The sequence below is a fragment of the Caretta caretta genome, chromosome 24 (assembly GCF_965140235.1).
Source record: "Caretta caretta isolate rCarCar2 chromosome 24, rCarCar1.hap1, whole genome shotgun sequence".
NCBI lineage: Eukaryota > Metazoa > Chordata > Testudines > Cheloniidae > Caretta > Caretta caretta.
The window spans coordinates 8,753,909-8,875,320 of NC_134229.1; the positions used below are offsets into that span (position 1 = coordinate 8,753,909).

The 121,412-nt window shown below is 52.3% G+C and overlaps 2 protein-coding genes across 8 annotated transcripts; one reads left to right on the top strand and one right to left on the bottom strand.

The window, feature by feature from the left end:
• The first annotated feature begins 799 nt into the window (after positions 1-799).
• Positions 800-36,802, top strand: CELF3 (CUGBP Elav-like family member 3). Of its 4 annotated transcripts, XM_075122701.1 has the most exons (13): positions 800-973; positions 1,072-1,394; positions 13,042-13,124; positions 29,473-29,521; positions 30,372-30,500; positions 31,313-31,392; positions 33,261-33,404; positions 33,934-34,084; positions 34,262-34,411; positions 34,505-34,570; positions 35,001-35,102; positions 35,944-36,087; positions 36,667-36,802. In XM_075122701.1, exons 2-13 carry the CDS (start codon positions 1,250-1,252, stop codon positions 36,792-36,794), a joined length of 1,371 nt encoding a protein of 456 aa, XP_074978802.1. In that variant the 5' UTR covers positions 800-973; positions 1,072-1,249; the 3' UTR covers positions 36,795-36,802. The 4 variants fall into 4 exon arrangements, with proteins under 4 accessions (XP_074978802.1, XP_074978800.1, XP_074978801.1 ...); XM_075122699.1 differs by lacking the exon at positions 800-973 and having other exon boundaries at positions 1,082-1,394; positions 29,473-29,602; XM_075122700.1 differs by lacking the exon at positions 800-973 and having other exon boundaries at positions 1,082-1,394; positions 30,375-30,500.
• Positions 36,803-53,312: 16,510 nt separating this feature from the next.
• On the bottom strand, positions 53,313-117,363 carry SNX27 (sorting nexin 27). Of its 4 annotated transcripts, none has more exons than XM_048827884.2 (13): positions 117,057-117,358; positions 90,715-90,946; positions 84,504-84,696; positions 83,356-83,420; positions 81,662-81,766; positions 80,298-80,376; positions 77,097-77,260; positions 76,382-76,471; positions 73,835-73,984; positions 73,233-73,361; positions 72,820-72,879; positions 65,994-66,056; positions 53,313-61,624 (listed from the first exon to the last, which is right to left on the bottom strand). In XM_048827884.2, the coding sequence occupies exons 1-13, from the start codon at positions 117,329-117,331 to the stop codon at positions 61,577-61,579; spliced, it is 1,653 nt and encodes a 550-aa protein (XP_048683841.1). In that variant the 5' UTR covers positions 117,332-117,358; the 3' UTR covers positions 53,313-61,576. The 4 variants fall into 4 exon arrangements, with proteins under 4 accessions (XP_048683841.1, XP_048683843.1, XP_074979056.1 ...); XM_075122955.1 differs by lacking the exons at positions 53,313-61,624; positions 65,994-66,056 and adding exons at positions 69,127-69,644; positions 70,233-70,638 and having other exon boundaries at positions 117,057-117,363; XM_048827886.2 differs by lacking the exon at positions 65,994-66,056 and having other exon boundaries at positions 117,057-117,359.
• Between the last annotated feature and the right edge of the window lie 4,049 nt (positions 117,364-121,412).

Consider the following 121,412-nt stretch of genomic DNA (forward strand, 5'->3'; position numbering starts at 1 on the left):
GCCTCTATTACTGGCTTACGCTTGAGGCTCCTAAAAGAGATTGAAGCCCCTGCATGTCTGGACCCTTTCAGGGGGTCTCCACTTGGGCAACCCCAGTATTGAGGCACCCAAAACCACTCATCACTTGTGAAAGCCGTGGCCCGTATATGCACATGCATGTACGTGTGCACACCTAATAAACTCAAACTAGAGTATCTGTGGGGGTGTTCTGTGTTGTATGATCTGATCTCATATGGTGCACTATTTCCCTATATAGACCATCTACACTGGCTTCTCAGGAAGCGGCCCTTAGAAGAACAGCACAAGCAGTGCTGGTAACAAGCCGGGGTCTCTGTTTTTCTGTCCGGGCCTGTATTTATTTACATCGGTTGGCCTGAGCCTGTCGTTTTCTGTGGCACTGAACCTCCCTGCTTGCCTGCCTGCCTGCCTGCGTCTCTCCCGGGGCTGGGAGTTTGCTCCCGGTCCCTAAATCTGACATCATTATTTGTCAGGGAAGGAGGGCGGTCTGGAGAGGAGGGTTCTGTTGGTAAAGAAGAGATTTGAATCAGAGCTCAAGATCCATTAAAGGGAGAAATCCAGCAAAAGCAGCTGAAATCCAGCTTGGAAAAGGGGTGGGAGGGGGGGGAAAGGAGAAGGAAGAAATGAATCGATAATTTATTTATTTATTTATTTATTTATATGCATTTTTTTTTTTTTAAGGAAAAAAAACCCACCCCAAGAATTTACACTGGTCTCAGCCTCTTCAAGGAAAGTTAATCAATAAACTAATTAACTGCTTTGCAAGCTCTGTAATTAATAGATCAAAAGTATTCGCGCCAGGGCTGTGACATTGCTAAGAGCTCGGGTCCAAGGAGGCGGAATTGCAAGATTCTTCAGAGTTGATTTTTTTTTCTTTTTCTTTTTTACCGATGATGATTTAATTTGTGTTTTTTGCACCAAAAAAAAAAAAATCCGGATTTTTTATTTTTTAAAGGTAAAAAAAATCAGAGACAGCAAGAAGGCAACAGGGAGGAATCCCCCTCCCCCCCCCACCACCACCCCCAAAAAACCCACTTTTTTTTTTTTTTACAGATTTGGAAGATCCTGGTTCAAGCATCCAGAGCCACCAATCAGCCTCTGCTCCCTTTGTTTGGTTCGCCGCTGGGCAGTGTTGGGACCGTAGTTAAGGCTGGGATTGTGTTCTCGCTTCCTCCGCCGGGGCTGGGTAGGCGATTCGAAGCTCGCCCCCCAGATTCGCCCCTTTGGACCAATGAAGGAACCCGATGCCATTAAACTTTTCATCGGGCAGATCCCACGGAATTTGGAGGAGAAGGATCTCAAGCCCATCTTTGAGCAATTTGGGAAGATCTACGAGTTGACAGTGATTAAGGACAAATACACGGGCATGCACAAAGGTAAGTGAGCCAGGCCCAGGCTGCTAGAACAATAATGGGATGGCGCGGGGGGGGGGGAGGAGGAGAGAGAAAACTGACTATGAAATGACAAAGCAAGAGCAGCCTGAGAAAAAAGGAGACTTGGGGATGTCGGGGGAGATCAGATCAGCTGTGGCCAGGAGGGCAGAGAAAGTCGGGGCCATGCGAAATGGCCATGCATATTAAAATGTCAGGGCTTAGAGAGGGGGGAGGCCACGCAACAATGAGCTGTTTGCAGCGAGAGTGAGATGGTAGCAGATGGCAGGAGGTACAATCAGATGAGAGGCGTCATGGATAGAGGCCGGGGGTTTGTATGTGCAATTGGTTTAGGGGGTGGGGTTGGAGCGGGGGAAGGGACAGTTCTCCGCCACCTCACCCTGACTCCGGTGGGGTAGTTTTGCACTGGAGAGAGTCAGGCCCTGTGTGTGTGTGTGGGGGGGGGGGGTTGTGACCCCATTTCCTTCTGCCCCGGACACCTTTGAGTCTCCATTTAGCACAGGGATTGAGTTATCATCTGAGTCCCAAACCCAGTGAATATTTGCCACTTGTGTAACTCTGGGCCAGAGGAAGCAAAGGTAAAACTTGTGAGGTTCTGATCCCAAATACCCAGGCTGGGCTTTGACTGTTCCCTCATGATTCCTTTCCTCCTGTATAAACAGACGGTCTGTCGTCCCCCCGCCCCCCAACCCACTTCTCGTGATCTTGCCAAATGGCATATCCTTCGCTTCTGCTAAAGGAGGCCTGTCTTCAGCCTGAGGCCTCTAGGTCAGAGCTAAATTTGTCTCTGCTGGTTCATTTCTTGTCTTCTTTTTTAAACACACTGCTCTGTATTAGGGAGGGAGCAAGCGGTCTTTAAAAAGCAGAATGGGGGGGGGGGCTGCAGATCAGCATGTGAAATAGATCCAGGGGCAAATTAAACAAGGGCTCTGGCCAATTTCTTAATTCAAAAGAAAGTTCCAAATGGCATGGGTGAAAAATCCTGCTCTGGGAATATTCCTGAAAACAAAAGAGAAGGCAGGGCAGGATTAGCCAAGGAGGCGAATCGCATAAGATCATTTTCTAGAATTTGATAACATTCCATTTTTACAAGCCCAGAATTAAAGCAATTGTGGAAACCCGGCTTTCTCGGAGGGTATTTTGAGTTGGATTGAGGGATTCAGCCCTAGGGATGGAGGCTGGCTGGCAAAGATTAGTCACTGTATAATGTGTGAAAAAGAGAGGAGATCAAAGTGTAGGAAAACGGGTTTTATTTTACCCCTTTATAAATCAGGTACATTGGCTGATATTTTTGTAAACTGAGGAGAGAAAGATCCAGCACTGATGTAAATCAGAGTAGCCCCACTGACTTCAGTAGATGCTATGCCCATTCCTCTCAGCTGAGAATCTGGCCCTTAGCATATTTTTACAGCTGGTACATGTGGAAAACATCAACAATAACAACCAGGCTCTGACTTCAGAGCCGGCTCTTGGGTCTTCTTATTGCTCTATGGGTTTAAAACTTCGGTTCTAACCCCGAGAGTGAGAGTGGTTATAGGACTGGAAGGCAGGAAGGTTTGAACGTTACAAAAAAACCACAGATAAACAATCGCTCGGATTTTCACTAAACCAAGCGGGTCCCCTTAGGCGCGACTAATTATTTTATCAAATACAAATGCAAATGATTTATATGCAAGTCGCAAAACAGAGAATGCTCCAGGACAAGAGTTTTGTGCTTTAAAAACCAACCAAACCTCCTTACATAACAAAGATGTTTAAATTATTAAAGGTGTGAAAGAAGCTTCCATTTCCAGGCAGTCCCAGCGGGGGAAGATGTAGCAGGGTGGAACCGGGCTAATGTGACACAAACTCGGCGTTGGTTGTTTTCCCTGGCTCGCCAGTGCAAGAGAAACTCGGGTGTGGGGGGCTGAGATACACCCCTGGGGTTGGCAAAGCTGACAAATTCAGGGAATCAAAATGGAGCATCTTTGGGAGGAGAGGGAGCCAATGTGAATATGAAGAGTTTCTGACTCCAATAACCAGCATCCAGAGGAACCGCTATGGACTAGATTAGGGGTTCTCAACCCGGGGTACTCAAAGGTCTTCCACGGGGGACAGCAACTCATCTAGATATTTGCCTAGTTTTACAACAGGTGACATAAAAAGCACCAGCCAAATCAGTACCAACTAACATTTCATACAGACAGTGACTTGTTTATACTGCTCTGTATTCTCTACTCTGAAATGTAAGTACCATATTTATCTTCCAATTGCTTTATTTTATAATTCTATGGTAAAAATGAGAAAGTCAGCAATTGTTCAGTAATAGTGGGGCTGGGACATGCCTGTATTTTTATGTCTGGTTTTCTAAGCAAGTCGCTTTTAAGTGAGCTGAGACTTGGGGGTATGCGAGACAAATCAGACTCCAGAAAGGGGTACAGTCGTCTGCAAAGGTTGAGAGCCACTGGACTAGATCCTTCTTTATTTCTGTAGCAATGACAGCGCTAGGTGCTTTGGGATGAAGGCAAAGGCCATGCCCCCATAGAGTTTACATCAGCTAAGGCCCAGTCCAGGAGCCTAACCAGGTGTAGCACTTCCTGATACAAGCAGTGCCATGGAAGCCCAGGGGCTAGCCAGCACGACACCTACTAACCAAGAGTTTGCAGGATTCAAATAATTATCGTCCTGGCGATTAGGAAGCTTTGCTCTAACCCCAGCTGCTGGGCTGGGCTGGGGTTTTGTTGTCCACGTATGTTGCAAGGGTGGGGGAAGGGAAGAGAGAAATCCGGCTTTCCAGCGGCAGTGGAATCTGAATGATCGGGGCGGCCCCAGCTGAAACAGTTTTGAGGCTGAACCGTAAATGCGTTTGATTATTCTTTTTTAACGGCAGTTTTTTGGTACCGCTCCCGTTCCAGATTTAGGGCCAAAAACCCGAGTGGGGGAAACTCAGTTTCTCAAAAGGGGACTTTAAAAAAAAAACAGTGAATGGTTTTAACCCCAATAAATGCTCATCTCTTCAGAGGACGGGGGGGGGCTGGTCAAACAAAGAGCTGCAGATTGAGTGGCTATAAGATGTCATCGTTAAGGGCTTGACCCAAATGCATGCGTAGGTCCCAGGCCTGTGATGTCCTCAGCATCGTTATACTCCCGTTGACTTCAGTGGGTTTTGGCTTGGACACGATTGGACGGATTACAGGGCAGATTTCCAGTTGTGCCGTACCCACTGTTGGCACCAGCTTTGCCAAAGGGCTCAGTATCTGCCCAGCCCCTGACACACTGAGCTGGGCACTGAGGGTTCAATCCTGTGCCATGCTGAACACCTTGAGTTCAGGAAGAGCTGAGAGTGCTCAGCACCCACGCTGGATTGGGCCCCGGGTGGAGCATAGGATAAACCCGGCTTCATGCTCTTGGCTTCTACCAGAGCAGGGATTCAGCAGCCATTGCTTCTGGGAGGAAGGTACCTTGGGAGCTAAGGCAGAAGGGACCCTCCTTGGCTAGGCCCTGGCAGATCTGCCCTGGGCAGCCCCTTGCTGAAGATACTGTCGTGTGCTGGGGCTCACAGAGTCCTGTACGGGGCCAGGCTGGAGTCTGGGGTCGTTACTGCGGGATAACGAGGTGCGATGCCCCCTTCCCCTGAGCAATCAAGTCTGAGTAGAGAAGGTTTTACCCTCTGCTTGGTCCCACTTGTCAAACCAGGAGCCTGGTCCTTTCCCCCTGGCTCAGAGCCATGCCGTGGGGCAAGCTCTCCCAGGCCCACAGCTCTGGGGGCTCCGATGTAGAAAGGTGGCGCGGGATCTGTGCCAACTGGCCAGGGCAGGACAGGCCCGCCCCACAGAGTTCTGTCTCCACAAGGGACAATACTGACCAGCAGCCTGGGAGGAGGCCACTGCCCCTTCCCCCGTGCAACCCCTTAATGACCTTCCCCAGAGCAGGACACCCCCAGCCACGGGGCCCAATCACAGAGCTGGTGGCTCCGTGGCACTGTGCGCTCACCGCTGGGCCTGCCCAAGCCCCTGGCTCTACCAGGGCTCAGGTCTTGGGCCGGGCCTGGTGCCCAGGGGTGGATTTCTCTTAGCTCTGTGCACGCTGACCCCAGGGGGGCAGAGGGGCTGGCAGACCCTGGAACCCAACTCTGGAATTGGTGGCGGTACAGCCTGCCCCGGCTGGGATCCGGGTGTAGCTGGCTCAGCAGGTGTTCCACGCGTTCCCGCAGAGGATAAGAGTTTACTACTGCTACCCGCCAGGGAGCTTCTGGTGCTGGCGGCCTCTGGGTTTGGCCCACTCGTGGTGACCCCTAGGCAACTTGCCCTTTCCCGAGGAGGTTTCTAGTGGGTTGTTAGCATGGCAGGGAAGGCTTCTGTGCTCCCTGGGCTGGGGCACCTCCCTGGGCTAGCCGGTGCAGGAGGAGGGCTCTGCAGGGCAGCAGTCCCAAGGTCGGGGGAGGAGGGAGGGAGGGAGAATGGCCTTGAGGCTAAGGCAGCGGGGCTAGGATGCAGGAGGTCTGGCTGAAATTATCTGGCTCTGCCTCCTTGACCAAGGAGCGGGCTGCTGCACCCTGCCCCAAGCTGAGTCAATCCTTCCTCTGGGAGCCACCCACCGATCTCAGAGGGGTGACTTGGGATGCAGGCAAGAGTCGGGGGATTAGTATCCGGCCCATACTCACCCTGTGCCTCGGTTTCCCCATCCGTACAAGGGGGGTATGGCTTCTTTATAAGGGGGCGGGTGTAAGACTAGATCCAGGGCAGGCTGGGAAGGGCTCAGGGGAGGGGAGACGGGGGATCAGATGGCTACAGCTGGGCCACACAAGTAGGGGATTGGAGCAACACAATCCGCACCCCGGATCCACCCCGGAGCAGGTGAGGGTGGTTCATGGGCAGGGTCAGCTCCCCAGCTGGTCCAAGGCAATAAGGAGGCAGTGTTGGCGACATCCCAGCTGAGGACCCCGCAGTGTGCCCGGCTTCCATCAGGAGCGGCTGCGAGAGGCAGAGGGGCTGGCAGACCTCTGGCTGCTGGCAATGGGGCTGGCAATGGGGCGCCTCTGGGAGGGCCGGCTGGAGCAAAACCGCTTTTCCACCTCGCTGCCCTCCACAGCGCTCTCGCTGGCAGGGAGCGACGATTAGTCTCCGGACTCTAGCTACGAAGAAAAAGAGTGTATTTTTCTCATGAATATTTTACAGAGCCGGCCTCCCCAGGCCCTGCCCGAGCGCTATGGACGGCTCGTGTCAAGGCCACTCACGCCAGTGCTGACATACACGTGCCTGGCACACGCTCCCACACTGTGGCCCGCACGCTCGTCACTTGCTCTGAGCTCGCTAGCAGCTGGTTCAGCGAGAGAATGAACTGATGGGGGGAGTGAAAAGAAAGAGGGGAGGTGGCTCTTATAAAAAGAGGGAGTGGGGTCTAGTGGTTACAGCAGAAGACTGGGAATCAGGACTCCTGGGTTCTATTCTTGGGTCTGGGGGGATGTCTAGAGCAGGGGCCTGGGAATCAGGGCTCCTGGGTTTTCTTCCCAGCTCTGCTGCTTTTGCCCAGCGTGACTTTGGGCAAGTCAGTGCCCTTTCTGTGCCTTGGTTTCCCCTTCTGTCACATGAGGATGAGGCGAATACCAAACAGCTGGGCGAATTAATTCACAGTCCCCAAGTGGCTGGCACTCCCGGGTCAAAGGGCCGGATTTCCGAGCGACCCGCTCCCTCCGAGTTTCAGAAGAGCTTAGCTCCCATTCGGGCATCTAAGCGGCGGGTCACAAGAGCAAAACACAGCATAGCGGCGGGAACAGCCACCTGCCGAGCCCCCTGGGGAAACCGGCCCTGATTTAGGTGTCCCGCCTGCCTGGCCAAGCCCGCCCAGGCCTGTCGTGTCTTTGGGGAGGGTTCAGACCCAAGCTGCAGGAATAACCCAGGGTCTGGAGCCCCCACCAGCGGGAGAGACTGGAGAAGCTCAGGCTTCCGGGTTATCCAGGAGAAGGTGAAGGGGGAAGTGTGATCTGGGCCTGGGTGATTTTTAGAGTCGGCGACTCTTCGATCTAGCGGCGAGAGGAAACCCCAAAGGGAGTGACTGGCAAGTGAAGCCAGACAGCAGCCTAGAAATAAGGTTCACATGGTGAGCAGGCAGGGTGATTAGCCACTGGGACAGCTCGCCTTGGGATGAGGTGGCTTCTCCCTCCCTGGAAGGCTTTTAACTCAAGACTGGCTGGCTATTTAAAAGCCAAGCCGTCGCTCGACCAGACGCTATGGGCTTGATCCCAGAGATGCTGGGGGCTCTTTGGCCGGGGAAGCTCATAACGGCCCCTGCCTTAAAATCTCAGACTCTGTGGTTTGCCCGAGAGAGCTGAAAACCTGGGGTTTGTTAAGCGACGTCTGGCCTCCTCCTTTGCTGTGCCTTTGTGGCGATTCGTGCTCTCTGGGCGGGGTAGATATTTTTAGCTTTCTTTTTTTTTTTTTTCTTTTTATTGCCAGTGGAAAATGTTAAGTGGATCAAGGCGGGGTGGAGAGGATCTTCTGACAGACATTTGTGTTTATTAGGTCTGTTGCTCGGAGCCCGAAGAGCAAGGGGGGAGGGGTGTGTGTGTGTTAGTTATTGTCGAGTGAGCTGAACCCGTAGTCAGGGATGCCAAGGCCCATTAGCCCACCTGTTGCTGTTCTTTGTGTCTATTGCAGCCCCGCCTAGGGGCCTCAGTCAAGATTCCCCTGTGCTAGGAGCTGTAGGTACAGACAGTGAAAGGGGCAGGCCCTTTCCTTAGGGGCTCGCAGCCCCAGGGCAGGACTGCTGCTTGCCGAATGCTCGCAGAATGCACAGCTGTCTGGGTCGGCACACTGCGCGGTACCAGTGGGACAGGCCCTGACACTGAGCCTTGTCTACACCAGGGCAGTGCCAGGGCGAGCTTTTCCCTGCCGATGTGCCGCTAAGTCCAGCGGAGGGGACATTGGGGGGGCTGAGCTGGGGTTAGCCCGTTCAATCCTTGCCTCCACTGCTGGGGCTGCCAGCCCGGGGCCAGAGAGTGCCAGCTGCAGGGGGGGGGTTGTGCTGCAGATGCCTGATCTCCTCAGGAACTCATTGCATGCAAGCCATCTAGTTCTGACAGCTTTCAGCGCTTCCTCTGTCCTCCCTGCCCGCCCCCTCTCCGGCTTGGCCTGCAGATGGTAACTGACAGGGGACGTGCCCTGAACCAGCCAGGTCTCTGCCCAGCACACCACGGGCCTGGAAGCTCCCCTCTGCCCTGGACACACCGTCTTCCCCGTCTCCCCAGGAGCTGAGAGGGTTTATCAGAGTTGGATATAATGCAGGACACCCTGTTCTCCATTGAGAGGGGAATTTCGTTGCTCTGCCTGCTGGGGATTCCTGCTGCATCTCTCCTTGGTGGGAGTCGTGCTCCTCTGAAGGCAATGCAGATGAGTGGTTAGAGCAGAGGGCCTGGGAGTCAGATCTCTGGGGTTCCACTGTCCCAGCTCTGGAAGGGAAGTGGGGTCTAGTGGTTAGAGCAGGGGAGGCCTAGGTTCTGTTTCCAGCCCTTCCACTGACTCACTTTGGTTTTCTTTGCTGTGTAAACAAACTCTTCGTTACCTCGGGGCAAGTCATGTCCCAGCTCTGTGCCTCAGTTTCCCCTCCCTTGTGAAAAAGGTCAGCACTTCAGGGGTCTTGGGAGGGTGCAGGCGTACAGAGCACTATGATATTAACAGGAAGAAGGGGCTAGCACAGGGATTACCAGGAGGGTCTGGGGGCTTGCGGCCCCCACCCCCCCCACGTCAGCAAGGGGGAGGTGTGCATAGGTGCCGGATTACCCTCATGTCTGCAAGGTGGGTTTGAGAACATCCATCCCAGATTTCCCCCACCTCCCGCTCCCCAGTCCCAACTGCGCCACTCCCTGTGAGAATCAGGTAGACGGCCAGGCGGGCACAGACATTAATATCCTGCTTGGAGGTGCTAGGACCAGGGCCAGGTAGGATCGCTGGAGTGGTTGCTGCAGGGGGAGGCTGCACTGGAGAGGGAGGGCTGTTGGGGGTGGGGCTGCGATCTGGGTTGGGGAGGCCCTTGGGCTGATCCTATTTTAATCTCCCCAGCCCCAATTTGCCAGGCCCCGACCCCGCTCTCAGTTAAATCGGGAGTGATTCCAGTGCGCTTCTGATCCACCCGGAGGGAAGTCACTGGAATCTGTGGCACCTGCATCAGACTCGGATCTCAGTTCTGGTGTAAATCCAGAGCGACTCCCCTGGCATCAATGGCATGGCCTCTTATGCCAGTGAAGGGACTCTGGATTCACAGCCGTTGCCACTCAGGGTAGAATTTGCTCTGGAACTCTGGCGTCTGCTGCTTTCCACTGAAGCCCTGGTCAATGGCAGGAGACCGACGACGCCCAAGGTGTCTGCCCAAATCATGGGCTCAGCCTCTGAGGCCGCCTTGGGCTTTTGGTTCCACTGGGGGTTAAATCAACCATGAAGCTGTCTCTGCTTATCTCCTGTGGGGGCTGCAAGGCCTCGTGACTCTGACGCTGTGGGGCTGGAGGGGGCCAAGTTTGTTGATAGCATTCGACTTGTTTTCCATTGACAAGTAGAATGGCCCACAGCTCTGGTAGGGGCAGAGTAGCCAGGGTAATTATAGAGACTGATGGGCCAGCGGTCGGGGCGACCCCCTAGGCTGGCCTCCCCGCTCTGCTGCAGACTCCCTGGGTGAGCTTGGGCAAGTTACTTGGCCTCGCTGTGCCTCAATTTCCTCACCTGTACAATGGGATAAGAGCCCTGCCCTGTCTCACCAGGGGCACGGGGCTGTAAGGATAAGTACGGTAAAGATTGTGAGGTGCCCACAGACTACGCTGGTGGAGCCTGGCACAATCATTCAGTGCCCCCCGGCCCGCAGTATCTGAGCCCCCGGCCGTGCTCCTGGCAGGGAGCCCAGAGAGAGAAATGGCCAAGTTTTCAGCAGGGCTCAGCACCCACAACCGGGGACAGCTTTTCAAAACAGCTGAGCGGCCTGAGCCCCGCAGGGCAGGTGTTAGCTCCTTTTCTGTGTTTTGTCCAGCACCTAGTGCCAGGGGGTCATGGCCCAGAACCAGGGCTACTAGACGCTGTGGCGATGCAAAGAACCAATCATCACCGTTGCCAAGTTAGGAGCTGCTGGATTCTGAGCACTTAGGGCAACCATAGCCCTTCAAGTGAGCCGAGTGCTCGGAAAACTGGCCTCAGTTGGTCGTCCCATCGCCATCAAATCTGGCCTGGTGTGACTTGACCCAGGTCATTCCGGAAGTCTGTGGCAGATCTCGGAAGTGAGGCCAGATGCTTTGTGTCCTGGACCAGTATCTTACCGTCAACTCCACTATCCAAACATTCACAGCTCGCTTTCCCCAACCTCGGCCCACCTCATCCATGGGCGTGAGGCACCTAAATGTCTTTGGGGATCTGGGCACTGTGGTCAGCAGCGGTATCGCAATCCCGAGCCAGCAAAACACAAGAGATTGGCTTAAAAGTCAGGAGATTTGTTTGGAAAATGATAAATGTGCAGGCTTGGTTGCAGATGATACAAAACTACTCAAGACTGTTAAGTCCCTGGCAGACTGGGAAGAGTTACAAAGGGACCTCACGAAACTGGGTGACTGGGCAACAAAATGGCAGATGAAATTCAATGTTGATAAATGCAAAGTAATGCACATTGGAAAACAGAATCCCAACCATATAAAATGATGGGGTCTGAATTAGCTGTTACCACTCAAGAAAGAGATCTTGGCGTCACTGTGGATAGATCTCTGAAAACATCCACTCAGTGTGCAGCAGCAGCCAAAAAGTGAACAGAAAGTTGGGAATCATTAGGAAAGGGATAGATAATAAGACAGAAAATATCATATTGCCTATAAATCCCTGGTATGCCCACATCTTGAATAGTGCGTGCAGATGTGGTCGCCCCATCTCAAAAAGGATACATTGGTAAAGGTTCAGAAAAGGGCAACAAAAATTATTAGGGATATGAAGCATCTGCCATTTGGGGAGAGATTAATAAGACTGGGACTTTTCATCTTGGAAAAGTGAAGACTAAGAGGGGATATGATGGAGGTCTATAAAATCATGACTGGTGTGGAGAAAGTGAATAGGGAAGTGTTATTTACTCCTTCTCATAACACAAGAACTAGGGGTCACCCAATGAAATTAACAGGCAGCAGGTTTAAAACAAACAAAAGGAAGTATTTCTTCACACAACGCACAGTCAACCTGTGGAACTCTTTGCCAGAGGATGTTGTGAAGGCCAAGACTATAACAGGGTTAAAAAAAAAACAGATAAAATCATGGAGGATGGCTTCAAAGTCCTTTAATGGCTATTAGCCAGGATGGACAGGGATGGTGTCCCTTGCCTCTGTTTGCCAGGAGCTGGGAATGGACGACAGGGGATAGATCACTTGATGATTCCTTGTTCTGTTCATTCCCTCTGGGGCACCTGGCATTGGCCCCTGTCGGAAGGCAGGATACTGGGCTCAATGGATCGTTGGTCTGACCCAGTATGGCCGTTCTTATGTTCTTTGTCTCCTGGTTCTTCAGGTGCCCCCGGTTCACATTTTCAAGCTACCCGCTGTAACCAGGAGAGTTAGAAACTTACAGGGATTTTTGTTTTAAATGGAAGCTGAGGTTCTTCTCTAGTCATTTGAATCCAGGAGCTAGGCCTTTGAAGGGGAACATCTGCTAATGCAAAAGCAGCTGCAGTAGGGTGGACAGCAAAAGTCGGGATGTTCTCTGTTGTGGAATAAGAATAAGAATGGACAGCAGAAGGGGGGTGACTGAAAATGTGCTATGTAAGCTCCATGGGGCAGAGGAGGGTTCCTGACTGGGGTTCCCCAGACTCTCTAGTATCCACGTCCATCGCTTACTGCGCTCTGATGGGCCCCCTGACCTCGCTCTGACTTTTCCGCTTGTCCCTTTCAGTTTCTTCCTCTGTCAGTGCCTTGCTCTGTAGCTCTCGGGCTGGTATCATCTGCATTGCAAGTAGCAGCCCAAGCAAGTCCAGGCCCCATGGCGCCGGGGGCTGTACAAACAGAGTGGGAGGCTGCCTCTGGCCCAGAGAGCTCGCAATCAAAACAGACAAGAATGAGTATTATCCCCTTTGTGTGCACTGAGGCTCAGAGAAATGAAGGTCCAGATCCTCAAAGGGAATTAGACACTTAACTCCTGTGGACTCCAATGGGAGTTAGACACTAATTCCTTTTGTGGATCTGGCCCAAAAGAAACTTGCCCAGGGGCATGCAGGAGTCAGTGGCAGAGCTGGGAACTGAGCCTAGATCTCCCAGATGCCAGCTGAGTGGCTTATCCCCTTTCCTTCCCCTTTCCCTTCCAAACCCCGCTGGGAAAATCCACCCCCCTCCCCGCGCCCCCTGGCAGATGCATTGTACTGAGCCAATCCAAAGGGGGACACACGGGACTGGTATGGGCCTTGCCAACCTCACTGTCCCATTAGGGCTTGGCTCAGTCCTAGCCCTCCATCCCCGAGCCTGGGAAGCTGGGTTCACGGTTCCCCCTTTGGCCCGTGGGCCTGAGGGCGGAGCCCGGCAGCCCCCTTGCTACTGTCCCTTTGTCCCAGGAGCCCTTTCAAGTGGGGGAGGATTGTGGGGGGATCTGCCGCGTCGGGGGGCAGGGAGCCGAGGCACCCGTGACCCTTCTCCTCTGCTTTCTCTCTCCGGCAGGATGCGCGTTCCTGACCTACTGTGCTCGAGAATCAGCCCTCAAGGCGCAGAGCGCCCTGCATGAGCAGAAGACGCTCCCAGGGGTGAGTCCTTGCAGGGTGATGCGGGGGGGCAGGGGGTGGAGGGGGAGGGACTTGGGCAGGGGAGACTCTCCGTTATCTCTGACTACAGCTGCCCAAACGTCAGTGCCAACCCCCAGTGCCGGTGTGTCATGCCCCCCCCCGTTCGTTAGCATTTGCGATAACCAGATGGCCGGCTCCATAAAATCTCCTCGGCGAGATACAGGTTTGACTGGAGTCTGGGTTGGCGGTTTGGGCCCTGTCACTGGTGTGGGGAGAGGGGAGGGGGTGATTTCCCATGGGGCCACCAGCTCTGCCTGGCTCAGGTGAGGGGGGTGGAGGGAAGGGACCACGGGAGGAGAGTGGGGGGTGACAGATACACCCTCCCGTCCATGGGCATTGGCCGCCTGCCAGCATTGTCGGAGCTCTGATCGTGACACCTCCTCTCCCCTGTACTGCCCTCTGCCCAAGGTGACTCGCTCCCAGCTCCTGAAACTTAATGGAAAGGCAGTTTGGGGCCGGCTCTCTTGCCAACTGGGGGTTTCAGGGTGCCAGTCAGTGGGTGCTGTCATGGTGCCAGGTGGGCGTCTGTGCCCTGGGGCTCTGCCAGTCAGTTTGAATTGGCTTTGGAGCATTTCTGGTGCCGGGTTGGCAGCCGAAGAGAGCAAAGTCCTGTGTGTGGTCCCAGGCACAGAAGTAGTCCCACTTGTGCGCCGCACCCCTGCGCTCCAGGGACCCCCGTTTCTAGAGAACAGAGCCTGGTGCTGAGGCCCAACAAACTCATTTCACTCAGGGGCCACCAAACCACTGACAGCACCACCAGCTAGACTGTGCAGAGCAGGGCTTTGAACCAGTGACACTTAGCAGTGAAAGCAAACTCCCCCAAGGCCATACTCCCAAGGCCAAGTATAGAACCCAGGAATCCTGGACTCCCGCTTCCCTGCCTAGCTATATCACACTCCTCTTCCAGTGCTAAGACTGTCCTGCTTCCCTGTAGGGGGAGCGGCTTAGTGGGGGGCAACCCCCAGGCCTGAACAGGGGCTGGGGGCTCATGTGGAGACATGGCCCTTTGCTTGGGCACCTAGCGGTGCAGAGAATTAGCAAGAAGCTGCCCACCGCTTCCCCCTGCCCTCCGCAAGCTTGGTGCGCCAGGGCCCTGGCAAGCCGACACGCCCGGGCCAGGCGCATCTGGAAATGCGTCAAGATCCTGACTAATGGGAATTCTGCTGCTGGCGGACCACGCACACATGTGCGCCGAGAAGCAGGCTGGCGGGATTGGCGGATCTCAATCACTTTAATAAGACGGCTGTCAAATGGGAGCACCACGCCCCCTTGTCCTGTAGCAGTACCTGTCGTGTCTTCCCCGCCAAACAGGCCTAGCGCGCAGGGCTTGATGTTTCCCCGGGGTGTCCGGGGAGTGGGTGGGAGGTAAAGACACTGGGGACCTGGCTGATCCACGAAGGCCCCCTCAGGGGAATCAGTGGTAGAGGAAGGTGCCCCGCACTGCTCAGGATTTCCATTTTTTGGCCTGGTCTCATGCTCCCTCCCACGGGAACCTTTGGGACTGCTGCTTGTCCCCCTCCTTCCTCCAGCTCCCCGGGGAAAACCACTGCCAAGCGGCGCTCTCTCCCCGCTCCCTGCCCTGGGGCCTGCTGGCTGAGCAGGGATCCAATGCTCGGGGGTCCTTGGCAGGGCTGAGCTCTTGGGGGCTCTGGCGGGTCCTTGCAGGAGAGATCTTTAGCCTGGTGTCTCCCAGTCCGGGTGTCTGGCCCAGGGTGACCCCGATAGCCACAGAGTCAGACACCTCAGGGGCCGCGGGGCCTGAATCCCAGGCTGCATGGTGCAAGTCCCCAGGGCCCCGATCCTCAGAGGTCTTGAGGCGCCTAACTCCCCACCACTGCCCCACATCTGCCACTGATCCTGCTGGCCAGCCCCAGATGGGGTCCCAGGGGCTTTAAGCCATTGTGGTCCAGACGCTGTCCTTTTGTTAGGGCCTCTGAATGGCAGTTTGGTCCTAAACACCAACGAGGATCTGGGCCTCTCTGGGCCACCACTCCCTTGTGCACAGTGGGAGGAACAGCCCTGCCCTGCCCTGCCCCACAGTATGCCAGGGGTGGGGGCCTGGCAGAGACAGAACTGAAGCCTAGTTTGCCCCAGGGCTTTCGATCCTCTCCTGGGTGTGATGCCCACCCTGCCATCCCCTGGGGCAGCCAGGGAGCTGTATGGGACCCTCCCCAGCCCCAGGCAGGCGGTGAGCAGAGCCTTGACTTACTTTGGACCCCGTGATGGGGAAGGGGCTTGGCCTGTCTAGAGCTGGGTCCAGGACCTCAGCTGAGCATGCCGTGTTGCCTTGGCTTATTGATGGAAAGCCACAAAGGCCGAAGGTCTCCCTCTGCCCTGGAGGCCTGACCCTCCAATCTGGCTCCCTATGTCCAGGAGGGGGGCGGTTTCCACACAGATCGTGACTTGAGATTTCCTCCCTTCGGTGAGTGGGGAGCAGCGAGCCGGGGACCCCAGCCCTGCCGGGGAGCAACGCCCTGCAGGGGGGATTGGCAGGGAAGCAGGAGCTGGCTGACGAAGTGGCCGGGCTGCCCAGGGCGGGAGGGCAGGGCGCGGCCAGGGAAGGTCTCCTGTCCCTTGGAGAACAACAAGGGCAAATAATAAAGCCCCTCCATGCCTCTGGGTGGGAAAACAGGCCTGATGGAACCACGGCGCCAGGCTGGGAGGAGAGAGGCTGCTTGGCATCCCCATAGCAACCCTCGCGGGCATCTCCCACCAAGACACCAGCTCCACTGGGGGTGGATTTGCTCTCTCCACATCTTCCCACCCCACTGCGCCACACTCGAAAGAAAGGGCGACATCTTCTGCTTGTCCTACCCCCCTCCACTAGCTTTCCATCGTTCCCCCCGAAGCACAAACACAGAATCCAAGTGCATTTTGCCTGGGGAGGGAGGGGGCCAGATACTTTGTTTCTCGCCTCCTCCCTTCTGAATGTTGGGAGCAGATGCTGCAGAGTGGGGGCTTTGTCTCCGGAGATTCCCTTTATTCTGCTTTTTCCACCCCCTTTCGCCACCTGCTTTTCTTCCCCGGCCCTTTATGTGCCGGTGGATTGCTGCGTGCGCCTGTCTCTGATTGGGTTTGGAGTATGTAGCCATGGAGCTGGGAGCATAGCCTTTGGGTGTGTGTTTCCCTCTGTGTGTGTGTGTGTGTTTAGCACGAGTGTGGGATTGTGTGAGTCAGGTGTGGACACGGTTCTCTGTAACTTTTAGCCGTGTGCCGGCGTGATCTCATGCTTGTGTGTCTGTGTGTAGAAGCCCACGTTTATAACACACTTTAGGTCAACAGTCCCCTGTCCCGTGCGTTAGCACCTGTGCAAAGTAGGCATGAAATGCCATGTGTTACACCCATTTGGGGTAAGTGCCCGGGCCTGGTGCAGGGCGACAGGGAATCAGGGCATGTGGCATGTGAGCGCGTGCGTGTTTTTAGTATGTGTGCGTCTGTGTGTCTTTTGCCTACCTCTTATGGCGGCTCCTGGTGTGAGCACGTCTGTGTTTTCTGTGTCTGGCAGGGGTTGGCTTCTCAGGGTGCGTCTGTTAGCCTGGGGCTCTGGGTGTGTCTCAGTGAACGTGGGGGGGGGGGGTTAGTGCATAGCATTGCTAGCAGGTGTGGGTGTGGAACCCGGGGGAGACTGTGTGTCATGGTTGGGTCCCCGCTGGCCTGACCCACAGGTGAGGGGAGTTGTTACCACCCCAGCTACGTAGCCTGCTCTTAGAGCTCGCTCAGGCCCGGACATTTCAGCTGAGACGGTGACCACCACAGGGTGCCCCTCTTGGTGCAGCTGTGTCAGCTCTCCCGCTGCAGGGCATGATGCCCTCCATCGCCTGGGGTGGGGGGGAGTCCCCAGGGAGCAGCCCCCACAACGTAGGGTCCCTGGGGGAGGGAGAGATATGGTGGGTTTTTAATGCCCCCCCAAACACTGCCATCCTGGCTCTGCACTGCACCCCCCACCTCGCCCTCTTGTGCCATCATTTTGAGTGTGCAAAGAGGGTGTAAAGCAGTGCCCAGCACAAATGCCCCCCCCAGCACATTGGGAGGAAGGGGACACCTGCTTTGCACAGGTGTGAATGACGACCCCAGCGGCAAGACAGACCCTGGAGTCACTGCTTGTCTCTAGACCCCAAGTTCTAGGCTCCATGCACCAGGCTTCTGGGTCACTAACCCCGCCCTGGGTCACAAACCTCATTGGCAGGAACAGCTTATTGTGGGGGAGGGGAGGGAGTCTGAGACCCTGGTGGGGCGCGGGGGGAGGGGCGGGTGAAATACCAAGTGGGGAGGAATCCAGGACAATGTTAGGGATCAAGGTGGCATCTGCATACTGTGCTTAGAGCCATGGAACAGATTTGGACCCATCCCCTCCCTCCCAACACACCCTGCTCTAACCATTAGACACCTCTCCCTTACCCATGGCTGCTAAGAGAACCTAGGAGTCCTGACTCCCAGCTTCCCACTCTAACCATCAGATGCCATTCCCTGTCAGAAATAGGAGCAGAATCCAGGAGTCCTGGCTCCCATTCCCTCCATCTGCAATTCCTCAACCTCACTCGACTTCCAGAGCTGGGGCCAGAACCTGGGAGTCCTGCCTCCCAGCCCTCCTGCTTTACCCAGTGGACCCTACACCCCCCCAGAGCTGGGGACAGAAACCAGGAGTCCTGACTTCCAGGTGCCCTATCTCCCGCTCTACCCACTAGACCTCACTCCCCTCCCAGAGCTAGAAATAGAACCCTGGCGTCCTGGCTCCCAGCCCCCTCACCACTCTAGCCACTAGACTCCTCTCCACTCCCCTCCCAGAGCTAGAAACCCAGGAGTCCTGCCTCCCAGTCCCTCCCCCTGCCCTCTCACCCACAGGATCCCAGTGTGGCATCCAGACTTTTCCCTAGTAAACGCTGTGTTGTGTGTGTGTGTCTGTCTGTCTCTGCTGTTTCCCCCCACACACCCGCTCCCGCTTCTTTCCCCCACCCCTTCTCCATCCTGTCCCTTTTCCCAGCACTCCAGCTTTGTTGTTCCTGTCTCGCTCGCTTGTCTCTTGGGTTGATTTAAAGGAGCTCCCCCCTTGGCCTGGCAGCTGTTGCCCGGGCAGGTCAGGGTGCCTGGCGCCGCCCCCTCTCCCAGGGCAGGTGGTCCGGGGTCCGGGTGTCAGTAGGTGAGAGGCTGTGTCTGGCTGGGAGAGGAGAGGCTTGAATTTTCAGTCCTTGCAGGGGGGTGTCTATAACCACTCCATGTGCAAGCAAGCTGTGCCCATGTAAGGATGCACACGCATGCAGGGGTACACGTGTGACCATTTGCGCCTGTATGCGTGGGGGGTGGGGGGATGTGTACACAGGTGCCGGGTCGCGTGTGTAGCACACGTGTGCAAAGGGATGCTGCGTGCCTTTGCACCTGCGTACGAGCGGAGGCATGCCCTGGCCCATGCAGGGCGTGTGTGCGTCCGTGAGGGAGGGCGCGTGCACGCGTGTGCATTTGTGGCAGGGCAGGAGAGGCGGGCGCATTTGCCGGCATGTGCCAGGGGAGGCGCGTGTGTTCGTGCGTGCGAGCAGGGGATCCGTGTGCATTTGCACATGCGTGCAAGCGGATGGAACCCTCCGGGGCCGAGCTGGTCCAGGGCCTCAGGTCCAGCTGAGTCTTTCCACTCGAGTTTGCTGGGTCTTTGCCCACATCCTAGCTGGGGGGGTCCACATCTCCTGTGCCCACCTGAGCACTGACTGGTCCCCTGGTTGGCATCCCTGCCTGAGAGACTGAGTGTTGAATGGGGCATAGAAACAGACATATCCTGGTGCCACCTGCTAGGCATAGCCCTGGCTCAGCTGATCTGTGGGTAGCAAATGTGCCCGTCTCCGCAGCGTATGGGAGCGGTGGTTGAAGGGACCCAGCACTGGCAGGTTCCCTTTTATTTGGGGAGGCCGCGGGTGCCCGGCTGGGTTATAAATAGCCCCTTCTGTTCCTGGCGGGGTGCGGACACCAGGAGCCCGGTAGCTAGGTAACCAGCGGGCAGATAATGACTCGTTGCCAGGTAAACATGGTCTGCGGGGCAGGTGCGCTGGGGACAGGGGGCGGCTGAGCTAACAAAGCCGAGGGCCTATCCGGGGGGGGGACTCGCCCGCAACATCTGGGAGCAGCGACGCCAGCCAGTCTGTGCGTGTGTCTGGGGCCAGGTCTGCTTCCTGAGCAGCTGCCGAGGGGGAGGGCTGGTGGCCTCGCGGGGCCCTGTGCCCGGGCGGAGGTACACGGCGGTTTCATTTGAGCATGTTCCCCTCCCAGGAGTGGGAACCGAACCCAGGAGTCCTGACTCCCAGCTTTCCCTGCTCTAAGCACTGGATCCCACTCCCCCCTGAGAGCTGGGAATAGAACCCAGGAGTCCTGGCTCCCAGCCCCCCTGCGATAGCCACTAGTCCTCACTTCCCTCCCAGAGCTGGGCAGAGAACCCAGGCGTCCTGGCTCCCAGCCCCCTGCTCTAGGACACATACAGGGATCTGTAGCCCCCACGATCACTGGCTCTGGGCTCCTTCACTCTAATGGGGAACAGGGGGCTCTGCTCCCCTACCCCCAGCCGAGCTTGCAGGGGTGGGGGACAGCAGCTAACCCCCTTGTTAGGAGGAAATAGGGCCAGGGAGAGGGGGCAGCTCTGACCCCCTCCCCAACAGCCTGACTCTGCTGACCTCTGACCCCAGCAGCTTCTGGGAGCCCCAAGCCCCGAAATATCCTGCACCCAGATGCCCTCCCACTCCCTAACATGCCCCCCCAGCCTCCACCCTTCACATCCTCTCCCCATGCAACCCCTGTACCCCCCTCTCCCCCCCAGCCAGCTCCCGCCGGCTCAGAGTCTCCTTCCCACCACAGCTCTGTGGGATCTAGGGCAGGGGGAAGCTCCCAGCATGGCTGGCTTGTGATAGGGGGGAGCAATGGGATCTTGGACCTTAAACGAAACCCATTCCTGCCTCCCCCCTGCTGACCCCTGCCCTGGCTGTGGGATGGAGACTGGGGCCACGTGGGCTCGTTCCCGTATCCGCTTCCACTAACGCACTGGCTGGTGGTGTGCAGCCTGGCAGCTGCCCTGGGGTTTTCCCGACGGCCAATTCCTGTAACCAGCGCATGCCCCCTCCCTGCCCTGGTGCAAGTCAGGATTGAGGGGCACTGTCAGAGCTGTGTGGTGGGAAGCCCAGGGCTGGGATAGCAGGGGCTGCGGGTCAGAATTGAGGGGCACCGTCAGAGTTGGGGGGCAGGGCTGGGATAGCAGGGGCTGCGGGACAGGATTGAGGGGCACCGTCAGAGCTGGGGGGGCAGGGCTGGGTAGCAGGGTGCTGCGGGTCGGGATTGAGGGGCACCGGCAGAGCTGTGTGGTGGGAAGCCCAGGGCTGGGATAGCAGGGGTTGCGGGACAGGATTGAGGGGCACCGGCAGAGCTGGGGGGAAGGGCTGGGATAGGAGGGGGCTGTGGGTGGGGATTGAGGGGCGCCAGCAGAGCTGGGGGAGGGGGAGCCCAGGGCTGGCATAGGAGGGGGCTGTGGGTCGGGATTGAGGGGCAGTGGCAGAGCTGGGGCAGGGAAAGTTTGCACAGCTCTTCTGCCCCAGATGCCTGTCCCCAGCCAGCACTAACCACTTCTCATTCCCACCACAATTCACCCTGAGCCCTGAACCACGCCTCCGGACAAAGAGTGGCCTGGGGGCTGGGTTCAGCTTCACTGGGACTGAGGTTCCAGGGTGATCTATTGGGATCTGCTGGGATCCTTCCCAACCCCCGGGATCACTTGATCTTGGGACGCTTTGCTATTGCTCTGCTGGCTGCTCTCCCACTCGCCCCTCCCTCGTCCTCTGCCCTGGATCCGGTCCCTGAACCCCACCAGCCAGACGGCGTTACTGCTGCCATCCGGCATGGGGCTCGCACTGCACGCCGGGACCTAAGAAGCTTTCAATTTGATTGGATAATCCCAGGATTTATGCGTGGTAAATCCCAGGCGAGGCGGGAGGGGCAGGAGGGATTTGGAGGGGTGGGATTAGAGCAGCTGCCTTCTGATCTGGGGGGCAGGGGGATCAAGTCACTGGCACGTCCTCAGCCCGACCTGCGCCAGCCAAAAACTATCCCCGCGAGGAGGCCAAGCCATCCGGCTCCACCCTCACTCAGAGGCTGGGTGGCAGCTCCTGGGGTCACCCAGTGACTGGGGCCTCCTGGGGTCTCCGTTTTTGTGCAAAGCAGCTCAGAATCTTCTGCCTCTGGGCCACAAGTCTGGTTCCTGCTGCCTGTTTAAGAGACCACTGTGCAAACCCAAACATCCCCTCCCTGCAGAACGCTCCCGGGCCCATGACAGAACAGAGAGGAGCACATGGTGCCTCAGGCTGGGGAGGGGATCTGGTATGGAGCGTGCAATCTTTCTGGGGGCTTGGGTGGGATGGGCTGAAAGCTATATCCCCCAAAGGGCCAGTCCCTAATTTATTTCCCCTCTTTGGGGTATGTAGCACCTGACGGGTTTTCATTTCTAACAGCCATTGGCTCGCTAGAGAGTTCTTGCTCAGTACAATAATTGTGCTCTCCTTTCTGGTTAATAAGGGAACAGGGAATTTTCCCCTCCCGGCTGAGGGCATCGGGCTCTGAAATCTGGATTCCCAGGCAGTGGCCCATGCCCCCACGGTCCCACAATGCACTTGGCCAGCTTGCCAGTTCTGCATGAGGTTGGGGGCTGAAGGGAAGCACATTTCTCGCTGACCCCAGCAGTGATGGGGTCACGTCCCCATGCGGGAGAGCTGGAGAGTTTGTAGCTAACTCCCATGAAACTGCCCAGCCCTCCCTCGAACCCAGCCGCTGGATCTGAGTCTCTTGTGCCAAGCGCTCCATCCTAGGATGGTATTTATTATCATGGCAACTGCCCCTCAGCCAGTTGCCCCAGTTACAGAGGGGATGGTCTTGACAGCAACAATTACCCGATTGCATGTCTCTGTTCAGGGGTTTATCATCAGGTGTCACAAATGGTAACCAAGATCAGAGGGCCCCGTCGTGCCGGGCACTGCCCAGACACGGAGTAACCGAGATCAGGGCCTCGTTGCACTAGGTACTGCCCAGACCCGGGGCTTCCTGGCTGAATAGACACAGGTGGGAGGGGAGACTGAAGCCCAAAGAGGAGAAATGATTTGCCTGTGGTCAGTGTCAGTCCTGGAATTGAACCCAGGCATCCTGCTTGTAGCCCAGTGCCCTCCCCACTAGGCCCAGCTGTCTCTCCTTTAGCATCTCCCAGCGTCTCCCTCGTCCCACGGCTCCCAGATGCCGGCCACACCGGGGCCCAGCAACGGGGGCCCCTCTGCTGCAGCCAGTGTCAGGGCCACCGCTTTGCGCCAGCTGTTGTTGATCTGTTAGGACACTGGCTCAGTCCCGGATCTCAGTGGCTTGGCCGGGTGGGATCTGATCAGAGAGCCGTGGCTTGGCACGTGAGCGGAGACCACGGCCCAGCTGGGCTGGCTCTCCCCTGAGCTAGCTGCTAAGAGCAGAGGGAACCGCTCCAGCTGGCTAGCCTGAGCTGCTGCCTGGCCCAGCCAGAGTCGCTCTCAAACCCCAGGTCGGTCACACAGGCAGCCTGGCCACAAGCCGAACCAGGCCTCGGCCAGCCGCCTCCCTCTGCCTATGCCAGGATTTGAACCTGGGCCCTCCGTCAGGGGGAAGCCACCGCGCAGCTCCCGCCAGCCCCCTGCGGCCCTGGGAGCCTGACTCCCGTTTCCAGCCCCTGGGGCAGGTAGGCTGGGAGGAGAGAAGGGATGGTACCGAGCAGCAAAGCAACGCTGCTGAGGTGCCCCTCGTGAGACCGGGGGGGGGGTCCCCTTCCTCCCCCAAGTGTCTCCTGCAAACTAAGGGGAGGAGCTAAGCCCAGCCCTGTTTTCATTCTCTCTAGACTAAATTAACCCTGAGGAGCCCACTGGCCCGTGGCTGGGAATCCCCCAGGCCAGGAGCAGTGGGTCACCCCCGCCCCCCACTTAGAAGCTGTCTGAAGCCCAGGCTAGGCAGTGTAGCCAGCAGCCCCTTCCCCCCCGCCCCACCCCAGGTGGTCACCCGTGGGGACATGGGTAATCGCTGCATAATCCCCAGGCGCTGGCAGGGTCCGGAGGGGCAGGAGAGAGGCATGCCCGGGCCACGCTCCTTTTCGCTGTGCGGCTGATTCCAGCAGCTGGGAGCTGCCTGGCATCTCCTGTGCCCTCAGGGCTGCTCCCCAAGGACGGAGGGGCTCCCCCCCCCGGCGCCGGCATCCAGAGGGGGACCCCCGAGACTGGCAAACAGGCAGCAGGGCTTGTCAGGGCTGAGCCTCAGCGTCTCTTTCATTACTAATGAAGCCCCGGGTGAGCCCCCGCCCCCAGCATGACGCCCGAACTGCAGGGCGCTGCCCCGGTGCAGGAGCCGGCTGCCACAATGGGGGCACTGGAAGGGACTCAGAGTGGTGCTGGAGGAGGCACCTGGCATGCTGGGCCAGGCAGAGCTGGCACGGGCTGGGCCTGGGATGCACCAACCTGTTACGCGGCACGGCCAGCTCACAGATGCTGATGGTCTCTGTGGTACAGGAGGGCTCCGGCTCCAGCTGCCCGGACACCCTTAGGGTCCTGAGCAGGGGCACAGAGCGCCAGCCGGGTGACCCTCTGGGGTGGCTGGGCCCAGCGCCAGCCACCGGGGCTGGTACATGGCAGGGTGTTGCTGTGTTAATTATAGTCCACGCCCTCCCAACCTAGAGCCAGCCGCATCTGGGTGCCAGGCAAAGGGCACCTAGCCCTTGTGCCCCACCCCAGAGACGTCGAGCAGAGCTGGGTGAGCCATCCCTATAGAAACAGCTGCCCCACCCCAGAGCTTGCCGCATCTCAGTGCTGGGCAAGGGAACCCAGAATTACTACATGGCTGCATGTGGCTGTCAGATGAAGGGTACCTGGTACCTTTATAAGCAGCCCCTGTGCCCCACCCCAGACATGGCCACATCTCAGTGCCAGGTGAGGGAGGCCTGTATAAGCAGCTGACAGGGGATGGCTATTTAGCGGCGTTGCCGGGGGGGGGGGAGGGCGTATTTCTGCCTTTTCCCCTTGGGACTTCCCCCCACCCCCAACCTCCCACTTGAAGATTTTGGAGATTTTACACACACACCCCAACCTTTGTTTTTCTTCCCCTTTGCTCAAATCGTCCCCCCACCCTGACATTGTTTGTAAAGATAAATGGTGATGTCAGCGTGGTTACTAGGTAACGCAGTGGGTAAATTGGGGCTGAGTGGGCGGTTGCCATGGTTCATATTCTCCGGTTGCCATGGTTACCAGGCATCTGCTGGTTTTTTTCTCCCCCTGGCGTGACAGCCCCGAAGGTGAGGTTGCGACGACTTTGTCATGGACGCAGAAAGCGACGCGGCTCGCGGGGTGGGGAGGGCTCCCCAAAACCCCAGCCCGGGCCTTGAGCCTTCCCGGTGACGTGAGACGCTTGAGCAGGGGTATCCCTGGTTATTGCAATTAATTCTCCTTCCTTGTCAGCCCCCGAGTTCCCGGCTCATTGTAAAGCCCCCCGGCTAATCAGCTGATTCATGCCAAGAGCACCTGCTATGGAGGATCACGTGCCCCCCCACCCCACTGCCCTACCCCCTTTAGCTGCGCCCCACAATGCCGGCCTGCAGAGATTTGCTCGTGCAGAGCTCCAAAAGCTTTGGTTTTGGCAGGGGGGGTGCAAAAAGCAGCGTGGCTGAGCTGCCAGGATGGGGCGCGATTCCCTGCCGTGCAATGGGGCTTAGGGCCTGCGACCTAGCTGACTTGCCCGGATGTACAGCCACAATCCGACCCAGGCGCTGGGAGTAGCTCCCGGGGGGGCAGCACCAGCCCCTGCCGGCAGTGTTCTGGTGGTGGGTGTCCACGTCCTGCCAAAGCCATCAGCGGCCCCAGCGCTGGGGGACAAGGCCGGCTGGATAGCACCGGCCCACGTCTCCCCCCAGCCCTCACCTCCAGAGACATCCATCTCCAATGCCTTACCCGTAGTCAGTCTCTGTGAGCACCAGGAGTGGGGGTTTTGGCTGGCTGCTTGAGGCCTGGCTAGCTCAAGTCTCTATGGGGCTCCCCATGCGCCGTAGAGCATAACCCTGCAGTGCTTCACTGGGGCTGGTGGTTGGCATGGTGGGGTGGCCACATCCCAGCCACAAGGGTGTTATCATGGGTAAGGGCTCCCTGTATAAACAGCCGCCCCACCCCCACCCCAGAGGTGGCTGCATCTCAGCACTGGGCCCTGTGCTCTCTGTATAAACAGCTGCTCCACCCCAGAGGAGCCAAACCCTGCCTGGGGGAGAGCAGCAGAGACAGCCATTTCTCCCGAGGAGCAGCAGCTGTGTTGCAGTCCCTGGTGCTGTTCTCTTGGGCTGTCTCCCCTTTCCCAGGAGATGAGTCCATGGCCCTTTGTCCCCCCCGCCCTCACCCCCCACTTCTGCCAGCCACGCGTGCTCCCTGCGTACAGTGGGGTCACCCCCTCCCCAGTGCGCCCCGCCAGCTCCCACGTCTCCCCTGCTGGCGCCGCCAGTTGCTGTGGGGGTTAATAGCTGGGCCCCCGGGGATCTAGCACAGGGGCCGAACGCAGAGCGGGACTCTGTCAATAGGAGCCTTTGCCCTCTAGGGTGCCGGTTCAAATCCAGCCCAGGGCAGTGGTGCCAGCCCTGGTGAAATGGGCATTGTGGGCCTGTCTCTGTCTGGTTCCCCTTCACCCCAGTTTCAGGAGGGAGTGTGGTGTGGCCTAGTGGTTAGGGCATGTCCCTGGCACTTCAGAGAGCTGGCTGCTATTCCCACCTCTGCTGGGTGACTGTGCGCAAGTCCCAGCCCCCTCTGTGCCTCAGTTTCCCCTTGTCTATTCAGGCTGCAAGCTCTTTTGGGGAGGGGCTGTGCTCAGCTGGGGCATCTGGATGCTACCGTCATGCATATTCGAATAAAGAAAGACATGTCCAGAGAGCTTCGGGGGTCACCAAGCTCCCCTCTTGCCCCCTCAAGGTGGAGCAAGGCTGGGATCGAACGGGGGCCTGGGAACCTCGCCCTGGTTAGGCATAAGCCGAGACCTTTGATCTCTTGGTCTGTCTTGCCAGGACCATTTTCCCGATGCACTAAAGGGGCTGAAAACTCAGGGGCGCTGCCCCGCTGTGGGCTGGGCCCGTCTGCCGGCCTGTGTGCCCAGTTGCCAGCCTGCATGCCCGGCTCAGGGCGCCACGCCACTCTGAAAAGGCCCAGCTCCTTGGGATGCTGCCAGGCCCTGTTGTTTTTTTACCACGAGAGGAAAAAGCGGTCCCCATGCTGCACCGGTTGCTGTGGCAACCAGAGATAACCTGGCAACAAAGCAAGGCGGGAGGACGTGGAGGAAGATGCAGCGCTGGGGAACTGGGGTGTGTTTTCTCTTGCCAGGCGGCCAGGGGGGTGCGTCCGAGGGGTTACCTGCTCCTAAAACAGCAGTGAGTGACAGGCCGCTTGTGAGACGTGTCTGGGCAGGGGGCCGGGATCTCTGGCTAGACACTTCGCAGGGAGATATGTGCCTTTGAGATGGATGGCTGAAGAGATCAGATTAGCGGCTGGATGGACAGTTATGGATTGGCTGGAAGGACAGGTGGATGGATAGGTGGGGAGATGGATGGATGACGAGATGGACAGATATGACAGGGAGAGGTGGATCCCACAGACAGTTAGAGCCAGCAGGCAGATAAATAGCCCGGCTGATCTGAAAAGGGCTTGGGGGTGAGGTTGCCAGACAGCCCAGGTCTAGCCTGCGCTGGGCCGGCTGGTGAGACAGCATTTGCTTTGAAGCTAGATTCAGCCCTTTTGCTGGGGAGGCCGACCGAGCAGGATGAAGGGAAGGGGGTGCAGCCCTGCTGGGGTGTCACATACACACCCTGCGCCATCTCTGCCTGATCAATAGAGCTCAGTATCTTAGTAATAATTGATCCAATGGACAATGAGCAGGGCTTTAATTACACTGATTGGGTGGGATTTGTGCCCCCCCATCCCCGCCCACCATGTATGCCCTCCCCGGAGAGACACAAAGTGCAAAGAGCAGGCAGAGTGGGTGGGCAATGCCCTGCCAGACATGCCAGCTGCATCAAAGGGCACTGGGATACTGCAGCATCTGGCATCGCCTCCCGCGGCCTTCAGTCCCCATCCCCCAGCCCCAGCATGGGGCCAAATAGCCACGCTGGCATCCTGGCAATGCCTCTGCCTGCCCATGCCGGTGATCAGGCTGGGAGCGCGGGATCGATAAGCACAGGTGCCCTCCGGAGCCTTTTTCTTATTGATCTTCCGGATAAGTTGTGTTTCTGCTCACACCAGCCCTGTGGTCAGTCAGCGGGGCAGCGCTGGGACTGCACGTGGGTCCAGGTAAATGGGGGGCTGGGGCCACTGTCAGCTGGTGTCGCTGCATTGAAGTCAGTGGAGGCCACTGGGGATCTGGCCCAATGCCTTAGGGAAGGATGGATGGGAGGAAAAATGGCCCAGTGGTTAGAGCTATTGTGAGCCCTGTGTTCAGATCCTTGCTGTCCCACGCACTCCCTGTGTGACCTTGGGCCAGATCCTCAAAAGTCCATCGGGTGAGGCAGTGAACTACTGACACCTCAGTTTCCCCATCTGTACACTGGGGATAAGAGCCCTGGCCTGCCTCTCAGGGGTGCTGGGAGGGTCAATACAGGAAAGATGGTGAGGCGCTCGGCTGCCATGGTGACCGGCCCAGACCAAGGGGCTAGCCCTGATTGACACCTGTCTGAACAGACTCGCACCCCTACGGTTTCAATGTGGCCTCGTTTTGAAGCCCCCCAGCTCCTGGCGTATTGTCAATTGGGCCTCAATCTCTCTCTCAAAGGTGATCACCAGTCACCTCCATGGAAGGCTGAACTGCCAGGAGCGTGGGGAGAAAGGGGCAGGCCAGGGCACGGGCTGCTGGACTGAGAGCCAGGACGTCTGGGTTCCATTCTTCCCTTCCCATGCCTTTGGCTGCTCCCCTGCCTGGTCATGGCGCCCACCTACCTTCGGGATCGACCTGCTCAGATCAGGACCGGGACCCCCAAACTTCCCAGCGTCTGGAGATGACGGTCACCCCTGGGGTTTTGCTGGCGCAGTTGCTCCCCGGCTTCTGCCTGTGGGGTGTCTCTCTTCCCAGATCCCCTTGCTCCAGGCGGTGCTCTTGGGGCGACCAGGCATCCCTTTAGTAAGGGCTGTGTCTTATATATGCAACTCTACCACCACCAGCACCCCGGAAAAAGGTGTCCTGATTTTTCACACTTGCTATCTAGTCACCCTAGCTGCTGCGGGGGGGGAGGTTACGATATTGCCATGTAGTCGGAGGGGCGGGGGGGCTGCCTCCCCTCCAAGCTGCTGCTTTCCTTTAATATGATTACAGATGCTTTTACAGAACTGTCCCAGCGACCTGCTGAGTTAATCTCATGGCTCTGCATTAACCCTCCCCTTGCCGGCTGGCTTTGCGCCAGGAGGGAGCATGGTGGAGGGCTCGGCAGGAGGCGTTCTCCCCTCCCAGTCAGCGCTGGACCCAAAGCCCAAGCACGGCTCTAGGGGTCACGGGGCTGCAGGGCGCGGGGTGGAGCCAGTGTTCCTGCAGGGAGCCGGGGAGGGGGGTCTTTGACACTGGGTTTGGGGGTGTCAGTGGTTTCTGCTGGCTACTCCTTCCCCCACCAGCTTGTGTCCAGCCAGGCCAGGCCAGCTCTGGAGCCTTTCCCCACTAGGTGACCAGGATAGATCTGGCCCCAGGTTGCAGGGACTGGCTGGCTCCAGGGGGCTGGGAATGGGACATGGGGCCTTTCCCCTCCAGGGGGCTCCGGCTCTGATCCAGCCCCAGGGCAGGAGACTGGGTGCTTTGGGAAATGGGACACGGGGCCATTGCCCCCAGTTCAGTTGCAACCCTGGCTGTTTGGTGAGTAGCCAGGGACAGGCGCTTGGCTGGCAGGCACCGCAGAGAGGTCACTCCTGAGCTGGCTACAAACCGAGCTGTCCTTGGGGCCCAGGGTGGGACCCTCCTGGGCAGGGCTGTGGCAATAGGTAGGGAAACTGGCCCTGTGCTGTGCAGGCCTGGCTCTCCCGGGTGTCACCTGTGCACCTCGCACTGGATCAAATCCACACTAAATAAAGGGGACCCAGGACTCACCCTCACAGACACACCCTGTGCCTCAGTTTCCCCTCTGTATGATGGGATAAGGCTCTCTCTCTCCCTACGAAGGAATCATGCCTCGTTGTTGGGGGGTGGGTGGGGTCTGGCTGCTGGATGGTTCCATCTCCAGCGGGGGCGCCCTGCTCTCTGAGCGCCAGGGGCTGCCTGCACGCGTCCTCAATGTTTCTTCTTTCTCTCCCCCTTGCAGATGAACCGGCCGATCCAGGTGAAGCCAGCAGACAGCGAAAGCAGAGGAGGTACCCGCCGGGCGTGGGGAGGGGGCAGGGCTGCCCTGGAACCCCAGCTACCCCTGGCTAAACCCCCACCAGAACAAAGGGGTAATTCCCTGCCCCGACAGGACCCCCCACACACACTTCCAGCATTGACCCCGGGCCTCCCAGTCTCTGGGGAGCAAAGCTAGGATCAGATGGGGGGGGTCTTCCAATAGTCCCCCCTTCACATTCCCAGGATTTCTGACTGGGGCTTTCCCTACCCTGGTCTCTTGTGACATCAGATTAATACTGGGCAGGGCAAACAGTGCTCCCTGCAGATACCAGGGGGCTGGCTAGATAGATAGATAGAGGGGGTGTATGGAGATAGATAGATAGATAGATAGATAGATAGATAGATAGATAGATAGATAGATAGATATGGAGGGGATGGATACATACATAGATAGATCAGCCAGGATCTAGGGAGACAGAAAGACAGACAGATTAGCATTCTAGCATCTAAGGATAGGGACAGACAAACAGAGCAGGGTCTGGAGAGAAAGAGCTAACTAAGGACAGGTGGACGGATCGGCAGCCTAGGCCCAAGGGGTAGAAAGATCCAGCCAAGCGTAGCTGAGATGTTCTCCAGTGCCCACTACAGACATACCCCCCCATCCAGGACCCCCGGGGCCTGCCCATCATCAACCTAGTGGTTGGGTCCTGCAGTCCGTGATCCCAGCCTGGGCCGAGTTGATGGGGTGAGAGGAGGCATCTGGCCCTCAGCACCATGCTCTGTGACCAACACCCCCGCCCCAGGCTCCCTGTGCTCCCGGGCAGGGCAGGGTGGGGGGCGAATGGGCCCCCTCCCCACTGAGCACTGCCTCTTCCCTGCCAGAAGACCGGAAGCTGTTTGTGGGGATGCTGGGCAAGCAGCAGACAGACGAGGACGTCAGGAAAATGTTCGAGCCCTTTGGGAACATTGATGAGTGCACAGTGCTGCGGGGGCCAGACGGCACCAGCAAAGGTAGGTACCACTCCCGGGCCCCTGCCGCTGGCCCTGCCCCCATAGCAGGGAGCGGGGTGGGGGCGCAGTAGGGGGCGCTGTGCTGCAGCAGCAGGGTGGGGGGCGCAGTAGGGGGTGCTGTGCTGCAGGGAAGAGGCAATTTGGCCACCAGGTGGCCTGAGGGCTCCTGCTCGTTTCTCCCATGTTATCCCTCCCTCCCACCCCAGGCCCTGCAGCTGTCCCGGGTGACGCTCCCTGGCTGCTCGCCCGTCACCCCTGCCTGCTGCACAGCTGGGCCCTGCTCCAGGGGCGAAGGGGGCTGGACAGGGCCAAGCATGCAGGGCTAAGAGGGGCCCTGCCAGCGTTGGGGGGCGGGCAGGCGTGGCTGTGTGCTTCATGGGTGGACACAGGGGAGGGCACATTTGTACAGGGGTGCCTGGCTCGGGGGGCGGAGGAGGGCAGGGCTGTGAGCATGTGTGCACTCGGGGTGTCTGTGTGCGCTCAGGGGTTGCACTTGGGGTGTCTGTATGCGTTCCTGGGGGTGCGCTCGGGAGGGTGCATTCGGGGTATCCATGTGCACTCAGGGGGGGCACTCAGGGTGTCTGCGTGCGTTCAGGGGGGTGCATTCGGGGTGTCTGTGTGCACTTGGAGGGGTGCACTCAGGGTGTCTGCGTGCGTTCGGGGGGTGCATTTGGGGTGTCTGTGTGCACTTGGAGGGGTGCACTCGGGGTCTCTGCATGCGTTCAGGGGGGTGCACTCGGGGTATCTGTGTGCACTCAGGCCCTGCCACACCCCCCCACACCCCCGACGGCACTGACTCTCTCTCCCCACAGGCTGTGCCTTCGTGAAGTTCCAGGCCCACGCCGAGGCTCAGGCCGCCATCAACACGCTGCACGGCAGCCGGACATTGCCCGTAAGGCATGCTGGCAATCGGGGGGGTGGGGGGCAGGCTGAGAGGGGGCGATTCCTGGCATGGCCCTCAGTGGGAGCTCGGCATTAGACTCGGCTCCCAGACCCCTCCTCTCCCAGGGCAGATGCTGGGCACTCACGACCTGGCTGCCCCCCAGCCCCCCAGGCACTCACTCACCCGGCTGGACCCCCTGGGCACTCACTGACCCGTCTGGACCCTCCCCTCCCCGGGCACTCATCAACCCAGCTGGGCCTCCCTGGGTGCTCGTGGTCCCCCTGCCCACTGAGACACTGCAGGGTTAGATCCAGGCTCCTCTGAGCCCTTCCCCCACCACGTGTCGGACAACAATGCCGGGTCTGTCTGTCTGTCCGAGGGGACAGGGCCGGGCTCCTGGGCAGCATCCTGGGAACGCACAGGGCCCATCTACCCTGCAGCTGGGAGCCAGCCCGCCTGGGTGGACGGACTCACGCCAGCGTGGCCCAAGCCAGCGTGCTGCCAGCCAGGTGGAGGCTGCGGCTCTGGCAGAGACGCAGGCTCCCGGCGCCCAAGCTCAGAGCCAGGGGGCCGGGGGGGGCTCCAGAGCCTGAATCGCCACCCCAGCGTGCCAGCTGAGCTGAAGCCTGGCTAGCGCAAGTCTGTCTGCCCAGGCTGGGAATGTTAGACAGCCCCCAGGCCCTTCCTGCTCCAACACCCCCATCCTTTGGGGACTCCGAGGGGCACGGGCTGCGTGGACCCCACAGGGCCTTCGTGCCTCCAGGCCTTTGATCCGCCCTGCAGCCTCAATCGGGCAGTCAGCGAGCACCCAGGCATGGGTCCAGCGGGGCAGCACGACCCTGTCTGCCTGTCCAAGGATCTCCAGCCCCCTCTGCCTCTCGCACCCTCTCATGTGGGCAGCTCCAAATCTCAGCTCCCCCCCCAGACTTGCCACCTGGAAGGGACCCAGCTCAGCACCAGGGCAGGGGGCAAGGATGCTGCCTGAGGCTCTTCTGCCCCCTGATGGAGCGAGCTTGCCACTGCAGCCTCGAGAGTCAGTCGGGAATCTTCCGAGAAAACGTTTTTTTAGTTGAAAAACGCCGACAGGGCAACTCCATTGCCGTGGGAACGTCTGGACTGGGAACAATTTCTCTACGTGGGTAAACGACGCTTGGGAAGCGTCCGAACGTCCCTCTTCCACGTTCCACGAAAAAACGCCCATTTTCCGGGTCGAGGCAACTTTGGAGTTTGCGGCGTGAGCGTGTTGGAGTGAGCTGGAAACCCATCGATCAAAGAAACCAAATGTCCAGGCTGCCCCGAAAGGAACTTTTCTTAGGCGCTTCAGAAAAACGTTCCAGCTTTTCAACTTTTCACCCCGAGTCGGGGCGGAGAACATTGTTCAGAGTCTCGAAAACGTTGGCAGGACGGGCAGATCAAGTCGCTCTGATCCCAAGCCATGCTCGTGCGTAGACCCCAAAGCCCTTTTTGCAAACGAGGTTGGGATCATTTGCCCCATTCGACGGGTGGGGAAATCGAAGCATGGAGCAGGGCCGCGACTTGCCCAAGCTCGTCGAGCAGCAGAGACGGGAAGAGACCCTGCTGTCTGGAAGCTTAGGCCAGTGCTCTATCCACTAGGCCCTACGTCCTGAGGAAGGTTAAAATCATCCCGGGCATGGGCAGAGGGGGTTGAAGCAGGTACTTGATACAGGAGGGGAGCTTGGCCCCCCCACACGCTCCCCAGGAGGCTGCCAGGCGCGGAGGCTGCAGGAGGGGCTGGGGCCTGGTGTCACGCCGGCTGGCTGAGGCAGTGCGGGGGCAGGGGCCAGATGGGGTGGGGCGGGGGGTTCACCGTGCTCTGCTTGTCTCACTAGCCCCCTTGCGGGGGGTTCCATTCCCAGGGCGCCTCCTCCAGCCTGGTGGTGAAATTCGCCGACACGGAGAAGGAGCGGGGCCTGCGCCGGATGCAGCAGGTGGCCAGCCAGCTGGGCATGTTCAGCCCCATTGCCCTGCAGTTCGGGGCCTACAGCGCCTACACCCAAGCAGTAAGGGGCTCCTTGCCAATGTGGGCTCTGGGCTCTCAGCAGGGGAATGGGGGGCGAGCCAAGGCTGCGGGTCGGGATTGAGGGGCACCGGCAGAGCTGGGGGATGGGGGGAACCCAGCGCGGGGACAGCAGGGGGCTGCGGGTCGGGATTGAGGGGCACCAGCAGAGACGGAGGAGGGAGGAAGCCCAGGGCGGGGACAGCAAGGGGCTGCGGGTCAGGATTGAGGGGCACCGGCAGAGCTGGGGGACGGGGGGAGCCCAGGGCTGGGCTAGCTGGGGCTGCGGGTCGGGATTGAGGGGCAGCGGCAGAGCTGGGGGACGGGGGGAGCCCAGGGCTGGGCTAGCTGGGGCTGCGGGTCAGGATTGAGGGGCAGCGGCAGAGCTGCGGGGGCCAGGACAGCAGGGCACATCGTTTCCCCCCCCCCGGGTCCTTGTGCCCTTGCAGACAGGCCGACCCCCATCCCCCCAGCAGCCCAGCGGACACCCCCTGACTCCCCCGCCCCCCCCGTCTCTTTCTCTCCCCCCGCAGCTAATGCAGCAGCAGGCAGCCCTGGTCGCTGCTCACTCCGCCTACCTCAACCCCATGGCCACCATGGCGGCCGTCCAGATGCAGCAGATGGCCACCATCAACCCCAACGGCCTCATCGCCACGCCCCTCACGCCCCTCACCCCCTCCTCAGGTAGGGCGGGCACGGGCCAGGAGGGGCCACGCCGGGGAGTCTGCGGGACGGGCAAAGCCCCCGCCCCGGGCGGCAGGCTGCAGAGGGGGCAGGGGGTGGGTAAGCCGGGATCTCCTCACGGGTGGGGGGGAGAGCCCCGAACCCATCCCGCTCGTCCACCGCGTCTCTCGCCCGCAGGTACCAGCACGCCGCCTGCCATCGCCGCCACCCCCGTGTCCGCCATCCCGGCCACGCTCAGTGTCAACGGCTACAGCCCGGTCCCCACGCAGACCACGGGGCAGCCGGCCTCCGAGGCCCTCTACACCAACGGGGTCCACCCGTACCCAGGTTCGCGCCCCGCCCCTGCCCTGCCTGCTCCCCTCCACCCCCACCCCGGCTCAGCCCTGGGTAACCCCCTCCCCCTCTCGTCTCCCCTCGCAGCTCAGAGCCCAGCCGCCCCCGTGGACCCCCTGCAGCAGGCCTACGCCGGGATGCAGCACTACACAGGTGTGGTGCCGGGGCTGGGGGGGCTGGAAGGAGCCCCGGGGCTGGGGGGGGGCTGGAAGGGGCCCCGGGGCTGGCGGGGGCTGGAAGGGGCCCCGAGCCGGGGAGGGGGCTGGGGGGGGTGGAGGCAGCTGCATGGCGGGACGTCCCGGGCGCTGGTGCCAGGTCTGAGCAGCACCAGGGCGTGGCAGTGACGGCCTCACCCCCCAGGGCTGAGGGGCTGGGGGGCAGCCAGGGGGACTGAGGCTGTAAGGAGGGGGCTCCCTGCGGGTGGAGGGACCTGGGGGGACAGGGGGAGTGGGGAGCAGTGGGGGAAGGGAGCTGGGCTAACAATGGGGGGAGGGGGCCTCAGGCCTGGGCCCAGATCCTTCCCTTGGGGGCGCATAGGCCCAGGCCGAGGGGTCGCTCACGCCCTCCTTTGCCTCTGCCCCAGCCACCTACCCTGCTGCCTACGGGCTGGTGAGCCCGGCTTTCCCCCAGCAGCCGGCCATCCTCACGCAGCAGCCGCCCCCCCAGCAGCAGCAGCAACGGGAAGGTAAGTGGGGCCCGGAGCCGCTGCCCCCTCCAATTTCTCCCCGTCACTGCCCCCCAACACCCCCTAGGCACCGCTCCCTCCAACAATGTCCCCCCCAGCACCCACTAGGCGCCACTCCCCCAGGCCCTGTCCCCCTGAAACCACCCCCAGCTCTGCCCCTGGGCCCCTGACATCCCTTATTGCCAGGAGCCCTGCCCCAATGCTGCTCAATAGGGAGAGGGCAGATGTGGCCTGGGGTCACCAAGGACCTGCCTCACTGTGCACCTCAGGACCTCCACATCTTCCCTGAGGACCCCACCACTTCACAGAGGGAGTCCAGAGCATGGGGGATTAACAGGGATCCAGAATGGTGGCCAGAATGAGAGGATCTAGAGAGGTGTAGAACACAGGGTCCAGAGCAGGGGGACCGAGAGGGGTCCACACTGGGGAGGCCAGAATGAGGGGTTCAGAATGGGGGTCCAGACTGTTGGGTCTAAAGGGGTCCCGAGCAGTGGGATCTAGAGGAGTCAAGGATGTGGGGGTCCAGTTAGAGGATATAGAGTTGTCTAGAACAGGGAGTCCAGAGCGAGGGATCTGGAACAGTCTGGAATGGGGGGGGTCCAGACTGCAGTATCTAGAGTGAAGGGTATAGAGGAGTCCAGGATGGGAGGTCCAGAGCAGAAGGCTCTAGGGGGTCCAGCGTGTGGGATCTAGAACAGGGGGGCCCAGCATGAGGGATCTAGAACTGGGGCCCGGTGTGTGGGGGATCTAGAACGGGGGCCCAGCATGGGGGCATCTAAGGGAACCCAGGGCCTAGAGTGTCCTGAGCAGCTGCCCACTCTCACCCGCCTCCTCCCCGCAGGCCCCGAGGGCTGTAACATCTTCATCTACCACCTGCCCCAGGAGTTCACTGACTCCGAGATCCTGCAGATGTTCCTGCCCTTTGGGAATGTCATCTCTGCCAAAGTTTTCGTGGATCGGGCGACCAATCAGAGCAAATGCTTCGGTAAGGCCAGCCAATGGGGTCTCCCAGCCCCTTCCTGCTGCATTGTGGGCCAGTGGCCGGCCCGCTGAGCAGCAGGAGCAGCCAATGGGCACCGGGGCGAGGGGCCGACCTCCCAGGCAAAGGATTGTTGCAACCCCGAGTGTAGACAGGGGCTGACGGTGAGCCTGATGCTGAGCTGGCTTCCCTAGCGGATCTGCCCAGACCAGGGCTCTCCTAGCCCCATCTCCTGTCACCCACAGTGGCTGGCATGAGGGAGCAAACCCTGCGTCAGGCACCCTCTACCTGCCACCGATCGATGCCCCCAGACCTGAGCCTCGGGGAGCAGATCCCGGGCTCCCCGGCCCGCAAGGACAGGGCAGCTGGGCATACCGCAGCCCTGGTGCCAAGCTGAGAGTCCGGGTGCGGAGCTGCCCACCCCGAGCCAGTGGCTTAGTGGCCAAGGGGGCACTGCCCTAGCTGTGAACAAAGGGCTAGTTGGGTCTCCCAGGGCCACTCAGCATTCTCTGCCTCTCTCTGCCTCCCTCCCCTCCCCCTGCCTCTCTACCCCTCCCCGGCACCCACCCCCCACCCCCTCCCCAGGGTTCGTAAGTTTTGACAATCCCGCCAGCGCCCAGGCTGCCATCCAGGCCATGAACGGCTTCCAGATCGGCATGAAGCGCCTGAAAGTGCAGCTCAAGCGACCGAAAGACGCCAACCGGCCGTACTAAGGCCTCAGGTGGGTGCCCTGCCCCCCGTGCACAGGGACCCCCCAAAACACAGCCCGGGGGCGGGGGGGCACAGCAGTCTGGGCTGGTGAACTGCAGCATAACGGGAGTGCGAGGGTGAGGCCCTGGCTGTGTTACCTCCCGCCGGACAGAGCCCCTTGGGGTAACGCCTCCCCCAGGGCCCCAGGCTGGGCGTCTCCACTCTCAGGGTGTACAGCCCTGGGGCCTTTTGGCCACAAGAGGGCGACAGCCCCCAGCCCAAGGCAGGACTGAGCCGAGGGCCCCGGAAAATCGTAGCAGGAATTTCAGAGTTTGATTTTTAAAAAGGGTAAAATCTCAGTGGCATTTTTGTGATTCCCCTGCTACACAGGCACAAAAATCCACACACATGCGTACAGGCACACACAGATACACACAGAGATACAAACACACACATGGGCACACACAGATACACACAGGCGCACACAGATACACACATGCACATGGGCACACACAGATACACACACACATGCACACACGCACATGGGCTCACACAGATGCACACGGGTGCACACAGATACACACACACAGTTACAAACACACACGGGCGCAAACAGATGCACATGGGCGCACACAGATACACACCCACACGGGTGCACACAAATTCACACAGGCACACGCATCGACACATGCATGGGCACAAACAGATATACACACGCACATTGGCACACACAGATACATGCATGGGCACACACAGATATACACACGCACATTGGCACACAGCTACACACATGGGCACACTCAGTTACACACACACTCACATACAGAGACACACATGGGCACACACACATCCACACACACACGGGCACACATAGACATGCACACACATTTACACATGCACATGGGGACACACATATACATATGTGGAAACACACACACATGCATGTGGGCACACATATACACACACAGGTCCCCACAGATTCATGCGTACACACACATGTCCACGGGCACGCACACATGCTCGGGCACATACATGCATATGGGCACACGCTCATGGGCACACACATATATGCATGCATGCACACACATTAGAACGGCTGCACTGGGTCAGACCAAGGGTCCCTCAAGCCCCATAGCCTGTCTTCCAACCATGGCCAATGCCAGGTGCCCCAGAGGGAATGAACAGAACAGGCACATGGGTACACGGATGCACACACATACATGGGCACACAGGTACATGTGCACACACACACATGGAGACACATGCCCATGTTCAAGGGCACTCACATATTACACACGGACATAGAAATACACTCGCACACATACACTGCACACACATCTATACATGCCCTTGGGCACACGCCCATGCAGACATACAGCTCTACACACATGAGCACATACATGTACACACACATGCTTATACACACACACACATACATGCCCCTACGCCACACACCTGGACAGTCAGACACACACACACACACACGTTGTCTAACCAGCTCTGCGTGGAATCAGGGTACGTGGGCCACGTGGCAACATGTGACATTTGGACAAAACGTACATTTGGCTTGCAAAATTTCTGCGCCGTTTCCCGTTCCAGCGAGACAGCAGGAGACCCGCAACCAGCCGCTCCCTGGCCTGTTCATCGAGCCGTTCAAATAACCAAGCCTATCGGAGCCACGCCAACGCCGCCCCCCCCCCCCTCGCAGAAAGGCACCCAGCGTCTGTGCACACACACACGGGATTATTATTTAGCAGCTGAGCTCAAGGCCCCAGGGCGCTGCACAGACCCAGAATGAGCCACTGGCCCGCTCCAAAGAGCCCACAGTCTGACTCACCAGGGCAGTAAAGGACCCTGAAGGCTTTTATACAGGGTGGAAAGAAAAGCCACACCATGCCAAAGTCCCACCAGCTCAAGCATTAAAATAACAGTGATAATACTGCTCCACTCCACTCTCCCGCACAAATAATGCACTATATCGCCATAGCTAACACGCATGTAGCCTGACCCGCCCCCCCCACCCCACCCCCACTATCTTAGAGATCTGTATAACAGAATTTCACCCTGTATTTTAAGAAAGAAGAACATAACCTCCTGCTAGCAGTTCTTTCCGGCTGTGCTGCGCAGAGCCCTGTCTCAGCCAGGTGAAGACCCCCAGCGCGGCGTAGCGTGGGGCGGGGGGGGGGGGGGGTTCTGTGCGTGTCTGTGTGTGTCGTGGCACGTGAACGTATCCTGCTTTTGTTCTGATAACTGTTCTCCGTGCGTGGCTCACGGGGTCTTTTCTCGTTCTGCATTGGTTTGATTTTTGGTTTGGTTTTTTGGTTTGGTTTTTGCTTGGTCATTTGTTTTGTGGAGTCTTTGTCATTGAACGTAGTTTCTTTTTTGCACATAAAAGAGACAGAGGGACACCACCAAGGGAGGGGCTCAACTGCGTTGCAGTGACAGGCTCCATTTCTTTAAGGATTTACGGTAATCCGCATTGCATTAGCTTTTAGATCCCAGCCAAGATTGGGGCCCCGTTGTGCCAGGCTCTGCAGAGACCCCGACTGAGAGCAGGGCCCCATCATACCAGGTGCTGCACAAACAGTGAGAGGCAGGTCCTGCCCCAAGTTGCTTATGCTCTAAACAAATGAAGTTAGGGGAGAGGCAGGATTATTGACCCCATTGTACAGATGAGCAACTGAGGCACAGAACAACAAAAGTCACAAGTGTCCAGGTCACACAGGAAATCTGTGGCAGAGGAGGGATTTGAGCCCAGGTCTTCTGGATCCCAGCTCAGGCCATTCTCTGCAAGCCCATCCTTTGTTTCTCGGTGCCTAGAGAATGCCACAGTCGCTGCACACTCTCTGCACCGCTGGGCCACGGTCAGCAGAGGCAGGGGAGATCTAGGCTGAACAGACCGGGACCAGGGGACCCTAGTGGCTGGGTGCCTGCCCCCGAAGGGACTCACACAGGAAATGGGGAGCTGGAAGTGCCCTGCTCACCAAGCCAATGGGGTTTGCTTTGCAGGGTGATGAGTCTTGAGGGTAGCAGGGGGGACCTTTGAGGCTGAAATTTACAAATACAAGCCAGGCTCGGCCCCCCCTGGCTGAATGGCCTGAGGGTGAGAGAACCCGCAGCATCCTCTGGCATCATGCCTGGGCCTTGGCCTGGGCCCTCGTGTGTGGAAACGCCAGCCTCAGGGTGTGCAGGGGGAAACGTGGGCACTGGGACAGAGCTGCTTGCTGGGGAGACCGGGGCGGGTTGGATTACAGGCATTTGTCTGACACAGTTTGGTGAGGAGAGGAAAGCCACGAGGGGGAGCCCAGGGCTAGGATAGCAGGGGGCTGCAGAACAGGAGTGAGGGGCACTGGCAGAGCTGCGGGGGTGGGGATACAAAACAGCCCCTGCTGACCCCATCTCTCAGTCACCCCTCGTCGGTTAGCACCAGATTCAGCTCAGCCCCTGCAAAGGCCTCATTTGCCTGCTCTTGCCGGCAGGCTCCGGGCCCGGGGGCCAGATTTGGAGCCCGGCTGCTCTGGCCATATGCCAGCATGGGGCAGAAAGCCGCCCCAGGGGAGTGAAGGGGGGACCTAATCCTGCTGCCGTGGGGTGAGATCAGGCCACCAATGTGCACACAGGTCCCGGCTCTGGGGCTCCGTGCCCCTGGACGATAGCTTGGTCCCAGCACCCTGCTACCGGACAGCAGGCCTAGCATGGAGGCCTCCCTCACCCTGGTCCCAGTCCCTCACCCCAGCCCGAGATCCCACAGGGCCCCCACCCCATCCCCCCAGCATCCTATCCATTTCACCCAGGGCCGTTCTCAGCAGGGTCCCTGACGCCCCTATTCTGTGTCTCTCTCTCCACCCGCCAGAGCTGCTGGAGAAACCTGGTCACAGGGCACAGTGCCCGGGGCATGGACGAGCTGTCACCGGAGCCCTGCACCCTCCCCAAGAGCCATACGCCCCCCCGCCCCGGTGCGGTAACAAGCCAGCCAGCTGGCATGAGGCACGCCCGCTGCATGTGGCATGAGGGTGCCTGTTTCCCATCAGCCGTGTCTTTCTTTCCCATCCGTTTATTTTCTCGTTCTCTTTTTTTCTTCATCTTTTTTTCCTCCTTTGTTGGGACAAAAGGAGGCTCGGGCATGAATGGGGCGGGGGCATGGAGCTGAGGCTCACAGGCTCCCTCCCCTAAGCGTCTGCTACCCACCTGCCCCCGCCCCCACAGTACCCAGCCCCCATCACTCGCACGCTGTCCATCAGGCCTGGTGCCAGCTGAGGGTCAGGTTAAAAGGAGGCAAGAGGATTAGCAGGGGAGAGGCAATTGGGAGGCCAGTGAGCCTGGACCATCAAGTGACTGTGGGGCTAGGCAACGCCCCCCCCCCCTTAGGGTTAGAAGGCGTCAGCCCCTCTCTGAGCTCCCTTCCCAGGGAACATCCCCCCTCACCACTATCACCCCACACTGGGACAGACCCCAAACACCCAGCTCCATGATAACGCTATTTTCTGTATTGCGGCACCAGGCTGAGGCTGTAGACCAGCGCATGCCAGGCACTGCACAGCCAGAGGGAGAGGCAGACCCCCCCGCCCCACCCCAAAGAGCTCTGTCTAGGCAAAGGGGAAATGGCCCAGAGAAGTGGCTTGTCCTGGGTCAGCCGACAGCTCAGTGGAACCAGGAATAGACCCCCCCCAGGACCAACGTCTGGCAAAGCAGCCAGTGAGACTGCATAGCCAAATGAGAGACCCCCATCAAAGCGCTGAGCCCTCTGGCAAGCCAGGCCTTTGATGGGTTCCCAGCACTGGCCTCCCCCAATCAGTGCGGGGGCTTTGCACATTCCCAGACACACAACAGATCAAAACACATCAGTTCCCAGCGGTGACATCCCTGGTGCAGGGGTTTGGGGCGGGGGGGAGAAATTGTCCAAAAAAACCATATTTTGTCTCTTTTACTGTGTAAGAAACAAGGTGATTTACATACAGAGCTGACTTGACCTTTTCCCTTTTCTTATTTAAAACAAAAACAAATCCCAAATCCCATTTTCTTTCTTTGCTGCTTTAACCCCCCCCCACCCCGGCAGGGTTGCCAATCATATCTTGAGATGCTTCTGTCGCTAGCCATCCCTCGCTGTCACAAGAGCCGTAGCTCCGCCCCCTTGTAAGTGGCATCTGCTGGACCGACCGAAGTGATGTATCTTGATCTCGCTCGCGAGACTCTTCCGCTTCCTTGTCCCCTGTGGCTCGTGGTGGTTGGACACACGTCATGTGAGCGGAGCTAGCGGGTGCATGACGTCCCTGTGCCGTAGCGGTGGTTGGCTGTGCTGTGAGGTCTTTTTTCTTGATGGTGGTCTCAGTGGACAGTAGTTTTCGTTCGGTGAAATCCCCCGGTCCAAAAAAAAAAAAACCGTCTTCCCCTCACCAGCTGCAAAACCCAAACCAGTGTAGAAGTCCTCTTTTCCTAGTTACTAGTTCAGTCCCTCCTCTGTTATTTTTCTGGTCTGATTGTTCCCCACCCCCCTCCAACCCCTCACCCCATCTCTTAGAGCATTTTTTTGTTGGTCACTGGGTCATTGCTTGTGTCACGTTTGCTGCTCATTTGGTTTGTTTCTTGGCTTTAGCTGACCTGGGGTCGGGCTCGTTTCTGCGCGTTGTGTGTGTGTGTGTTTGGGGGGGTTAAAGTGCCTCTTTGCAGGCCCAGGGTGGGGGGGTCCCTTCCACCTCCCTCTTTGCCAGCTGGATTCCCAACACAGCAGCACGGCACAGGGGCTACCCAGGCCACAGTAGGAAACCCTCCCCGACCCCCTCTTCCTGTCTCCCAGGCCTCTAGCTGCTGTGCAGGAAATAGGCAGAGGAGAGTGGGGCATGTCCTCTGTGGTTGGGCACAGCAGCTGTTTATATGGAGCTCATGCACCCACTGTTAGAATGCAGCCACCCCTTGGGCAGGGCATGGCCGCTGTTTATGGAGGGGATCAGGCCATCATTGCTACAATGCAGCCAGGCTGGGGCAGGGCATGGCAGCTGTTTATATAGAGTGCACCTCTCCCGCACACGAGTAAAATGCAGCTGCCTCTGGAGTGGGACACAGGGGCTGGTTAACAACTGCACAGCCCCACTGCACGAAGTTTAGAGGAGGAGGTGGGGCGGGGGGAAATTCTCAGGTCCAAGTGACAGCAGAGTCAAAAGGGAAACATGATCCGTGTCATGCAGTGAGCCGCATACAGGAGGCTTTGTAGTGATTGCGGGAGGGGCTGGGCATCAAGACGCCTGGGTTCGAGCCCTGGGTCAGGAAGGGGTCTGTATAGTGGCTCCTCACCATCCTTCTAATGAACCATCCCTCAGGGCTCCAGGGTCCCCCCGTCTGCCAGAGATGGGCATGGGGCAGGGGAGGGTCTGGTCAGAGCCTGGCAGCACATTGGTGCCCAGCCTCCTGGGAGGGCAACAGGGTCACACCCATAGGTGTCTTGCTGGGCCAGGCCTTGGCCTTTCTGGAACCAACCCCCCCAAGACACACACCCCTCTGAGAACAGGGTGGCCACGAGTCCAGCCGATGCCCTGCAGCACTGCAGGCTTGGATCTCCCTGAGAGAATAGCTTGGGGGGGGGGGAGGAGGCTGTACCCTAAAACAGACCTGGGGAGAGATGCCCCACTCGGCCCCCTTTGCCTGGGGTGGGTTGCACACCCCCCCTTTTACCAGCACCTCCTAGGACTGGGACTGTCTGTAAGCCCCAGGGACACATGTAAGATCAGTGCCAGAACTGGGTTTCACCCACCCAGGGGTGCCTACCCCTCCCCCAACACAGCTGTGACTGGACACGATCCTCCCCCCCATACACTGCAGGCTCAGGCCAACTTCACACACACACACACCCACACACAGCTGACAGCTGCTAGTGCCGGCTGCATGGACAAGGGGCAGGCAGGAGGTGGTGGCCCCCACCAGCTTGGCATTGGCAGCTCTGGCCCACACCCTCCCCCCCCCACGCGGTGCTAATTTCCTCCCCCTTCCCAGAGTTTCTCTACTATAGCTGACCCCAACATCACCCCCCACACACACACAAACATCCCCCCCCTTTGCCCTTCCATCCCTGGCATGAGTCCAGCACCCCTCCCCACCCCGCACCCCCTTTGGCAGCCTGGCTAAAGGAGAGTCCTGATTGGCTGTTACTCAGCAACCAGAGGTGCCCAAGGAGCATCCACTGCGGGTGCAGTGCTGGGGGGAGGGGGGCCCATGTCTGGGAATTCAACCAGCCCAGGGGGTTACAACTGGGGTGGACGTTGTTGTGTGGCCCTTGGCAGGCCATGGTGAGTGCGGGCGGGCGGGGCTGGGTTTAGCTCCAGCCCATGGAGTCACTGTGGGCTGGGCGAGGCCTCCCCACGGCCGCAGGGGGTGCAGGCCACAGAGCCCCCGACTGACACAGCCCCCCAGCTGAGCTCAGAGGCCATGTCATCCAGTGATCTCGTGCTGTGACTGTGCTGGGGAATCTGCTTTCAGCGAAGGGACGTGCCACACACACACACACCCTTTGGGCACTGGGCTTTATGGGGTGCGGGGTCGGGGTCAGATGTCTTAGCTCTCTTGGGAGGATCCACCAGCCAGCCAGTGCCCCTGGAGGGAATGACCCCGGTCGCTCCTGCAGGGGTGTCCCCTCTGGGGGGCTAACCTGGGGGGGGGGGGAGAAGCAGCTCAGTGCAGTGCCAGGGGGATGGAGGGGAGGGGTTATTTGGGCTGTGGGGGGCCCAAGGACTCAGGGCCCCATTGTGCGAGGTGCTGCACGATTGGCCGCGTAGCAGCAGGGCAGGGCCCAGCATTCCCTGGCTCTGCCCAGGCCCCTGGTCCCACGGAGCGAGCGGCTGGTGAGGCCCACGAGAGCCCAGGCAGAGCTGAACCCCTTTGCGCTGCACCCGGCAAGCAACTTGGTGACGGGCCCTAGCTGGCTGGTCCCACACTCCGCCAACCCCTCGGGGGGACGGTCCCCTGTCAGCGGCCTTGGGGCCGGGAGGAGAGGACAATCCCTGGATTTCAGCTGGAATATTCAAATAGTTGCAACCATGGCCCCTGCACACAGCCCTGCTGATGCCCCTCACTCCCGACCCACAGCCCCCTGCTCTCCCAGGCCTCGGCTCTCCTCCCCCCACAGCTCTGTTGATGCCCCTCGGTGCCAACTCAAGCCCCCTGCTATCCCAACCTTTGGTTCCCCTCAACAGCTTCAGGGTGCCACTCGCACCCAACCGACAGCACCTGGTAACCCAGCCATCATCCCCCCTCTGACCCACCACCCTTTCCTCCCTTCATTCCACCCCCCACCCCCAAAGTCCCAGCCCACCCTTCGCAGTGGGGTGACAAGCAACCCCACCCCGTGTCTAAATTTCACCACCTCTGGGGCGTGGGGGGAATCGAACCGGCTGGTGCCCTTCTGTGCATGTCCCAGCCTGCGACCCGACCCCCACGCTCTGGGCTGGAGGAGCATGGCTAGGGGCGCCTTTAACTCTCCCTCTCTCTCTTCTCGCCCCTCCCTCCTTCCCGCCCCCCCCCCCGCATCCCCCCAGGTCTGGAGCTCAATGGAGGAGGGAGCCCCTGGATTGCCCCCACCAGGCCCGTCCCCCCCTGCCCCCACCCATTGCAGCTCATCCCTAGCCAGCAGCACCGATCCCGAGCGCCTGATCCGCCAACTGGGAGGATGAACCCGCTCGGCAGAACCGAATGCGCCTGACTCCACCCATCGGCCCTGGGCTGCGCCTAGCCCCACCAGCAGCCTGCAGCTTGTCGGGGGGGGGGGGGGGGATTTCACCTGTGATCTCAGCCATGCCTTGTCAACAGTGGAGGGAGGGGGGGAAAGGAGCCCCCTCCCCCCCCAGCACTGATCCGCCCCAGGGGTAGCCATGAATTCCTACCACCATAGCCCAGGTGGTGGTGGTGGGGGGGAACGGGGCTGACAGGGCACAGCCCTAGGGAATCAGCTGGAGGGCTTGATCCTGCCCTGGAGGTGGGAGGGAAAGAGAAGGGCCCTGTCCCTGTGCCCAGCTAGAAGGCGGGGGGGGGGGGGGTCCATCCTTTGAGCTTTCTTCTCACCAAACAGGACCAAAACCGGCTCCAAGTACCCGAGGCCTTTGAGGGGGGGAGCCGGACACACTGGGGAAGCTGCAGTCACAAGCTGGGCGGGGGGTGGGGGGAAGCAGAGCTAACAGAGGGCACCACAGGCCAGAGCTGGGTGCCTCTGAGTCCAGCGGTGGTGGGCTGCCCATGCGGGGCACCGGTATGTCATTTTCCTCCATTACAGCCAGGGGCCCTGCTTCCTCTTGCTTCGAGCAGATGGGATCCTCCACCACCATTCTGGTCGACCCAGGAGCCTGGGGGGACCGTGCCCAGCTGGGGGTGGGAATGCTGGTGGGGGGGAGGGGTGATTAAAGCTGGTCTTCCCCTCCGTCCCGGAGCCTCGCCCCAAGCCCACCCGGGCTCTCTTATTGCCTCTGCGGCTTATTAGCACCTGGCCCCGCGGAGGAGACATGGGACGGGCACTATGGCTGAGGCATGTGGCACTGGACTGGCTGAGGCCCGGAGGCGGGGGGAAGGAAAGGACCGTGTCTTCCCCACCTCTATCCCTCAGCGTGGCATCAAGGGGCAAGCCACGGGCACTGGGGCTCACAGCTGGGGGAAGGAAGGGATGGGCAGCAGCTCCTACACTGAGCAGGCACCTGAGAGCTAACATAGCGAAACCGGGACACCCACCCCCAGCCTCCACAGGGCTGATATCCCACCTCCACTCCCCTGCCAATCAAGGCAGGAAGTTTCAGACACTCTAAGCCCCCCGCCCCACGCACAATCAGCTCCCTAAGCCCACGGCCCAGACATAGCCCCCTTCGTGGATTTCCAGGCCATAGCCACTGCTTCGTTCCCATCCAGTTGTCCCGCCACGTGGATTTTCTCCTCCTTTATGGTTAAAAATTTGCTGTTTTCAAATCCTGGCCCGGGCAGGAAGAGCCAGAGAAGCCAATTCCACCTCCCCCCGCGCCCCATTAAGAGCCACAATGTCCTTTGGGTGGCAGAAGGCTAAGAAACTCTCTGTGCGCCATCCGAAGCAAGAGTTCTGACTAAGGATGCAGCCCCAAGAGCCCCCAAATGGTTGCCGGCTGCCCCCTGACCTGCCGCGGCATCTCCTCCCCTTCCGTCCTGGGCTCATTTCCCGTTTCCCTTGTTCCACACAGCAGCCCTCTGAAAAATCCAGCCCTGCGCTTGAAAGCGAGCTGGCTGCCCTGGGAGGCAGTCCTGAGCCTGCGATGGTTTATGCTTAGGAGTAACGGCATGCTCAAAAGTGATACTTCTGCTGTCACAGTCTCTGGCACCTCCGACTGAGATCAGGGCCCATTGTGCCAGGCGCTGCCCAGAGACAGAGTAACCAAGATCAGGGCCCCGTCGTGCCAGGCACTGCCCAGAGACAGAGTAACTGAGATCAGGGCCCCATTGTGCTGGGCACAGCCCAGACACAGTGAGCAACAGCCCCTTCCTGGAAGACTTTAATAAAGAGTGGGAGGGGAAACCGAGGCACAGAGAGGGGCCATGACTTGCTCACAGTCAGGGGCAGAGACAAGACCAGAACCCAGGTGTTCTGACTCCTAGTCCAGCCTCCAAGCCACTAGGTCAGGCTGCTCCCCAAAGCGAGCCCAGCTGTAAAGTTACTCCAGCAAGAGATTGCAGGGTGGCTGCTCCCCTTCTCTCACAGCTCCGGGTCAGAAATTACGCTTCTCCTGGCCTTAGTTCTCCTCTCCAGCCATTTTGTTTTGAGGCCCTCCCCATCTGGCAATTGTAAAATATCATGATACTCTACATGCTGACCAACCTCTCATCTCTACTGCGCTCTGAAATCAACCTATACCATGGGAAAGAGAAGAAGAAGAAGAAAAAAAACTATGTTTACAGTCTCCTGCTAATCCAGTAATTGTAAATAATTTCGTTGAGATTAGCTGTGATCCAAAAGGATTCAAGTTGCTGCCATTTTCTCCTCTCCAATTTTAGAGAATTTTAATGGTTTTTCTTTTTTTTTTCTTTTTATTTGGAGGGGGGGTGAGAGGGAGGGGGTTTATTACCTGGTACTTTTATTTAGAGGGGAAAAAATACAACTTTTAGTGGGGAAAAAGAAAAGAAAAGTTGAAGTCTATGTTTCAGACGATATCGATGCTTAACTTATTTGTTATTTATTGCCATTTACTTTAAATAATTTAATTTTTTTTCTGTCTAAATAAAAGAAGTAAAATCAAAGAAAGGGCCCCATGGCTGGGTTTTTAATATTATTAGTGGCTTTAAAAAACAAAACAAAAACCAGATGCAGCTGAGAGCTCCCATCAAGATTCCAGAGTAACGGACATAGGGCAACTTGAGCTTGGCACTCCATCGTGCCGGGGGCTACCCCGACACACAGTAACCGAGATCGGGGCCCGTCATGCAGGGCACTGCCCACACACAGAATAACCGAGATCTGGGCCCTGTCATGCGGGGCGCTGCCCACACACAGAGTAACCGAGATCGGGGCCCTGTCATGCGGGGCGCTGCCCACACACAGAGTAACCGAGATCGGGGCCCCATCGTGCCAGGCACTGCCCGACAGAATAACTGAGATTGGGGCTCTGTCACACCGGGCACTGCCCAGACACTGAGTAACCAAGATCGTGGCCCTGCCATGCCCGGCACTTCCCAGACACAGAGTATCAGGGCCCCGTCCTGCCAGGGCAGCAGACACAAAATAATTGAGATGAGGGCCCCATTGTGCCAGGTGCTGCACAGACCAAGAGACAATCCCTGCCTCAAAGAGCTCACAATCTAAATGGACAAAGGTGGCACAGGAAACTGAGGCACAGCAAGGGGAAGGTGACTTGTCCAAGGTCAGCTCAGTGGCAGAGCCAGGAACCAGGAGTCCTGAGCCCCAGGTCACTGCCGCATCTAATTTGCTGTATCTGCTTTGCCCACCAGACCATCCCCACTTCATTGAAACACCCACTCTGTTAAACCAAACCCACGTTCCAATAATACAAGACCACCTGCCCACAGCACTGATCAGCTCAAGGCTCCCAGCTGCATATCCCAACTCCCCCATGTCTAGAAAGTCACCAGAACAATAAAAGAGCATACAGGCTTCGGGAACCTCAACTGCAGTACCAGTATCCCACCCCCAAGGAGCAATGCTGCCCAAGAACTGGCTGTCACAGAGTGTGGGGGAGTCCAGGCCCTGCACCCCTCTTCCTGGGATTCACTGAGACCCTCAGCCAGCCAGTAAAACAGAAGGTTTATTGGACAACAGGAACACAGTCCAAAATAGGGGTTGTGGGTACAACCAGGACCCCTCAGTCAAGCCCTTCTGGGGGAGCAGGGAGCTTAGACCCCAGCCCTGGGGTTCCCTGCATTCCACCCCCCCAGCCCCAAACTGAAACTAAACCCCCCCAGCAGGCTCCCTTCTCCAGCCTCTGAGCACATTCCTGGGCAGAGGTGTCACCTCCCCCTCCCCGCTCAGGTTACAGGCTCTCAGGTCTCCCATCCCCAGGGCAATTCCCAGGTCAACACTCCCCTCTCCCTGCTGCGTCACACCGTCACGCTGGCTCTAGGCACAGAGTCTCAGGCAGAAAGCGACACCACCCCCTGCTGCTTGCAACAGCTCCCCAAAAAGCGATACCCAAACAAAACTAACAGTGATGCAGCATTTCTCCTGAGACTAAACACTTGCTCACAAAGAACTCGCAAGACTGTGTGTCACAGCACCACTTGGAGACCCCTTGCTGTAACACTTCAGCTCCAGCCCTGCAGAGCGCATGGCGTCACTGCTAGCTGCTGGCGTGGCAATAGCTGGCTGTAGAATGCTCCCACCCAGAGACAGATGCATGGGATTGCCTGGGGGGCAGGCAGGCTTTGGAAGTGCATGATGCAGGCAGTGCCAGGCTACTGCTGCCTTTGAGTCAGGATTGATGAAGGGCCCCTCCCGCCCCACACCAGCGACCGCAGAGAGAGCAGCAGCTGGGGGGCGGGGGGGTGATGGCTCTGAAAACACCCGGGGAGCCCACTCCCCTGGCAGCTGTTTGCTCACAAAGGAACCACGGGCCCTTTCAAATGCTGCGCGTGCTCGGGCCGTGGCGGGGTGGGGTGGGAGGGAGAAAGTGTGTGTTGATGGTTGGCATGCAACCACTGAGGCCAGGAAGCGAAGGCGGCAGTCTTCGGAGGGAGCATCTGATGAGCCCAAAATTAATTGGCAGAGCTGAGATTTGGCCCAGGACAGCTGGGTTCACTCCTGACTTCTGTGCAAAGCGCCCTGAGATCTAGATCAGGGTTATGTCTCATCAGAAAGATGATGCCGCCCTAGTGGCAGGGCATCTCCTGCAGCACAGTGCCTCAGAGCACCACAGCACCCCCCCAGTGGTACAGCGCCCCCCCCCAGGGGCAGGGCATCTCCAGCAGCTCACTGACATCTCCGACAACAACCTGGGCACTTCCTGAGCAGGCTGCGGGGGGCCCCTGGCTGTGCCCAAGACCGAGTTGCCGTATGATGTACAGGCGTTAAATGAGATGCCTTCGCACAGCACGTACGCCCCCAGATGTTGCCCACCCGCAATACACGAGGATGCGCCTTCCAAACATCACCTCGGTGCCAAGGGTGACCGAGCAAGGTACCAAGGGGCTCCACTAGATGGCAGCGCAGGGCAAAGTTTGCGCCACTCTCCCAAGTCTTGCCTGCAAGCGTGGATGCTGGTGGGGTCTCAGGTCGCTTGGTGATGGAGGAGGGCCCAGCAAACACGACAGGTGACCAGGTCCACGGCCAGCGCACACAGTTACACGTGGCACAGCCCGGACCATCCACGACCACTGCAGGCTGTCGGATCCTTGCTTCGCGCCGGGCACGCCTGGTGTTAATGCGCCTTGCGGTGACGTTAACGGAGACATGGCAAACCTGCTGTTGCTGGCGTGAGCCTGACATGCTTGTACCAGCCGCCACGAGAACAGGTGCCCCGTTTCCGCCGCTCACAAAATATGGCCTGGAGGAGCCTCGAAGCGGCCGGATGAACGAGATGCTCAGGATGAGACAGCTGAGCTTTTCCGAGTGTGTTTTGAATGCCGGCCATCCACCAGCGCCTGAGGACTGTGCTATTAGGAATCTTGTCCCACCATTCGACCCTGCAGAGATGGCACACGTGGGACCGATCCAGGGTCCTCGGGTGGTGACCCTACGCTGTCCATCTCGCACAGCCAACGAGCAGCATTGCGTGAGCCCGGCAGCCCAGCAGACAGTGTGCTCAGTGTCTATTTTGGTGCAACAGCGCCCCAGATGCGGCCAAGGCAAGTCTGTGAGAACGTTGTTGATTTTAATAATCAGCGAGACGCACTAGCCCCCAGCACAGGTGGATACTTCAGGTTTCTTTAGGCTGATCGTAAAACCAAAGCAATTGACTGCATGTGCAAAGTGTTCTCCTATAAACCGGACATCAACTGAGCACGTGAACAGTGCGCAGCCGTGAGCAAAGAAAAGCTCCTTGATGGGTGAATCTGCCACTTTCAGGCGAGCACGGCAGCGTTGCAGGTTGAAAAACTCCCTCGCAGTGGGGAACTGGCTCTCGACTCCTCTGTCAATTGTCTCATGAAATGTATCCTTAGGCATAGCCCAAAAAAGGATGCAAAAAGCATGTGCAAGCCAGCATACAACCATGTTTGGTGTCACCGGTGACCGGGAAGGGGTCCAAAGTCATCCCACCATGGAAGGGCCAAATGACAGAAATAAACTTCGCAGGGCATCCAAAGATAACAACCATTACCAGAGCCCCTCACAACTTACTCAGACTAGAGCATCAGCTAAGTCGAAAAAACATACAAAGATCACGGTTTTGCTTCCGCCACTTTTCCTGCAGCTGGCAGGCCCGTGAGGGTCACGTCCATTGTGCCTCATCCAGCCCAGAATCCACAGACTCAGGAAGGATCGGTGTTAAGGCTAGTCAACATGACTGTGCAAGGGTTTTCCCAGAGACAGAGAGGAAGGAAAGGCCATAGTTTGCCCAATCACCCTCACGTTTATAGGTTGACAATGTTGGCATGTAAAACCTCACTTTTGCTCCCAGAGAATGCGGAGGTGCCCTGTAGTGTGGTGGCCACCCTGCTTATAGACCTTGGCAGGAATACCATCTGCTCCAGATGCTGGGCCCGGTTTGATTGCTGTGATGGTCTCGGAGGCGGCAGGAACTCATGGACGTAGCCTGTAATGGACACGCTCGGACCTCAGCAGAACCGGCCTCTTCCTCGGGACCTGCTCCGCTCCATCCATCTCCTGGTCACCTCTGTGTGAGGCTAGCCACCACCCTTGCACATACACATGCCCGGGTAGCCCTAACCCTGCATAACCACCCTATGGAGATTTGAGAGCTTGGGCTTCCCTCTACAGAGCCCTGGCTGCGTCCCACGGCACCTGCTGTGGGCAGAGGAGAAGAGGCTGTTTCTTCAGCACTTACGCAACAGGCATCTGGGGGCTGCTGGCTGGCACTGAGGGGCATCAGCAGAGCTGTGCGAGAGGGAGCCAGAGCTGGTTGAGCCTCCCAGGGTAGCAGCTCCTTGTGGGGGAGGAGGAGGGGACATGCACCTCAGGTACAGTCCTGCACTGTTCAGGTTTTACTGAAATCCCGCAGGCGTCAAATCATTGGTCTAACAAGCTGTGTCCAAAAGCTGAGTGCCACTCCTGTCCCAGCTCCTCTGCCACGCCCCGGCCATAAGGGTTGGCTGCTGGCAACACCCCCACTCCCAGGAAGGCCAGACACACCTGGCCCCCTACTCCGAAGGAGGCCTGGCCACCGTGCAGAGGTGGTAGCAGTCAAGTGGCGTCCCCCAGCACCCTAGATTGCTGTCCCGTTGGGGGAGGCGCCGTCCCCCTCCATTGCCCATGGGCTCCTCTAGGTGTCACGTCATGATGGGCCTTGTGCTCTGGCCGGTGGGGAGTGGTTCCTCCAGGCCAGAGAAGCCCAGGTGGCCACTGGCAGCTGGGGGGAGGGGGAGCGGGGTCTGCTCACTATCTCCCCCAGCTTTTTCATGCACAGGAGCCAGGCATGCCACCGCAGCATCCCAAGAACCTCCCACGGGGTGGAGCTCAGGGGAGGCGGGGTTTGAGACTGAAGGGCGGGGTCTGTCTTCACTGGGAAGATGGGGTGGAGCTTGGGAAGGGGGAGGGGTTGAGACTGGAAGGCGGGGCCTTGTCTTCACTGGGGAAATGGGGCAGGGCCAGGGGGCAAAATGGGGGCCCTGTCCTCGCCAGGGGCAGGTGTGAGAATGGCACGGACCATAGGGAGATGGGGCTTGACTGGGGGGGGGGGGCAGTGGGGCCTCCAGTCCCCCAGCCAGCAGGATCTAGGCCCATGGCAGATGGGGCAGTTGTACAGGCCCTTGAGGCTGTTTCTCTGCTCGCTTCCCCACAGGTGCCTTGGACCAGATCAGAGCAAGTGCCACAGATGGGCAAGGATCCCCCCAGCCCAGCCACTTCCCCAGGCCTGCCCAGCCCCTCCACCCTCATAGCCCCTCCCCCACAAGAGAGACAAAGGGGGCAGGAGAGGGTTAACTAGTAGTTTCATCAATAAATCAATTTATTTAAAAGAATATGTTACAATTAATTACACTAAGTGACTTTACCAAACAATTTTAGAGTGATTAGCTCTATAGAACAAGGAATGAAACACTGTTAGCAATCGGTTTTTTGTTTTGTTTTCTTCTTCACATTTCTGAATCACAAAAATAAAAAATACAAGATACTGCCGTGAAAATACAATTAGAGTTCTCTCAAATAAATTAAAACGAGTGTGCCCGGGATTGAAACCTGGGTTATTTTACTGGCTCAAAAAAAAAAAAAAAAAAAGCGGGGGGTGGGGGGGACGATACAAAATTTCTGTAAATTTAGTAGCAGGCATCCGTTCAATCCCCCTCCCATCCCCCCAGGAGGGGGCACTCCCCCCCCACCTTACATCAAAAGCTCTGACTGATGTATTATTGCTGTTATATCTGTTGCTTTCCTTCCACGGACAAACCTTTGTATAACATGCTTCAACCCAGGGTTGGGGTGGAAGAGGGATTGCCAGGGAAAGGTATAAAATGCTGAGGAAGGGATCTATTGGGGGCACTGAGATGCGGATTCCCTCCCCCCGAAAGCTCAATGCAACAGCCTACTTATTCATACACAATGGTCTGTGGCCTTGGCTACAGGGCAGTTGGTTTGTTACAACTGGCTAAGAGGTGCAAGGTAACAGGTCAGGGAACTTCTAAGCTGGAGCAGCTGGAATCTAAACTAGGAAGAGACGGATGGTGGCTGGAGACGGTCAAGGGATAAAGCAGACACGGCAGCTGGGTGCTTGCTAAGCTGAATTCTGAAGCTGTGGTAACATCTTCTATTGAAATGCAGGTTTATACAGTTCCCTCTAGAAAGGGGATAGGATAGCGTCTCTCGCATGCAGACTGGGCTGGGGTGTGGGGACTCTCCAAAGGCTGGGAGCAGTAAGGTTCCAGAGAGTTTCTGCCTCTCTACCTGTCAGCAGGGGAGCGCACAAGGAATGAACAAGAGGAGAGGGCCTGGTGCTGCAGACCAGAAGGGAGAAGGATGTGTCAGGAGCAAGCAAGGGGCCTTCCTGCTAATGGGAAGCTGCTGTATTGTGTCCAAACGACCTGGCTGCTGAACTGGTTTAGTGCAATCTGATGGGTTAGCTGGAAGCAGAAGAGCCTCACGCTGAAGGACAACTACATCTTGGATACCCTGCTTGGGTGCAAAACGTACCACCTGCCGCTCCCCCAAATATCCAGGCTCACTCAGTAAGTGCGAGGGCTGTGGAGGCTTTATACAAATTTGTTTAGAAAAATAGAACTGTCTCCATGAGCTAGGCTGCCATCAGCTTTAATAATACATTTCACCTCCAAACCAGAGGCGCGTGTGTGTGTGTGTGTGTTATAATCTGTAAACCAATTGGTTTTTATAAATGCATCACTCACCAACTTTGGTTTGCAGGGGGTGAAAAGCTTTTGCACAGATAAAAATGTAATTTTCCCAGAGAGCACTTGGCCATCTAAGCCACTCAAATCAAGAGCTCTTACATCTGGCTTTGAGTTAGCTTCCCAACCCTGAAGTAGAGCTCTGTGCAAGCTCGAAACCAACAGAAGCTGGTCCAATAAAATATATTCTCTCCCTCATCTGGTCTGTATAAATGTGGAGAAAACAGAGCAAAAAAGAAAAATCTGCAAGACAGCAAAGAAACAATTACCTTGCTCTGGCCATTACTGCAAACCATCAGGATCAGAGGAGGAAGGGGGGCTGAGAAGTTTATTTCTTGTCTAATTAAGGCTTCCTCATCAGCTGCATCTTCTACCTATTTAATTCAGAGAGCATTTGAGGAAAGCAGTTATTATACCAAGTGCAACCTGACCTATTTAACTTGTGCTCGGGCTTATAGATCTGACATCAGAGCTGCCAAAGCCTATCAATTGATTTTTTTTAAAAATCTGAAAAGTAAAGAGCCTGGAAATGGAAGGGCTGGTGCTGCATTTATGCCCTGGGGCTCTTTTTAAAAAGTGACCTGCGTTAAGATAGAGAGAAAGCCTCATTGTTTATTTCTGATGGCACCAAAAATAGGACAAATATCAGCCAAGGATTTAAAAAAAAAAAAAAAAAAAGGAAGAGAAATTGACAGAGATTACCCGTTTCTTTCAAAATTTAAACACACAGACAAAAAAACCCAGCATTTCAGGACCAGTCCTATGGGAATGGAAATTTCAGTTCTTCCCCCTCAGGCCCCCAAATCCGGCACTCTGACATGAGCAAAGGTGCTCGCTTTCTAGTTCTCTAAACAGACAGAATGAGCAACATACCTAACAATGGTTAAATGTCACAGCACAGAAGTCAACTGGAGGAGGTTACTAGTTCTTAAGTCGACCTACTTCAGTCAGCAGTGAAATTTCATGTTTATGGCTCTCGCTCCATTTTTGTTTTTTACATGGGTCCTGCGGCAGAACTTACTGCTGCAAAGAGATTTCCGGCTCCTTTAGCTATGGAAAATCAAGAGTATTGGCACAAATCCTTCCCTAAATCCAGTGGACTGAGAGAAACCTGGCAACACAATGGCTGATTACAGAGCTACTGCCTGTGTGAAAAGGGTCATAAAGAATATGGGGATCTCCCTTCTCCCAACCCCTGGATTTTAGGGAATAAGCAGAGGCAAGTTAAACCTTCTCAAGGTGCACCCCAACACTGAGGGAAGGGAGACTTGGATCCTGAATAAATTACAGGCAGGGGAGGTGTTTGGGGAATGAAAGAGTTAAGCATTGGGGGGGCTCCCTTTTTGGGGAACCCGTGCAGTGAAAACTGCCCCCTCCTACCCATGGAAACCAGCTCCTGTCCAATGACACAGCTAGCACATTTCACCCAATAACCCCAATAATTGGTCCTCCAGGCCCAAATGTGGCTCCAGATCTCTGGGGCTCCCTTATTTCCTTCCCAGCAGGAAAAGATCTAGACATGCTCACGGCCACACTGGATGCCAAGGGAGCTAATACTAGGAGAATACAAGTTGCACAGAATCTGCATTCCTCACATAACACTGCAGAGCAAGTCTGACCTCCACCGTCCACTCCTGCTGGTCCAGAGGAATAGCCTAGCTTAGCATCCCTCAAACAGCCTTTTCGGGTTCTCTCCTCAGCCCTAGCCAGGTACTTGGTTGCGTGCAGAGAAGTGTCAACAAAGCAAAGCTGGCTGTGCATGCAGAGCTCTCTGGATCCAAGCCTCCCCCCTAACCCAGATCTCTGCTGGAACATGGAATCCTCCAGAGGCTCCCAAAAGCAGTGCTTGTTCCTGTGACATACAAACCCGTTGAACTCCTCTGACTTGAGTCATGTGAGTAGCCGAGCCCAACGAACAGAGACCGGGGAGGGGCTCTTAACACTGCTGCTGAGATCATTCCATCTGTTCTGATGAGAACAGAAGGAAAGGTATTGCTGATGAGACTGGGGCTCTGAGACAATCTCGTCTCTACATACACACGGGAGACATTGCCAGTAGCTTATTCAGTCCTTTGGGTCATTTACTGGGAGAGGCTAATGCTGCGCACTTGGATAGTGCCTCCCAGTCAAGGGTCATAAAGTGCTTTACACAGAGGGGTACGAACACCTCATTCTACTGGTGGGGAAACTGAGGCATGGAGCGGGGAAGTGACTAGCCCGAGGTCACTTGGGAAGTCAGTGGCAGAATCAGAAATAGAACACGGGTCTCCTGACTCCCAGTGCCCTGCTCCAACCATCAGAAGAAGTTGCCTGCCTCACACACCGAAGGGGACTTCTCCAAGAGCTCTGAAAGGCTCCTGTGCTGGAGAATTCACACTGCAGCAAGACAGCCCATCCGCCCACTACTGAACTGGCAGAGGGGCACACGATCCCTAGCGCCGTGGCAACCTGGCCGTCTGTGCAGGACGAAAATGCCTTCCTGCCATCAGAGGTTGATAGAGCCGCCTGGAAAGGTAACAGCAGGGTCCAACAACAACAGCTGTTCAGTGTTCTGATTGGGCAGCGGTAGAGGTCTCCCTCGGGGGGGGGGGGGGAATATAGCAGTAGAAGGATTAACCAAGGGAAACAAGGAAGCTAACTTATCGAAGAATGGCTGGATGGTCCATGGAATTTGATGAAGGGTGAGGATGGTCCTTTTGTGGGTAGCTTTTCTTATAGCCTTCCAATTCTGCTCCCAACACCAATGAGGGGCAGGAAGTTGGGTAGATAGACCCCAAACTGCACACCCCTCTCAGCCTAAACCGCAAACACTGCCCTACAGGAAGATGCTTTAGGGGAGAGTGACTTTGGAAAGGCACAAGCATTCTTAACCCAACAGCACCTGTCCCTCCCCACCCACACCATCTGAACAGGTTTCAAACACACCTCCAAACTTTGGATTATCTGCCCATGGCCAGTGGTTTGGGCTGCCCTATATTGTAAATGACTCTCTGCTGCATGGAGTAACAGGTGTTATAGTATACAAAAAGTTTCTTTTAAATAACAAAGAGAAGAATCTTGCGGCCCAAAAGAGCCACTAGCAGCCTGGGACTGCAGGGAAAACCTAATATTGCTTCCCAAACCCACCCTGTTTCTGACCAGCTTAGATCTAAAGTTGGTGTGAAAAATAATTCACTGCATGTTCCAACCAGTATTTTGTGTTTCCATCACTACGTAGGTCCTACATCACATGCAATATGTCCCTGTACACAGGACTGGAAAATAAGAACAGTCACACTGGGTCAGACCAATGGTCCATCTAGCCAGTACCCTGTCTCTGACAGCAGCCAGTGCCATATGCTTCAGAGGGAATGAACAGGACAATTTTGAGTGATCCATCCCCTGTCATCCAGTCGCAGCTTCTGGCAGTTGGCAGTTTAGGGACACCCAGAGCATGAGGTTGCATCCCTGACCATCTTGGCTAATAGCCATCGATGGACCTATCCTCCAGGAACTTATCTAATTCTTTTTTGAACCCAGTTACACTTTTGGCCTTCACAACATCCCCTGGCAACGAGTTTTGCAGGCTGATTGCACATCATGTGAAGAAATACTTCCTTTTGTTTGTTTCAAACCTGCCGCCTATTAATTTCATTGGGTGACCCCTGGGTTGTGTTAAATTAAATGATTCAGGGATGTGAGGGAATTAAGCCTTGGGGCATCTAGAGGCCACAGAGCAGGAAAGGAGGTGGGAAGTAAGAGGGATATTTGCAAAAACTTTAACTCCATATATTTAAATGATAATGCTTTCGCAGCTGCCCTGAATGTAGACTTCAGCTGCTTCTAAAAGCACTAACCCCCACAAAGTTTCTTATTTTAATAAGCATCTAGCTTTGAGTGAGCCAGGTGCATTTCAAATCCAGTTCTGACTGAGAAAACTTAGAAGCTGCTTTCCTCACACCATCTACAGAGCACAAAAGCTGGTTTGCATAACCTGTTGGCCCAGATACTTAGGTTGCGTCCAGCAATACCAAATTAAAAGAGGCGGGTTTCTGTGCACCAAGGCGTCCAACAGATTAACGTATTAAAGCCCCTTATACAGCCACCCAGCTTCCTCGGCTCAATTTGTTTTCTTTGCAGAAGGGACACGTAATTGGTTCAAGATCTAAAGCAGAGAGTTCCTACTGCAGCCTTTAATTCTTTGCACTCACTCAGACTAGTGTACCTAAGCTACCTAATTCACACCCAGAAATACAAAGTTTGTAAGTAAAAATGTAGAGGCCAGCAGAACACTGGATTCTAAGTGCAAGGCCAAGGTTTCTCCTTGGCTGACGCTGCTCCCGCTTTGACTTGTGACTGGAAGGATACGGTCTATCTTTAGAGAGCATTTCCTGGCCCGCAGTTTAAAGCAGCCTCCCGGCAGACCACACTGGGTTCATGCCATGAAATGCAGCGTCAGATCCCACACGTGGCAAGCTGGGTACCACGAGCCTCAAGGGTCATCCTGCTTTATTAAAGAGATTGATTCTTAAAGGTAAAGGTTTATTGAGTTAGAGCAAGCAGGAAGCCCTGCCCATGTTTCAGCTTTGAGTCTTTCTTTGCAGCTTCTTAGATGCACAGGGAACAGACAACCCAGCTCAGGGGAAAGTTGCCAATTGTCCTAGACTTCTTTCTGAAGATGGTAAGCCAATTCCATTGCTCCCATTTCCCTCTCCTCTTCCCCTCCTGTCTACACTGACTATTCATTCAGTCCCACGCTCCCTAGCCTCTCGCCTTCAAGGTCCCCAGGCTCCCTCTGAGGTTCTTCCTGAATCAAAAGGTGGGCCTGTTTGACCTCTCCCTTTGACCCACCCTGGAGTTGAATGTGCCGTGCTCCGGCCCTGCCTGCCCAGAAGGTAAGACAAGGAGCAGGGCCCCCAATACCACTGAGTCCCACAACAGGGCAGAGCTCTGTACTGCTGCCATGCCAGCTGGGCCCCACACTCAGCAGATCAGGTCACTGGCAAGGGCACCGTTGCCATTAGCTGGAATGGGCGAGTGAAGAGTTACCACTATGATCCACAGGGACCCCAGCCTAGATCAACACGGGAAGAAGTTGTCAAAACACCAGTTGAGGCAATAAATCAGCCAGAGCGGCGACAAGGATGACCTGACCGCTCACTAGCGAACTAACCTCAAATGTCCTCTAGCCTACGGCTGCCTCCTTGGGTCCTTCAACCTGCAGCTGGCTCCCCACATCCAGTCCTAGAACCACATACCTGGGGCCGGGGGGAGATGAAGCAGTAGGAATGCATAACACCTTGGTCTATACAGGGCCAGAACCCCCTCCCCTACAGAAAAGTCTTTGCACTGAAAAGCGCTTGGAGAAGCTGGAAAGCGGCACCACACTAAGCTCTGCTCAAGCGCAGGCGGAGGGCACATGCAGGAAAGGAGAGCAATTACCCAGGCTGTTGCTTAGCTGGCTAGAACAGTTCAAATTCTCACAGAGACAGGGTTGTTTAAAACCCGTCCCTCCTCGCGGATGCCACCCTGCACTGCCAGACCTCGTCTCCCCCACCCTGCCTGGGCCGACCGACTGCTAGTGAAATACAGGCGTCAGCACGGCACCCAAACAATGCTGCTTCTGTCCTGGAAAGCTGCAAGGAGCAGCCAAAGCCCATCAGGAAGATACCAGATCTTTGGCTGCGACAGCTCTGGGCTCAGTCTCACCCCGCCCCAAAGAGATCTGATCAAGGAGTAAGGAAAGCCACAGATGGAGCCTCACTTCCCCTCCAAGCTGGATGGAGCTAATTCTGCTTTGGGCTCTCCTTTTCACACCTCTGCCTGAGGACCAGAGAGCCTGCCCAAGGACTATGCACCATCCCAGCTCCACTTAACCCTTCAAACTATGGCTGCAGCGGGCCTTACACTGAGAATAGGCCTTAATCTGGCTCTGGCACAGAGGTGAATTTTGCTCCTTCGGGCTTTGATCCAAAGTCCATTGAGGCCAATGGGAAGACTCCAACTCAAAATCCATCCTACCCATAGCGGTCACAGAGTCCCATCAATTACAGCATCACACCCTTCGTGAACATTTACACCCGTGAGTAACCCCACTGATTTTAAAAATGCTACCCAAGGTAAGGATGCAGGATCAGACCGTCAGTGAACAAAATCCCCTCTCTCCTTGTCCCACTAGCTCTGAAGCCAGCTGCTTTACACACTTCTTAAAAAGGTTCATTGCGAAAAATGAAAAGAAAAAAAAATTAAAAGCCTGTAAACGTGTCAAGGTCCTTTGAGAGGAGAGGTATTTCCCTGTAATGTAACTTTTTTTCTTTTTTTTTTTTCCATTAAAGTTAGTTTTTAAAAAAACACGATGGATTCGGAGGAAAGAGATGCGTGTAAAAACGCAAGCTTAGAAAAGGTACTGCTGCTGATATGAAATTTTAAAAGAAATATATAGATATATATGTATATACGTGGGGTATTCTGTATATATATCTTTCTTTTTTCTTTCTTTTTTTTTTTTTTTTACATACATACATATATATGTCTGAACAGTGCAAATGGATGGCATTTCTATTTCCAGTTGTAAAAAATATAATATAAGCACAGTCCATCTTCCAATGCAGGACCCAAGTGAAACGAAAAAAGAAAAACAGAATACCCTTGGGTGGATTTTGTCTGTTGTTGAAAAGTTTTCCCCTCTTGTTACTCTGATAAGCCTGCTGGTTTTTTCCTAGTTGCTTAATTCCATAACCATGAAATTCACAAATGGTATTGTTATTAATAATATTTAGTTTAAGGGCTTTTAATACAATAACAGAATTTTTTAAATCTTTTTTTAAGTGTTAATTTTGGGGGGGTTTACGTTCTTCCACGACAGGAGGGGCTAAGTGGCGGCGTCCCTCTGCTGTGATCTGGCCATCTGAAAGATATTCTGAAAGAGAAGAAAGGGAAATTAAAAACAAGATATTACTTACAGTAAGCCTCTGGGTTTGCTCTTGCAGCTTCATTAATCATCAACCCTCTCGGGGCAAGTTAGACAGAGGGCAGCCTCCTTTGCAGAGGGGGAAACTGAGGCACAGAGAGGGTGACTTGCCCCAACGTCACTTGAAGAGTCCACGGCAAACCAAAGAACAGACCGCTGAGTCTTAGTTCCAATTCCCAGTCCCCCACTCTAGACCCCTTCCCATTGCTCGGTCTCACCACTAAACTAAAGTCCCTCCCATGAGTGAAGGGCTACCAGGATTAGAAAACCTGCCTTATAGCAAGAGACTCAAGGAGCACAATCTACGTAGCTTAATAAAAAAAGAACGCTAAGGGATGACTTGATCACAGTCTGTAAGTACCTACGTGGGGAACAAATATTTCCTAACGGGCTCTTCCGTCTAGCAGAGAAAGGTCGAATATGATCCAATGGCTGGAAGTTGAAGCTAGACACACGCAGACTGGAAATAAGGTGCACGTTTTTAACAGGGAGAGTAACTAACTTTTGGAACAATTTCCCAAGGGTCATGGTGGATTCCCCGGCAGTGACCATGTTTAAATCAAAACTGGCTGTTTTTCTAACAGCTCTGCACTAGGAATTTCTCTGGGGCAGTCTCTGGCCTGTGTTCTACAGGGGGTCAGACGAGATGATCACCGTGGTCCCTTCTGGCCTTGCAGTCTATGACTATGAAACCTCCTGGGGCTAGTCACATGAGGCTCCGCTAATGCTCCTCAGTGCTGACCTGCAGCTCCTCCACCTGCTACACTAGTCCTGCCCTCCCTCCTCATTCACCTCATTCTTCATCTGCTGCCCCCTGGACCATTCCAGCTCTGCCAGCACGTCACGCCCCACTCGCGACCTCCATTCCCCAGCCCTGTAATCCAATCCTGGGCACAGCCTGGCAGTGAAGCTAGGCCAAATGGAGGCTCTGCAATCGACTGTTCACTTGAGATCCAGACAGGACTGCTGAGGGAAACAACTGGCGCTCTAGCCCACCGTACGAGGCAGCCTCCCCCTCAGCTTCCCAAACCCACCATCACCCTAGGTTTGTCTGTCTAAGAACACAGCAGCGCGGTGGTTGAGAGCAGGCAGATCTCCAAACACACACACTGATTCCTTGCCAGTGCTGGGTGCAGAACTGATTCAGGTACCTGGAGCTACAATCCCCAGCACCTTGGGATGCGCAGGCTGCAATTCTCTGCTCCCGCTGCACTCCCTGCAGCAGCTGCACAAGCTGGCTGGATGGATGACACCAATAACCATGAGTAATTGCCATCGCTGGCAGCAAGGGTTGGAGGACCAGCCTTGTGGCAGGCAGCAACAGCAAAGATCGACTCCCCCTGGGCGTGCAGCTGTAGTTTAACTACCCCCAGCAAGGATGAGGTTTCCATTCATGGGGGGGCCTTTGCGGAAGCTGCAGTCGGTCTCATGGCAGTGTGTTATAAAGGGGAGGGGTTTATACTCCCATCTCTCTAGAGGTTTGTCAGCGAGTGGACATGGGAAGCCGTGCTCTGGAGGGGAACCAGCATCTGGCCTGAAACAGGTGAACTCCCAAGAAAGGGAAGGAGGGGAATCCAGACAGGTTGCACACACTTTGCTCCTCTTTGAAGCAAATTCATCCAATTGTCGGGTGGTTTGTTGTACTGATTCTTTTGAACAAGGCATTTAAAAACCAAAGTTCCTGGTTGTGCCAAATGGTCATTAAAAATCTCACAAGAGGATTTTGCCCAGGTGTCCTTTGTCTCAACTCCTCCCTCCCAATCCCATAACCACTGTGCCCTGGTGCCCAGGCTGTCCACTCACAATCCCCACTCAGAGGTGGCTGCATTTCAATAGTGAATTGATTCCTCTGCGGATTGCTTTGGGAGCCGGCAGAGGGAACGGAAACACACGGCTTCCCTCAGTCAAGGCTGCTTCCCCCCTCTCCAGAGTTCCTCTAATTTAGTGCTTATCACCACAGCGTTTAAGTGCTGGTTACCCTTGTGACTGAATTAAACCACTGATCTACTCTTCCATATGGTCACAAGGGGGCATCTAACAGCCTGAACAGCACATGACACTGCAAAGACAAACCCTGGCACTGAGTCTCAGAGCCCAGGTCGGCTGACTCAGGCTCACGGTGCTTGGGCTGTGGAGCTAAAAACAGCAGTATAGAGGCTGGGGCTGGAGCCAGGGCTCTGGGACCCTCCCCCAGGTTTCAGACCCCAGGCTCGAGCCAGAGCTGGAACATCTACTCAGCTATTTTTAGCCCCATAGCCTGAGCCAATCAGCAGAGGCTCAGAGATGTTTATTGCAGTGGAGACGGACCCTAAGCCCTGAGTAACTGTGAATCGCAATCTTCTCTCTAGCCATATTACTGACCACATTTTACAGCCAGCAACTGACTACTCCAGCTGTCCAGTGGTCACCATGGCAAACCTGACATTTAATGCTGGCTGAGATTCACATTCCCACGTGCTTAGCACAGGGAATACGGCGCGTACCATTTGAGCTAACCACAGTGACGTTAAATGGCAGCCACTGGCATTGCTTAAATGCTAAATAAAAAGGGGAAGCTGCCGTTTTTGTGTTGCTTTGGAGGTCTAAGTGACTTAGTGCCTTAATTTAGGACCTACGAGCAATTAAGTGGAAGGCATCGTATACAAATGCAAGAACATCTGGAAGCTTAGCAAGGGGAATTATCTAGATCCGAGTTCTCCAGAGCCAGAAGGGGCATTGTGGGCAAAGACAAACGTCATAAGCAATTTTTACAGGCCAATAAATCAAGTATGGAAATTCCATGCTGCTCATTGTGTCCCCCCCTACCCCTGCACATATGGAATAGGCCACAGCAGTCTGCAGAGACTTCACTTGGCAAGATTTCTGGCACACAGAGATGCAGGTCAACAGCACAGGCCTATGCAGAACCAGATGCTGCATCCAAATATAGCTGGAGGGGAGGGACAGAGTCAAGTGCATTCAGAGCTGCTGCAAGTGGCCTTTACTTCAGCAGTAGAAATGGCTGGGCTCTCACCCAGAAGGAGGAGTGCAAAGCAACTAGACAGGAACTGGTACTCACTGGAGAGCCTCAACTGAACTCATCACCCTCCTTTAGAACGCGGACTAAGGAATCCTCGAGCGCATTTAGGGCAGCAACGGTGAGATGAGGAGTCAAAGATTCCCCTGCAGGAGGCTTTGGCACAGCGGAAAGGCTGGAGACCGCACCACAGCCAGAGGTTAAAGCAGAGCAGAAAATGGGTGAGGGGAGGGCCTCAGGACTCCGGCAGTAAACAAAAGGCCTAGGCTCTCGCAACACGATGAGACGAGTGTCGGGTTTGGCTCATGTGTGTCACGTACACTTGGACTGTATATTAAGGTGGGGGCAGCAGAATAAAACCCTGAAACCACGTCTACTCTACAGCGCCTACACCAGCATAGCCCCTAGCAGAGACACAGCACACGCCGACAAATGGATAGGATCACCTCCCCAGATGACATTAGCTACGTTGACAGGAGCACTCTTCTGCTGGTGTAGTTGTGTCTACACTGGTCAGCACAGCTACGCCGCATGGGGGTGTGGCTTTTCACATCCCGGACTGACCCAGCTACGCCAGTCTAAATTTTAAGCATAGATTAGGCTTAAGATAGAAAACCCCAGTCAGGCAATGGAAACTTCTTGGGGGCATCTGAGGGCAAAATTTGAGGCTAAAATCTGTAGAATCAGTGAGAAACGCTTCAGCGTAACTGCTTAGCGGACAACAGCAGGGCGGCTTTACTTAAAAGATTCAGCTACACAAGATGTTTTCCCCACCCCACTATTCAATTAACCCCTTGATTACTGAGATGGAAAAGAGATCAGGACCTGCCAATCAAGTGGTACCAGAACGCCCCTCCAGCACTACCATGGTAAAAGTTGGCATGCAGCTGCCAGGATTAGTCTTTGGTTCTTTAAAGAAACTGAAAAATGTGTGTCCCCTTTACTGCTCCTTTCTGACCCCCTTTCCTTCTCATCTGGGAGTAGAGACAGCTTCACAGGTAAAGTCTCATTCCAGGTCCTCCAAAGATTGCCAGTGTCCAGGACCCATCAGGACTAAATATTTCCAATGTAAGGAAACAAAGAACATTTCTTAAAGCGGCATGGCAGTCTCTCCCCAGCATACAGCAGCAGGAAATGTTTTGCTTTGCAAGGTTCCTTTAAGGACGAGCTGACACTATTATGAATGCTATTCTACACTAGCAGGAATTGGAATGAAGAAGCAGGAAGTAAATAGTAAGTCCGCAGTACAGCAATCAGACTGGCTCAGAGAGCCCAGATGCTGTTTGCTTTCACCCCAGTTACCTTGCTGCACATATTGTCTTTACTGAAGTTCTTGTTATGCTTGTCTGTCGCTTCCTCCTCCACCTTTACAAGAAAAAAAAAATATAAAGGATATAAATAAAAACTGATGGGGTGGGAGGGGACTAAATCTATTTCTATGGTAGTGGTGCATTTAGGGTGAATTTAGGGATGGGATTTGGGAGGTTCCAATAAGCACCCCAGAGCACCAGGCAATGAATTTCAACTGCCTACTATTCTTTCTGTTAGGAACTGACGACCTACGCTCACCACACACGCTCAGACATGGCTGCTGCTAGCCCTGCTCAGACACAAGTGCAGAAAGAGATGTGAGATGTGAATGTTTAGACTTAGCCCCTGGAGCAGATCAATATTTCCCAAGCAGAAGACAGTAAGGGTATGTCTACACTACGGAATAAGGTCGAATTTATAGAAGTTGGTTTTTTAGAAATCGGTTTTATACATTCAAGTGTGTGTGTCCCCACAGAAAATGCTCTAAGTGCATTAAATGCATTAACTTGGCGGAGTGCTTCCACAAGACCGAGGCTAGAGTCGACTTCCGGAGTGTTGCACTGTGGATAGCTATCCCACAGTTCCCGCGGTCTCCGCTGCCCATTGGAATTCTGGGTTGAGATCCCAATGCCCGATGGGGCTAAAACATTGTCACGGGTGGTTCTGGGTACATATCGTCAGGCCCCCCTTCCCTCCCTCCCTCCACGAAAGCAAGGGCAGACAATCGTTTCGCGCCTTTTTTCCTGAGTTACCTGTGCAGACGCCATACCACGGCAAGCATGGAGCCCGCTCAGGTAACCGTCACCGTATGTCTCCTGGGTGCTGGCAGACGCGGTACGGCATTGCTACACAGTAGCAGCAACCCATTGCCTTCTGGCAGCAGACGGTGCAGTACGACTGGTAGCCGTTCTCGTTGTGTCCGAGGTGCTCCTGGCCATGTCGGCTGGGAGCGCCTGGGCAGACATGGACGCAGGGACTAAATTTGGAGTGACTTGACCAGGTCATTCTCTTTAGTCCTGCAGTCAGTCCTATTGAACTGTCTTATGGTGAGCAGGCAGGCGATACGGATTGCTAGCAGTCCTATTGCATTATCTTCTGCCGGGCAGGCAAGAGATGAGGATGGCTAGCAGTCCTACTGCACCATCTTCTGCTGAGCAGCCATGAGATGTGGATGGCATGCAGTCCTTCTGCACCGTCTGCTGCCAGCCAAAGATGTAAAAGATAGATGGAGTGGATCAAAACAAGAAATAGACCAGATTTGTTTTGTACTCATTTGCCTCCTCCCCTGTCTAGTGGACTCATTCCTCTAGGTCACACTGCAGTCACTCACAGAGAAGGTGCAGCAAGGTAAATCTAGCCATGTATCAATCAGAGGCCAGGCTAACCTCCTTGTTCCAATAAGAACAATAACTTAGGTGCACCATTTCTTATTGGAACCCTCCGTGAAGTCCTGCCTGAAATACTCCTTGATGTAAAGCCACCCCCTTTGTTGATTTTAGCTCCCTGAAGCCAACCCCGTAAGCCGTGTCGTCAGTCGCCCCTCCCTCCGTCAGAGCAAAGGCAGACAATCGTTCCACGCCTTTTTTCTGTGCGGACGCCATACCAAGGCAAGCATGGAGGCCACTCAGCTCACTTTGGCAATTAGGAGCACATTAAACACCACACGCATTATCCAGCAGTATATGCAGCACCAGAACCTGGCAGAGCGATACCGGGCAAGGAGGTGACAAAAGCGCGGTCACGTGAGTGATCAGGACATGGACACAGATTTCTCTGAAAGCATGGGACCTGCCAATGCATGCATTTTGGTGCTAATGGGGCAGGTTCATGCTGTGGAACGCCGATTCTGGGCTCGGGAAACAAGCACAGACTGGTGGGACCGCATAGTGTTGCAGGTCTGGGACGATTCCCAGTGGCTGCGAAACTTTCGCATGCGTAAGGGCGCTTTCATGGAACTTTGTGACTTGCTTTCCCCTGCCCTGAGGCGCATGAATACCAAGATGAGAGCAGCCCTCACAGTTGAGAAGCGAGTGGCAATAGCCCTGTGGAAGCTTGCAATGCCAGACAGCTACTGGTCAGTTGGGAATCAATTTGGAGTGGGCAAATCTACTGTTGGGGCTGCTGTGATGCAAGTAGCCCACGCAATCAAAGATCTGCTGATATCAAGGGTAGTGACCCCGGGAAATGTGCAGGTCATAGTGGATGGCTTTGCTGCAATGGGATTCCCTAACTGTGGTGGGGCCATAGACGGAACCCATATCCCTGTCTTGGCACCGGAGCACTAAGCCGCCGAGTACATAAACCGTAAGGGGTACTTTTCAGTAGTGCTGCAAGCTCCGGTGGATCACAAGGGACGTTTCACCAACATCAACGTGGGATGGCCGGGAAAGTTACATGACTCTCGCATCTTCACGAACTCTGGTCTGTTTCAAAAGCTGCAGGAAGGGACTTTATTCCCAGACCAGAAAATAACTGTTGGGGATGTTGAAATGCCTAGATGTATCCTTGGGGACCCACCCTACCCCTTAATGCCATGGCTCATGAAGCCGTACACAGGCAGCCTGGACAGTAGTCAGGAGCTGTTCAACTACAGGCTGAGCAAGTGCAGAATGGTAGTAGAATGTGCATTTGGACGTTTAAAGGCGCGCTGGCGCAGTTTACTGACTCGCTTAGACCTCAGCGAAACCAGTATTCCCACTGTTATTACTGCTTGCTGTGTGCTCCACAATATCTGTGAGAGTAAGGGGGAGACGTTTATGGTGGGGTGGGAGGTTGAGGCAAATCGCCTGGCTGCTGGTTACACGCAGCCAGACACCAGGGCGGTTAGAAGAGCACAGGAGGGCGCAGTACGCATCAGAGAAGCTTTGAAAACCAGTTTCATGACTGGCCAGGCTACGGTGTGAAAGTTCTGTTCGTTTCTCCTTGATGAAACCCCCCTGCCCCTTGGTTCACTCTACTTCCCTGTAAGCTAACCACCCTCCTCTCCTCCCTTCGATCACCGCTTGCAGAGGCAATAAAGTCATTGTTGCTTCACATTCATGCATTCATCACACAAATAGGGGGATGACTACCAAGGTAGCCCAGGAGGGGTGGTGGAGGAGGGAAGGAAAAAGCCACACAGCACTTTAAAAGTTTACAACTTTAAAATTTATTGAATGCCAGCCTTCTTTTTTTTGGGCAATCCTCTGTGGCGGAGTGGCTGGTTGGCCGGTGGCCCCCCCACCGCGTTCTTGGGCGTCTGGGTGTGGAGGCTATGGAACTTGGGGAGGAGGGCGGTTGGTTACACAGGGGCTGTAGTGGCAGTCTGTGCTCCAGCTACCTTTGCTGCAGCTCAACCATACACTGGAGCATACTGGTTTGGTCCTCCAGCAGCCTCAGCATTGAATCCTGCCTCCTCTCATCACGCTGCCACCACATTTGAGCTTCAGCCCTGTCTTCAGCCCGCCACCTCTCCTCCCGGTCATTTTGTGCTTTCCTGCACTCTGACATTATTTGCCTCCACGCATTCATCTGTGCTCTGTCAGTGCGGGAGGACAGCATGAGCTCGGAGAACATTTCATCTCGAGTGCGTTTTTTTTTTCTTTCTAAGCTTCACTAGCCTCTGGGAAGGAGAAGATCCTGTGATCATTGAAACGCATGCAGCTGGTGGAGAAAAAAAAAGGGACAGCGGTATTTAAAAAGACACATTTTATAAAACAGTGGCTACACTCTTTCAGGGTAAACCTTGCTGTTAACATTACATACATAGCACATGTGCTTTTGTTACAAGGTCGCATTTTGCCTCCCCCCACAGCGTGGCTACCCCCTCAACCCTCCCCCCTCCCTGTGGCTAACAGCGGGGAACATTTCTGTTTAGCCACAGGCAAACAGCCCAGCAGGAATGGGCTCCTCTGAGTGTCCCCTAAAGAAAAGTACTCTATTTCAACCAGGTGACCATGAATTATATCTCACTCTCCTGAGGATAACACAGAGAGATAAAGAACGGATGTTGTTTGAACACCAGCAAACATACACTGCAATGCTTTGTTGTACAATGATTCCCGAGTACGTGTTACTGGCCTGGAGTGGTAAAGTGTCCTACCATGAAGGACGCAATAAGGCTACCCTCCCCAGAAACCTTTTGCAAAAGCTTTGGGAGTACATCCAGGAGAGCCGCGAATGCCAGGGCAAAGTAATCCTTTCACATGCTTGCTTTTAAACCATGTATAGTATTTTAAAAGGTACACTCACCAGAGGTCCCTTCTCCGCCTGCTGGGTCCAGGAGGCAGCCTTGGGTGGGTTCGGGGGGTACTGGCTCCAGGTCCAGGGTGAGAAACAGTTCCTGGCTGTCGGGAAAACCGGTTTCTCCACTTGCTTGCTGTGAGCTATCTACAACCTCATCATCATCATCTTCTTCGTCCCCAAAACCTGCTTCCGTATTGCCTCCATCTCCATTGAAGGAGTCAAACAACACGGCTGGGGTAGTGGTGGCTGAACCCCCTAAAATGGCATGCCGCTCATCATAGAAGCGGCATGTTTGGGGCTCTGACCCGGAGCGACCGTTCGCCTCTCTGGTTTTCTGGTAGGCTTGCCTCAGCTCCTTCAGTTTCATGCGGCACTGCTTCGGGTCCCTGTTATGGCCTCTGTCCTTCATGCCCTGGGAGATTTTGACAAAGGTTTTGGCATTTCGAAAACTGGAACGGAGTTCTGATAGCACGGATTCCTCTCCCCATACAGCGATCAGATCCTGTACCTCCCGTTCGGTCCATGCTGGAGCTCTTTTGCGATTCTGGGACTCCATCATGGTCACCTCTGCTGATGAGCTCTGCATAGTCACCTGCAGCTTGCCACACTGGCCAAACAGGAAATGAGATTCAAAAGTTCGCGGTTCTTTTCCTGTCTACCTGGCCAGTGCATCTGAGTTGAGAGTGCTGTCCAGAGCTCCCAGAGGCCAATACCGTCAAATTGTGTCCACAGTACCCCAAATTCGAGCCGGCAAGGCCGATTTAAGCGCTAATCCACTTGTCAGGGGTGGAGTAAGGAAATCGATTTTAAGAGCCCTTTAAGTCGAAATAAAGGGCTTCATCGTGTGGACGGGTGCAGGTTTATGCTGCTAAATTCGACCTAAAGTCCGAGTGTAGACCAGGGCTAACATGAGGTCCCGACGGAACGCTGCCCAGTGCCAACCCAAAGAACTCGGATGGAGTTAGAAGTCTGTATACACTGACCAAAGAGCCTCTTCTCCCCCTCGCTGTGTACCCATAGTGCCCAGCTGTTGCATGTGATTAAGAATCCTGCCAGCCACCACAGTGAATGCTGCCCCTGAGGAAATCCAGCAGTGCACGTGGCAAAGGCATGGTTATGTACAGATGAGAGCTATCCAGACTGCCAGAGCATATTCACATACCAGCTTCAGATCTCTGGGGTATAGGAGCCCACACAAATATCAGCACGTCAGTCCTTACAGAAATACACATCTGCTCCAGGAAGCTTGTGTTCAGAGATGGCACCCAACAGTGTTCTAATAAGCAAAGCTAGTCACTTCTAGAGGCTGCCTGCTTCAGGATCAAGAGACGATAGAAGTGACAGAGTTGATCCTCAGAGGTAATGGGTTAAGCAGCGGAGCTTAGCAGCACAGAACAGACTAATGGCCCATTTAGTGCAGTATCCTGCCTCCAGCAGTTGCTTATATCCAAGGCTCCAAAAGGAAGACACCATCTCCCTTTATGTACTGGGATGACTGAGAAACACCAAGACAATAGAGCAGCACAAGTTTTCCAACAGGCACCTTGTGGCGATTCAAGACACTACACATGATGATGCCCAGCACATTGCCAATATCAGACTTCGGCATCCTAAGCAGAGGAGCTCTGCATCATCTCCTCTGAGCCAACTGCCTGGAGGGCAGGTTGCCAGCTACCTTCTTCTGCCATCTCCCTGCTACACTGCAGTTAGCTGTAGCAGGAAGCTGTACCATGGGGACACAGAGCCAGGCAGCAGTCACATTGGGATAGGGAGACTCTAGCAGGTGGATGAGGGGCGGCCAAACATCTCCTCTAAGGACCAGGAGAGGATGGAGAGGTGCATGCAGTAGAAATAGAAAACACTGAATACAAACAAGTGAACAAGCAACAGGTGGGGTGGGCTTATTTGCTAAGGTCTCCTTGGCTTGGAAAGAAACCCCAACACCAGCCAGAGTCCCACCTAAAAATTTAATAATTTACCAAGAGGACATCATGACTGACAGATTCTGAGCATGGGATTCTTGGTATAATTGAAAAAAAAAAAAAAAAAGATACTTTGCACTTCTACAGAGCCTTCCCCTGCAGGATCTCAAAACTCTTGATGAACAATTAAGCAGTCCTCATAACCCTCCTGGGAGAGGGAGGCTTTGCTCTCTCCTTTTAACAGATCAGGAGACTCAGGCAAGGGAGTAACTTGCCCAAGGCGTGTCAGGCAATGACTTGCAGAGGCGGGTGTTTGATTACCCCATGCCACACACGCCCAGTACCACCTCTTCAAAAGGAGTTATGTGACGCAAAGGACGAGACCATCAGGCCCCAGGAGTCCTGACACCCAGCTCCCTGTTCTAGTCACTCACCAACACTCCCATCCAACAGCTGCAGATAAAACCCAGGAGCGACTCCCATGTGCCCGCTCCCAGAGCTGGGAATAGAACCCAGGAGTCCCTGCTATCAGCCCTCCACACTACAAAACACTCCCCTCCTTGTTTGGGCAGTAAGCCGATATTGCGAACGAGTATGAAAGCTTGCCAGGAAAAGGTTACTGCCAACTCACAAATGTACTAAGCAATTTCTGTGCAGTTACAGGATCTTACCTCCTTCCTCCACTTGAGCTCACAGAACACCCGCTCGAAGCACTCGTGCATGTAGTTGAACTGAAAAGATAAAGCAGCCCTCTCTTAGGTTGACATAAAGCCAAGCACAGCAGCATAGCGCTATGCAGCTCTGAAATGACAGCCACCCATCAGAGAGCGGGACAGGAGTCAGAAGCCGTACACCCAGCTTCCATTTACAGCAGGGGAAGACAAAGATACCAGCTCTCGCCAGCAAGAACTTACTGTATCTCTGGCTCCTCCTAGTGGCTGTCTGGTTACGCAGCGCAAGGAAAAGTTGAGTGTCAAATCTTCTCTCACACCAAGAGATCAGAGCAAAGAGAATTTTACACCAGTTTCTAAAAACTGGGCGAGTCCCTCTCCTTAGTGCATTTGGAGTTAACAAGGTCACTTACATATGGGGTGAAGATTTTAACCCATCGAGGTTTCTTCTCTCCTCGTGCATATTCAAAACAGAATGCCATTCCTTCTTCGTCTGTGTCCCACCGCTGCATCTCGTCCCACTCAAATGCTATTACCTGGTTCTAAACAGAAGAAGAGATCAGGGTCCAGAGCGGGCCATGCTCCAGTTGGGAGGGTCTTGGCCAAGGCCGAGTCAGGAGGCAAGTTAGCTCCTGAAATGCTACAGGGCAGATCTGAACCGGGGCCGGGGGTGGGGCAGAGTGCAGGGGAAGAGATGAAAAAACAAGGGAGTTCCAGGAAAGCTGCAGAATGGCACGCAGGGGAAGTGGGGATACAGAGTCCTAATGCTGCAGAGCTTGCCGTGGGAATCCAACATAGCAGCCGTCCCTGTAATCACACAGCAGCAGCCGTCCCTGTAATCACACAGCAGTGCATTTACCACCCTGTTTTAAAATCCACCTCATCCTGCTCTCAACTTTACTCTTAGAGCAGCTGCAGTATCCCAGGAATGGGGAACCAGTGTTCTGCCTCTTCCTACAGCAAAGTTGAACTTCCTCATACCCAGGAAGCCCTGCCATGTCCTTGAGTTGCTTACCTCTAGCTGACCCTCCTCTGTGCAGGCATGGAGTTTAAAGTGCTTGATGCTGATGGCTGTAATCACATGACCCTTTCGCCGGGAGTCACAGGAGCAGTGGGGGAAGATGATCTCATTGTAACCCTCACATGTCCGCAGCATGTTTAAATACTGGAGAAAAGCAAGAAAGTGATGTGTTGGCTCTTTTAACAAATGAAAGGCCCCCCATCATCCCAAACCTCTGAAATCCCCTCAGTGCCCCCCAGCCCCTTACTGCAATCCTGTACTCCAAATATGAACCTTAATTTCTCCCTCTAGCTTTATGATTTGAAGTGTTTTATGTAAGGTTTTGGGGACAAGAGCCATGTCTTCCAGTGAGTTTGAACAGCTCCTTGCACAAGAGGGATCCAATCATAACTGGGACCTATAGACTCTCTTGCAATAGGAACAGTTATTAATTAGCACAGGTGAAGTGTTCCAATTATATTACCTTGACATTGGCCCTTTAACTCTATTTATGATGTTTGCAGTAGTTGAAAAGCCAGTGATGGAACAGCCCGTAAAGGAAGGTAGGGGCTCAAAGCTTACTGGAATGTCTCAGCAGTGAAGCAGGCAGGGGGAGGGGGATGTTTTGTATTCACTGTGGTAAGCAAATACATGGATTAGGGAGTGATTAGAATGCCTCGCAGATGACCTGGAGCTCCCCACAGAGGCATTTCAAGCTCCTAGAGCAATGATCTGTGGCAGCTGTTACTGTCAAAAAGGGTCAACAGGGCTCCCACTAGTACCAGCATGGGCGGCAGGCGGAGCCACCTCTGGGGAGGCTAGCCGCCAACTCCGCCCCTTCCGCCTGCGCCCTCCCCACAGCCGGAGCTGCAAGCCCCTCCACCCCCCAGCTACAGGAGCCCCAAGCCTCCCCAGGCCTGGGCAGAGGAGCTCCGGGCTGGCCAAAGCCTCGAGCGCCCCCAGCCCCTTTCACCTGCCTGGAGGAGCCCAGGGCCAGCCCTCTCAGCTAGAGGAGCCCTGGGCCAGCCATGTACAAGCCCGGAGTGCTCCCACGCCACCTGGAGGAGCCCCAGCCGGGCTGGCCGAAGCCCCAAGTGGAGGAGCCCTGCAGGACTGGCCAAGGCCCAGAGTCCCTCCCTCCCCCCTCCACCTGCCTGGAGGAGCCCCGGGCCAGGTGCAGCCTGGAAACCCCTCCCACGAGCATAGGAGCCCTCCCCGCACCAGGAGAAGCCCGGGGCTGGCCACAACCCTGCCGTGCCTCCCCTCCCCAGACCCAACCCGCCCACGGGAAAAGCGTCTGTAGAAGATGCTTTTGATATGCTCCATGCAGGTTCCGGGGTGGTTGAGGAGGCACATACAGTACCACCTCCTCAGCCACCCCGGAACCTGCAAGGGGCATAATAAAACAAAAACTTTGCTGCCAAATGCCACAACCGGGGGTCCGGTGCCCGCAGCAGCCCTGGGGGAGGCAGCGCCTCCCTGGCCTATTATACCTGCAGCCCACGAGTACAAGGCGCAGTAAGAGCTGGCAAAGACTAACCGGGGAGAGGATTTCAAATTGGGAGGTCATTGGCACCAGAGACCAGCAATCTACAGGCGGGAACAATGCTAGAGGCGGTGAGCATCCACCAAAGGTGGTCAGGGAAATAAAACCTGACAGGATGGAGCTCCCATTCATAAAGGACAGCGGAAGGCCCCTTGTTTATTCAGCCTCAATGATCCCAGAGCAATTCAGTAAGTTATTCCACGTACAAGCCCAGTGATTCTTCTGACCTTGAAGCTACATTTTCTGCCTCTGACAGCCCCAGCAGCAACAGGGAGGCTAGGACCAGAGCTCAGCTCACTGTGTGGTGATGTGCAAGGCAGGGTACCACCCAGCTTGCTCGTGCGCAGCCTCGTTGGCACAGACCAGAAGCCAGAGGTGTGTAAATAAAGTTACACTAGTGCCACAAGCACCAGCTATGCAGAGTGCTTGGCAATGGGTTTTAGAACCTTCCCCTGAAACGTCTGGTACTGGCCACAAAGAGAGAGGAGATACGAGATGAGACGCACCACTGGCCAGACCATTCTTGTTCTTAGAACAGATCCGGATGGAAACAGCCCTTTGATGATCAAATACTAAACGGGCAGAAGAGCTGCCATAAAAGGACCCCAACTGAGTGATTTATAAAAAGTCTTTAAGTGCTGTAGATTTACCAGCTCAATGTTTTTCAAACAAGAATTGAGTCTTGCCCCAGCAGCACATACCACACAAGTAAGGGAGTTTGACTCAACGCAACGCATGATCTGGTATATGGACATTAGCTCCATACAAACTAACTCACCGAGTGTTTTGGGAGTCTCGCTTACCAGTCAGCACCGTGATAACCTTGCATTCCCTTGTGTATTCAACCAACGCAAGTCAAAATACACCCACAGTGCTCTTCCAAACACAGCTTCCCTTGGAAAGTGGTACTTTTATAGCTTCACTGCAGACTGGAAAGGCACAGTCCAGGGCCAATGCATCTGGCTTCATTTGCCAGAGGAAACAGCCATTTCCAAGTAATGAGAAAATAAACATACCATAACCATCTTTTTCTGCTCAGACAGCTTCTGTAACTGGTAGGACTTTTCCTCGGCTTTGATGCAACCTTTCTTTACATCATCCACAGCCTAAATGAAAAAAGGGGGAAGGAAACTGAGCAAAGTTGAGTCTTCAACAGACTATTAAGGGATTTCTTCACTGGTCTGAAATGCAGTACTTTCACCTGGCACTTCTACAGGATAGTCATGTGCTTTACAAATATGCATTCAGTGCACAGCACCCTTGGGCAGTAGGTGACACGCTGGTTTTACAGAGGAGTAAATGAAGGAAAACAGGTGAAGTGACTTGCCAAACGAGACAATGAGTCAGTGAGAGCAGAGACAAGAACTCAGGGGTCCTAGCGTATCTAGTGGCTAGAGCAGGAGACGGAGTCTGAACTCCTGAGTTCTTCTGTTTGCTCTTTGAGGGCCTGAGCCAGTGATGAGTAGCAGCAGGATCCTGTACTCTGTTTATGAACCTGCCACGGAGTCACTGGGCGACAGTGGGCAAATCACTCAACCATCAATTTCCATTTCTTACACAACAGTGATGTACATAGGACGGGGCCTTCCCCACCCCAAGCTCTTCATGGCGCTGAGGCATTCAATGTCTTGGAATTCAAAATCGCTACAGCAACACGAGTGGGAGCTGGTTTAAATGGCCTGTGGTAAAGTTAGTTCAGCATTCCGAGGCAAGGAATTCACATGCACCCACCTGGTGGAAGAAGTAGGTAACTGCAAGGTCATTGTCATTCAGAAGGGCTTCCTCTTCTGTAGTGAAGAGCCATTTCCTGATAGTCAGACAAGTCCCCGGCACCGCCGAAGTGTAGTTCTGTACGTACAGCTTGTGTGGGAATTCATTGGGCGCCAGTTTACGCACTGCAAGATGTATGGGAAGAGTAGGCTGAGCTCTTTGGGGCAAGAACCATCCTTTTGATCTGTGTTTGTACAGCACCTAGCACAATGAGTTGCAGGCCCATGACTGGGGCGCCTAGGCAATACCGCAACACACATGAATAGCAGTACCTCAAGGAAGTTACACTGCCTCGGCTAACACAATGCAAAGGCGAGTGAGTGAGCAGGTCCCCATGGAGCAGACGGGGTCAAGACCCCAGCTCTGCTTTTTCCAAGATCCTTCCCCCATCTGACTTTTGCCTTCACAATGTCAGAGCTTTACTAGGCTAGTCATTTGCAGGCTCAGGTCAACACACAGGCACCCCAGAAATCAGGAATTTGTATGAAACCAGAATCCACTCGCTTGACCTGCTGTCTGGGGAACGCTGCTGTCCAGGGGCTGTACCTCAAGTGTGTGTGGAAAGCAGCTGTGTAATGCAGGACTTCAGCTGAAAGCAGCCACGCTTGGCGAAGAAAGACCACATTTGTCAGACCGTCACAGTTTGTTTTCACTCTTCGTTGAAGAGTACAGGGATGTATCCTGCTCAAGCCTTCGATTTTGGTTCTCTGGCCTGGGCATTGAAACCACAGGAGAAAACAATGCAGGGAAGAGTCTTGCTTTGGCCTATGGGAGTGGATAACATGGAATCCAGCGGGGCTACAATTCTTATGATCTATCATCGAGCGCTTCAGAACAGTACATTTTCTCGCACACACTGAAGCTGCTTTAAGATTCTCCCAAGCAACAGGAGGATCTCACACTATCTGGGCAGTCTGCCATCAGAACCAGAACAAAGACCCGTAGAGCAGTCAGTGACAAAGGAGCTGCCTTCAAGCTATTCAATACCAGCTCGGGATGATTGGTACCACAAGCAGCATGCCTTTGTTGTGAGTTTACTGTATTGAAAAAAACACCTTGCTAAACAACGAGGGAGAAGAACACAGTGTGAGCCAGCATAACCCACCTGAGTGGCTTTTCAGCCCACATTCAGGTAGGAACACTGTCCTTGCACTATCACAGATAGAGCTCAGTTGTTTGCAGAGAAACTAAATGGAGTGTGTACAGTATACACAGAACTGTGGCTATTCAGAATGAGTTTTACCAGTGCACCCGCCATGAAGGTTAACTAGAGCGTTTCAATTTTCAATAGTTTGAAAAGCATGGCACTCATAAAAATAAGGAAGAACTATTATTAATACCCAGCTCTTATATAGCACTGGTTAGAATCACGCAGTGTGAAAACTTCCTGTGTGAAGCTTCGCCAATACACCCCAATTCTGAACTCCAGCATGCCTGACATTCCTGTCTGGGCTCCCTACACAGCTCTGCCAATACATTTCAATCCTGTCCTGCAGCATGCTCTTCTAGGCTGCCGTTCTGCAGAAAAGGACCGAGGGGTGACAGTGGACGAGAAGCTGGATATGAGTCAACAGTGTGTCCTCGTTGCCAAGAAGGCCAATGGCATTTTGGGATGTATACGTGGGGGCATTGCCAGCAGATCGAGGGACGGGATCGTTCCCCTCTATTCAACATTGGTGAGGCCTCACCTGGAGTACTGTGTCCAGTTTTGGGCCCCGCACTACAAGAAGGATGTGGATAAATTGGAAAGCGTCCAGCCGAGGGCAACAAAAATGATTAGGGGACTGGAACTCATGACTTATGAGGAGAGGCTGAGGGAAGTGGGATTGTTTAGTCTGCGGAAGAGAAGAATGAGGGGGGATTTGACAGCTGCTTTCAACTACCTGAAAGGGGATTCCAAAGAGAACGGATCTAGACTGTTCTCAGTGGTAGCAGATGACAGAACAAGGAGTAATGGTCTCAAGTTGCAGTGGGGGAGGTTTAGGTTGGATATTAGGAAAAACTTTTTCACTAGGAGGGTGGTGAAACACTGGAATGGAAACCTAGGGAGGTGGTGGAATCTCCTTCCTTAGAGGTTTTTAATGTCAGGCTTGACAAAGCCCTGGCTGGGATGATTTAGTTGGGGATTGGTCCTGCTTTGAGCAGGGGGTTGGACTAGATGACCTCCTGAGGTCCTTTCCAACCCTGATATTCTATGATTCTATGATTGCAGTCCCGGGCTCCCCACACACAAATCTGCCAATGCCCTGGGATCCTGCCCTGTCATCTCAGTGCCAGGTATCTCTGGTAAAGCAACTGTCAACTTGGTGGCATCAAGTGGTAATTTTGTGATTGAGGCTGCTGCACAGGACACAGGAATGAACCACAAAACGTTGATGATCCAGGATCAAGATCTGCATGCCAATCTAGTCTGCTGTGTCAGAGATATTTTAGAAGTGCTTTCTTTAAAAATCTAAAATGCTCCTGCAATCCAAGCCAGCGGGAACAGTTTGTACTATCTCAGCCTATATTGCACAATTAGCAACGTAACACAAGGCACAAGGATTTAGGGCACTCCTGCAGCTGTATAAGAAAGCTGTTAACATACAGATTGTGAGAACAGGGCTAGGAATCAGGACCCCTTGGCTCAAAGCCTAGCACATAAAACCGAACACATTCACATCTAAGTTACCTGACTTCCTTCTGCTTCAGCAAATTCTGTTTGAAACTGGGTGAAAAACAGAAGCACTACTGCTGATGATTTAAGAAACCACAGATAAAATCAGTAAGCTTTACTTCTCTTTAGCTGGCAGGGTGGTTTCATCATCAAAACCCCCCCAGACTCCCACAATCAAGGCTCAAATGCCATCAGAGTTCTCAGCCCTTCATCCTCCCAGGCACTATAAGAGCATCTTAAGCACACTGGAATCCTTAAAACTAAAACAGGTTTTCGTTTCTCACAATTTAGTCTCCTTGAACTGTTTAAAAAAGGGAAAGTCAAGCATTAGCAGAAACAAAAACTATCAAACTTCGAAGGCTCCTCATTATCAGAGTCTCCAAGGCCTGGAAGATTTCCCATGGGGGCTCTGGATTTTGAGAGGAGGTCAGAGCTAAATGAGAACGCCAGCAGGCTCTGCCGCTGCAGAACTTTTGCGTGGTTGGGTTGGGAGGATTGAGACTTACCAAAGGAGTGATTGATCACTTCAAACAAGGCAAAGTAGTTTGCTGTAGTGCTGTCCATTCCTACTTTAGCAGCCACAGCCTAAAGTGCAACCAAAAAGAAAAATCGGGTCAGCAAAATAGTGTTCAGCCCGCACCCGACCTTCTTCGAGGACAGGGCCGGCCTAGCTTCACATATGTTATTTACAAGTCACCGATCCCAGGTATTAGTCACCAAGGAAAGCTTTAACGCTATTCCTGTTCAATCACAGTTTTTATTTAACTAGGGCTCAGAGTCTCTTGCTCTTTCCTTCTGTAAACTGCTCCAGATTTCAAGCACTGCCACAGCTGACAATTAGGTCACCTTTTCTTCTGGCGCCTCAAGTTTCAGTTCCTAGTACACCAGGCACAGACACCCTCCCCCGCTTCCCTTAGGAGTTTTTCCAGCAATACTTCAGTCCTATATGCTAACAGAGCCATGCTTAAGTAGGAGCTCGATACAAGCATGCAATTCAATAGACGGTGTCCTAAATGCATTAATATACAGAATCTGATCAGACAAGCACAGATTTTCACTGCATAAATCTAGAACCCATGAGATTTTACTGTCATGCATTTCCTTTGGCTCTGTTACTTATAGCAACACTTGCATTTGTTCAGGTTTCCTTCTGAACCTGTATCCCCCATTAATTCTCTACGAGCTACCATCCTCAGTTACAGCAGCATTGGCTGCATTTTGTTAACCTACTTTAAATGGATCCCTTGACGGCAGCACCACTCTCTAGGCATACTCACGAAGCAGTAAACCAGTTAAGATCACTATGGTGTGGGGTGTTGCAGTGACTTTAATGGGAGTTGAGAGGGGTCAGGACCTCCCCGGGGTCAGGCCTTAAACCTGCTAGTCCAACTCTACAAGGCAGCTAAATACTAACCCCACGCTCACGATTTCCCCAACGCAGAGAGCTCCTATTAAGACTCAAGTCGCTGCCCTACTAGACAGCCGCACAAGAATCGTATGTTGGGTTTGCAAGCTCTCATTGCCTGCAGACAGCTAACTCTCTGCAGCAGCAAGACAAAATTTGTCTAGTTATTAGAGAAATCCTGCTGTAGCTTTTAAGATATTATCAGTGAAAATTAACAGAGCGACAACTCTGCCCTTGCAGGAGAAACTGCCAAAGGAAACACCATTTCACCAAGATGTAAGGTTGGATTTCTCCAGCTCTCTCTTCCCTGTTGTGTTATTGCAGGAACAGTTCCATTGGAACACACCCACCACGGAGAACAGCAATGGGAAAGGTCTCTCTGTGCATCTAGGGTCTTGCTTCAAGTTTGAACCACATTCATCTATTTCAGATATTTAGACAGCTTCATGCAAATATGCACCTTACCTGATACACCTGGTCTGTAGTGCTGTTCTTTTTGACCCTGACTGTTACTGTTGTTGTGTCTGGTAGTGCTACTCTTAGTTCCACATCTGACACACCATTGTAATTCTGGAAAAGAGAAAATCCATCACAGTCCTTTCTTCCCATCATGCCACAGAGCATCCAACCAGGAATCACTAGATTTGTATCTCCTGCAGTACCTAGATTACTACAGTCCTGAAGAGGAGTTATTTTACCCCAGAGAAGTGATCTAGAAGTGGCATGGCACATATGCACTCCATGAGTTCAAATTAAATTGGCTACGTTTACAAGAAGATTTATTTTTCTAACGGCCAGCCCTGCAAACTCACACTGGGATCTGAGAATTAAAACAGGCTCTTTCTGGTTCACCCATCACTATCGGTATCTATTTTATCTGGCCCCCATTATAATAGGATCCGAGTCCCACACAAATAGTAACGCATTATCCTCACAACACCCATGTGAGGCGGGGCAGGACTAGTCTCTCTCTTGTAGAGGGAGAACCGAGGCCCAGAGACATTAAGTAATTTGCCCAAGATCTCACACAAGAAGTCTGTTGTGGAGCAGGGAATTGAACCAGGGTCTCTTAAACCCTGGCCTAGTGCTCAAACCACGGGACCATCATCATCCCTTTCTAAGGGTTCTGTAGCCCAATTTTGGCCGGTGTTCATAGATGTAAGTGACAAGAAAATTTGTTCCTACAAAGAGAACTTGGTTAACCATTCTGGTTGAGGCTGTGTGAGCCAGAACAGACTCCAGCTCCCATTCACTGGAGTCAAAGGTGTCAAGCGTCACTATAAATAAAAATACAGGAACCCATGAACAGGAAGGGGTCATTTTTACATAGTCAATTTTCAGAATATAACCACACTTCAAAATGAATCTTTTACAAGCCTCAGAAACTGATTTCTGATTGCAACAGAGGCAACTTTTAAAAAAAAGGAAGATGTGAATCCAGCTACTTCACAGGACAGGAACTTGAAAGAACCATTTCAGGTCACGATTGGAAAGGATTTTCCATTTGCCTGAATCAGTGCATTCTAAGTTTGCCAGTGAAGGAAGAAAAGCTCTTGGATACAGCAGCTCTACATACCACAAGAAGTTTTGGAGGAAAAGCAATAGCTGGTGGTAAAATAACTCCCAATTGCTGCTTTGCAATCACAACTAAATCATTCCGAGATAAAATATTAATGTTTATAACACCTATTGCCTTGGCTTCCAAAGGCTGCACCATAAAATATGAGTAACATGCAAATGCAAAGCTACTCAAGCTACCAGAGGCTACACAGAAGCCAGCAGTGCTGCAAGATGCAACATTAACACAAGCAGCAAGCAACAAACCCCCATCAGTGGATCTTATATTGGGCCTGCCAAGGGGACATGTACGAAAGGCAAGGGTCCACTATTGAGAGAGTTTGGTTGCTTGTTTGTAGAAATCTGAACTCCAGGAACTGAAAAGAACGGCATCAGAGCTGTTCTTCATTGCAGCAATCCCCTGTATCAATAGCAGGCGGATATAACAGAGGCACATGGCAAACTCTGAGAAGTCTTTTGCCCCCATTATGATGGTACCTAGTGGCCAGTAACGCAGCTTTCTGCAGGAAGGTAACAGTTATGAAAGAGAAAACACAGCATCGGATTAGCACGCCGGCGTAGTCTCCAGCACGCCCACTTACCTCGTCCGATTCCGATAAGAACTCCTGCATGATGTCGCTCTCCCCAATAACTCGTATGGAGCACACTACAGGACAAAGAGAATGCTGCGTTAGTGGATCATACCTGGAAATGGGCAGAAACGAAACCAGGGGGTTGGTTTGAACAGAGCCTGGGGGAAGGGAAGATAACTTTCAGTCACTGGTAGGTGGCCTGTGTGAAATGAAGTGGTACCTAAGCCCAGTCCACTAAGGGCAGGGTCCACAACGCTAACAGACACTGCTGATTTATTCCTTTCTTGAAAGACTTAACAGGGAGGCTGAGGATTCACTGGGCCATGGAAGGCAGGGCTGAGATATATTAACAATGTGCGAGAGAAGCTTGCTGTGCTAACACCACGCTGTACCCACTCTAAGCAGAGAATCCTCAGGATGTCAAACTCGCACCTGGCACAAGCATTTGCACGCACACACTCGGTCCATCTCACCCAGCAATAGCCAATCCCTGCTGCTTCAAGGCAAGCCAAGCACAGGGCCGTACCATGGGGTGAAAATTCCTTTCTGATCCCCATTTACAGTGCACGTGTGGGGCATGGTCTCTTACTAAGAACACTTACAAGGGCCACAGATAAAGCAGGGGATCTGGATGCAGCATTACTACCCAGACAGCATAAGCAACTGAAGCCACAGAAGACTCCAGACTCTAAGCCACCAAAGCTTAAACAGAGACACACTACCACCCTTTAAAAACACACAGCAGTGGCAAGGCCATGTTACTGCAGTCTGGCTGGGACTCCCTAAGAAAAAGATCTTAAGAACGATTCTCTCCACAATATCAAGTTTTCCTTATCTCCCTCTTATCCCCACTCTATCCAGCATGTGTGCGTTTACTGGCAAGCGATACAACACTATAAATAACGACTCACCATGCATTAAAGACTAACTATGTTTTGTTCTTGGAAGTGCTCAGCAAGTTAACACCCGCGCCATTACGTCAAGTGAAGTTTGGTTTTTCTTGCAGCGTTTCACTTGGAAAATTGAGCCTGGTTTTAAATGAGCCTCTTTTCCTTGCTGGTAGGCTTTACCGCCATCACTGTAAGACTACCTTTCACTTGCTTGAAAGCTGACAGCTTCAATGTAGCACTGGGCTTCTGGCTCAGCTGGCCCTTTACCTTTCTCTAGATACTCCTCGAGCCCTCGGCGCCTGGCATCCAACTGCTGCTCTGATAAAGAGAAAGGCCATTTCCCCGGCAAGCGTGGGAAGGTGAAATTGGCAAACTCCCGCTTCAGGTTCTGGTGGAGGATGGCAAACTCCCGGTACCGCTTCGAACACAGCTGCCTCCCTGCCATGTAAACATTGTAAACCTATCAGGATGCAGAGGGAAGAGAAGGACAGGAAATTTGTCTAGTGCAATAAAAAGCTTCCCAAATGTAAACAGATGCAGAGCTGCCTTCCTGAGTCTGCAGACAGCCTGAAATTAGCTGAGAGTTGTGAACTGCCTCAGTCATCTCAATGGGGTATTGACTTTGAAGCTTAATGATAGGTTAGAAAATTGTCAGTAATTTAAATAATTTACTATGTCACAACCGAACGTTTGGTCAGAGAAACACACCAACTAATAATTCCAGGTATCACTATTTGACACAGCAATAGACTGGGCTGGGGGCAGTGAAACAGCTGGCATAAGAAAAAGGATTGCTGGAGTTCAAGCTGCCTTTCACCTACAAAAAACATGCACCCTAACCCTCTTTCCAAATGCCCCAACTGTGCACTATCCAGGTGCCACAGTGTCCAGCTTCCACCCTGACAACTTCTACAATGAAGAAAGTTTGAAGGTATCACAAACTGTACATCAAACAAGAAATACTGCACTGATTAGATCAATTGTTTCCATAGCCAATAACGCCACACACACACACACCACCATACATATGTGTATATATACACACACACACACAATATACACTTAAAGTGACAGCTGAATTTCCAGTCTGCTGCAGAATTCAGCATCAGAGGGCCACAGAAATCCAGGGCCTTTGCTGCAATGTTTAGGTTCAGAAAACACGAGGCCTTAGTTAAAACACAGACATTCCTCCAGAGCCTAAAGACAGCCGCTGATCAAGGATCAGGCTTAGCAGTAAGAGGCTCTATTCAGCCATGGAGTCTATCAGGCACTGCCAACTGTGCAAGAGACAACGGGGCAGGGGAGAGGGGTTCAAATCTTTTGGAAACATCCCGTCATCCAACTAGCTTCCGTGCTGCGCAAAAACACCTCTGATTTCATACAAAGGTCATTCAGGAAATGGAATTTGGCCTCTGCACCCTGATGGGAATTTGACATCAGAAAGGAAAGGAAAACTATCTAGAGCAAAGAGGGGGCTTGGGCAACTTTCAAAGATCTAACATATCTACAGATCATGCCTTCACCATTCAGCCAGGCTCCAATTTTAAGGTCAATTAGTCCTACATACTACATGTGGCAAGGTCTTTTACAAAGAATACTGTTAAGGGGTCCAGAAATGAGCAAGGGATTCAGAATCAGCGTTACCACCTGGACAGCATAATGCAGTGGTTCTCAACCAGGGGTCCAGGACCCCCGGCGGGCCACAAGCAGGTTTCAGGGGGTCCGCCAAGCAGGGCCAGTGTTAGTCTTGCTGGAGCCCAGGGAAGAAAGCCGAAGCCCTGCTGTGCGGGGCTGAAGCCCAGGGCCCCGAGCCCTGTCACCTGGGGCTGAAGCCGAAGCCTGAGCAACTTCGCTTTGCGGGGATCCCTGTTGCGTGGGGCCCCAGGCAATTGCCCTGCTTCCTATCCCCTAACACCGGCCCTGACTTTTATATGTAGAAATTGTTGTTGTGGAAAAGGTGGGCCGTGGAGTTTTTATAGCATGCTGTGGGTCAGAAAGAAGAAAGGGTCAGAAAGAAAAAGGGTGAGAACCCCTGGCATAAAGAACTGAAGGCACGCACTAGGCTCTTATCCATTTTGCAGATGTCTTGGCATTGCTAATATGCCCACAGTGCTAAAGAGGCCCCAAATGATGGGACACTGCCTTAACTAGCTTAATAGGAGGAAAGGAATGTGCTAAAGATATAAAACATGCTTACACCTTTTTGTCGACCTGTAAGAGAAATTTGCGTAACAGCAACCATCTCTCCAAAGTCACACATCAACCCTCCTTGGCATTTGCAACACTGAAAGCACTGGCAAGTCAGAGAAGTAGAGTATTTCAAAAGGCACCAAACTAGACACAAAAGAGAACCTTCCACAGCTCTTGGAAACCCAAAGAATTCTGAGTCCCACTTCGCTTCCAAGATCTGTACAGGGCGTGGTCTTGGAATCTGAATCAATTTGTTTTCAGCATTAGCTATATGAATAGCTGATCTGTGACCTTCCAAAAAAAGATATTTTTTCAAAGCACAACTCTTGTGTTGCTCAAAAGCGTATATTCATTCTTCTGGCATTGCATGACGTGATGCTGGAGAACGCCAGAGGAGGTGGGAAACAAGGAGGCGAGGCCAGTATCAGCTGACCTCTGTCCAGCTGAGAACATACATTGCATTTGTCTAGTCCTTTTAAGACTGCATTTCATCCCAGCCACATTACAGACTTCCTATAGCACTGATACAGCTGCTGTAGCTTCCCTGCAGATTCCTTCTCTTTACACTAAGACTCATGTTTCTATCACCCTTTCCCACGTGGTGCTACAGGATAGAACTGTGAAATGGGAAACTTGCACACTCCCTGTTCACACTATGTCTGGCCACAGCTCTGAATCCTTTGTTTCCATGAGGATCAAATTTGCTCCATTTAAACGCACACGGTACATGTCCTAGGTTACAAGCCTCACACTAGATTCTGCTTCTTGGTGATGAACCAAGTTCTAGTCCTCGCCTCCCCACAAACACACATGCTTCTGTGCGTCTGCCCGGTTCCTGGAACAGTAACACTGTGTCAAGTTCTCCATGGGAAAATGCCTCCATTTTCTATGCTGTAAGGGGAAAAAGTAGCAAACTGGGAATCAATTCATCATTTGTCAGCTCCTTACGCTCCAAACTGTAACTGCAATGCACACAGACGGGATTGCTCTGGTTCAGCCAAGCTTTCAATCTGGGCAGAGCAATTCAAAAACCAGCTGAGTTCCCTTTAAAAATCCCTTCACCAGTGCACAACTGCCTTGCATCCCCCTCCACCCCACCCAAAAAGCAGCACCACATCTGACCCTGACATCTCATCTCAAGGCCCTCGGCAATTGTAGGTCCAGTTCTCTGTGACTGAAACAGCAGCTCTCTAGCCACTAGGAGGTGAAGGGAAGGTTCTGGGTAAGGTGATAAGATATGGGCAAAACGGAGAAAGAAAACCACAATCTGGGCAGTGAATTGGCCAATGCAGTTTTTACACTATTTCTCCCCCACCCCAGGCAATGTATTAATAACCAGCTTTTAAAGCACCCTAGCTGCCTGAGTGTTTAAGTACTGGGAACCAGTGCTGTGAGAATTTTCACTTTAACACTGATCTATGGGCCAGTCCCAGGAGCTGATGACTGGTAACTGTCCCCTTGACAATAAGTGCCTATTTGAGAGGGGAAGAATACCACACTTGTGGTTGGCTTCTGTCTCTGAAAACCAAAGGCCAGATGGAATTTCTTCTTTTTTGCTTTAAGACTCTTTGCTGATTTTTCTCATGGTTCAAACCCAACAGGTATGTTCTCAAAGCTACGCAAATCACCACTAAGGCTAATGGTGCTGAAGGGCTCTGGCCCCAACGGATGGAGTACAGGACACACCTCAACAAGTTTACTACGGAGGCACTTAGGGAACATAAAACACAACCAAAGGAGTCAAGTAAAATGGCCTAGATGAGGCCTGGCCAATTAATATCACTGGAACATGCCCAGAATTCCACTTTGGGACCTGTAAGCCATTAAAATGAGATTCTCAGTGTAAATTGCCTAATCCAGTCAACAGTTTTAGGTCATTCTCTGTGTTGCTTCCCAGCCATTATTCTGCTTGTAATAGATGCCTCACTTTTAATTCTGGCAGGTTGAAGCCCTCTCAGCCATGCTCTAGGTGAACGTTACAGGAGCGGTGCCCAAGAACATTCATGTCTCCATTTGCTCTTGGTAAAATTACTATGACCACGGGTCTCTGCAACGTGGCAGGTCCAACCTCTCACGCGTGATCTGATAGGATGGCTCAAAAGTGAGAACGAGTTTGATCTCACATCATGAAAGTATCAGACTCACTCTCACAATTCAGGAGCAATTGGACGAGTATTCAAAAACAGCCTGGGACTGGAATGGTGGGACTGAGGTGGGACTGAGGACCAGGATTGAAGTCCATCAGCAGAGCTTGTAGGGATCCCAGAGCTGCAAAAACAGGGATGTTGCAGACCAAGATTGAGGTGATAGTTGTAGGGGTGAACAGGCAAAGCTTCTGGGTGTGTTACTAGAATTGCAGGGGTGCTGAGGAAAGGATTGAGGTGCATTGGCAAAGATGCATGGGCCCCAGAATGGGAACAGCAGCAGATGCTGCGGATGTGCATTGGCAAAGCTCTATGGGCTCTGAAGTGCTAACAGGAGTGAAAATGTGTGAGAGTCACGTCTATAGACATGACTCAGACACACAAGGAGCTGAGTCTGGTAAGATGGTGCCATTTTTACACCGTCACCGTTCTGACTACAAGCAATCTTTAACCGATTCTACCCCCTTCCCCAGCTCTTACTGCTCTGGGAGTCAGTGGTATGTTCTCAATTCGAAGCACAGCAAATGCCAGCAACACAAGCTAGATGGAAATACATGCAGCCTAGCTGCCTGCAACAGCCAGCACCAGTCTTTGGGAGGAAAGATGACTAACAGATTTTTCCCAATTGATTCAAACTAACAACAACAATCAGTAAGTAAACTTTAACTGCCACCAAGAGAAAAAAACAGAAGTTTATTTGGTGATCTGCAGGAATTAGATTATTTTTCAAAATTTAACACTGAAGGGGAAGTGCGTACTTTAATCATCCACAACTCAAATTAGGTTTTCCCCTCTCTACATCTCTGGGAGAAGGGAACCAGAATGGAAACATGCAAAATAGCTAGTGCATTCCAGTCCAAGCTGCAGCCAGGCACCCATGATAAGCCAGAGTCAATAGCAAGCCTCAGAGGATGCATCTGCTTAGGCGGCAGTTTCAAGACAGACCATGTTATTTGAAAGAATGACCGCCAGCTCCCACAGTGAATGCAGCCAGGCAGGGTCTTCCACCCGGGAAGAAAGTGGTACTTTCTACAGCTGATCCCTAACTAATGAGAACAGAAAGGGAAAGAAATACACAATCTTAACATTTGTTATAGCACAGAGGTTACACACTTAGCCTGCTTATCAGGAGTACTGAACATGTAAACAGCTCCCACTGAATTAAGTGGGAGTGGCAGATGCTCAGCAACTGTGAAAATCAGGCCACCTTAAACACCTGTATGTGAAATCTTTGACCCCATCCCTGAACAGTAGTGAAGGATCACTCATACACACAGCACATTCTCAGGAAAGGCAGCAGAGTGAAACCAGTACAATCACTGCCAATTTTACTCTGCTACGTGGGAAGCTGTAGGGACACAAGCATGAGAGGAGAGTTTTTCTTAAATGATCATACTCCTTAGGTACTGATTACAGATGTTCCAGGCACTTAATATAAAACAGGATATAGATGCATATACGAGCTAACTGATGGTACTGAATAGAAAGTGTCAACCAAAGGCCATTTGTCAAGGTCTCCCTCTGGGACCCACTGCTCAGAACTACCGCACTTGTATGAACTGGTTAGAAACTGACAGATAACGCAGTTCAGAAAAAGAGTAAGCTTGGGCCAGTGTAAGCAACATACCTTTGAAAATAACGAGCATCACGAATGAGCTGGTCCCAGTCCTGATCCCAACAGGAACATGTTGGCATCAAAAAAACACCATTATAACAGGCACTAATTGGCTTCCTTGCTGGCAGACTCCGCAGAGAAGCCAAGGGACTGAATAAACCATGGAGGCCACAGTCATCTCAGCCCCAGAAGAGGTTCCTCTGTTATGATGGGTCCTTCTCAACCTCTCAAAACCACATACAGAGGAAAACTCACACTACTGCTGCTCTATGAATCAGAGGCCTTCATACATGGGACCGTTAATCACCTTTTACATGCACTAAAATTAAAGAAAATAATGGGAGTTGGAGTTCCAAGATATGGTCAGTATTACAGCCTCTTTGGGGTTGAGGGAGAGGGTCTGGCAACCAGAATCCAGGGATCAGATTAAAAACTAGGCCTCTCTGAAAACTCTGACAGCTTAGAACCTGATCAGCAGGAAAACAAACCAATCCTGGACTCCACAAGGCATGCTCAAGCCAATACTAACCACAAACTTCTCGCCGTTCTGCTCCACATGTTTGTATGTGGGGATGGAGATGGGCACAGCTTGCTTTTCAGTGTAGTCATAGAACGACTGCCCCAAAGAGTCATCGCTGGGGTCGAGGTTATCAGCCTCATGGGGCGGAACGGATAACACTGTCAGTATTAACTCCTTCTCTCCCGCTCGAATCAGGTCCACCACCTGCTTGTGCGTTGCCCCTTCTACATTCACGCCATTCCTGGGAAGGGAAAAAACAATAAGGCTATAAACAAGGCAGATGTCCCTAAGAAGCCGCAAAACCAAGCCAGGTTTCAGAGTAGCAGCCGTATTAGTCTGTATTCGCAAAAAGAAAAGGAGGACTTGTGGCACCTTAGAGACTAACCAATTTATTTGAGCATAAGCATAAGCATGAGCATAAGCTTTCGTGAGCTACAGCATCCGATGAAGTGAGCTGTAGCTCACGAAAGCTTATGCTCAAATAAATTGGTTAGTCTCTAAGGTGCCACAAGTACTCCTTTTCTTAAAACCAAGCCAGGATCAGCCTAAAAAAGTGTGAAAACAACGTGGCTCTTCTTATTTACTCCCTTTACAACATTATTAGCTGAAGCTGCCTAATATCATGCGGTTTGACATCCCATGTCCCTTCAGTGACTTCCACCAGTCATGAATTTGAGCCAATACCTATTTAGCTCCCAAATTGTAGGTTTTGCAAAAAATAAAGTAAATAAAAAGGGGGATTGGATCCTCCTGATGAATGGAACTGGTTTCAGTTTTATGGCAGCGGAAATAGGATTTGCAATTTAACACTTCACTTGCAGTGCTGGGAAGCCAAACACTACCTTGAGGTATGCCAGTGCAAGAGAACTGAATAGATCTGATCAGTAGAGATGGATGAAATTTTCTCAGCAAATAGTAAATTTGCCAAAAAGTCCATTTTTCAGGGCACCCAAAACTATTAGCAAATTCAGGGCAAATTCAGCTAACAGATTCAGCTGGAATTTTTTTTTTTTTTTAAGAAGTATCTTTCCAAAAATCAAAAGTTGTATTTCATTTAGAAATTTTTCTAATTTTTTTTTCTAAAAAACAAAAGAAAAGGGGGAACCTCAACCCTCCCAAATGACCCAAAAAGCAAAAAATACCAAAAACATTTTGTTTTGGGTTGAAATAAATGTTTTAATTTTTTTCATTTCGGTGCAAAAAAAAAAATCAGTTACGGGTTGAACCGATCCAATTTTCCCCACACACACACTTTTCAGTTTGGCCCCTGGATAGAAAAATATCAGCTCTATTGACCAGTTTAGTTTCACTCTCCAACCTATGTGAAGTCCCAAAAGTAAAAGATTTATTGATAGCGAAACGCCCATTCGATTTTAAATCAATGATCAGTTTTTGATAATTTTTTTAATACTAATACGCCTGCTGTAATTTTCAAAATAGGCTTTACTATTTACTACAATTCTTCACCCTCACAAAATGTTCATTGCTAGATAGGTCCCTGGAAGATGAACTTGTCGCTTTCGATTTAAAGCACAAATCTAAGGAGGTCCAAGGTTAGGGAAGCAAAGCTTTATAATGAGTATTGTGCATTGTTCCAATCAGGCAGCAAACAGAAAGCAGCTTTAATAGATTTTAAGGCCTCAAGGGACCACTATGATCACCTTGTTGACCTTCTGCACAACACTGGCCAGAGAATTTAATCCAATAATTTCTGTATCTAGTCCCATAACTAACAGCTGAGTTAGAGCAAATATTTAAATTAGGAAATAAACCCAATGTAAAAAAACGGAAGGTTTGAAACTCTTGACACTAAGTGGTCTCTAAGAACTGCAAATGTTATTGCTCTCTCAACAACACACACTGGACAGTCAAGCTCTGCTAAGTTCTGTTCCAAGGATAGCCCAAGAGACAACAGACCACACCTGGCTACCAGTTTTTAAAGGCATTTGTTTTGTAGTCAAATAAAATCCAAACATAGCTGTTTTGTTTTTTCTTCCAGTTCTGGGGAGGGGGGGGAAAAGCTGTTTTTCTCCCAGATAAGAATTAAATTTAGCAGCAAGCCTCCATAGATGGTGTCAACGGAATAGTCTCTGTCAGGGTTTGGTATCTGAAACATCCAGTTGTATAAACAAGAACAGTCCAAGCTGCATCCCCGCTAATCAGCCCAGATGCACTGGAACTGGGCTGCAGGCTCCAGACAGAGCACGTCTCATCTGAAGGGACCAGTCCCCTTCTCTTCATTAACTGCACAGGCTGCTCAAAAACACATACTTGGAATGACATGAACACAGAATTAGCTCAGGGATAGGGCAATGAGAAACTCCTTTAATCTTGGGGTCGCTGGTTCCAATCCAGCTAAAGTCAGAGTGACCAAAACTAGGCCCCCGGATTTGTTTTCTTGCCACAAAGGAACTGCTCTGTCCTATCAAGCTAATTGTCCATCATGTCCCATATACTGTGCCTCTGGCCATGAACACCTAATGCTTCAGAGGAATGCAAAAGAAAAGCTGTGCGCACTTAGTTATGAAACACTGCCCATGCGAGCGGAGGAAGAGAATTTTTTCTTAAACACCCCCCTCAGGCAATTCCATATCTCCCTCCTTGAGCGTGAGAATGGATTTTCATTATCTAATTGCGGAAAGCCACAACCACCACTCTCAGAATTATCCAAGCCTGCTTGAAATGCAGCCACCGTATTTAGCTTTCTGTCCTTCCAAATTCTCCTTAACACTGAAATAAAAAAAAAAGGCAGCTCTTACTGCTTAATATCCAGTACCTTTTACTGAACTTTTACTTATAGGAACATCCCTGAAAAGATTGTCTAAATTACAAATCCGATTCAAGGTTCTGAACCAAGCCGAAAAAACTGCTTAAGAGGGTACTCATAGAAATGGACAGGATCAAACTGTCACAGCCAGGTTCAAGTTACTCTCTGGACCAGGGTATTAAGCGTGGTCATTAAAATTCTGTTCAAAGCTCTATGCAGCCAGGGTTTCCGTATCGTTTTAAAAGGCGAAAGTGAACCTTCCCCACACACTGCCTTCAGGTTCTTCTGGGCTTAGAGGAGTTTGCAGAACAATGAAAGCTCAAACGCTTTGAGCACCTGAGGAAGGTGGCATTACTTTGTGTACAACGGTGCGGATACTAGCCTGGGACATGGGCTCAATTCCCTGCTCTACCACAGATGTCCTGTGTGATCTTGGGCCAGGTACTTAGGGCTTGTACACACTACCACTGATGTCACTCAGGAGTGTGAATAAGCAATATGTTTCACTGACCTAAATGCCAGTGCAGACAGTGCTCTCTCTCCCCCATCAACATAGCTACTGCCTCTTGCAGAGGTGGTTTTATTATGCCAACAGGAGAGCTCCCTCCCATCGGCATAGAGCATCTTCACCAGATGCATTACAGTGGTGCAGCTGCACCGCTGTAGTGCTTCTAGTGTAGACTAGCCCTTAGTCTCACTGTGACTCAGTTCCCCAACTGTAAAGTGGGGATAAGAGCAGGGTTCTACCTCACAGAGGTGGCTGTGTGGATAAAAACATGAAAGCAGTGGTTCTCAATCGGCGACCCAATCAGCACACAGCTGCGGCTCATGTGACCTCCTCAGGGCCATACAGGTACAGTAACTCCTCGCTTAATGTTGTCATTATGTTCCTGAAAAAATGCTACTTTAAGCGAAACGATATTAAGCGAATCCAATTCCCCATAAGAATTAATGTAAACAGGGAGGGGGTTAGGTTCTGGGGGGGAAGAGGGGATAAATATATGTGTGTGTATGTATATATATATATATATATATATATATATATATATATATATATATATATACACACATACATACATACACACACACACACTATAAAGTTTTAAACAAACAATTGAATACTGTACACAGCAATGATGATTGTGAAGCTTGGTTGAAGTGGTGGAGTCAGAGGGTGGAATATTTCCCAGGGAATGCCTTACTGCTAAATGACGAACTAGCACCTGGCTAAGCCCCCAAGGGTTAACACATTGTTGTAAATGTTGTACAAGGCAACATGAATGGAGGGAGGAGACACAACAGACCCATGGCAGTGGCTTCAAACATTCCCTGCAGAAACTGAACGTGATGAACCACCCATGCTATCCCATTAAAGCACACCACTCCCTCCACTTTCCAAAGTACCGGGGGTGGGGAGGGTCCATGAGACAGGCACACACACCATGTGCGTGTCTGAGAGAGAAAGAGAGACAGACAGACACACAGCATGTGTGAGTGAGAGAGAGACAGACACACATTGCCCCTTTAAGTATGCTGGCCACACTCTAAGTACACTGCCTTTTTAAGAAGATCAGCAAGCTGAGACAGCAGCTGCTGCCAGCAAGCTCCCTCTGTCCTGAGCCCTGTCATATCCCCTCCTGCTCCGTGGAGATGCGGTACAGAAGTGGGGGCATGGATACCCTGACATCAACACCCCTTCTCCCACCCCCTGCACAGCAAGGAGGCGGCGCCCAGGAGCAGCTCCAAGGCAGAGGGCAGGAACAGCACACAGCAGAAGGGGGAGGGACATCTGAACTGCCGGCAATTGATAACCTGCTGGGCTGTGCACAGGGAACTTAGGGGAGCTAGTAGGGGGGCTGCCGGCCCACCCTAGTTCCATGCCCCCCACCAGCTTGCTCCAACAGGCTGCTTTTCCTGCAAGCAGTGGACAAAGCAGGTGGCTGCCAAACAATGTTATGAGGGAGTATTGTGCAACCTTAAACGAGCACATTCTTAACATTAACCAGGACAGTGAGGAGTTACTGTAGGATATATATTGTGTGGATGCAGCCCACATAACACATTCAGAGCTGCATATGTGGCCCACAATAGTAAATAGTGTGAGAACCACTGCATTAAAGAATGGGAGGCACTGGGCTCCTAGCAATGAGGGCCGGGTAAGTACCTAAGACAGATAGCTATCTAAGAGGTGTCCTACAGTCCCTCATCACGGATCACCTCCTGCCACAGGATTAGAGTGTGTATGGCTCCCTTTAAATTCGCATTCTGGATATTATAATGCAGCCATATCTGTCAACTGAACCAAGCTGTCCGTCACTGAAATTTAGTGCCACAATAAAAATGAGAAAAGGAGTACTTGTGGCACCTTAGGGGCTAACAAATTTATTTGAGCATAACTTTTGTGAGCTACAGCTCACTTCATCGGATGTGGAAAATACAGTGGGGAGATTTATATACACAAAGAACATGAAACAATGGGTGTTACCATACACACTGTAATGAGAGTGATCAGGTAAGGTGAGCTATTGCCAGCAGGAGAGGAAAAAAACCTTTTGTAGTGATAATCAAGCCATTTCCAGCAGTTGACAAGAACGTGTGAGGAACAGCAGAGGGGGAATGTAATGACACATCCACTCCCAGTCTTTAATTCAAGCCTAATTTAATGGTGTCCAGTTTGCAAATTAATTCCAATTCAGCAGTCTCTCGTTGGAGTCTGTTTTTGAAGTTTTTTTTGTCGAAGAATTGCGACTTTTAGGTCTGTAATCGAATGACCAGAGAGACTGAAGTGTTCTCCGACTGGTTTTTGAACATCATTCTTGACGTCTCTCATTTGTTCCATTCAACTGAAGTTCACGTGCTTCAAGTTTACCCTGCATGGGAATTGTACAGAATTACACTGGGTCTGTGAAACCCCAAGATACTTATTTCATGAGTAGGACCCCACCAAATTTACGGCCGTGAAAAATGCATCACAGACCATGAAATCTGGACTCCCCTGTGAAACCTGGTCTTTTAAACCTATACTATACAAATTTCACAGGGGAGACCAGCATTTCTCAAACTGGGGGTCCCAACCCAAAAGGTGGTTGTGAGGGGGTGGGGGGATATCACGGTATTGCACCTCTCTGTGCTGCCTTCAGAGCTGGGCAGCTGGAGAGCAGAAGCTGGCCAGCCTCCCAGCTCTGAAGGCAGCGCTGCTGCCAGCAACAGCACAGCACCAAAGGTGGCAACACCGCGACCCCCCCGCACAATAGCCCCCATGATCCCCTTTTGGGTTGGGACTCCCACGGTTACAACTCTGAAATTTCAAGTTTAAATATCTGAAACCATGAAATTTATGATTTTAAAAATCCTATGACTGTGAAATCGACCAAAATCTACCATGAATTTGGTAGTGCCCTATTCATGAGACAGCAATCATAGAATATCAGGGTTGGAAGGGACCTCAGGAGGTCATCTAGTCCAACCCCCTCCTCAAAGCAGGATCAATCCCCAACTAAATCATCCCAGCCAGGGCTTTGTCAAGCCTGACCTTAAAAATATCTAAGGAAGGAGATTCCACCACCTCCCTAGGTAACGCATTCCAGTGTTTCACCACCTTCCTAGTGAAAAAGTTTTTCCTAATATCCAACCTAAACCTCCCCCACTGCAACTTGAGACCATTACTCCTTGTTCTGTCATCAGCTACCGTTGAGAACAGTCTAGATCCATCCTCTTTAGAACCCCCTTTCAGGTAGTTGAAAGCAGCTATCAAATCCCCCCTCATTCTTCTCTTCCACAGACTAAACAATCCCAGTTCCCTCAGCCTCTCCTCATAAGTCGTGTGTTCCAGTCCCCTAATAATTTTTGATGCCCTCCGCTGGACGCTTTCCAATTTTTTCCACATCCTTCTTGTAGTGTGGGGCCCAAAACTGGACACAGTACTCCAGATGAGGCCTCACCAATGTCGAATAGAGGGGAACGATCACGTCCCTTGATCTGCTGGCAATGCCCCTACATATACAGCCCAAAATGCCATTGGCCTTCTTGGCAACAAGGGCACAGTGTTGACTCATATCCAGTTTCTCGTCCACTGTAACCCCTAGGTCCTTTTCTGCAGAACTGCTGCCGAGCCATTCGGTCCCTAGTCTGTAGCGGTGCATTGGATTCTTCCGTCCTAAGTGCAGGACTCTGCACTTGTCCTTGTTGAACCTCATCAGATTTCTTTTGGCCCAATCCTCTAATTTGTCTAGATCCCTCTGTATCTTATCCCTACCCTCCAGCGTATCTACCTCTCCTCCCAGTTTAGTGTCATCTGCAAATCTTGCTATCCAAGAACTGTTTCCTTCAGTGTGAAGTTAGTGTTGTTAAACAGTGCAGCAATGGACAGCCCGAGAGACTGACGCCATCTGTTTGTCCATAGACCAGGTTCAGCACAAGGGGCCGCAGGTCATGTTTTCCTCACACTGTCTGCCGCCTCTGTGCTTCAATCCAGACCTGAAATGGGGAGGGGGAGTTGGGCGGAGGAGAGAATTCAGTTACTGTGGCCCATTCAATCCCGGGTTTCCCGGAGAGACTGCCACGGATTGCCAGTTGTGATGGTGGTTTTGATAATATGGACGACTATACAATAGGGACTGGACTGAGATCCACCAGATTCATTTCACAAGGGCTACAAGATGGAAACAGTTTTTAGTCACTCACAACCTGAGCTGGATACGATCTAGGACCCTAGAAGAAAAAACTCAATACTCATTCCCAGTCACCAGAGCCACCCCCGTCTCTCTCCTGACGGAGGTCATGCGAGCAAGAAACATAATCAACCGCCCTCCTCTCCTCACTCACAATTTCTAGAGCTTGCTTAACCATGCCTGCTTCCAGGCTGATCTGAAAATGGCTGCTTCCTTGTGCAACTGGATACAGACTGCCCCAGTTCCCTTCTAGAACCACACTTCCTCCCAGAGCTGGGAACGGAACCCGGGGCCTCACCTCCAAGTCCTGTCGCTAACTACTGCAATGTATCATTTCATTTGCACAAAAGTAACTGTCTGTGAAGCCCCCCCCGCCACCCAGTCACTTAAAATATCAACCCAACAGGCTTCTTTATAAGCCCAGACACGATTTCAGTGGCAGTCCTGCTGCTGCTCCACTGCACTAGGCCCCAGCTCGGCAGTACAAAGGCGCTGAAGGGAGCTGTGCAATATCACAGGGGCCAGAGGCCTAGCACCTGCGCAATAAAGTCACCATAGCAACTCAGCCAGGAGTAATCACCTCCAAGCCAAAGAAGGGGAACGGTACTTCATAACCAGGGATACTAGTTTTCTATGATATAAAAACCAAAATTCTCTGATTTAAAAAAAAAAAAAAAAACAGCATTTTTCCGTGATTACAATGAAACGCGGAACTTTAGTTTCCCTAGCCACAATATATACAGGTATCAGTTGAACACGACGTTTTACTGATGTACAGTAGAACCCAGTTTATCCGAGCCTCCATTATCCCGCTCTCTGTATTAACCGAACCACCAGCTGGCCAGGGCTGAAAGCAGCGGGGCTAGGGCTGACAACTAACGCTCCGGGCTGGCGGTTCTGTTAATACAGAGAAGCGGATAATGGAGCGCAGATAAACGGGGTTCTACTCTATATTTTTTCACAAAATGTAAAAACTAAAGATTTTCTGTAAAAACGAAAATTCCACAATTTTCTGTGGCAAATGGATTTCTAGGATCCCTGATAATATGGCACGGACAAATCAGAAGCCTCCAGAAGGGCGAGATAAGCTTAGCCAAACTACGTAATATTTACTCAGTGATAGAACTGTTTGGTTTTCCAGAATTTAAACACACTGGTTCCTAAGACAATTGGACACTAGAGGATTTTTTGGACATGAGTGCATTTTGTTTTGGTTTTACTTCCACCCTTGTCTGGACGTTGTAAGAATGATACTAAGTTCCCCTTGCCTTCCAGCAGACTCGCCCTGTCCCAGAGGAGAACTAGTCGGCTCCTATCCAATCTGAGATGTCTCGATGCAAGACGCAAAGTTGTACGGAGCCCCAAGGTGGAACCCTTAACGAGGAAGCATTGGTAGCATTCACTACCAATGAGCTGGAGAACCAAAATGATCTGCCATGACAAGGCTCGCCAGCCCCTGGGCAAGGCATCCTGCTAGAGGGAGCCATTTGCGATACATGGTTTTCCTAGTGTAAATGGGGCCTTGGGGGACACTGACCTAGGCACTGACTCCATGGCTGGAGCACCCACGGATCAACTCCTCCTCCTGCCCCCCTGCATCCCTTGTGCCCACTGGGGCATCGAGAAGCTCCTCCCCCCTCCCTCCAAGTGCCTCCCACAATCAGCTGTTCAGCGGCATGCAGGAGGCACTGGGAGGGAAGGGGACGGGTGGGGACAGGAAGAGGTGGGGAAGGGAGCAGGAAGAGGCAGGACGGGGGCGGGAGTCGAGCAGCTCCCGGGAACTGGTGAAGTCAGTGCCTCTGGACATAGATATTTTTGATAAGGTAGGATTTCCCCACATCGCTATGCTTAAAAAGGGATATTTCCAAGGTTTACAGTATTTCTGGTTTTAAAAGTTTTTACATTTATAAATCTCTTTAGAAAACGTTTGAGGATTTCATTCTCCTAAACCATCTCAAGAGAAATGCTAAAACTATCCCAGAACACTTAAACTGTGTGGATAAAAATCAGTTATTTTGGGGGAGGGGGATCAGTTTTTATTTAAATCAGATTTTTTGATTTGGTTATTTAGATTATAAATTTTTCATTAAAAACTGTTTAAAACGAAATCTGAATTTAATACAAAATATGTTGAGGACTAAGCTTGTTATAAACTCCTAAAACATTTAAATAAAAAAAATAAATATGCTGAATCCATGATCCTCTATCAAAAACTCAGTTAAAGGCTGCTTTTCTATATAAAGAAAGAAACGGGGGGCGAGGGGAAATCTAACTTTTACGGTCAAGCTTTATAAATAGGGTACAATGGTAGTAAATAAGCAATACAGCATTCATTTTCTAACATACTAAATATGCACAATTAAGAAGCTGAAAATATTAAGCTACATAATTGCTTAAATAAATGCATATCATTATAGTGTACCCACCTAAAAAAGATGTACCAAATCTAGTGTGAAGGCTCTGTTTAGCAATAATCAACATGTTTCAAATGTGAGTGTACCTTTCTTTAGAAAATAACTCAGATACAAAGGTGAAAGTTGATTAAAATTGAAGATTTTAAACGGCAGCTTTCCACATCGTGATTTAAAATCAATCCAGCCTGAGGGAAAAAGTTTGAAATCAACTTTGTCCTCCCCTAGTGGAGAGCAAAATGTCAACAAAAGACTAACTCTAAAAGCTGCCTTCTCACCTGTGTGCACCTTTCACCCAACAAGTCCCAACCATCCCACTACTGGAGGAGAATGTTCCAGGGACCAAAATATGTGTAGGTTTTAAAAGTGACCTCTTTCTAAGGAGCCGAACCAGCAGAACTGTTACTCTCACCATGATTTCATGTATCGTCCACCTCTGTTAACAGAGGACTCTTCCCCAGCCCACTCCCTCACCTCTTTCTGTTCTTGACACCTGACTTGGAGCATGTATGATTCTGACTCTATCTGAGATTCAGAATTCTTCCAAGTAGGTTTGTCTGTCAAGAAGTATTAAGAGTCCCATAAAATTCAGTGAATCACTAGCAAGCCAATCACACTCACTACCTGCCCCTTAACACCAGTCCTTCTCACTAAAATCTCTGCCCGCTAATAGATTTGCTTTTAAGTGCAGAGTCAGGAGTCCAGTCATACAACGTTCTTTTATTACAATAATGGGAGCAGTTTGCTAACTGTGGGGTGGAAAGAGTAATACTCTTGACACTATAGATAACAAAGATCCCATGACAAGGACAGTAACCATATAGATCAGCAGCCTCCTCAGGAGAGGCCTCTGCTGGACATGAAGATGAATCACCCTGTAGCAATGTAACAGGCCTTTCCCCACAACTGCTGCATCAGCCTCTGAAACAGAAACTCAATCATTTGCACCTCTCTCCTCCTACACCCCTCACACTCTTACCCAAGCTGGAGTCCTGACTTTCCCCTTCCAAAGGCCACTGTGAAGTTGAGACACAACTGACTAAACATTCACTGAGCACCCTCCTTCACTAACTGATCTGTTCTACCAATAAAGATCTCAATAGTCTGCTGTGGACTGTACCAGTTCCTATCCTCAAACATCTACCACTGTGAGGTAAGGACTTCAATTGTATGGCACAATTCACCTACTAGACAGCACAATACAGGCTTACAGCATCAGATTTTAGTAGTAGCACCTAGAGGTGCCAATACTGGGGCCCCAGGATGCAGGGCGCTGCATAAGCAGTGACAGCCCTGCCTCTAAGAGCTGACACAACCCAAACAGATGAGAGAAAGGAAGTAACTTTCAAAATTTCAAGTAGGTTGGGGGAGAGGATGTAGCGAAAATTCAAGTCTTCACCTCTACTGAATCCTACAGATTCAACTTCATAACTGGTCTCTGCCCTTCAAAGAATTTCAAACAATAAACAGCTCTAAAGAAGCACCGCTGAGAAGTAAAAGCACAAATCCTTTTCAAAAACGTTATTTTGACCTGATGAAGGCCTAGTGGCAAGTGGTCCACCAGGAACTAGGCACTTCACAAAGGGTTGTGCAGGGTAAGCCAACCTGGATCTCGTAAGCAGATTGCCATCTCAGATGAATTTTTATTAGGGCTGTCAAGCAATTAAAAAAATTATTCAAGATTAATCGCACTGTTAAATAATAATAGAACACCATTTATTTAAATATTTTTGGATGTTTTCTACATTTTCAAATATATTGATTTCATTTACAACACAGAACACAAAATGTACAGTGCTCACTTTATATTTATTTTTGATTACAAGTATTTGCACTGTAAAAAACAGAAATAGTATTTTTCATTTCACCTAATACAAGTACTGAAGTGAAATCTCTTTATCATGAAGTTGAACTTACAAATGTAGAATTATGTACAAAAAAATCCATTCAAAAATAAAATATACAACTTTAGAGCCTGCAAGTCCTCTCAGTCCTACTTCTTGTTAAGCCAATTGCTCAAACAAGTTTGTTTACATTTGCAGGAGATAATGCTGCCTGGTTCTTGTTTACAATGTCACCTGAAAGTGAGAACAGGTGTTCTCATGGCACTGTTGTAGCCAGAATCGCAAGATATTTACGTGCCAGATGCACTAAAGATTCCTATGTCCCTTCCTGCTTCAACCACCATTCCAGGGCACATACATCCATGCTGATGATGGGTTCTGCTCGACAAGAATCCAAAGCAGTGTAAACTGACACATGTTCATTTTCATTATCTAAGTCAGATGCCACCACCACAAGGTTGATTTTCTCTTTTGGTGGTTCGGGTTCCATAGTTTCCACATTGGAGTGTTGCTCTTTTAAGACTTCAGAAAGCATGCTCTACACCTTGTTCCTCTCAGATTTTGGAAGGCACTTCAGATTTGTAAACCTTGGGTCGAGTGTTGTAGCTATCTTTAGAAATCTCACATTGGTACCTTCTTTGCATTTTGTGAAATCTGCAGTGAAAAAGTGTTCTTAAAATGAACAATATGTGCTGGGTCATCATCCGATAACATGAAGTATATGTCAGAATGCAGGTAAAACAGAGCCCCAAGGAGTTCAGTCACAAATTTAATTAACGCATTATTTTTTTAACAAGCGTCATCAGCATAGAAGCATGTCCTCTGGAATGATGGCCGAAACATGAAGGGGCATACAAATGTTTAGCATATCTAGCACATAAATACCTTGCAATGCCAGCCTCAAAAGTGACATGCAAATGCCTGTTCTCACTTTCTGGTGACACTGTAAGTAAGAAGAGGACAGAATTATCTCCTGTAAACACAAACAAACTTGTTTGTCTTAGCGATTGGCTGAACAAGAAATAGGACTGAGTGGACTTGTAGGCCATGAAGTTTTACATTATTTTGTTTTTGAGTACAGTTATTAACAACAAAATCTACATTTGTAAGTTGCACTTTCATGACAAAGAGATTGCACTACAGTACTCGTAGGAGGTGAATTGAGAAATGCTATTTCTTTTGTTGACCATTTTTACAGTGCAAATATTTGTAATAAAAAATACACACTTTGATTTCAATTACAACACAGAAAACAATATATATGAAAATGTAGAAAAACATCCAAAATATTTAATAAATTTCAATTGGTATTCTATTGTTTAACAGTGCGATTAAAGCTGTGATTAATTTTTTTGGAGTTAATTGTGCAAGTTAACTGCAATTAATCGACAGCCCTAACTTTTATCCCTGGGTATTGTTACATTAGCAGGTCCTTCCTCACCATAGGAATTAGGGCTGGAAGAGACTTGTTCAACCATCCAGTCTGCCTGCAGCTCAATCCTAGGATAAAGATGATACATCCTATGAAGTGAGCTGTAGCTCACGAAAGCTCATGCTCAAATAAATTTGTTAGTCTCTAAGGTGCCACAAGTCCTCCTTTTCTTTTTGATGATACTTCTGCAATTTCATCTTTGACAACAAGGCATAAAACCCTGAAATTCCTGGGGAAATGGAGAGAGAGTCTCTCTTATCGGCTTGACTATTTTCCCTGTGTAAAGCCCCACACCAGTAACACATACATGGCTCTACCCCAAAGAGCTCACCATCTAAACAGTAATGTTTCAGACAGTGGAATAGTCTCTAAGGCTACGTCTACACTACAGCCTATGTTGGCATAATTTATGTCGCTCAGCATGAACAAACCACCCCCCGAGTGACATAAGTTACACCGACATAAGCGTTGGTGTGCACAGCGCTACCTCTGCAGGAGAGCTTCTCACGCCAACGTAGCTTCTGCCGTTTGCGGAGGTGGGTTTTTTATGCCGACTGGAGAGCTACAGCAGCATTGTACATGTAGACATGGCCTTAGGCTATGTCTTCACTAGGAAAACCACAGTACAACAGCTGCTCCACTGTAGCGCTTCAGTATAGAGCGGTGGTTCTTGACCCGTGGGTTGCGGCCCAATCAGCACACAGCTGCGGCCCACGTGACATCCTCAGGGCCATACAGGTGTATATATATTGTGTGGTCGCGGCCCACATAACCCAGATAGAGCTGCCCACAATGGTAAACAGGTTGAGAACCACTCGTGTAGACACTCAATACAGCAATGCAAAGGGTGCTCCGACCACTGTAGTTAATCCACCTCCCCGAGAGGTAGTAGCTAGGTCAACAGAAGAATTCTTCCATCGCCCCAGCATTGTCTACACCCAGGGTTAGGTTGGTTTAACTACAATGCTCAGGGGCGTAGATTTTTTTTTGAGTAACGCAGCTCAGTCGACCTAATTTTTTAGTGTAGACCTGGCCTAAGTGGAAACCTCATGACTTGAGACCGTGAGAACGAGGCTGGAGAGAGCACTGGAGAACAAAAACAGAACATATCCCTGCCCTGGCAATTCAGTTAGAACCTAATCAGTATTTCCCATCTCTAGTATGCTCCTAACAAAGGGAAACACTTGTATGCTGACCTTTCTCTTTTCCAGCTCAAAATCAAGTCCTAGTTTTAACATTCTTTGAGTACGATAAATACCCATTCAGTAGAGACAGCATAAGCAAACTGAAGTCCACTGACTTTACCACTGCTGATATATTCCTCACACTGAGAAAAGAGCCTGGATCATTTAGTAATTGTTTTCACACAAGCTTGTCATGCCATTTTAAGGAAGTTCTAACAGCTCCATGTGTATTAACAGGCTCAACACTAGTGTACGATATAGTTCCCATTCTTCTGTTTAGGAAGCAATAAAAAGACTTTAAAGTAATGCTAGTGAGAAAGGTTTTGAAGTACACACAAAAACTCGTGCTAACATTTCCAAAGGCTTTAAAAAACGAATGTTGCTATAAGATGAGTAAGAATTAACTAGGCAAAGGAAAAATACTCTGTCTTACTAAAGGGGGTAAGTATTTTTGGCCACTTCAGAAATAAAGCTTGGTATCAGTTCTGGAAACTGAACAGCAATTACTTTCTTTCAGCTTATACAAGCAAACAAAGAATCGCACCAATAAGGACAGAATATCATTTAGTCCAGGTCAACACTACAGAATTTGTCAGCATAGCTATATGAGTCAGGGTGTGAAACAAACGACACCCCCAGCCAACACAGTTATGCTGGCAAAATCCTCAGTGTAGACACAGTTATGCCAACAGAAATCTGCCTCTGTCAGCATAAATAATGTCATTTGGGGAAGTGGTATTATTATGCTGACAGAAGAACTCCTTCCATCAGCAGAAGCTGTGTCTACACTAGGGGGCTATGGCAGGATACTTATACCAGCATAACATTTGTAGTGTAGATAAAATCTTAGGGCATGGCTACAGTAGAGAGTTTACAGCAGCGCATCCACCAATGCAGCTGCGCCACTCTAAGCTCTCTCATGTCGCCACTCTAAGCCAATGGGAAAGAGCTCTGCTGTCGTCTTAACGACTCCAGCCCCCGCAAGTGGCAGGAGCTATGTCGGCAGGAGAAGTTTAACTTATGTCACTCAAAGTGCTGATTTATTCACACCCCTGAGTGACATTAGTTATACTGACATGTAGACACAGCCTTTAGGCTCAGTGCCTTTCATATAGTATTCTCCTCATTTGGTCAGAAAGTGAAAATTGGGTTCTGAGAAGAACTCCAAAGAGAGAGTACAAACCGGAGAACATCTTGCCGATTGCTGCTGATCTTTCTGATAGCACTGTATCTCATCGCCACTTTCAGTTCCATCACAACTCTCCCAACAAATCTTGTAACACTTATAAGGCTCTTGCCACATGTGACAAAGAGGGTATTTTCTGTAATATTTTTATGAATCCTAGGCATGCCTCAGTTTCCCTCTGTACATTGCATTGCTACCCAGTGGGTGCAAAAGGGTTAACCCTGCTCCTGGGACAGTGCAGGAGGGGTGTGCATCACCTCACTGTCTGGGGGAATGAATGAAGTCGGAAAAGAACTGGCTCAAACCAATCCAAATCAACAGAGGGTCCAGCAAGACAAAGATGCCCTAACACAGTGATCCCTGAACATTTTACCTTGCATCCCACCCTTACCCCATCCATGCCCCTCCCTGAGCTGTGGTTGGCAGCCAGGGCTGCGGACGGGGCCAGAGCCATGGTTGGGGGCTGAAGCTAGGGCCAGAGCCGCAGCTGGGCACCAGGGCTGTGGCAGGGACAGTGGCCGGGGGAGCCGGGGCAGGGCTGGGTACAGCTCTCCCCGCTCGCCCATGAATCATAGAATATAAGGGTTGGAAGGGACCCCAGAAGGTCATCTAGTCCAACCCCCTGCTCGAAGCAGGACCAATTCCCAGTTAAATCATCCCAGCCAGGGCTTTGTCAAGCCTGACCTTAAAAACCTCTAAGGAAGGAGATTCTACCACCTCCCTAGGTAACGCATTCCAGTGTTTCACCACCCTCTTAGTGAAAAAGTTTTTCCAAATATCCAATCTAAACCTCCCCCACTGCAACTTGAGATCATTACTCCTCGTTCTTTCATCTGCTACCATTGAGAACAGTCTAGAGCCATCCTCTTTGGAACCCCCTTTCAGGTAGTTGAAAGCAGCTATCAAATCCCCCCTCATTCTTCTCTTCTGCAGGCTAAACAATCCCAGCTCCCTCAGCCTCTCCTCATAACTCATGTGTTCCAGTCCCCTAATCATTTTTGTTGCCCTTCACTGGACTCTCTCCAATTTATCCACATCCTTCTTGTAGTGTGGGGCCCAAAACTGGACACAGTACTCCAGATGAGGCCTCACCAATGTCGAATAGAGGGGAACGATCACATCCCTCGATCTGCTCGCTATGCCCCTACTTATACATCCCAAAATGCCATTGGCCTTCTTGGCAACAAGGGCACACTGCTGACTCATATCCAGCTTCTCGTCCACTGTCACCCCTAGGTCCTTTTCCGCAGAACTGCTGCCTAGCCGTTCGGTCCCTAGTCTGTAGCTGTGCATTGGATTCTTCCGTCCTAAGTGCAGGACCCTGCACTTATCCTTATTGAACCTCATCAGATTTCTTTTGGCCCAATCCTCCAATTTGTCTAGGTCCTTCTGTATCCTATCCCTCCCCTCCAGCGTAGCTACCACTCCTCCCAGTTTAGTATCATCCGCAAATTTGCTGAGAGTGCAATGTACACCATCCTCCAGATCATTTATGAAGATATTGTACAAAACCGGCCCCAGGACCGACCCCTGGGGCACTCCACTTGACACCGGCTGCCAACTAGACATGGAGCCATTGATTACTACCCGTTGAGCCCGACAATCTAGCCAGCTTTCTACCCACCTTATAGTGCATTCATCCAGCCCATACTTCCTTAACTTGCTGACAAGAATACTGTGGGAGACCATGTCAAAAGCTTTGCTAAAGTCAAGAAACAATACATCCACTGCTTTCCCTTCATCCACAGAACCAGTAATCTCATCATAAAAGGCGATTAGATTAGTCAGGCATGACCTTCCCTTGGTGAATCCATGCTGGCTGTTCCTGATCACTTTCCTCTCATGCAAGTGCTTCAGGATTGATTCTTTGAGGACCTGCTCCATGATTTTTCCAGGGACTGAGGTGAGGCTGACTGGCCTGTAGTTCCCAGGATCCTCCTTCTTCCCTTTTTTAAAGATTGGCACTACATTAGCCTTTTTCCAGTCATCCGGGACTTCCCCCGTTCGCCACGAGTTTTCAAAGATAATGGCCAATGGCTCTGCAATCACAGCCGCCAATTCCGTCAGCACTCTCGGATGCAACTCGTCCGGCCCCATGGACTTGTGCACGTCCAGCTTTTCTAAATAGTCCCTAACCACCTCTATCTCCACAGAGGGCTGGCCATCTCTTCCCCATTTTGTGATGCCCAGCGCAGCAGTCTGGGAGCTGACCTTGTTAGTGAAGACAGAGGCAAAAAAAGCATTGAGTACATTAGCTTTTTCCACATCCTCTGTCACTAGGTTGCCTCCCTCATTCAGTAAGGGGCCCACACTTTCCTTGGCTTTCTTCTTGTTGCCAACATACCTGAAGAAACCCTTCTTGTTACTCTTGACATCTCTGGCTAGCTGCAGCTCCAGGTGCGATTTGGCCCTCCTGATATCATTCCTACATGCCCGAGCAATATTTTTATACTCTTCCCTGGTCATATGTCCAACCTTCCACTTCTGGTAAGCCTCTTTTTTATGTTTAAGATCCGCTAGGATTTCACCATTAAGCCAAGCTGGTCGCCTGCCATATTTACTATTCTTTCGACTCATTGGGATGGTTTGTCCCTGTAACCTCAACAGGGATTCCTTGAAATACAGCCAGCTCTCCTGGACTCCTTTCCCCTTCAAGTTAGTCCCCCAGGGGATCCTGGTCATCCGTTCCCTGAGGGAGTCGAAGTCTGCTTTCCTGAAGTCCAGGGTTCGTATCCTGCTGCTTACCTTTCTTCCCTGCGTCAGGATCCTGAACTCAACCAACTCATGGTCACTGCCTCCCAGATTCCCATCCACTTTTGCTTCCCCCACTAATTCTACCCGGTTTGTGAGCAGCAGGTCAAGAAAAGCGCCCCCCCTAGTTGGCTCCTCTAGCACTTGCGCCAGGAAATTGTCCCCTACGCTTTCCAAAAACTTCCTGGATTGTCTATGCACCGCTGTATTGCTCTCCCAGCAGATATCAGGAAAATTAAAGTCACCCATGAGAATCAGGGCATGCGATCTAGTAGCTTCCGTGAGCTGCCGGAAGAAAGCCTCATCTACCTCATCCCCCTGGTCCGGTGGTCTATAGCAGACTCCCACCACTACATCACTCTTGTTGCACACACTTCTAAACTTAATCCAGAGACACTCAGGTTTTTCATGGGGGCTGACCAGGGCCCTGCCGCGACTCCTGAACATTCCTCTGTGCCACTGCCCCAAGGACTCAACACTAACAGCAGGAACCCCAAGCAAGACAAGGAGATGCCCTCAGGACTGAACATCTAACAACCGGAAACAACTCCCACCCCCGACCCTGCAGGCTGGACCAGGGACTGAGCTGGAGAACAAGATGTCGGTGACTGGAGGAAGGGTGACCCTTTTGGAGGGACTCAGGAGCCCGGAGCTGGGCAGATAAAGGGGGGAACATGGGACGAGAGCCAGAGGTGGAGTCCATCACAGCTTGGCTGGCTCATCAGGGCACTGGTTTAACCAGAGTGGACTATGGCATAACTTCTGCCTCTCTGTGCTACCCAAAGGACGTTCGGATTCTGTAGCCAGGTGACTCATCAATGACTCCCTTGTTCTGAAAAAGGCTGCCTGTGTCACTGTAAATACTCCCAGAGAGCACGGTGCGGGCCCAGTACAAGCCTCCCGCTGGAGTTTGGCTTGGCTGGATTCACTCGAGGGAGCCACAGAGACAGACAGGGAATGCTGGGGTCAAAGACCCAGTCTTGGAGTCCACAGGCCTGACTCTGTAGATCTGTGTGGGTCCTTTTGACCCAGCACAGTAAAGGGGTCACTCCAAGGAGACCACTTACAGGCTGGGGCACATCCCACACCCCGTGACACCACACAAATACTCAAAGAGACACATCCCACCAGCTTCTTCATTTATTACTACTGTAAGGCATTACAGTGAGGTAGCAAAGTACTAGAATATTGCTAGTTTCAACAGGACACAATTAGCGTTCAACCTAGGGTTCAGGCTTTGTAAATAAACATTTCAATCCTAGTATGAAATATGTTTTTCAGGGTTCAGGCTTTGTAAATAAACATTTCAATCCTAGTATGAAATATGTTTTTCCAAGAGCTTTTATGTTTTCAAAATAACCATTTCCTCCTTGCAGTGTCGGAAGCCCCAACACAGCACTGTCCTACTATACCAGAACCAGAGAGCGAAACTGACTCAACACAAGGGAAACTGACCAACTTATATTTTCATTTTTTCAACCTGCAGGAAATGCAAAATGCTGAACAAGTGGTGAAAAGTAGCTATAAATTATTTCAGCTTCAGTAGTCTCAGGTGCTATTAGTCACACACATGGATTTTGTTTAAATATACTATGGAAATTTTACATCAGCTTAGATGGATACATGCAAGAGCTTTTCAATTGTATGGTTGATGAAAAGCCCATAACACAAGAACCCTTCATTAGAGTGGATTTATAAACACTACTAGAAAGACAAAAACAAACTGTCACAGCAATATACAAACAGTGAATTATGTTGAGGAAGAAAGTCAATCAGCTAGTGTTGAGAAGGATTTTGGTTTTGTATCCTTATAGGAAACAAAGAAGGTAAAACAATAAGACTTAATGCACTGTGCAAGTAGTTATGCATACAGACTTACAAGTGGAGGAGTCTTTCAAGCGATACAGGACTAACAGCAACCAATGAGCAGAAAATGGTGAATCAATTTGGTAAAACGCAAAACCATGCATCCCTCTTACTCGTTTTATACATTCAAAGGCCCGGAATTGAGCACTGTAAAGCATCTGTAAAGCACTAGTATGTTCTTCAGCTTCTCATCAGCTAAAATTACAGGAAGACTTTTAAAAAGTTTCCAAGACTGAATTACAAAATTGCAAGGAGAAAGTGAGGTATATTCAGGGAACGTTAATTCAAGTACTTGAGCTATATACCACCACAACACTTGCTACCACAGTATTGAGCACTAAAGCTGAGCCCTGCAGGTCTCAGAAAAGTCACTCAGGGAAAGGGAGTTCGGCCTAGCTCAGCCTGCTGACCATTTCGTAAGGTGATTTTCTGGCAATTTGCCCTCTGGGCAAGCAGTAAAACACTGAAAAAGCAGCACACACAGCTGCCTCCTTGTTTTTCTAGAGACAGTGTCTGTACTTTTCCAAAGCAGAATCAGCTGTTTGTGCCTCAAGTCCATGCACAAAGTTAGACTTCAGAGCAAGGAGATGAGTTTAATCTCATTCGAACAAGGAGGAGCTAGTCTTTTTATGTGACAGCACTGAGAAAAGAGAAGCGTGTGTGCACCCACATATATAGGTCCAGCCAAGCCCAGAGGGTGTTGGTACAGTCCCCAATGTATTACTCAGGTCTTTAAATAACCTGCAGACATGGCTAATTTCTCACCTATTATGAATAATTTATTTGGCTGTTGACATCCCAGAGGCATAACTGGAAAAGTCAATTAGTAGAACACCCAAAATATTTTCTCTAAGCGCTCATCTAGCCCCAAATTACCACAGTATCTGAGCACCTCCAACATTAACAGATTCATCCATACAACACACTATGAGGCAGGAAAGTATTATCCCCATATTATGGTCAGGGAACTGAGAAAGAGATTAAATTATTCTTAACGCTTGTGTGTCAGGGCATAAACCAAACTCCAAGGGAAATTTTTCAAAAAATGCGCACTTCAAGCTATTTTGCATATTTCTTTGACATACTGTTGGAGACAGGACACCAGCACAGATGGACCACCTGTTGGATCTGGTAAGCCAGTTGCTAGTGTTCCTGTCTGTGGCAGAGCTATGAACTGAATTTAGCTTTGGCCAATGACTTAATCACCAGGCAATTCTTCTACACATGGCTCACTGATACTTAAAACTTGACTCCTTCTATAACTATTAGATCATCTCAAGCAAGCTTTGCTGTAACCAGTGATTTGCACACCTGTGAGAGACATTTTTTTAAAAAGATTATTTATGACTGTCATTCAAGGTGATAATCAAGGAACTAAATTTGCTTTCTTTATCTGCTTTCAGTGCCCTCAACTCCCACAAACAGACAACATGCTAAGAAGATTAGAGAAACACTTTGCAGTCATTATGCTGCAATGTCAGCTTTCAAAACCAAGCATTTTGAGCTAGTAGTTACAAGGGGGAGATTCATATCAGGGTATCATGCAGTTAAGTGCTTTATAACAAGCATAGAAAACACAATTAGACACTGTTGAGAAACGTCAGACATGCATAATGCTTACCCACAGATTGCAAAGTAGTTTACAGATATTAACCCTCACAGACCCACAGAGATGCCATACAAAATATTTTTATTGTGATAGCACCTAGGAGCCAATTGCACTAGTTGCTCTACAAAGACAGAACAAAATAATGGTCCCGACTCCAAAAAGCTTACAACCTAAGAATGGATGAATACTACACCCCAGTATTTCTCTTTACTATGGAATTCCCTATTTCTTTAATGAGGAACACTGCAGAAAATTAATGACCCAGCGTGCTAGATATCCTGTTTTAAATGGCACCCACTCTATTTACATTTTATATCCATTTTACAGATAGATAAGGCAAGGCACAAAAAAGTTAAATGACGTGATCAAGAACATGTATGCCGTGCTGTTGTAGCTGTGTCAGTCCCCGGATATTAGAGACTGCCCAAGGTGGGTGAAGCAATAATTTTTTTTACTGGACCAACTTCTGTTTTATTGGACAGAAGTTGGCCCGATAAAAGATATTACGTCACCCACCTTGTCCCTCTTGATCGAGACCACACAGCAAGAAAGTGGAAGAGCTGGGAACAGGACCCAAGAGACCTCATCCCAGTTGCATGCTCTAAAAGAATGTTACTTTGCTTTGTTATAGCAAAATCGCACGGAATTTGCCCCAGCTTATGTGAGTTCCAAACGAAGCCCATCTCGGAAGCATACAGTTTTAGTGCTTTTGAAGATGCGAAACACTATATAAGCATTTGCAAACACGGATGCATTAGGCACCTAAAAGAATGGCCTAATTTTCAGGGATGATCAGCACTCAACAATTCCTATTCAGTCTCAGGATCCCTATTTATTTGCCTAATCACAGGCTGTGGCGCTTGGGAAGGAGGGCAGGGGGGCCACCCGGACCATGGCTCAACCACTTTTTGGCTGGGCCAAACTGTGTGGCACTGCAACCCTGCACACCAAGTCACAATACCACTCTGTCAAATTTGGAAGGGGTGGGGATAGGGATCCATGGGCAGAGAAGTCAGGCTGATGCAGGGTGCAGATCTATTGTTCCTCACACATACACTTTAAATGGCATTCCAGAGCCCCTGTGCTTAAGTATGAGTTAGCTTTGACACCCAAGTTTGAAAACAGTCCATCTCTACCAGTACTATCTCTGCAGCATCAGATGATCCTCTGCAGAACTTAACTTTAAGAGCTGGTTACACTATAATGGAATGAATGACTTATTCAAAGTCAACCAACTAGAAACCACTGGATTCAGTGTGCCCCAAAATCAGCAAACGACAGCACACCTGGTACATATGTGTGCCTCCCGAGCTCCAGGGAACCCCACTCCCATCATTGCGCTTCTGTGGAGAGGAAGGGAAATCAATGCTATTTCTGGAGTCAGTTTTATTGTTTTCTCCTCCAACGTGCTGCAATACTAGAATTACTTCCAGGGGTTGGATCCAGCAATAACACAGCTAAGTGTGAAAGACACAGGATCCTCTGCTCCATGCTGACAAAATGCAATCAGGAACAATTAACTTTTTAGGGTGCCAATTTATGCACTTAAGTTAACAAAAGTAAGATCTGATATTTGCTTTCTCGCACTGGGGACCCTCCTATTTCACCAGTGCTACAACAGAGACACTGGGAGAGATTAAAGTGTTTTGTCCCAAGAACACACACTATGTCAGTGGCAGAGCCAGACATGGGAATCCCAAGTCCCAGTTCTCTGCTCTGCCTACTATTCTATATTCCCTCCAATAGATGGGAATAGAACCCAGGAGTCCTGACTGAGTCCTCTGCTCTAGCAATTAGACTACATGGCCTTTCAAGAGCTGGAGCAGAGCTCACTAGAAGTCCTGATTCACAAGCCTCTGCTCAAACCACTAAACCACATGTTGCCATGTGAAAGAAACTAGGGGTCAAATCCTGAACTGGTGTTAATTGTCCTGGCTCCACTGGACAATTTATACCAACTGAGGATCTGCCCCCAAGTAACCTGGACAAACAGCAAATCCTTGGCTCCCAGGGTCAAACCCCAAAGCCAGCCCATAGCCTCGAAACCTATTTCAATAATTTTAAACATTCAATTCTCTTTAGTGCTTTCCACAGGGAGCACAAGGAGGTGAAGGATTTTAGACTCAGGGTCCTGTAACGCATACAAATATTCCTTCAGTCAATAAATACTGTTTTCTAAATACATCCTCTAGCTGCAGAATTCACCCAGTGAATGAATGTGTTCTTGGCGAAGGAAAGTCAAAGCACAAATATTCGGGTCACACAGCAGAAAGCCCATTGTGGATACAAGGCTCCCCCAGCACAGGTTATGAATAGTCACATAACCAAGGGTCTGTAAGAACATTTCCCATCCAGTGGGACAAAACATAAACCACTTCTCCCTCACACACTTAAATCCTCAAAGACTGGAAACCAAGGCATTTTTAATTGCTATGAAACACTCATATTTAATAAGTATTTCAAGATAACCGACTCTGCAGACATATTGATCTTTACGTATTTTTAATTTATCTTACAGCAGAACACAATTAGGGAAAATATCACAAACAGCCAGAGGCACCGCAGAAACCACCTGAAGAATTACCATGTGCCAGGGGAAATTCAGTTCAAAATCTCAACAGGTCAAGGACAAGCTATAAAGGAGGCTCAATTAACACTGGAGACACGACCTAGCAGTTTAGGGCCAAATTTTAAGTCCTGACCAAAAAAAAAAAAATCAGACAATATAATAAAGATTTAAATGTTTTTATTCAGAGACTTTGTTGGAGGTTGTATTTAAAATTTCCTCTGCAGGATTTAAATACTTCTCTGCATAGGACCAGTGCAAGTGACCAGAAACCAATGACAGTACAGTACCACTGTCCAAGTGATGTGAAATGAGAATAAAATCAGCCCCACCTCCAGAAAGTGGCTCCCTCTGCACTCGCTCCTCCATGTAAGGGCTGGGGGGGAGGGGATTGAAACCCTATTCTGGAAACATACAGGTGGGGAGAATATCCTAGGTTATCTCCAGAGAGATCTTTCCCTTCTCCACAAGGAGTATGTGCTGGGGTGGGGAGAAGAGATCCTTCTCTCTGCCAAGGATGCAATTCCCCTTATGCACCTTGACCTATGTTCCCTCCAGTCCCAGAGAGTGGGGGTGGGGGAGATCCTTTTCTCTGCCAAGGATGTAATTCCCCTTATACACCTTGACCTATATTCCCTCCAGTCCCAGAGGAGTAGGATCCCCCTATGTGGACAGGGATCACCTCCCCTCTCCCCACAGAGAGACTGATTCTCCCAGAGAGGGGTCTCTGTCCTGGTTGAGGCATATTCCCATTCCCAAGGGAAGGCATTAACCCTCTCCCCTACAGCATATGCTCAAGCCCTCCAGGATGCAGACCCCTTTGCACACCACAGTTCCCTCTCCCCTCAGAAATCTCTCTGATCCCTTCTGCTGTCCCCCAACTCCCCCTCCCCAGAGCCCTACTCCATATCCTCATCCCGTAGTCTCCCCAGCCCTGCTCCCATCTCCAGGGTTACTCCCCAGCCTTGGTCCCCCTCCCCTGCTGGTCTCCCATAGAAGAGTTTCTCAGAAAGATCACCTCTCCCCGTCTGCCATCAGGCAGTCCCCCCATGCTCCCGATTTGTGCACTCCAGCCTATATAGCTAGAGATCTCAGGGCCCCAAATGCCCCCCAAGATGGCACCCCTCCCTTGCCAAGGCCCCACTCCTCCAAGAAGTAAGGGATTTTGAGGGAGAAGGTCATCTTCTACCACGTCCCCCACAGTCCCAGCTCCAGTATGTAATCTCCCCATCCCCCGCCCCAAAACAGCTCTCTGAGCTCAGCTCCACTGGGGCTGGTTCTCCTTCAGGGGTTCCACCCGGGTCCTCCATGAGAGGTCTCCTCCCCCTCAGCTCTCCCTTCCCCCTTCAGGGACCCAGTCCATAGGTGCTGGGGGCACTGCTGCATGCCCCGGCTTGAAGTGGTTTCCATCAGACACAAGTTCAATGGTTCTCAGAACCACCACAATACAAACTGTTCCAGTAGTCCCCCGCGCCCCAAGTACTTGCATCCCCAATATGCAGTCACTCTGTGTGGTGGGGAGGGGTCCACCTCCTCCCCCCCCGTCCCCATCACTCTGGGCAGGGCGAGAGGTCCCCCTCCATCACTCTCTGTGGTGGGGAGGGGTCCCCCTCCACCCCCTGAATTACTCTAGGCAAGGGGCCCTTCACCCCCCCCCGATCACTCTGGGCAAGGGGAGGGGTCCCCCTCCATCCTTCCCCTCCATCACTCTCTGAGGTGGGGAGGGGTCCCCCTCCACCCCCCGAATCACTCTGGCCAAGGGACTCTTTGCCCCCCCCCATCACTCTGGGCAAGGGGAGGGATCCCCCTCCATCCTTCCCCTCCATCACTCTCTGCGGTGGGGAGGGATCCCCCTCCTCCCCCCGGATCACTCTGGGCAAGGAGCCCTTCGCCCCCCCCCCATCACTCTGGGCAGGGGCAGGGGTCCCCCTCCATCCCTTCCCCCGTCACTCTGGGCGGGAGGGGCGCCCCTCCCCCATCTCCCACTGCCCCGCCCCCCCAGGGTCACTCTGAGGGGTCCCCCTCCCGCCCCCTCTCTCTCTCCGCCCGGCCCCCCCGTACTCACACCTCCAGGATGCGGTCCCCCTTGCGCACCCCGGCGCGGTCGGCCGCCCCCCCGCCCAGCACGGCGCTGACATGCTGCAGCGGCGCGTACAGCTCCCCGTTGATGCTCCGCAGCTGGCCGCCCTCGCTCACTTGGCCCCGCACGTTGAAGCCGTAGCCGGACTCCGACTTGACGATGCGGACGACGCGGGGCCCCCCCGGCCCGGGCCCGCCCCCCCCGTTACGGTGCGGAGCCGGCTCCGAGCGCTGCAGCCCTTCGCCCTCCTCGTCCGCCATCTTGCCGAGCAGTTCGCGGCCGTCGCCGTCACGCGATCCCCTGACCGGCCACCGTAGCCAGGCCGCCGAAGTGCTAAGGGAGATGTAGTTCAGGGAGCCTGATGGGGAGCACGGCACCACGGGAAATGTAGTTCAGGGAGCCTAGTGGCGCACAGCACCATGGGAAATGTAGTTCAGGGAGCTTCGGGGGCGCACGGCGCCATGGGAAATGTAGTTCAGGATCTCTGAGGGGCGCAGGGCACTATCGGAATGTAGTTCAGGAAGCCGGGGGGGGGGGGAGGGGTGCATGGCACCACGGGAAATGTAGTCTGGAGAATCTGAGGAGCACAGGACGTCATGGGAAATAGAGTCAGGGGGGAGCCTGGTGATGCATGGCACTATGGGAAATGTAGTCCAGGAATACTGAGGGCACCAGGAGAATGTAGTCAGTGGAGCCCAGCCTGGTGGGCCTTGTGGGAAATGTAGGCCCGGGATCCTGAGGGGTGCATAGCCCTATGGGACATTTATTCTGGGAAACTAAGGGGCACACGGCCCCATGGAAAATGTAGTCTGGAGAGTTTGGGGACAGATGGCGCTATGGGAAATGGAGTCTGGGATGCTGGGGAGCATGGCACCCTGGGAAATGTAGTCTGGGGTCACCTCAACCCCCCAAGCCTCATGGGTGACACAGGTGCTGTCGCCCCCACAGCTCCATGGGAAAGGTAGTTCAGCCATCTGCCAGATGCAGAGGCTCATGGGAATTGTAGTTCCACAAGCCCTAGCACTGCCTCATGGGAGATGTAGTTCATAAGTAAAACCCCAGCCACGGTGTGTGGGAAGAGGTGGGCGCTCTGGGTTGTAGTTTTGCCTGGGGCCTGTGAGCCCTGACCTGAGCCCTCCCTTGGGTGGGGCATCATCTCTGACCGCACCCTCTCACCACAGATGGCAGCTGTCACTCATTGCCATAGCAACTGCGAGGGCACCAAGCCGCCCTGAGATGTCATCAGACTGCGATGTCATCATGTTTACTCTCATGACAGCCCATTGCATTGGAATCCCATCATGTCAAAAAACCACCATCACATCACATGATGTGGCAACAGATTATGATGTCATGGCCGCTGTGACGAAGTGCCACGGTGACACATGTCTAGGCTGACAACACATAGTGGTGTGATATCACCTGCATCACTCTGCAATGCCGTTGCTTTTTGAAATGTCATCACGCCCCCACAGCCAGGCCGACATGGTGGGCACGCATCCAGCCTTCGCCCTACATCATGTTGTGTCAGAAGTTACGTGTTACACCACGTTCCAGCTCCCACAAGTTCCATCAAAGGCCATTATTATGATGTATCTGTATTGCAGTAGCACCTAGGAGCCCCAGTCACGGACCAGGACCCTGTGGTGCTAGGCGCTGTACAAACACACCACACAAAGATGATCCCTGTCCCAAAGAGCTTACAAACTGCGTATGAGGCAACAGATCCTCCTAGCTAGCGTGGCACCGTAATCCTTCTAGGCTAGCCCTTTGGAAAGGCCCCCTCCACAGTGAAATGAGGCAAATGAGAAAGCTTCCAAAATGTCTGCTGCTGCTTAGGCTCCATTTACTGGAATGTACCCCCTTCCAGCACGCCCATCATCCAGAAGGTGGAGGTGCCGTGCTGTTATATCATTGGCTGGGGAGAGTATGAGACATTGCAACGCTAGTCAATTCCTTTCACTCTGATATAGTCTCCCTCTACCAAGCAGGGCAGGGAACCCCACGCTTACCCCACCCCAACAAAAGCTGGTTGCAGCTGATCCCAAAGCGTTTAGCTCAGAAGGTCTGTTCCAGCCGGAAAAGCAGCAAGTTCTCAACGAGAGAGAGAGAGAGAGAGAGAAACCCAAGGATACAGAAAAGTGGGTGTTGGCAACTGCTGTATTTACTGTCAACACATATGCACTAATATGGCTGAATCTCACTAATGTTTGCAAATGATGCCAGCTGCACCAGCCGGGGGAAAGCTTCCGAGGCTGCACTGTGTGGTGCATCTAGCAGGGGTCGCGTGCTACGCAGCATCAGACGTGCAGCTCTGAAACCAGGTAGCAATCCTGAACATGGCAAATAATCAGAAGCATCCTGGAGCTGCCCCGTTGACACTATGCTGCAAGCAGCGACCACTATGGAAACTCTAAGTAGCAGCAAGGCTAGAACTCAAAATCTTCCTGCTCCAAAAGACCAGCCCCACTGCATGTGAGTGAACAGAGAATTCCATGGTTTGTCATAGTCTCATCCCAACTCCGGCAGGGAACCGGGAGCCAGGACTCCTGGGTTCTGTTAACAGACAAGGGAAGGAAAATGGTCTAGCAGTTAAGCGTAAAGGGACTGGGAGCTGAGACTCCTAGGTTGTATTCCTGGCACTGCCACGAATGTCCAAGCTTGGGTGAGTCTCTTCATCTCCCCGCGCCTCAGTCTCCCTGTTGGGGTATGTAAGGGTTAAGAAAAGACCTGGGAGCCACTATCATGGTAATAGGGAGTAAAGGCATAGGCAGGCACTGTCTTTTTGCCTGATAGATAAAGTTGCCACCCCTTTCCCTTCCCTTCTGCTTGTTAAGGAGAGATAAGTGTTGCAGCTGCATGAGAAATGTGTTATCTCCCCCTTTCCTCCTTCTTTCCCAGCTACATAAACAAGCTCAGGGTCATGGCCCCTTCCTCCCTCCCCTATGAACTGTTGCTTAAAGGGAACTTGTGGCTACAGTTACTGCAAAGAAATGTGTCTTCAAGATAAAAATGTCTGTATAATATGCTTAATGCTGTAAACAGGGGCAGGTATAATTATATTCAGTATGTAGCTATTAATATTCATTATATGGGCATTCATATTATCAAATAAGGGTTTTGGGGGTGTTGTAGTAAATGTGGTTATTTACATATTAACAGATAAAAAGAGTGTGATGTGACTAATTCGGGGCTTACTCAACAATTGGGTAGAAAGGAACAAGTACCCCCATAAAGAAGCCCATTTACTCAATCCGCATCTAGGTCCTCCTGCTCATTCTTTCTATCTCTAATACTCCCCAGCTGTATAAATGGGGCTAACCACTTTGGCCAGGATACTAGAGCAAGCCCCAGTTTTTACAGAAACCCCTGCATCCTGCAGAGCAGACAAGGCCTTGGGTCTCTACAGTCTTGTCTGAATCATGCTGAAAGAGCAAGCAGGGTAGAACTTCGATGCATCTGCCTTGGGAGAATGAAGGGCCGAGTCAACCCTGAACCAGAAATTGAATCTCTGGCTCCAGGGCATCGGGGCTAGAAATTCAGACAATTTATTCTTGGTCCCAATTTTGGGGTCTTTTTCTTATATAGGCTCCTATTATCCCCCAGCCCCATCCCGATTTTTCACATTTGCTGTCTGGTCACCCTAACCTCTTTGTAACAGCAGGGGGAAGGGGGAGAACACAGGGAAGGGAGAGGAGCACAGAAAGTGACCCCTTCTGCAGCATCTGTCTCCCTTGCCAATCTCCAGCCCTCCCCCTCAAGTTCCCCATCATATTCGTCCTGTTCCCATCTGGGACGATGCAGGGGCTGATGCCAGAGAATACCTGCTACAAATGCCTTCCTGCCATAGAGTCCTTTCATTGCATTAACCTATTCCCAGACCCAGGTGACTTGGTCCCTTCTTTTCCCTGCTCTCCCTGACCTGTGGGCCAGTCCAGCTGGTTGGCCCCCAATTTTAGGGTCCTTGCAGAGAATGAGCTGGTGGGTGTAGGGTGAAGGGAAAGCTCAGTAGTTGTGGGGAGCTCAACTTCTGATTTTTTAAACTCTTGAGGTTGGTCCCTACGTCCCCTCAGGAACAAACCAAGAACCGCCAGCTTTATTTGATTGCCAGTTGGTCCTTCAACAAGCCCTGGCATGCTGGCTGTGAGGACAGAATCCAGTGATTTAGGGTACATCTACACTTAAAAATACAACGTAGCCATGGCAGCCAGGATACGTTTGCCCCAGGCGTACCTCGTATTGCAGGCACATGCAGGGTGGTGAGGTAATCCTACGGGGAGCTGCCTGTTCATTGGCTGCAAACTCCGAGGAGAAGACTTGCACTAACGGCACGGAGATGAT

Bases quoted from the DNA above. Each gene is read 5' to 3' on its own strand.
- SNX27 (XM_075122955.1), bottom strand. From the start codon at position 117,331: ATGGCGGACGAGGAGGGCGAAGGGCTGCAGCGCTCGGAGCCGGCTCCG. The intron at 81,767-83,355 runs GTAAGTGGGCGT...TCTCTTTTCCAG, and splicing joins TCTTATCGGAATCGGACGAG to AATTACAATGGTGTGTCAGA. The intron at 72,880-73,232 runs GTAAGTGACCTT...TTATCTTTTCAG, and splicing joins TTAAAATCTTCACCCCATAT to TTCAACTACATGCACGAGTG.
- CELF3 (XM_075122698.1), top strand. From the start codon at position 1,250: ATGAAGGAACCCGATGCCATTAAACTTTTCATCGGGCAGATCCCACGG. The intron at 1,395-13,041 runs GTAAGTGAGCCA...TCTCTCCGGCAG, and splicing joins ATACACGGGCATGCACAAAG to GATGCGCGTTCCTGACCTAC. The intron at 33,405-33,933 runs GTAAGGGGCTCC...CTCCCCCCGCAG, and splicing joins ACAGCGCCTACACCCAAGCA to CTAATGCAGCAGCAGGCAGC.